The sequence below is a fragment of the Emys orbicularis genome, chromosome 6, assembly GCF_028017835.1.
Source record: "Emys orbicularis isolate rEmyOrb1 chromosome 6, rEmyOrb1.hap1, whole genome shotgun sequence".
In the NCBI taxonomy this organism is placed as follows: Eukaryota; Metazoa; Chordata; order Testudines; family Emydidae; genus Emys; species Emys orbicularis.
The window spans coordinates 80,559,906-80,688,858 of NC_088688.1; the positions used below are offsets into that span (position 1 = coordinate 80,559,906).

A 128,953-nucleotide genomic window follows, 5' to 3' on the forward strand; every position below is an offset into this window, starting at 1 on the left:
ATTAACTCAGAGTAAGTAATTAATACCTGTGGGAGCAAACAGCTGTGCATCTCTCTCTATCAGTGTTATAGAGGGCGGACAATTTATGAGTTTACCCTGTATAAGCTTCATGCAGAGCAAAACGGATTCATTTGGGGTTTAGGCTCCCAGAAAGACTGAATACTGGGTGCTGGGAAAGTCTCTGTTAACTGATTTCAGAGTGGTAGCCGTGTTAGTATGTATCAGCAAAAACAACGAGGAGTCCTTGTGGCACCTTAGAGACTAACAATTCGTTACTCTCTAGGTGCCACAAGGCTTTTTCCTGTTAACTGAAAAGCCCCTGGGCTAAGTGAATCTTAGGGTATGTCTACACTACGAAATTACTCCAATTTTACAGAAGTCAATTTTTGGGAACAGATTGTATAAAATCAAGTGCATGCGTCCACACTAAGCACATTAATTCAGCGGTGTGCTTCCATAGTACTGTGGCAAGTGTTGCCATTCCGAGCAGTGCACTGTGGTAGCTATCCCACAGTTCCCGCAGTCCCCACTGCCCATTGGAATTCTGGGTTGAGTTCCCAATGCCTGATGGGGCCAAAAATTTGTCACGGGTGGTTATGGGTAAATGTCGTCAGTCAACCCTCCCTCCGTGAAAGCAACGGCAGACAATCATTTCGCGCCCTTTTCCCTGGATTGCCCAAGCAGACGCCATAACACGGCAAGGATGGAGTCCGTTCAGCTCACCGCAGCAGTTATGAGCATTGTAAACACCTCACGCATTATCATGCAGTTTATGCAGAACCAGAAGCTGAAAAACCAGGCGAGGAGGCGACGGCAGCGCGGTGACGAGAGTGATAAGGACATGGACATAGACTTCTCTCAAAGTGCGGGCCCCGGCAATGTGGACATCATGGTGTTAATGGGGCAGGTTCATGCCGTGGAACGCCGATTCTGGGCCCGGGAAACAAGCACAGACCGGTGGGATCGCATAGTGTTGCAGGTCTGGGATGATTCCCAGTGGCTCCGAAACTTTCGCATGCATAAGGGCACTTTCATGGAACTTTGTGACTTGCTTTCCCCTGCCCTGAACTGCAAGAATACCAAGATGAGAGCAGCCCTCACAGTTCACAAGCGAGTGGCAATAGCCCTCTGGAAGCTTGCAATGCCAGACAGCTATTGGTCAGTTGGGAATCAATTTGGAGTGGGCAAATCTACTGTGGGGGGTTGCTGTAATGCAAGCAGCCAACGCAATCACTGAGCTGCTGCTATCAAAGGTAGTGACTCTGGGAAATGTCCAGGTCATAGTAGATGGCTTTACCGCAGTGGGATTCCCTAACTGTGGTGGGGCGATAGATGGAACCCATATCCCTATCTTGGGACCGGACCACCAAGGCAGCCAGTATATAAACCGCAAGGGGTACTTTTCAATGGTGCTGCAAGCACTGGTGGATCACAAAGGACGTTTCACCAACATCAACGTGGGATGGCAGGGAAAGGTTCATGACGCTTGCGTCTTCAGGAACTCTGGTCTGTTTAAACGGCTGCAGGAAGGGATTTACTTCCCAGACCAGAAAATAACTGTTGGGGATGTTGAAATGCCTATAGTTATCCTTGGGGACCCAGCTTACCCCTTAACGCCCTGGTTCATGAAGTCGTACACAGGCACCCGGGACAGTAGTCAGGACCTGTTCAACTATAGGCTGAGCAAGTGCAGAATGGTGGTAGAGTGTGCATTTGGACATTTGAAGGGTCACTGGCGCAGTTTACTGACTCGCTCAGACCTCAGTGAAACCAATATCCCCATTGTTATTGCTGCTTGCTGTGTGCTCCACAATCTCTGTGAGAGTAAAGGGGAGACATTTATAGCGGTGTGGGAGGTTGAGGCAAATCACCTGGCCACTGATTATGCGCAGCCAGACACCAGGGTGATTAGAAGAGCACACCAGGAAGCGCTGCGCATCAGAGAAGCTTTGAAAACCAGTTTCATGACTGGCCAGGCTACGGTGTGAGAGTTCTGTTTGTTTCTCCTTGATGAAAACCCCCCCCCTTGGTTGACTCGAATTCCCTGTAAGCCAACCGCCCTCCCCCTTTCGATCACAGCTTGGAAATAAAGTCACTATCGTTTAAAAATCATGTATGCTTTATTAATTGATTATAAAAATAGGGAGATAACTCACAAGGTAGCCCGGGTGGGGTGTGGGAGGAGGGGAGGAGGGAAGGAAAAGGCCACTTCAATACTTGTTGAATGACAACCTTCTGTCCACTGGGGTGGAGTGGTTGGGTGCCCGGAGCCTCCCCCCCTCCGCGTTCTTGGGCATCTGGATGAGGCGGCGGCTATGGAACTTGGGGAGGAGGGAGGGCCGTTAAATAAGGGCTGCAGCAGCAGTCTCTCCAGCTGATGTTCCTGAACCTCCAACAGACGCCGGATCATGTCCATTTGTTCCCGCAGTAGCCCTAGCGTTGCATCCTGCCTCCTCTGATCTTCCTGCCGCCACCTCTCCTCATGTTTACTGACTGCTTTCCTGTCCTGTGCTATTGTGTCCCTCCACACTTTCTGCTGAGCTCTTTCAGTGCGGGACGCCTGCATGAGTTCAGAGAACATTTCATCGTGCGTGCGTTTTTTTCGCCACCTTATTTGGGACAGAGGAGGGAGGCTTGAAATATTTGCAGCTGCGGGAAGAAAAAAAGGGAGAGAAGTATTTAAAAAGATACATTTTAAAGAACAATGGGTATACTCTTTCACGGTGAACAACACTATTCACATTAAATAGCACATGTGATTTCGGTACAAGGTCATTTTTTGCATCTTATATTGAGTGCCTGCGGCTTTGGTGTTAGAGATCAAACACGCCGGGCAACAGAATTCGGCTTGCAGGCGGCCATGGTAAGCCATAGTCTTTCGGCTTCTGCAACCTTCATAACAGCAGCACCCTCCTTTCCCATACCAAGCAAAGCCTGTTGAGTTGTCCATTTTGGGCTGCGGTTTTCGTGTTAACGTGCAGCAGCAGAAACCAAACTAACCCCCCCCCATCCTTTTCTCTGGGACGACCGCTTTAACCCTCCCCCCACCGTACCGCGTGGCTGGTATCAGGGAAGATCCCTGCTAGCCAAACGTGAACAGCTCAGCGTGAAGCCCCCCCACACATCCTTTTCTCTGTGATGATCGCTTTAACCCTTCCCCAACCGCATGGCTGGTATCAGGGAAGATCCCTGCTAGCCAAACGCGAACAGCTCAGCGCCAATGCCCCTCCCCTCCCCCAACCGCGTGGCTAACTGCGGGGAGGATTTCTTTTCAGCCACAGGCAAACAGCCCAGTAGGAACGGTCACCTATGAATGTCCCCTTAATTAAATTCCCGTATTTCAACCAGGTTACCATGAACTATATCACTCTCCTGAGGATAACACAGAGAGATAAAGAACAGATGTTGCTTGAATACCAGCAAACACCGGGACCATACGCTGCCAGGCTCTGTCATGCAATGATACCAGATTACTTGCTACTAGCATGGCGTGGTAAAGTGTCCTGCCATGGAGGACGGAATAAGGCTGCTCTCCCCAGAAACCTTCTGCAAAGGCTTTTAGAGTACCTCCAGGAGAGCTTCATGGAGATATCCCTGGAGGATTTCCGCTCCATCCCCAGACACGTTAACAGACTTTTCCAGTAGCTGTACTGGCCATGAATGCATCCCAAGCCTCAGGGCAAATCAATCATTAAAAAACGCTTGCTTTTAAACCATGTTTTATATTTACAAAGGTACACTCACCAGGCGTCCCTTCTATGGCTTCATGGTCTGGGATACCGCCTTGGGAGGGTTGGGAGGGTATTTCAGTCAGGGTGAGAAAAAGATCCTGGCTGTCGGGGAGAACAGTGTGCCGTGTGCTCTCCTCAACATCGTCCTCCTCCTCCTCATCTTCCCTGTCCGCAAAATCCTCAGGCATGGCGACTGAGAGTACCCCATCATCGGAGTCCATGGACAGGGGTGGGGTAGTGGTGGCAGCCCCCCCTAGAATTGCCTGCAGCTCAGCATAGAAGTGGCATGTCTGCGGCTCTGTCCCGGAGCGACCGTTTGATTCTTTGGCTTTCTGGTACTCTTGTCTCAGCTCCTTAAGTTTCACGCGGCACTGTGTTGAGTCCCTGTTGTGGCCTCTGTCCATCATGGCCTTGGAGATTTTTTCAAATGTTTTGGCATTCTGTCTTTTGGAACGGAGTTCTGATAGCACAGATTCGTCTCCCCATACAGTGATCACATCCAGTACCTCCCGTATGGTCCATGCTGGTGCTCTTTCTCGATTCTGGGACTGCATGGTCGCCTGTGCTGATGAGTTCTGCATGGTCACCTGTGCTGATCAGCTCTCCACGCTGGGCAAACAGGAAATGAAATTCAAAAGTTTGCAGGGCTTTTCCTGTCTACCTGGCCAGTGCATCCGAGTTCAGATTGCTGTCCAGAGCGGTCACATTGGTGCACTGTGGGATAGCTCCCGGAGACCAATACCGTCGAATTGCTTCCACACAAACCCTAATTCGAACCGGCAATGTCGATTTCAGCGCTACTCCCCTCGTTGGGAAGGAGTACAGAAATCGATTTTAAGAGCCCTTTATGTCGACAAAAATGGCTTCATTGTGTGGACGGGTGCAGGGTTAATTCAATTTAATGCTGCTAAATTCGACCTAAACTCGTAGTGTAGACCAGGCCTTAGTTTTTGCAGAACTGCAGAGGGGCGTTGCCCAACCTCTTGGTCTGTACTGTAGCCAACTGGAGCGTCTAGCTCAGCAAGACAGGAGTGGAGGGAAGCCTTCTCTGGCAGGGGGTTTTGTTCTCAGTGGTATCCCAGCACATCTTGTGACAGTGTTGAGGGAGTTTCTGTGACCAAACCCATCACACCTTCCATGGCTCAGGATGGTTGAGGGGGAGAAAAGAAATAGGATGACCAAACTTTCAAAATGAACAATTGGGCCACACAGAGAGGGAAGAGAATGGGAACATCTGTAACATATGAAGGAAAGAGGTGTATCTGCCATACAAGGAGGGAGAGAATTTTACTGCATGCATAGAATGGATTTGGAAGCTGAGGTGGGGAAAATGACGCTCACTTCACCCTCCTGCACCAGCCGCTCTCTCCTCCATTTATCATTCACTCATCTCCAGATACCTCATTCTCTACTCATTCACTCCAGTGATATTTATTTTCTTCCCCACCTGACAGGAGAGCAGGTATAGTGGGAAAGGGACACATCCTCAGCAGAAGGGAAAGGATACTTTTAGAGCTGCTCAAAATAATTTTGTATGAAAGATTTACATTACAAAAATGGCCTTTTTTTAAAAAAATTATGAATTATTGATATTGAAATGTTCCTTTTTGTGAAATTTCTGCAATTTTTTTTACCGATTTTACTGAAATCATTTTTGAAAATTTTCATTTACCAACACCTTGTTTTTAGTAAAAGTCGCATGGAAAATGCCACAAAATGACAGGCCCATTTTAAGTCCTGTATAATGGAAACTTTGCATATTTTTGTGAAATTCTTTTACTATTTTTTTGCCACCTCTAGATACTTTAAAGTCAGAATCTAAGGGGTAGAATATAGAATCTTCCCTATGGGTGGAGCTTGTCTCTCTACTCAGAGGAAGACCTACACATATTGCATGGAGTTTCCCCTTGAAGACAGAAAAAACACACTGCCCATTATGGAATAGGGCTTCCCCCAAGTCCTGCTTATAAAAGGCAGAGTCCAAGTCCAGTTGGCTTTGGTGTCAACAGGGCTCCTGTCCTGCAGACTGGAAGAAGAGCAATAACATCTAAAGATCCCAAAGCCCCTGAGGACTGGAAAAAGAAGAGAAGTGACCCCTTGGTAGTGCCTGAAGATTTAGAATGAGGGGTTATCTTACCAGACTACCCCAGCTAACTTTTTATGGTATGAGGAGCCAGGGCCTGCGAGGCAGAGCTTGGAGAGACCCCATGTGGGCATTGGCATCGAAATGGAGACAACGGGAATGTTAGGGCCATTGGGACAGCAAGGGAGGCTGGGGGCCAGCAGATGGGGGGTGGGGAGAGAACTGAAGCAGGTGACAGGGAGGGTAGGCAGATGAGGGCAAAGGTGTAAGTTGATGATTTGAGGGGGGTTGGAAGAAGCAAGTTGGAGTGAATGTGGTAAGCTGTGCCATGGTGCCTGGAGGAGCAGGCAGGGCTGGTAACCCTCATACTGACACGGGGGCAGGCCACACTCTTCTCTTCAGGTGGCCCCCCCTGTGTACCTGCCAAGTGTCACACACCTGCATGACATTATGTCTCTAGGGACTCCTCCCCCCTTCACCTATTCCCCCAGCTCAGACAGTCAGGCAGAGAGCAAGACTTCGGCCTGGTCTACAGTACAGCGTTACGTTGACATAAGGCATCTTACGTCATCCTAATTATGTCAGTGTCTACACTACAGCCTTGCTCCTGCTGATGTAAGTGCCCTACTCCACTGACATAACTCCACCTGCATGAGAGGCATAGGGCTTATGCTGGTGTAGTTAGGGTGATGCAGTGTTCCTGTAGACCAGGGGTGGACAAACTATGACCCGCGGGCCGGATCCAGCCCCCGTGGGGGCGGGGAGGGGCGAGGGCAGATACCCGCAGGCAAGGGCAGCGCATGGAGCCCTCTGTCCCCGCTCCCTCAGGGGTCGCAGGGACGTGGTGCTGGCCGCTTCCGGGAGCAGCGTGGGGTCAGGGCAGGTGGGGCGCTTGCCTTAGTCCTGCTGCACACCGCTGCCACCCCAGAGCCGCTCCAGGTAAGCGGCGCCGGACTGGAGCCTGCACCCGAAGCCCCTGCCACACCCCTACCCCCTGCCTTGAGTCCCCTGCCGCACCTCACACCCCTCCTGCACCACAACCCCCTGCCCTGAGCCCCCAACCCCCTCCTGCATCCCAAACTCCTGCCCTGAGCCCCCTGCCGCACCCCACACCCCTCCTGCACTGCAATCCCCTGCCCTGAGTCCCCTCCAGTACTCCCCACTCCTCCCTGCAGCGCAACCCCCTTTCCTGAGCCCCCTCCAGCATCCCAAACCCCTGCCCCAGCCCTATATTCATGGCCCTGCATGCAACTTCCCCACCCAGATGTGGCCAAAAAGTTTGCCCACCCCTGCTGTAGACACTGCATTTCTTACATCTGCTGTTGGCTGTCATTCTTGTCAATTTCACAGATCTCTGCTGGAGCCTTGAAATTGACAAAAAAGGCTAGTAGGCTCCCTGCTGTGAACCCAGTGCCAGCTCACAGCTCCGGCTGTCACACCAGAGGGGGCTCCACTTGGAGCTCAGCTGCTCCCCCAGGCTCCTGGATCCCCGCTCCGCACGAGGAGCCCAGCTGCACGCAGGTTCCTGGTTCCCTGCTGGGAGCAGGAAGCCAAGAGCCTGGGGGGTGGGGGGCAGCCAGGCTTTGAGCCTGGGTGACAGTAGGGAGCCTGAGCAGTAGCCTAGTTCCCAGCAGCACAGAGCTGAGCGCCCAGGGGGCAGGTGAGCTCTCAGTGAGGACATAGGCATAGGAACTAAGGATGCAGGGGGTGCTGCAGCACCTTCAGCCTGTGCCCAGAGTCCCAGCCGCTGCCCACCTCCATCTGGGGTCCCAGCTGCCGGCCCCCTTACCTCTGTCAATGCCTCCTCCCCAGAGCCACAGCCCCGCTCCCAGACCCAGCTCTTGGGGGGCGGGGGCAGAGACAAGGGGGGGGGAGGGGGAACATAAGAACATAAGAAAGGCCGTACTGGGTCAGACCAAAGGTCCATCTAGCCCAGTATCTGTCTACCGACAGTGGCCAATGCCAGGTGCCCCAGAGGGAGTGAACCTAACAGGCAATGATCAAGTGATCTCTCTCCTGCCATCCATCTCCATCCTCTGACGAACAGAGGCTAGGGACACCATTCTTACCCATCCTGGCTAATAGCCATTTATGGACTTAGCCACCATGAATTTATCCAGTCCCCTTTTAAACATTGTTATAGTCCTAGCCTTCACAACCTCCTCAGGTAAGGAGTTCCACAAGTTGACTGTGCGCTGCGTGAAGAAGAACTTCCTTTTATTTGTTTTAAACCTGCTGCCTATTAATTTCTTTTGGTGACCCCTAGTTCTTGTATTATGGGAATAAGTAAATAACGTTTCCTTATCCACTTTCTCAACATCACTCATGATTTTATATACCTCTATCATGTCCCCCCTTAGTCTTCTCTTTTCCAAACTGGGGAGTTTGAGGACCACTGCTTTACAGTTTGGTTAGCTGGCTTTGAGCACCCCCACTATAAAAAGTGTTCCAGCACCGTTGAGCCGGGAGCTGTGCAGGGAGGTGGGAGCCTGGGCTCTCAGCCCCCACACGGCCCCTCTGAAGTGGGTGGAACACCCCTGGTGAGGACCCGTCTCGCCCCACAGGCAGAAGAAGGGTAACGTGAAAACGGCAGTAATTACCGTAACCCCCAGGCTCCTGCTGCTCAGCATCCCCCTGACCTACCCCCGACGCCTCCTGCTTCAAGCAGTCTCCAGCCCCCTCCCGCCTCGGGTAGCCCACACCTCCCCGTCGCCCCAAGAGCTTCGCCTCTGGTTCTTCTCGCGAGATCTCCCACCGCGCCGCAGCCTGCAGACTCAGAGCCGGCGGGCTGATAACTTTCAAACCGGGGGAGCGGGCGAGCGCGAGGCTAGGCCCCAGGGGGCGGGACGGAGCCGGCACCAGCACCAGCCGCAGCCGCCACCGCGGGGGCTGGCTGAGGCTGCGTGGGCAGCGCGATCGCAGCCTGCCCCCTCCCTCCGAGGAGGCGGCGGCGGCGGATGCAGCAGTAGCGGCGCTAGCATCCGCCCAGAGCAGGGTGTCTCCTCCCGCCGCAACGCGGCCGGCAGGAAGGTGCAGGAGGAGCCTCCGAGACAGGCGGCGCCCCCCGCTGCCGCACCCGCCCCGAGAAGGGAAGCGGAGCCAGGCTCGTTGGGGCCGAAGGCGAGCGAGTCCCAGTGGACGGGGATTGGAAAGGAGCCACTTCCGCCGCCAGCCCGGCCTCGTGTCGCTTTAAAGACCCAGCCCCGAGCCGCGGCGCGGAGCGACGATTGGCTGAGCCCGGCCCGCTCTGCCGGCTGCTCGCAGCGCGGCGCTGTCAGTGCCTTGGGGCTGGGCGAGCACCGCTCCGCCTCCTGCTCGGGGTATCAGTGCCGTGCGTGGGGCCCTTGCTCGGGGTGTCGGGCTCGCCGGCGTCAGGGTGGCTCTGGGGTTAGGTCAGGCAGCTCAGTGGGGAGCGGGCACCGCGTGTTTCCTCAGCCGGGACGCCTGGTCGGGGGCGAGGGTCGCTGGCCCCGCGCGGAGTGCCGGTGCGGAGCGCGCAGCAAGGCGGCTGTTACTGCCTGTCTCTCCGGGGTCAGGGGCTTGTTGCGGGCGGACGAGACAGAAGAGCCGCCCCGGCAGTAGCAACAGCATCATCACCTGGCGCTGCGGCGGAGGGAGGGGAGAGGCGAGGAGGGGCGGGCGGGCGCGGCGCGTTGCGTGGTCTGGGGCAGCCCGGCTGGTGGTTGGACGTTTAAAGCAGCGGAGCCGCCGCTCGGGTTTCAGAGACAGCCGGGGCTGTCGCTTGTTCGCTGCAGCCTGAGCCGGAGACATGGAGGGGAAACAGCCGCCGTCCGGCTCCACCCGGCAGCAGCAGGCGACAGCGGCGGCGGGAGGCGCTGAGGAATCGTCACGTTTGCCGGCTCGCGTTGGGGATGCGCCGGCCGCAGGCGCTGAGCCTGAAGCGGGGCTGTTTCCGGCGACAGCGGCCGGGGATGCGCTGTGCAGACCGCTGGGTCCGAGCCAGAGCCGCTTCCAGGTGGACCTGGTGGCGGAGGGCTCTGGCCGGGCGGCGGCGGACGAGCCCCAGAAACCTGGCGGGCAGGGCGGCGTGGCGGCGAAGGGCAGCGAGGAAGCCAAGGGCAGGTTTCGGGTGAACTTTGTGGACCCATCGGCCGGTGATGAGAGCCCGGCTGAGCACGGCGGGGGCCCGGAGGGCGGCGGTGTTAGCTTCCAGAACGGGGGCGACACGGTCCTGAGCGAGGGCAGCCTCCACTCCGGGGGCGGCGGCGGGCATCACCACTACTACTATGATACCCACACCAACACCTACTACCTGCGCACCTTCGGCCACAACACCATGGACGCCGTGCCTAGGATAGACCACTACCGGCACACGGCCGCCGAGCTGGGCGAGAAGCTCATCCGGCCCAGCCTGGCCGAGCTGCACGATGAGCTGGACAAGGTAAGAGACTGCAGGCATCTCTATTCCTCAGCCTGGTGCTTCAGAGCCCTGATGGTGCCCATGCTTAGAGTCGCTCCGCTTCCTTCCTCTTTCCACGTGGGGGCCAGATAACTCGGATCTGAGCTGAGCAGGGGCCGCTGGGTTGAAATAGGAGGCCTTTGCCTCCCCCCCGTCTGAATTTGGCCAACAGAGAAACAACTAGAAGACATCCCTTCCTCCCCCTCCCCCCGTCTGTTCCCGTTGTCCACGAGCCGGCTTGAGAGAAATGTAGATTTGTATTGGGAGGAAAACGGAAACAGCAATAACTTGCCACTCAACGATATAAAGGTGTGCAGGAATTGGGACGCGGAGCAGTAGGAGCCAGTCACAGTTATACATGTAATGATTTTATTGCAACTGAGAGGAGAATCTATGATCGGGTAGATAGGGAAAAGGTAATTACAAGTAAGAGATTCACTCTCCCAAGTGGGAGTCATTAAATCATTCTGCTCTCCTTCCTTACACAAAAATTAGAAGAGCTCACATGAACATTCTTTACCCCTTATTTTGAATTAAAGCGTGTTTTGGAAGGGAAGGAAAAGTCAGTTTCATTATTGTAATTGAGTCTCTTCCTTGTCTATCTTCTTTGCAGGTTCCTTTAAATTCTATTGGGTACTAGATATAACAAGACTTTAAGCTTCTGCCACCTTTTGGAGTAGTCAGTATGTTGCTGGAGACATAACAGTTAAAGCTTCTGCATAGTGTATAGATATGCTTTTCTAAAAGAGATATCCAGTTCAAACAGAAGTCAAGGGAAGTTCTATGGTCTGTTCTATACTGGGGTCAGACTAAATTATAGCAATGGCTCATTCTGGCTTTATAATCTCTGAATATCTTCAGATGCTGATATCTTGCTGAATGAAACCTGCGTGTATGGACATGGTTTAGAGACTTTTTAATTTTAAATTACTAATTAAAGACTATTTCTGGTCTAGGTAAAAATTGGCAAATGTGGATTACTTTTTGTTAAGACTCTTTGGAGATAAAAATAAGGAAACTTGTGTGTTCTGACCTCTTTTCATCCTAGCTCTCAATGCTTTGTATTAGCAGTTGTGCTTAATAGCATTGTTTTGTCTTCAGTAACTTTTTCCCCTTTGTACTACTGATTACTGCATACCACAAAGCTATTTCCTTTTCTCATATATTTCTAATAGAATTTCACCTAAATTAATTTAGAGCTTAGCCTGTTTTAAATTCATGCTGCATTGTATTTGACACTAGCTCATATAAAAACAACAAGGAGTCTGGTGGCACCTTAAAGACTAACAGATTTATTTGGGCATAAGCTTACGTGGGTAAAAACCTCACTTCTTCAGATCTGAAGAAGTGAGGTTTTTACCCACGTAAGCTTATGCCCAAATAAATCTGTTAGTCTTTAAGGTGCCACCAGACTCCTTGTTGTTTTTGTAGATACAGAGTAACACGGCTACCCCCTGATAGCTCATATAGTCTGCATCATTGATCTACTTCCTTCTGAATTCTAAATACTTAATTTAAAAATTCTCATTGCATGCACTACATAACTCCTGCTAAGGTTAGTAGGAGTAACACACATTGTGAACAGATTATACGGTATAATTCTCAAGTCATAACTTCATAAAAAAATAGATAGGGTCAAACATTTGACCCAAGGCAGTGGGAAGAGGCAACTGCTGTTTCATGCAGTTCAGAGCAGGTTTGTTGAGTCCTGTTAAAACCTTGAATCTAGAGCCACTTAAATAGACCACTGTATCACCAAAAGTGCTGAAGTTTCCACATGTCAAATGTAAATGCTAACACACTTCTTTGAAATGTGATGTTTTTCTATGTGTGTTTTCTATCTTATCCGTAACAATTAAATATTACTGTTGTTCCTATCATCTTTCTTGTCTTATCTCATTCGTATTTCTCTCCCTTAGAATCCTGTTTATAAATTAATGTGGAACATGAGTGGCCATTTACCATTGTTTTGGTTTCTTTCATGTATACAACATATAGAGTTTGTTTGTGCGTGTAGTATCTGGCATTGATCCAACATATGGGGTGGGAAAAAATCTTTTTTGGGGGGATGGGAAGAGGGATAGTGCTTAAATATTCTTTCCATCACAATCCAAGGTAATTTAAACCATAAGATTTAGAATTTGAACCTCAGAGGTTCGACAGGATTTCACGGCTTTGATTACAGCATAGCAATTGAAGAAGCAATTTAATTCTAAGCCTATGACTTCATGAGCTTTTCAACTTCCTTAAGCTACATTTTGGGGTGAAACTTTGCATGTTTGTTCTAAACAAGCATGATTCCTCAAACACATTTTATTAGGAAGCTTACTAAAACTCTACCTGAGTTATTATCTTGGTCTGGGGAAGGGGTGGGGGGCCGGGAGACAGCAGGGGTATATGTGGGGAGATAGTACTTCACAACTTAACCACTTATTATTTTGATGCTTTGCTTTTAAAAAAAAAAAAATCAAATTTAATAATTTTAAAACTTGTCATGGGTTTGTTCCTTGGTGTAGACAAGTCTGTGTAAAGAAACTTGATACTTTTTCAAACACACAACTTGTTATTTCTGTGTGTTTTCCTCTAATTTTGAACAATCTGGTATTACAAATGTATGAAAAGATAATTGTTATAATTGGAATGCTGCACATTGAATAATATTTAGCTCTTCAGTGTGCTTCACCTTCAAAGCACCTAATAGATAGTAGCAAGTAAATCCTCTCAACTCTCCCGTCAGGTAGAGAAGTATCCTTAATTTTAGATATACGAAAAGTGAAACGGTGAGGGTAAGTCTGACAGATGTAGTTTGTCTGATAAAGGAACTTGGGCATTCTAAATACATGTGTATGTTATATATAACTGCATCTAGTGCCTCTGTCTTCACCTCTCTTGAAGCATGTAGTTGTGGTATTTCTATTATATACCCATCTGGAGGCCACACAATGCTGCCATTTCTTAAATCATTGGGGTGTCGAGTTTAGAAACAGATGGCACAACATGGCCTTGTCAATTTCACGTGGTGGTGGTTTTTTTTTTTTTTTTTTTAAACCCTATGAAAAATAAACAACCTCCCCCTCCTCTTCCCTCCTCCCTCCCCCTCCCCTCACAACTTCAGGTGCTTCTGACTTCCAGTCATGGGTTCAGATCACTAGACAATGCCTTTATTACATCTGCACACTTGGACATGCAATCAGTGAAGGATATTCTCCAGCTTTTTTGTAATACAAAAGTTATATTCATCTAATACAGTTAAAAATTATAACTTGTGATTCTCACAATAACTGTAACTATCTTCATATACATGTGGACATGGCAAAGACTTAGTAGTGCAGCTCACGTAAATTGTCATTGTGCCTTTTGGGTATGTCTACACTACAGCTGAGAGCAAGCCTCTTGGCTTGGGTAAACAGACTTGCACTAGTGGGGCTTAAGCTAGTGTGCTAAGTGTTGACATTGTTGCACTGGTGGAGACAGACCTAGGGGGTCAGGTGAGTCCAAGTTTCAGTGGCTAGCCTGAGTGTCTGCCTGTGCATCAGTGTCCACACTGCAGTTTTTAGTGTGCAGGTTTGAACCATAATAGCACAAGTCTGTCTACTGCGCTGGTAGTCTTGCTGCCAGCTACAGTGTAGACATACTCATTGAGGCCAGTATTGGTGTGTTACTTCTAATTGAAAGATGAGGGGGAAAACAGTCTTGTCTTATCTTATTTTAGTTTATTGTATTTTACAATACTTTGTATCATTTTCATTCTTTCCTTTTTTGCTTGTGTGGTTCTGGTATAGATCACTCGGTGGGTGGAGGAAGACACATTTTAGAAGTCCGTTTTTGTGTTTTTTATAATTTGTGTGACTGGGGGAGGGGGGAAAGATGTAGTACCTGAAACTATTTGTTGTATAAAATTCATATGTTTATTTGAACAGTTGCACTGGTTTGGCATCTGGATGATACTTGAGTTGATCAGCCTAACTTTCTACTAATGGAAACAGAGGCTCGGATGTAATTTTGGGTGTTTGAAGCTGGAAACAGCTCTATCACTGGGGGGGAGTGAGCGCTAGGAATTAGTAAATTCAAATGGATGAGTTGCTTTCTGTTGTATTCCACAGGGATTTGGAGCAATCAAATTTTTGAATTGCTCTGCTCCAGCTCCAGGCATAAAACCTACTGGTCCGCGCTCCAGCTCCGGGTTTCCGCTCCAAAGCCCTGGTTCAAGTCTCATATTGAAATGGACATACAGGGTGCCACATGCTGAATTTGTCAGGCTTTTGTGCTCAGATAGAGACCGGTCAGAGGGTGGGTGAGATCAGTCTTTGGGTGGATCAGTCTGTCCTTTGCTGATCTGATTAGTGACTTGATCCTTTAAAACAGTTTCTTCCCCTTGAGTTACTATAGGGTGTTAGGTAGAGGGACAGGCATGAGAGCCCAGAAGTCATTTCTCCTATCACTAAAATGCTGCTTAGCATAAGTGCCGGTCCCTGTTGAACAGAGGTCTAGAATTGAAATGAGGGGTTATTTGGAGGTGGGACAGGAAGAGTGAGAAGAAAACTGCAGAGAAGTTCTGTTCCGTGGAGCTATTTGGTGTTGTCTGACTTTCGCTGTGGTTTTCTTTAAAACCATGTAAGAGCCGGTTCTGTTACATATATGCCACTGGGAGGAGAGGGGGAGGGGGAGAGGGATGGAAATTTGGTCTTGAAGAGCATGAGGTGAGAGATGTTCTAAATTCTAAGCTGAAGACTTCATCATGCTTATAATACAGTTCTTGGTTACCCCTCTTCCAGGACTTGAACATCTCCAGTTAAAGGTACTCAAAACTAGACAGTATTGCAGGTGATGGATTACCATGACTGTACATAAATATATTTATAACTTCACCTGTGGTATGTATATATTCCATTGGCTCAGCTTTGCCACTGTAGCACCATAATGTAGATGCTTTCTACATCGATGGAAGGGGTTTTTCCATCCCTGTAGTTAAACTAACTCTCTGAGAGGTGATAATTAGGTTGACAAAAGAATACTTCCATCGACCTAGCCACGGCTCACTGGGCGTTAGGTCAACCTAACTCCGGTACTTACGGTGTGAAATTTTTCCGCAGTCTAAGCAATGTAGCTATATTGATCTAACTTTTAAATGTAGATGAAGCAGTAGTGTAACATCCTAATATTTAAAACTTTATAAACTTTATGAGAAATAACTTAGTTTTTAATGCAACACATGAAGTACTCCAACTCCTTAGTGCCCCTTGTTTGACCCTTGAGGGCAGTAGTAACTGGGTAGCTTCTGAGCCAAGCCTTCTCCTGATAGCTGTTCTCTACTCTCTAGCAAGTATAAATGCTGCTTTCTGAACATTCTATTCTGTTCTTTTGGCGAAGGGGCAAAGCTCTAAGGGGAAAGAAGAAGTTAAAGATGATCAACAGGATAGCAAAATTATGCCTATAATGAAAATAGTGTGGGGAGAGGAGAAAGGAAACACCTACAAACTCAGAGGGGCAGTCGGGTGGATAAGTGGGAATCTGGCATTGTGACAGTATCAGGGAAGCAGAATGACAGTAAATAACATTCCCCTCTTTAGAGGTACTGGGCCAGATTCACCAGCTTGGCCAAATTATTTTTGGTACAGATTTTGAGGTGGAGCCAAAGTGACTTCCAGCCACATTCACATTCACATTCACCTGGAGCTGTCAGGTGCCAGCCTGGTTTCTAGTGTACATTAGAACAGCCTGGTGGTTGCCTGTATCCTGAAGGGGTCATTTTGACAATGGGATCAGCCAGATTCAGGGGCCTCTGACTGTGGTGCCTCTTCCCCAGCCATACCTCTCTGTTGGGAACTATGGCAATAGCCACTACAGCAGCTCTATCCCACCTGAGGATTGCCTTATGCAGGGGGGAATCCTTGGGTGGCTGGATCTGCCAGTGTTAGGCCTGCTGTTCATTATTGCTTCTCAGCCCTAGTCTACACTACAAACTTACGTTGGTATAACTATGTCAGTCAGGGATATGGAAAATCCACCCCCTCGAGTGATGCAGTTATACTGACCAAACTCCTGGTGTAGACAACGCTATATCGATGGGAGGGCTTCTCCCGTCAACATAGCTACTGCCTCTCAGGGAAATGGAGTACCTACACCGATGGGAGAAGCTCTTAGTGTTGCCAGTAAACGCTACAGCAGCACAAATATACTGGTGCAGCTGCAGCACTGTAAGAGTAGCACGCCATGAGAATCAGGGCCATTGTCTCTGTAGGAGTCTCACTTCTGCATGGTAAGCATGAGGGATATCTCAAAAGAAAAATGAGCTTGAAACAGGATCCCCTCCTGGAAGTCAAAGCCAACAATGCTCTAAATGCACTGAGAGGACCATGTAGCTATACTTTAGAGACGTTTGTGTGGAAACATCTTTGAAACAATCCAAAGGGGCAGTTTTGCGTCAACTCATTGAGCCTTAACAATGGCCTAGTTTCAGGCCAGCCAGATCGTTGCACTGTGAAGTACAATTAGACATCTGTTTAGAAATGGTCCTCTTAGGAATATCAATGGGATGGGTGTGGAAAGAATTCTGACAAGACTGTAGGGTTATCAGGGCTTAACTGGTATGTAACACTACAGCATACAGACAACTCTTTCATGCTCTTTTCTTGTTCTCCACAATCTAACTCTTTAACAAAAGGTCTCTGCTGTTATGGTCACTGAGTTACACTCGGGTCACATTTGAGGCTAATGGATGAAGTCACATCTGCCTGTATTTGCAGAACCTGAAACAATAGTTCTAAGGGGTGCAAATTATCCCGTTCATCTCATAGGTGCTAACGTGGATGCCTCTCATAATGGGTTAAATATCAACATTGTTGACTTCTTGCTCATCAGAGCGTGTAACAAATGAGGGAAGTTCATGGTATGAAGATCTGCACAATACACTATGACAGCATTTTTTGGCACCACTGGTTAGTAGGCTTGAGAGAGTACTTCCCCTTTTTTTCCAACCCTACTCAAGAAGGAGCCTAACTCGCTATGGCTACACCACAGTTAAACTCCCGTGGCTGGCCCAAGTTAGCTGACACGGGCTAACCCCCATGTGTTTAATTGTGGCATAGACCTATCCACAGGGTCAAATAGGGCATCTGAGCTCCCTCAAAGGGAAGTGAAGCTGAAGAAGCTCAGTGGATCATATGATACCCCGAGGAAGTTCACTTGTTAACGGCCATGTATGTATTTGGACTCCAGTGAAGGGAACCTGAGACAAGAGAACATGCATTTTGGATATCCACTCGATCTTCTATGAGTGATGTCTCACATTGGTAGAACTTACTTTGTTGGCAAAGCATGGAAGAAGTACCACTTTTTTTGTTTTGTTTTTTTGTTTGTTTGTTTGTTTTTTAAACACCGAGTTAATGTGTATTTCCAAAACTGCCTCTGGAGAGGCATTTTGGATGAGTCTGCAGCATTTCCTTATCCTATAAGGCATAAGATAAATTGGTAAATAGCTCAAATTGAGAGAAACTAAGACCCTAAAGTTTCTGCCACCAGAAAACTGACCTTCATAGAAGAAACCTGAGTTTTCTGGTACTGAATGGATCAATCTAAACTTTCATCAACTTTGTCAGGATCACATTAATAATCGGATGGCATAGGGGGTTTTATTAAAAACAACAAAAGTGTCAATCCCTGTATTAACTTGATGGCCGGGGTTGCTAAGGTGTTGGTCTATCTCTGGTTAGTCTGTAAGAGCTGTCAAGCTAGGATGCAGTTAGACTTTCAGTTGGGATTGCAGGTAGAGAGCCAGCAGTCTTTGTGAGCCAAGTAGAGCAGTCGTTCTCAACCAGGGGTCTGGGGGCTGTGAGCAGGTTTCAGGGGGTCTGGCAAGCAGGGCTGGCATTAGACTTGCCACTAGAGCAGAAAGCCAAAGCCCCATCACATGGGGCTGAAGCCCAGGGCTTTGAGCCCTGCCACCGGGGCTGAAGCTGAAGCCTATGCAACTTAGCTTCACGGGGCTCCCTGTGTCATGGGGCCCTGGGCAATTGCCCTGCTTGCTACCTCCCTAATGCTTGCCCTGGCTTTTATATGCAGAAAAACAATTGTTGTGGCACAGGTGGGCCATGGAGTTTTTATAGCATGTTGCGGGAGGGGAGGGTGTTCAGAAAGAAAAAGGTTGAGAACCCCTGAAGTAGAAGGAGTCCCCTTGGGCCTGATCGTACCTCCCTGCAAACCTTCTCTCTTTGGAGTTACAGGTTCGTATGGAAGATGACCTTGAAAATGGTGGTAGGCTTGGAGTTGGCGGGTAACATTTTCAAAAGTGCCTAAGTGCCATTGAAAGTCAGTGGGAGGATTTAGGCTTCTAAGTTATTTAAACTCTTTTGAAAATGTTACCCTTTATGCTTAATGATCTCTACCTTGTGACGGAGAGGCTGGGCTAATACCTGGTTGAGGGATCTGAGTCCAAATTCTCAGGTTGATGGGACTGCCTTTAGCTATCTGTAACAGTTGAAAATCTGTCTGGGCCGGTCGGTATATGGTCACTGAGTTGGTTTTTGTTTTTGTTTGTTTTTTTCTACTGAGAATTGCAGGATCTATGCTGTGAGTTGGGCTGGTGGAAAGGAAATATATAGGTGAAGACATTCTTTGCTAATGTGGTCTCCTTCATGCCATGAGACGATTGGCAGCTTGAAGCAGTGAGTAGTAAAGAAACTTATCTCTGGTGTCCCTGACTAGTCAAAGCTGTGCTGACTCTTTCTTATCTAAGGACCACCAGTAAGAATCGGTAATATCAATTGCATGATGATGATCTTCTCTGCCATGTATGTGGCAGCTTGGAAAATCTTATAGAATAAAGCTCTTTCCTGTGCCTGCAGGGCTGCCAGCAGGTGCGACTTGGTGTCTCTCTGTTTTGTTTACTTGAACCAGAACCACCTTTTGTAATACTAGGTCTCTAAAGGTTCTTAGACTGCTTGCATTTTCAGGACATCTGATGTGCAACTACTGTTTCTGGATAGACCATGTTCTCAGTGTGTGGCGTTCTGTATTCATAGTTCCTCTCATGGTGGACAAATCTGTCATCACTACAGTCTGGACGAGAGGTGTCTTAGGAATGGATTTCAAATTAAATATTGCCTCTTGTCTCCTACCATGCTAAAGAGGCTTAGAGTCTGTTAGCCAGGTGTGCTGTGAAAGTCCTTGTATTGTTTTCTTCCATTAGGACCTCAAAGTCCACTTGAAAACCTTTTAATAGTGATTTGCCATGGAAACTACTTGGAAGGCTTTGTATTCCAATAATTAAGGCTACGATTTAGCCTTAGGTCATGAGTATTTTTAATAAAAGCCCATGACCTGACCATGACTTGTACTATAAAAATCCCTGACTAAATTTTAACTGGGGGGGCCGCTGCTCTGGGAGGTCCCTGGAGGGAGCTGTTGCTGGGAGAGGCACTGCAGGGGGGGGCGGGGATGTGCCCTGGGGCCAGCGGCTCCAGCTGCCGGGGGCTGCCGAGCAGCAGCTAATCCGGCTGCCTCCAGGACTGCTGCTTAGGCAGTCCCCAGGTCCAGCCGCGCCGGCTGCTGCTCGGGCGGTATCCAGGGCCAGCTGCCTGGGGCCACCTGAGCAGCCACTGGTGCGGCTGGCCCCATGACAGCTCCAGCAGCCACCGGTGTGGCTGTCCCTGGGGCCACCTGATCAGCTGGCCCCAGAGCCAGCCACACTTGCTACTGCAGAAGTTATGGTGGTTGCAGAAAGTCACAGAATCCATGACTTCCTCAGCTTCTGTGACAGACACGGAGCCCTACCAATAACTACCAGAATCCCAGCAGTCAGTCTTGAATTCTAACAACTCCGGCACTCCAGTGGTGACAGATTGATGTTTCAGCACTCACCAGAGTGTTGTCTCTAATCCCTTAATTGTCCAAGTATCTACACAGGATAAGAGTGCATTTAATAAAAAAAATGCAGAGCTTATGCCACCACAAAAGGCAAGACATAACTGGCAGTGCTGTTCTCGCTGCAGCAAATCCTACTGTTGTTTAGGAAGTATCTCTATATGCTTATAAGCATCTTCAAAGTCCAGAGGATGCACAGTCGTTCTCTTATATCCAGAAGAGGGGTGATGGTTCTTGGGGTAATGACCTTGAACTTTTTTGACTAGATATTGATGCAGTTTCCTGATCTCTGTGTGTCAGGAAATATCTAGAGTAAACCCCCTTTCGTCTTTCACCTGTGACACTGCCTTGATTGCTCTTTGCCAGGCCAGATTGGATTTCCCTGCAGCAATTCTTCCTGGCATTGATAAACACAAAAACATTGTGGTGTGTTTTTGTGGGGAGAGGGAGATATGGGGGGAGAGGGGAGTGAAATGCATGCAGTCAGGATGGCTTTCTGAAACCTAATGTCTGTGTGTCTGAGTTGAGCAGGGACCATCAGGAGTAAAAGGCTTCCAGTCTGCTTCTGAGAATAAGGTCCAGGTAATGGTGTTGACTAAAGGCTCAGTAAACCCTGGAAGCCAGTTGATGCAAAACCTATCTTATCCTACTCTGGAAGGAAGGACCCCTGGGGTGAGATGCAGGCCATAGAAAATGCAATGCTATGTTTCTTCCTTTTGTAAAACCACTCTACATGCTCCCCAAACAGCCTTTTTCTGATCTAAGGTGGCTACCCAGTTTCTCTGGAACTTTTCTAGGGACCCAGGTGCTTGCAGACCTTTGGGCATTCACTGGTGAGGGTGTCCATTGTCACCATATATAGTATCCAATATTGCCCATTCCTCAAGATGAGCCAGGTGTGTGCCTTTGAGGATGAGAGAATTGACCAGGATAGTGGTTTTCTTACAAAGCTCAACCTGACTTTTGGTCATGTAGGTTTTATTTCTCTCCCCTCTGTCTGCCTTTAGGACGGAGGCAGCTGTGGGAGAAGTCAGTCACATGTTCTCACCACCTGATTCAAAATGGGTGTAAGGGCACAATTCATATTTCCTAGGGATTCCTGGGTCCCTCATTTATGGCCCTTATAGATTACTATGTTGGCTTCAACAATTATCTTGGGCAACTTTGGTAAGAATTTGGGGAGAGGTTTGGTGGAGAATGAGGTCCTCCCTTGTAAAGTCAAGGTCTCTGTTCCCCTATAGGTAGGGATGTATTTAACATCAGGATCCTCTGATTCATTTAAGTCCAGATAGGGTGAGTTACGATCTTCAACCTGTCCCTATTCAAGGGGGAGCCTTGAAAGTGGTTTGTGAAGCATCAGTATAAGAGGGACAGGCATGTTGGGGTTGAGGCCAGAGCTTTTTATGCTGAATTCTCCCCCCCCCCCCCCTCCAACTGTGAACATCAATGGAGGCAAAAAAAGCATTCCAACTGCATGGAGAGATCCTAACTCTCCACTGGAACATCCAGTGAGATCTGAATTGTTGTTCTCTGTTGCACTTCAAGCTTGAGAATGCAGGAGAGTAAAATTAGGATTCCTTGATGTAAACTGGTTGTTTGATCTAGGAGGGGTGGTTTGCTTTGATTTAGGTGAGCCTCTTGTAAGAAGGCTGTGTTTCATTCAGTAAACTGAAGTTTCCTACCACAGACTTGAAGTGTCTAAGCAGATGCATAATGGAGCCCTTGAACTCAGTGTTGTTAGTGCTGGGCATTTCAGTGGGTCAGTTAGACAATTGGGCTTATGGGGACATGGAAGGGAGGTCTGTGCTGATGTGGGCTTTACTGGAACCAAGTCCTGATGCGTCAGTTTCAAAGCTTTGACCTTTGAAGCTTTTCAGCCTGGCTGTATGCTGACTTACAAAAAATCTCCCTTGGGTGCCTCAAGCAGGGCTCGGAGGTTTTGCTGATCTCTCTCTAGTGCATTGGGTAATGCTTGTCAGGGGCAACAAATATGCATAATTTGGTCAAGTGAGGTAGACATGCAACAATCAGAGTAGTCTGATTTCAACACTTTGTTACACTGATAAGGTTTGAAGCTTCTAAGCAGTCTTCCTTCCTTCCTTTTTTTTTTTTAATGCTACACTGTAATTGCAAAAGAAGAGAAGTTACTCATATACTGAACCATCCAGGAATTTGTGTGCCAAATGCTTTGATAGTTACTGTGCTGAAATAGGTGCTGAACCAAATAGCATACCTGATACTGGTGTACAGAGAACAGGTCAGGCTTTAATTAGGAGTAAGGGGAGTATATAGCAGTATTGTATTTCACCACCTCTTTTGAGCTGCCACCTTGTTCTCCCAGATCTAAGCTTTCATAGGGAAAAGTGTTTTGTGACTGTGGCTGTGAAAATTTACTCCGTTCCTGTTTTGAAGACTAAATAGTTCAGTGATATCTGTCTGAGCCTGAAACAACAGCACTGAGAGGTCTGTTCTTGTATTCATCTTGACTCTGATGCCCAGTGATCTGTCCGCATCCGCTATTTCACTGCTGATCAAAGCATGAAGGGAAGGATCATATCATGAAGATCAGTATAATTTACTGTGAGGGGACACTTGGAAGAGGATCACTCTTTCCTCCCCCCCCCCCCCCGTCATGAAGGAGCGCAGTCCAAGAAGCCAAGTAGGGCATTTGAGGCCCCCTGACGGGGAACTGAACTCAGCGGAGCATGGGTGATTGTAGTTTGAACACTTGCACAATCTACTGTGAGTGGCAGCTCACTACTCCCATGCTTCTGCCCGGAACTTGACTTCTCGGATGGGACTGATGTTGAAATGTCCAAAACAAAATACATCTCATGAGGCATTAGGAAAATGCCAAAAAGAAAACCCAAAACAAAACCACAACCTGGTGGGAGGGGAGGGGAAACACCCTAAAACAAAAACAAGAAGTTAGGTGGAAAACAACAAAAATGTTTCTGTACTGTGTATTGAGGGGGAAAATAGGTGTCAAAACACCACAGATATGCACTCAAAAGCTTTGGCCTCTGTTTAGTATAGCTGTTTGAGACTTGACTAGAAGGGAAGATAAACGATAGTTAAAAAATAACCAGTTCCCCTGGGACTCTGACAAGTTGGAGCAATGGCTGAAGAAGCAAAGTCTCTAGTGAGAGCTCCTCTGCTGACTGTGATAAAGAAGAAATGTTCAGAGGGCATGGGAAGTGATGGCGAGCCAAGCCATGACATTGGGTTTTGATCATACTCTACCACTGCACTCAAGAATCACATTCTAGAGTTTAGTGCATGAATGATAAACTTTCTCTAAGGCGCTAAGACCCAGGAGTAAGGAACTGGCAAAGATAGTATCTTCAGGTAAATGACATTTAATCTCACTTCCTTTTACTTTTTTGAAGGGCCACAGTCCCACCTCTGGATTCTTTCTCTGTTCAGCTGCCTCCCAGTCAGCTCCCCATTCCTTATGAAATATCTATCTCTTCTTCCCAACTCTTATTTTTTAAACATTGGGATGATCTCTTCTGGGCATTGTGCTTTTTTTAAGTGCATAGTGCTTTCACAAGGGATTACAACTGGAGATACTCAGCTTCAGAATAACTTTTGATAAAGTGCACAGAATGGAGGACAGACTTCTAAGTGTGTGCAGTCTTTGCTGCTGTTTCATTCTAGATTATCACTCATTTTCTACTTGACCTTTTTATATGAGAGAACTGTTACATCCTTTTCTGTGTGGGAGAGAAACAGATGGTATCCAGACTCTGAAGGGAAAATCCTTTATCGGTTGTTGATAGGATCTGCTAATGAGCATTTAAATGGGCACTTTTCCTTATTTAAGAATTAGGTGCCTCCTGTATTACTCTTCCTCACCATCAGCACTATCATCTTATAAGATACAGTGTCTGAGTAGCAATTTGTCTGGATATCCCAGTAGGATGAATAGCAACTGACTTAACATTTGAGCCAACGTTCTTGAATAACTGTGGGACCACCGTTTCACCAGCTTGATGAAAACTTACTAAATATCCATTCGCATTTTTTCCAAGCAGTACTTCTAAAAACTGATCCTTTTAGAAATAATTAAATAAAAATGGCTACTAAGTGTAAAATATCCTATGTTTCTAAAACAACAGGATCCTCAATACTCATTTTATTAAAAATGGTATTGAGTTGTGGGCTGAAAAATATTTGCTGATTGCAGAGATGGTAGCTGGTTAATCCTTCAATTGACTTAAATTTGAACTGTTAAATTTATAATTGCTCTTCTCTCTCTCTGCCTATTTTAAAATCACTTCATTTTAGTCAAAGCAATGCTTACTTTCAGCTTAAAATAGTGTTATTCTTTTTGTCACAAAGTTAATATCTTTAAATCAGTGGAAACCGAGGTCAAAAGATGAAGTAAAAAGTCTGCTAGTGTATTTTAAATAAGTAGTTGTAGGGAGGAAATAATAGTCTAAAACCAAGATTTTGGTCCTGTGGCTGCTAAACCTCATCTCGTAGTTAATATCCTAGATGAAAGGAAACCTTTTAATGTTCATTGAGCCAAATATGAAGAACAGTCTTGAGCTCTTAAAAGATCACTTTTATTTGGGTAACTTGTCCACTGTCACTGCAGACAACTCTTTGCATTTGCTTTTATCAGTTAGTGGATTTTGCTCTACTTCTTACTGACTGCTCAGGAGACTGAGACAATATTGTTGTAATATTGCATTACACTTCTACCTAAAATGAGGAGAAACTAATCACAATTGAGACCAGCAACATGAATTGTAATGTTTAGCAATGTTTCTGGTGCAAGTCATTTGGCTTAAAACCTATGCGTAAAGAACATATGTCAGGTGAAATCCTCTTAACTACAATCAGTAGTTTTGACTTTATAAAGCATTAAGTCACGTGGTCAAACCATCCCAGTTTTATTTGTAGCTGTTGAGAATTGATCTTTACCTTAATGCCTTTGGCTATTAAGAGCATTGTTTGTGAAGAGGAGCTGAGATTCCTGTGAAACAATACTTTGTTTTGAAAGGATAATTTGGTACTGGGAACTCTGTAAATAATGCAGCAATCACCAGAAGCATGGTTAGGAAGTGTTGGTGGCTTTTGAATGATGTAATTGGCCAGCAGGTTTTGTATTGCTTCAATTTCTCAATAAAATAAGAATTCCTAGAGGCACCGATGAGTTTTAAAACATCTGTGTTCTTGTTAGCACTCCTAGTTTTCATAGTATTGGTTCCTTCTCTGTTTTTTTCCCCCTCACCCATCCATTGATTGTTTCCATTGGTCATCAATCTCAGTGGCTACTAAAACTCTTGGGTGAAAGTTCTAGTCCTTCCACTTCTCTTTTTTTAACCAAAGAAGCCTTCTTTAGTGACACTGGAATTGTGGATTTATACAACTTCCTATTATCATTCACATTGTTTTATTTAAACTTTTACTCACAATTCCTTTCAGCATCAGGAAATTGGCCTTTTCAAAATGCCAAGTATAGAAAATACTGATTCAGACTATATTCTGTTGGCACATAAATGTAGTTAGGTTGTGATCACTTGCAATTGCTACTTTATAATTTGGTATTTAGTTCATCATTCTCTATCACAGTGAAGTCTAATGGAAAATTACCCTGAGTTGGGCTTACTAGCTTGTTAATTTTTTAAGAAACTCCAAGGAGTGGCAGCATGAGAACTCTAGCATATGTATGTACCCCAGGTTGAAATCCTCCATGATAATGTACGTTAATTTTTCTTTTTATACCGTTACAGAAGTTGAAAGAGCGGTTTGTCCTGTTCTCTATTCTGATCTGGTGGTCTGTATCTGACCCTAACATCAGTCTATAAACATTTCAGGTCCTGTGTGTCTGAGTTGACACAATGATACCTTGAGACACCTGTGTTTGTGTATTTTGCTCTGTTTAACACCTTCCTGACTTGTTTAGCTAGTCTGTCACTCAGAAGTTTGGTTTGCCTTCTACTGAAATGGAAGCCATATATAAGAGGCTCAATGTTCTATGAAACCAAAACTCTACTCTACAGTACTTGCATAACTAACAACCTACCTGCAGATTTCCTGTTTTTCTTTTGTTGATGGGACAGGAAAGATATCAAAAATCTCTTGTACTTTTGTTTTCTTCCAGCTCTTACAAAGTCCCTGAGATCTTGGAAAATCTTTCAAGTGTCACCCGAAGCAATGTCATTCATACCAAAATTTATCATAACCAGTGGAGCCTCAGCCTTCAGTATTGGCTTGTTCCACTGTGATGGTTGGGATCCTTCCCATCCATTTATGAAATAAGAATGCTTCTGGATAGTGTGTCTCTTGCTGAAGTCATGTGGGCAGTCCTTTGGGCGTTTATTAGAAAGACTAATGTCTACACTACGAGAGTAGTTCGATTTTAGTTAAATCGAATATGTGGAGTCGATATTACAAAGTCGAACGTGTGTGTCCACACTAAGGACAGTAATTCGACTTTGTCAGTCCACACTAACGGGGCAAGCGTCGACATTGGAAGCGGTGCACTGTGGGCAGCTATCCCACAGTTCCCGCAGTCCCCGCTGCCCATTGGAATTCTGGGTCGAGCCGCCATTGCCTTCTGGGTAAAAAAATGTGTCGAGGGTGCTTTTGGGTAACTGTCGTCATCCAACCGTCACTCCCGCCCTCCCTCCCTGAAAGCGCCGGCGGGAAATCAGTTCGCGCACTTTTCTGGTCAGTGACAGCGCGGACGCCACAGCACTGCGAGCATGGATCCCGCTGTGACCATCGCTGCAGTTGTGGCCGTTGTCAACGCATCGCAGCTCATCATCGACCTTTCACTGAGGCAGATAGAGAGAAATCAGGCGAGGAGGCTACGGCACCGGGGTCAGGACCTGAACTCCGAGAGTAGCACACGCCTGTCTGAAACCACGACACCCAGTGCCGAGGACATCACGGTGGCAATGGGTCTTGTGGATACTGTGGAACGGCGATTCTGGGCCCGTGAAACAAGCACGGACTGGTGGGACCGCATAGTGCTTCAGGTCTGGGATGAATCCCAGTGGCTGCGAAACTTTCGCATGCGGAAGGGGACTTTCCTCGAACTTTGTGAGTTGCTGTCCCCTGCCCTGAAGCGCAAGGACACCCGGATGCGAGCAGCCCTGACTGTCCAGAAGCGAGTGGCCATAGCCCTCTGGAAGCTCGCAACGCCGGACAGCTACCGGTCAGTCGCGAACCAGTTTGGCGTGGGCAAGTCTACCGTGGGGGTTGTTGTCATGCAAGTAGCCAAGGCAATCGTGAAGGTACTGCTGTCAAAGGTAGTGACCCTGGGAAACGCGCAGGCCATCATAGATGGCTTCGCCGCGATGGGATTCCCAAACTGCGGTGGGGCTATAGATGGGACTCACATCCCTATCCTGGGACCGGACCACCAGGCCAGCCAGTACATCAACCGAAAGGGCTACTTTTCAATGGTGCTGCAAGCACTGGTGGACCATAAGGGACGTTTTACTAACATCAACGTTGGATGGCCGGGCAAGGTTCATGACGCTCGCGTGTTCAGGAACTCTGGTCTGTTTAGAAGGCTGCAGGAAGGTATTTACTTCCCGGACCACAAAATAACTCTTGGGGATGTGGAGATGCCTACAGTGATCCTCGGGGACCCAGCATACCCGCTAATGCCCTGGCTCATGAAGCCCTATACTGGCGCCCTGGACACAGAAAAAGAACTGTTCAACTACCGGCTCAGCAAGTGCAGAATGGTGGTGGAGTGTGCTTTTGGCCGTCTCAAGGGGAGATGGAGAAGCTTACTGACTCGCTGTGATCTCAGCGAAACCAATATCCCCATTGTTATTGCAGCTTGCTGTGTGCTCCACAATCTCTGTGAGAGCAAGGGGGAGACCTTTATGGTGGGGTGGGAGGTTGAGGCAAATCGCCTGGCTGCTGATTACTCCCAGCCAGACAGCCGGGAGATTAGAAGAGCCCAGCGGGACGCACTGTGCATCCGGGAGGCTTTGAAAGACAGTTTCCAGACTGAGCAGGGTCACCAGTGAATTTTAAGTTTGTGGACTCAGAACCTGAACTTGCCACCGTTTCTTTACCCAGTTACCGTTGACTATCCTCTCCAGTTACATACCCCCTTCACCCCCTTCCCAAAAAATAAAATCTGTTCTGTTTTGTTAATGAACACCGTTGTCTTTATTACTGTTTTCGCGGGAATGTTTTAAACCTGGGACGCAGACTGTGGCGGGGTGCGGGTTTACTGTTGTGATGCAAATGATGCTTCTAAACTCCAGGAATGACGGGTTCCGCAGTGGTGGACTGGTTGTTTCAACAGAGCCTGCCAGCCCTCCTGGGCGGGACAGCGTGTATGTGTCGGCTATGTGACTGTCTGGCAGGGGGAGGAGGGTTACAGCTCCCCTGCTGCGGGGCTCTGTGATGCATTAGATCTGTAACTGCCCTCCCCCGCCACAAAGTCACAGAGCAACCCCCCCCCCCCCAGAACACGAAAACCACCTCCCAGATTGAACAGGGTCACTAGTCACTGCACTGGGTATGTGTCCTGATCCTGGACCTGACCCCGCCTCTGTACCCTGGTAAAGGTGACTGTCCTGTCCAATTACCATGCCCCTTCCCCTCGTTCAGACAGACTCTCCTCCAAAATAAAATCATGGAAACAGTAATTAACAGAAACGAATATTTTATTATGAACCACACATGAAACGTGGGGGTTGAAACTTGCACGGGGGCTTCTGTGAGGTGTGTAGGAAAGGACTTTTAAAATTTTGGGGAATGAGAGCCTTCTAGTGCTAGAGCAGTCTGCAGGGGTTGACTGAAAGTTTTAACGGCCCTTGCCGCCCCTCCTTCTTTGTACTTTGGGTGAGGGGGGTGTGGGACTTGGTGGCGGGGGAGGGCGGTTAGAGATAGACCGCAGCGGGGCTCTGTCCTCCTGCCTCCGGTCTTGCAGAACATCCACAAGGCGCCGGAGCGTGTCCGTTTGCTCCCTCAGAAGTCCAAGCAGCTTTTCAGTAGCCTGCTGGTCCTCCTGACGCCACCTCTCCTCCCGTTCCATGACTGCTCGGTGCATTTGGGACAAGTTCTCCCTCCACTGTGTCTGCTGGGCTGCCTGGGCTCGGGAACAGCTCATTAGTTCTGAGAACATGTCCTCCCGCGTCTTCTTCTTCCTCCTCCTAATCTGCGCTAGCCTCTGGGAGTGTGCTGACAGGCTGGGTTGGGAGACAGTCGCAGATGTGTCTGTGTGAATGGGAAAAATGGAGTGAATTCCTGAGACAGATAAATGAAGTTGTGTACAAAGAACCTAGTCTTTCTCTGTGAACAAGACCATGCACTGCACCTCTCACATGCGCACTCAGGACAAGGTCGAATTTTCGGCCATCGCCTTCAGTGCCTGGGGTCCTGCAGTGGTCTTGCAGTTATCTGAGAAGCGTGGCAGGACACCTGAACTTCTGTAGCGTGCAATCATGGTAAGCCGTAGACTTCTGGCTGCTTAAAACTGTACTAGTAGCACTGGCCTCCTTTCACATTGAAAGCAATGCCAGTCTCTGCTGCCAGCAATCAGGACAGCATGAACTATGCCCCTGTCCCACCCCCTCGCGGCTGTTCCAGGGAAAGATCCCTGTATGCTGCCCCTCTCCCTCCACCGCGTGGCTGTAAAGCAGTCCCAATACTAACATTCCCCTCCCTAATTCAAAGCAGGGCGTAATGAGCGACATCACCCTGCTGAGGATCTCGGAGTCCCAGAGGGAAAGGATGTTTCGAGAAAGCCTTCAGAAACCAGGGCCGTTTGCCGCTATGCTCTGCAGGGCAATGATACCAGACTATCTGATGGTGTCGTGGCGCGGTAACGTGTCCTACCACGGAGGGCCCAATAAGATCGCCCTACCCAGGAACCTGATGAACAGGCTGGAAATGTACCTTCTTGAGACCTACGAGGAGTTCTCCTATGAGGATTTCGCCTCCATCCCCGGCCATATTGACCGGATTTTCGCGTAGGTGCACTGGGACTAAAGAGTGGAGCGTCTTGGGCAGCATAATCATGACTTACCGGACATTGTAAAAAAAATTTTAAATACTTGGGACTAAATTGTGAAGAGCCTAAGGCAGACAAATCATGAAAAACCCTTTGTTACGATTGTAAATATTCCAGTTTTTTTGCAGTTAATTGTTTACATGTTTAAGCACTTTAATAAACAGCCATTGTTAATATTATAAATATTCTAGTTCTTGTAAAAATAAATGTTTAGATATTTAAAGCACTCACTGCTTGATCCTTCCCCTGATTCTGTCTCCGGGGTAAGGGATGGGGACGGTTGGTAGGGGATCTCGGTAAGGGTGATGAAGAGCTCCTGGCTGTCGGGGAAATCAGCGGTGCCAGCGCTGTCGACTGCCTCGTCCTCCTCATCTCCTTCTTCATCTTCCCCGTCCGCTAACATGTCCGACGAGGAACCTGCCGCGGACAATATCCCATCCTCAGAGTCCACGGTCAGTGGTGGGGTAGTGGTGGCGGCCGCACCTAGGATGGAATGCAGTGCCTCGTAGAAACGGGATGTGTGGGGATGGGATCCGGAGCGTCCGTTTGCCTCTTTGGTTTTTTGGTAGCCTTGTCTCAGCTCCTTGATTTTCACGCGGCACTGCGTTGCATCCCGGCTGTATCCTCTCTCTGCCATGGCTTTAGAGATCTTCTCGTAGATCTTTGCATTCCGTCTTTTGGAGCGCAGCTCTGAAAGCACGGACTCATCGCCCCACACAGCGATGAGATCCAAGACTTCCCGATCAGTCCATGCTGGGGCCCTCCTTCTATTAGATTGCATGACCATCTCTGCTGGAGAGCTCTGCATCGTTGCCAGTGCTGCTGAGCTCGCCACGCTGTCCAAACAGGGAATGAGATTCAAACTGGCCAGACAGGAAAAGGAATTCAAATTTTCCCGGGGCTTTTCCTGTGTGGCTGATCAGAGCATCCGAGCTCGGACTGCTGTCCAGAGCGTCAACAGAGTGGTGCACTGTGGGATAGCTCCCGGAGCTATTACCGTCGATTTCCATCCACACCTAGCCTAATTCGATATGGCCATTTCGAATTTAGCGCTACTCCTCTCGTTTTGGAGGAGTACAGAAGTCGAATTTAAGAGAGCTCTATGTCGAACTAAATAGCTTCGTGGTGTGGACGGGTGCAGGGTTAATTCGATGTAACGGCGCTAAATTCGACATAAAAGCCTAGTGTAGACCAGGCCTTAGACTGCTCTAAAAGCTACTGTTCATCGGGCAGTTTTGAATGTCTGAATCTACTGGACATTCTTTATATCCTACTAGCAGGAGTTTGGGCTTCTACCCAGAGGTTCAGGATCAGTTGTCTCAAGCAGAATTAGGTTAGACTGACATTTTGGTCAAAATGAAGAAAATGGAAACAGTTGCTAAATCTGTAGGATTAGCACTCTTAGCACCAGGATTGGCAAGTGCAGAAGGAAATTGCCATACTTTGCCAGGAATGCTACTGGCAGCATTACTAGCCTGCTAGGAAACTTGGGGTTTGTTTAATATTAAACCCAACTTTTGTTAAAGCAATACTTCTAAGTAGTTTAGAGGACATTCTCAAAAGCTTATAAATCTGCTCCATCCCTGTAAGTCTCTGTCTACATCTCTTAGAGAGTTATAACTTCTTTGCATTTCTGGTTGCCTGAATGCTCAGCTAACTTTTATTTTGGAGACTGACCCACTTTTTGGGGGATTTGCTCTTACTGCTATTACAGTTTTATTTTTTAAAAACAATCCCAGACTGTTGTGTCTGCATGGAAATCTTTTGTTACTCCCAACTTTAAGATTTATACTCAACATCTAAATTAATAAAACTTGTAGAAAATACCTTTTTTGGGGGGGAGGGGCATCTCTGTAGGTATTCAGTAATGGCTGTTCACTTCCACTTAGGTCTGCAGGTTGAAGCTATGTCTGGATAGTTTATAAAAGCCGGGTCCAAAGAAGCAACAGTGACTTGGTACCTTTTGCCAGATTTTCTTCAGTTTGGTTAGTCTCAGCTGTATTTAAAACATCAGTTAATGTTTGTAACACTGTACTTAATTCTATCAGGAAATAAGTTTTTCTTCACGGGGTTTGGTTCCAGAACATAGTGGAGTACAGTCTTTCTGATCAGACAGTAGTAGATAGGGTACATGTTGCACTATTTAGTCTCAAAAGGTGAAATATATCATATCCTATAGTGTTTGAGAACATCTTCAGACTTGAGTAATTATCCCAGGGAATTAGCTATCTGGATTGACTGCTTGCAATATATATTCCATTAATACACATACATACATACACACGGAATTCCTTTAAAACAATTATGCCTTGCTATTCCATTACAATAGATAGATATATCCAACCTAGGCTGGAAACTTTACTAATGGAGTGCACATGATTTTCAGGTTCTGGAAGCCTATTTTCATGTGCGCTGGTATTGCAGGCCATATCTGGCTCTTGCTGGTTTCCCTATGTTTGAAAAAAACAGATGTTGCTCTCACATAGGAATTTACTAATCCATTTCTCATACTCTTCCTAATCCTGTTTCATGGCTGGAACAGAAGTATCCAAAATGAATTGGTAGAAGTCTCAAGTCAGTCATTTAAATACAGATTTTAAGTGGTAAATCTTACTTTTAGGTGGTTGGGCAAATTTAGCCTTTTTATGCTATCCACAGAGAGACATCTTCACAAGTTCCTAGCTAGACATATGACATAACTGAAAGCAGTATTCCTCACTCTCTCTAAGATTCCCAGGACCACCAGTTAGATGAGGGTCATTTAAACATAAAGCTAGTATATGCATTCCTCTTCAGTATATATCAGGCAATTATAACACTTTAATAAGTTCAAACATTAGTGTGGTGACAAAGCAATGCAAAGTATCTGACATCTGTTTTACAATAGATTTCAGTGTTCTTTGGGGAACGTTTTAATACATCACGCACAAACTGAGCATAGCCTTCCATTTTAAAATCCCTCCAGGTATTTCATTTTATTTTACCCTTCAGTCACCTTCCCCTCCTCTTCCCCCTCATTCCCCCCCCCGCTGCCCCCAAGCCTTGGTTGGGAGGATGTTAATGTAGTGGTCACTATATCAGCAGGACTTTTTCATATATAAGATGTCCACAGCTTCTAGCCGTAAACTTCTTCATGCTATTAGAAAAATTGCTTTACAAAAAGTAATTTTAGAATGTAAGCATGGAGGGGAAGATGGGAGGCTGTTCCCCTACTGGGGAAGAGCTATGGTTGCTTGTATGTCTTAATTATGCCTTTTCATACTTTAAGAGGTTTGGGTTTCAATTTAAGTTTAATCTCAACTCTGAAATTTTATTTTGGATTGTAGCTGTGTTTTATAACTGACTAAAAAACTTCCAGTTCTGATCCGTACAATTAACCTAACTATTTTAACAATGGTATCAAATATTCTAATCTCAAATTATTTTCTTTCTAGTCGCAATAGGATTTCTTACATGACAGCAGTTTTTCTCACCCTCTCCTAAAATATTTTAGAAAGGACTTTTCCCCCCTTTATTCACAGTTAATGTCTCCTTCTGGTCTATCTTGGACTTTTTGGCCATGTCTACACTACCACTTATGTTGGCAAAATTTATGTCGCTCAGGAGAGTGGGAACCCCCCCCCCCCACCCCACCCCAAGCGACATAAATTTAGCCAGCATAAGTGGTAGTGTGTTTCTCCTGCTGACATAGCTACTGCTGCTTGTTGGGGGGGTGGTTTAATTATGTTGACGGGAGAGCTCTCTCCCATCTGCTTAGTGTCTACATGAGGGGGTCTTACAGTGGCACAGCTGCATCTCCACAGCTGTGCTGCAGTAAGGTCTCTAGTGTAGACAATAGCCTTTGTTCTTGGTAAAAAGGTTCAAAGGGAGGAACAAATCAATCAAGAATTGCTCGTTAATTCCTTTTCATTGATAGCCACTTAGTTTCCTTATAGAGGAGATGTTCTCTGTCAGATGAATCCCTAAGACACTGCCTTAAAGAGGAAGTGATTATTTTCTCTGAGACCTAATGGTGGTCTGAATTTTATACAGATATCTGCTTTGTGTTTCTATCCTTGGTTCAGGACTGCTTGGTACTTATTTATTATTTAATAGAAATGAAGAAAGGTCTCAATATGTGTACTTCTCTCAAACCTTCACTCTTCACTATGAGTCATATTTTTTATGCTGAATGCTTAGTTGTATTGTCAAAACTGATGGGGCGGGGGGAGAGGCGAGAACTTGGCAGTGCACCCTGCAAAGCATAGTAGGTGCTTGGGGGTGTTGTCACTTCCGAATAGTAGATTCTGGCAATGTGGAGGCAGTGTATCTCTTCATCTCCAATCTGCAAAAAGTTAACTTAAATATGGGTAGGTTTTGCAGTATTCTATTTTTATTTTTTATAATTTTGACAGATAATATCAGTGTTTATTTTAAGCATTTTTTTCTGTTTTTAGTGATTTAAATTTTCAGTTGTGGGCAATTATGGGAGGGCTAAAACAATTTATTTAATGACAGTAGATGTTGAAATTCAAAGTTAAAGTTTTATAACTGTTAAAATAGAAATTGTCAACATCACATGTGAAAATATACAAATATCCAGTAAATGGCCTTTTCTTGCTTTGCCTATCCATAAATTATGAATATCGATGAGATACTTTTTGTTGGTTGTATGTGTACAGTGAAATTGTTTACTGACATTTACTGTTAAAAATCTAATCCTTCCAAGCCTAAATATGGAGTGGGCTTTAACTCTTTTAATTGATTTCCCTGATGCAAATTTAAATGTTGCCAATGCATCCGTTCAGTCAAATGGTTAACAATATTGACACTTGGATTGTCACAACTGAGCTTTAGAGTTGACAACCCATTAAGATGAACAGAGATCTATATGGTGCCTCTTAGTCGTTTATTTTGCACACACGAGAGAGACAATTTTGCATCTGCGTAATCATAAGGTTAGGCCTTCTTCTTAATCTTCTTAAAGATTTAGAAATATAACGCACAAAAAACCCTTAGATTTTGCTGCAATGGGTAAACCAATGAAGTGGTATCTCCTGAAGTTTGCAGATAGTTCCATTGCTTTTGCTGGTATTCTTAGTTTAGAATTCTGAGCAGCACCGAAACGGTCACAAACGTCCGTTTCATGCTATTGCTTGAGAAATCTGTGAAAAGTAGCAGAGACATGCACTGGTTAGGGTTTTCTACGCTTTAAAATGTTAGAGCGGCGCAACTACACTGCTGCAACTGCACCACTGTAGCGCCTCACTATTGACACTAACCTATGCTGACGGGTAGGTAATCCACCTCCCTGAGAGGTGGTGCCTAAGTCTACAGAAGAATTCTTTCATCAACCTAGTGCTGTCTGGGGCTTAGTTCTGTATAACTGTGTTTCTGTAGTGTGGATTTCTCATGCTCCTGAGAGACATAGCTATACCAAAATAAATTCCTAGTGTAGACCAGGCCTCAGTCATTGGTTAGGAGGACCAAAAAAGCAGTTTGGGAAGGGAGCATTAATCGCTCTAAGAGACCTTTCCTTCTTGCCTCCCTGGCAGCAGCCAGGAAGCTCTCTAGCAGTTGGGACAGGGTGTGTGAAGAAGACTCAAATTTGAGAGGTGATGGGAAAGACGGAGTCCCCATGTATGATTCAGGTCTGGTCTACACTAGGAAATTAGATTGGTATAACTGTCGCTCAGGAGTGTGAAAAATCCCCACTACTGAGTGACACAGTTAAACTGACCTATCTAGAATTCTCCCATTAACTTAGGTACAGCTTCTTGGGGAGGTGGAGTATCTGCACCAACAGGAGAACCCCTCCTGTCGGTGTAGGTAGTGTCTTCCCTGAAGCACTACAGCTGTTCCAAAATGCAGTTTTTTAAATGTAGATAAGCCCTCAGAGTAGAAATCTCAGCATATCCCCTTTTCCAGTAGCTTGGGTCAGTGGTGGAACTGAGCTTCTATAAAGACATTGCTGGTGGGGATCTAATGCCCTTTGTCCTTTTTTTGTGTCTGTCACTGGGTAAAATGTTTAGTTATTTAGCTAAAGGGTGTCTGGTAACTTTTTTTCAAATGCTTCCCTTACTTATACAATTTTTGTCCACTTATTGCTATGGATTCTCAAGATGAGAGGTGTTTGAAATAAAATCTTACCTTTCTTACAAGTTAGTGTTCCCTATGTTTGGTCCATATTTCTTGTAAAATACCTAAGGCTCAAGAAGAATCTGTCTAGACATTTGCATATTCTTGATCATGGTAGTGTCTGTGGACTCCCCCGTCCCTTTATTTAAACAATGTAGAAGTGCACGATCAGCACAAACATTGGGAAGTGCTAATTACTGAGGGAAAGCAAGTTGAAGAGTCTAATTTTACATTTAATTCTGAAAGTGTTTGGTTGCTTGGTCACTCTGGAGTTGCACAGTCTGGGTCCAGGTCTGTGAAGACGGTCTCCTTACTCTCAGGTAGTTAGGGTCCGTCTCAGGGAGGGTTCTGAATATTGGAATAGAGACATTGAAAGGGGAACCAGCACTGTAGAGTGGTGATGTGTTACTGAGTAGAATGGCTAATGCAGCCATTTCAGCTCTATCTAGACTGTGTGGCTTCCATCATGAATCCACAGGGCATGCTTAGCCTCTGACCTGTATACACTCTTTCTCTTTTAGTGGTAGGCCTACACTTTTTACAAAGGTGAGCTCTGCAGCTCCACTATCCTGAGGCTGGGTCACTGACTTTAGCACCTTATTTGGACCTGTTAGAGAAGCAGCAAGAAACAAGTTTAGATACCTCTTGGAGACTTACTCCTCCTGGGCGTCATGCAGCCAGCAGATGTTTTGCAGGACAACATTTTCAGAACAACCCAGCATTTATTAGTCAACTAGAATACAGTATGGTTGGGGTCCTTCATTTAGAAAGTGAAAGCAAAGCTAGTATGCCTGGACAAGAGATTCAGGTAATTCTGCCAATATGGACAAAGTGTCCAGGATTCTGCCTCTCCCATTGCATACATCTCCAGTCTTCAGGCAAGCTGTTTTCCCATGTTCTGCCTCCTTTGGCTGTCAGTTGTTAAAAGTTAATTTCCAGTCATTGATCTTACTTTGTCTTGCTAAGGTTATGCCAAATGTTGACAATTCTTGACAATTCAGTTCATACTAATTGATATGCCTACTACCCTAGTCCCAGGCCCCAGGAAACAAAAGTGGCCATACTGGGTCAGATCAAAGGTCCATCTAGCCCAGTATCCTGTCTTCTGACAGTGGCCAATGCCAGGTGTCCCAGAGGGAATGACCAGAACAGGGAATCAAGTGATCCATCCCCTCTCACCCATTCCCAGCTTCCGACAAACAGAGGCTAGGGACACCATCCCTGCCCATCCTGGCTAAAAGCTATTGATTCACCTATCCTCCATGAACTTATCTAGTTCTTTTTTTGAACCACATTATAGTCTTGGCCTTCACAAGGTCCTCTGGCAAAGAGTTCCACAGACTAGGAAAGAAATTAACCAATTCAGTCCTAGTAGGTAACAATATAAAAGTGAGTAGGGAAACTACGTCATACTTCTTATTAAATGTATGTACTACAGAAATTTCCCACATTCTTCACAGCATCATTATTAAAGTTGCAATCAAGCCTGGTGGTCATGAATGTGTGGATCATTCTGGCCAGGTCTGTGCTTGATAGGATGGGCTTTACAATTTCCTGGCCAGCCACAGATGGAGGTGGGTGTTTTTATGCTGCCAGAGCCTTTTTGCTCAGTAGCAATGAGGGGTGCCAATCTCTTTCCCTAAAAGATTTCTTCTCTCTCTCTCTCTTGTTTAAAAAAAAAAAAATGCTTGGTGCATCTAAAGTAACCTATTAGCAGTCGTAGCCTGTTAACATTTTCTTGCTGCTCTTTTTATGGAAAATAGAGTAGTGACCAGTGTGGTAGCAACTTGAGGAACTGTAGTAAGATTGTATAAACAAATGGGAGATTTAGGATAAATAGCTAATCTTGTAATTTAAGAAGAGATCATCCCTGAATTATTACTTGTGATTATATAGTTGTATTTTAGATGTGTCAAAGGCCCTTCCTTCACTTAAAGATAAATGGTCAACTTGAAAATTCTATTTGAAATTTTTTACCTAATATTTATAAAAACTGAAAGTTAATGAGAGGATAGTGGGGTTTTATTTTTGTCCCAATTCCCCCCTCCACACACACACAACCACCCCGCTGGGTTGCTTTGCACTTTTGATAGTAATGCCAGTTGAATATCCTCTCTTTCATGCCTAAATATGATAATGCTCCTACACTGCTGTGAGGGAGCTCACGTAATTGCTGTTCCCCAGATACTACATGGGAATGTTTACCAGTAATGTATTAGGACATAGCTGCTGCTGGTGGAGTTGAGATACCTTCCTTGTTCCCTTCCTTTGGGCCTCTCCCAAAGAATGGAGAAACAGGTGCTGGGTGGGGAGAGAAGAGGAGCAATGGAGAGACCAGACTAAGGGGATTCTTCATTGCCTGGGATGTTTCTTTGGGTCCTGAGTAGAGTCCAGAAGTTTGGAGACCTCACCTAATACTGTTGAAGTTGCAGGCAAGGATGTGCGTTGTTGGGTGGAAAGTGGGCTCAAGCTTGTTTGCTGTTGTCCTCAAGCTTGCCCTCTCCCTCTCTGAAAAGACCTTCCATAAAACATCCAGGAAGCAGAATAAAAACCTTTACTTTAGGAAGAAGAAACATAATTTTGTAAAGACATACTGTGATCAAACTTCCCTTTGCTAGCACTCTGAGTTAAAACTTGTCATGGATTAAAATCTAGTTAAGGAATAAATTGTTCAATTTTTTGCACAATAAAAGCTTAATAGTGCTTCTATATTAGAAGCAGCTTTTAATATTGGTATTTTGGAAAGGGACATAAGCCACAAGGTGGCAAAACTTGCAGATGAAGTTGGGGTCTTCAAGACTAAAGAAGGCCATGAAGAACTCCAGACACACAAATCTGGGTGAATGGGCAGCACAATAGCAGACTGAATCCAATGTTGCAAATGCAAAATAATATACAACTGATTCATATACATTACTGAGTTCTAAATTAACTGTACCTACTCAAGGAAAAGACCATGAGTTGTCTCAGTAGGCAGCTCAGTGAAAACCTCTGCTTGTTGTGCAGTAGTGGTCAAAAAGAATCCAAACAATGTTAGGATGTATAACTATTGTCGGAGAAAAACAGAGTTCTCTACTTCCACACTAGGGGACCACATTCATTGTCGTTTCTGTAGGCTGAGATCATTAAACATAACAGGGGCTCCTTACGTTTCTCCATCTCTTTCCCTCCTCTCCACAAGCTCTCTCTGTGCCCTCCATTTCCCCCTCCCATACCTGGGCACCACATTGTACATCATGCCCAGGGCTGTATGCACCCCTATTCTTTACTTTTCCTCATGCCTCCCTCCTTCCATACCTGGGTCCCTCCTTCTTCCCCCATGATTGGGACTGTGTGCCCCTACTCTGCCCTTCATACCAGGGAATTCTAGTCTGTCCTGCCCTCCCCCCCCCCCCCCTTCCATCCATTTCAGAATCCCCTGTTATCCTCTCTTGACAGGGGTTCTGTGTGAACTCATTTATCCCCATCACCCCATGTGAGGAGCTCTGTGCCCACCTTTCCCCCTTCCCTATACCAGGGTCCCCCAATTACTTCCCCCATATGGGGGGTTCTGTGTGCTCCATATCTACCTTCACATTGCAGGGGCTATGTGCACCTCCCCCGCATATTTCCTTTCCTGCCACCATTCTTTTTTCTATCAGGGAGAGGTGTCATTTAATGTGTCAACATTTTAAATTATTGGGAGGGTAAGCAGAGATGAACAGGGGTCTTGTGCTGGAAAGTGTTGCTGGGTATCATCAACCAGTTCTTTGATCTATAAACAACTGAAGAGGTGCTTGAAGCTGTGGTTATGCTCAAGAGCTTGCAAGGGATTTTTGTCCCTTTCTGTTTTTCCATTTTTTCAGTCCCAAATCAGTAGGGTTCTGTCCATTATGCCTATAACAGTCATACTCAGACTGAGGCTCATGGGCCTCAAGTGGCTCTTTAATGTGTCTCCTGCTGCTCTTTGCAGCACATATTAAAACACTGTGTGATTTTAGTTCTTATCCAATCAGGATGCTTTTACTATGTTATTAACCAATTGTAGTTGATAAAATACTTGGTCAGTTGTTTTGCTGTTAGGAGAATATAACTAAATATTCCCCTGTCATACTATTTAAATATGAATATATAGTGAACGAAACAATGAATTCATGCTACTTTTGGGAAATGTTGATTGCTAATTTGGCTCCTGAACCACTTAGGTCTGAGTATCACTGGCCTAGAACATTCCTTGAAATCTTAGCTTTTGAACATTGCACCCAGTCAATCCATCTAGTTGCAGGAAGCCAGACAGAGATACCATCAAGTTGAATATAAGCCCTTCTTGAGCTTGGCCAGTTATACATTGCATAATTAACTTATGTACCTCAATGCCGCAAACAGTAAGACCTGAGCAGGTATAAAAAAAATAGAATGGAGCCCCTGTTCTCACTTGATCCTTTGGCACTACAATAATTGTAACTTTTTAAAAATAATAATTTGGAAGCGTTGGAAAGAGACTTCCTTTATGGGCAGGTTATTTGTAACTTTCCAAGACATGGGGTTCTTTATACCGTCTTGTGAAGCATCTGGCAATACCATTGCTTGAGATGGGTGGTGGGACTAGATAGACTAACGAAACTGCTCTGGTATGGCAATCCAAGCTGCTGTGTAGAATAAGATATTTTTCTATTTAACTGATCAATTTTTTTAATATGTAGTTTCTTTTTAAATATTTTCTCTAATCCAAGATCCTCTTCAGCAGCTAATGGAATTATCAGCACCAAGAGCATGTCGGATTACTTGCAGGATTTTATATTCTCCTTAGTGTAATGCATCTGGGGCTCACTGGATATGAGAGAGTGCGCAGAGGAGATATGTTGAAAAAGAAACATTAACTGTAGGTGTTTCACTGATTTGAGACTAAAGTCTTTTTTACATCCTGATCACATGCCATCTGAAGCACGTTGTACATATGCTAAGAAGATTTCACCTGTGAAGCTGGTAAATAATGAGTAACTGTTCACTTCATAAGATCCTGTTTGAATGTGTACTGTTTCTAAAATAGTACTAATTACAGTACATAATGATGGAATGTTACCTTTAAAAATTACTTCTGAGGGAATTCTGCACCCAAAAAAAATTGTGTGGACAATACAAAATTCTGCAAATTTTATTGGTCAATAAATAAATGTAGAGGCTCCAGCCTGACGCAGGCCATTGACTGCACGCGGAGGTGGGAGATCACCCTGTCACACCCCTCTTCCCTCTGCTCCCCCCACCCCTCACCAGGACAAGGACTTGGCGGTGAGGCTGCACTCGACCCTGACATAGAACAAGGGCTGGGCCTCCCCCAGAAACACCCCAGGGCCCTGCCCCTCCGTGCCAGGCACACCAGGTATAGGCAGGCAGGCTCAGCCTGGCAGATCCAGATGTGGAGGAGCTTAGTGTGTGGGGATCCAGGTGTGGATTGAGAGGGTTCTGTGTGGGGCAATCTGGGTGCGGGCAGTTCAGTGGGGGCTCCAGGTGCCATGTGGATGCACAGCGGCTCATTAGGGGGTTCCAGGTGCAGGGGGAAGGGGACTCTGCAGGGGGTCCAGGTGAAGGTAATTGAGGATCAGGGGAGGATCGGGGAGTGGGCTTGGTAGGGGGGTCTGGGTTGTGGGGGGGTTCAGCAGAGGGGTCCAGGTGCTGAAAGAAAGGGGCTTAGTGAGGTGGAGGTCTGGTGCAGCTGGTTGGGGTGGGGGTCTGGGTATGGAGGGCTCATCGGTTTGAGTTCAATTGTGGGGAGCTCAGTAGGGGGTGATCTGGGTGCAGGTCCAGATGCCGGGGGTATGGGCTTGGTGGGGGTCTGGGAACAGGGGACTTGACTTGTGAGTGGGGGTCTAGGTGCACAGGGGTTGAGCGGCTCCCTGTACAGTGACCCCCTCCCCCCATGGCTGAAGAGCAATGGAGTCAGGAAGTGGGGGGGGGGGGGTGGAGGCGGAGCTTCCTGCAGCCAGGGGAGATTTCTGGGGATGGGTCACATCCTGACCGAGCCCCGGCTGCTCTATGCAGGGGCTGAGGAAGCCCCTTCCATCCCCGGCCCAGTAGGATGAATTAATGGTGAATTAATGCATGGTCAGCTGGTGCACTGTAGATTCACACCCTGGCTTACTGTACACTAACTCCCCCTGTAAACAAGCCCTTAATCTGTACCATGAAAAATAGTAAGCCTAAGCTTGGCTTCTTAAACAGTGGAATTCTTTTGCACCCACATACTTTCAGAATGTCTCGCTGTTCTCATTTGTGCATTATTAAAAAGGCACCCACTGGCACTGATAACCAACAATAACCTTTAAACAATTCATGTACTTGTAAATACTTCCCTACAGAACATTGCATAGTGGAGAAAGACAAGACATACAGGACACAACTTCCATCTTTTATTCATAGTATACATAATTTAGTGCTGACTTGATAGTTCATAACTCACTGAAAAGCTAGCTATGATCCTTTATGTACATCATAAATTCCCTCCTCCCCCCCCCCCGAACCCCATAAAATTGGTTTAAAAGCTAGTAAATAGAGCCCTGCAAATCTGCAGATATCCACTTCATATCCGCGGACCATTTTTGCGAATAGCGTATTGGATGCGGATGCAACCATGCAAAGCTCTACTCGCCAGCGGTGCCTGTCCCATGGCATCCAGCTTGGGCAGCCTGGGGGCTGCAGCACGCTCGGGGCTGGTGGCTAGCAGCCAGTGGCTGGGTGGCAGGCCAGAGTTGGGGCTGTCTAGCACCTGCTTGCTGCACCGCTTCCTATCCAGCAGCTCGGGCCCCTCGGACAGTGCCAGCATCCCCACCATGGCCCAGCAGCACTGGCCGCGCTCCCGGCTCCTGGGCAACAGGGCCTGCCCCCGGCTGCAGGGATTGAAGCGGGCGGGGCTCTGGTGCCCCACCTCTCCGCCCTGCTGTGATGCAACATGTGCTGCTACCATTGCTTGAGAGTCCCCGGGAGCAGCACGTGATATGATGCCCCTTCTCCCCAGCCTGCCACCCTGCGCCACCCCGTCTCCTAGAGACCCTGCCCCCTGCTCGCTCATCTCTCTCCCCTTCCTCCCCCCCCATCACTATCCCTTGTGAGAGACGGATGCAGATACAGGTAAAAGACGGCTAGTTGATCGCAGGTTGATTCTGGCAGCTACGGATTGGATGCGGATCCACATTTTTGTATCCACACAGGGCTCTACTAGTAAAGTTCTTAAATGTTCAGCTGTTGGTAGAATCTACCAAAAAAAGATGAGAGCCGTGGTATTGCTGTAACCTACTTAGTTGTTTATTGCACATAATAGTGATGAAGGGTCTTTATTAGTCTTAAAAGGGTACTGAGAATATAAATGTGTTCAATAGATTAAACATAAATTGTAATTCCTATATGGTTTAAATATAAAACAAAGTAGTGGGGGGTTTGATAAAATTACACTATAAAAGTAGGTCCACTGTAAATTCAGGGGAGTGGTTGGTGATTTGAGCACCATGGAACACTTGAAAATTCTTTTTTCTCCCCTCTTAGAATTCTCCCCGATCTTTTCAATAACACTCTGTTCTTTGTTTCTTATTAGAAACTTGGCATTGTCTTTTTTGTGAAAGCAAAAGATGTTATCAAATGTTGATGGTTCTCTGTTGGCCAAAGCAAAAAATCTGCTTGGGTAATATAAACACATGGGTCTTTTTTTGTTTTGATTTTTAAAATTAAATCAGTTGCAAGCAGTTTGGTGCTTTTTTTATAACAAAGGACAACTATGTGTTTGGTTTTTTGCACAAAGTATTTATACATGGTAATTTTGGCAATTATGGATTTCAGAGCAATGATGAAGAGTTCATTTTTGTCTTGCTGGGTTATTAAAACATTGGTTCAGGAATCCTCTTAAGATGTATAGGAGGCTTTCTGAGCTTCATATCTGAGAGTATTAAAATAGTAATGGGATCACTGCCATTGCTCAAACTGCTCACTGCCATGGTCACTCACTTTAGTCAAAGGGGCCCAAAAGAGGTCTGGGGAGAAAATAGATTTCTGACATAGGAAATCTGGTGAGAACTTAGATTAGGACAGATGGTGGCAACTTTTCTGGCCTCCTGTATTATAGGGCCCCATCCTCCCCATCACAAAGCAAAATCCAGAGGTGGATTACATCAGATAATGAGTTCCTTGGTGTTGTCAGTGCAGAGTTTTCTGCTTTGAGGGAGTTTGATTATGAATAGAGTATCAAATCTTTCCTCTTTGTAGGGCACTGAGGTGTTCAATTTTGTGGTGTTCAAAAAAAGGGCCTGATTATTATTTTCAATGAGGGCCTCTTTATATTGCTCTGGTAGTGTAAAGTGTTCTCAAAGTTGGCTTAAAGATCTGCACAGTATACACTGAGTGACTCATGACACTAGAAAGAGCTAAAATGGAAAGTGATCTATTAGGTCTTCAAATGATGAAGCATACTATTGGATCAGTTTGCGGCAACCAAAAATGTCAAACTTCGGGTGTGTGTGAGAGAGAGCGCACGCATGTGTACCTGGGTGACTGACTGTTTTCTAGATTATTCCCTCCTCCCCGCCACCTCCCAGAAAAAGATCTGCACCTTGAATCCACTTGTCCTCAGGAAACTCAAAGCAGACACTGACTCTGGTGTTAATCACTTTAGATTGGCTTGAGTTACGGTATTTGGAGATTGTGATCCTTCTGTTAGTGGACCCTTTCCTTTCAAATCTCCTCAGTTAAAGTCTTCTGCTTATAAGTATCTAGGGGGAAAAACTCCTACTTAAAATCTTGGCTCTTAAATAGGCCCATGTTAGATAGATATTATTATCAATGGGTGGTATAGTCATACTAAAATTTAGAAAGGGTTCTAATAAATAGAACCTACTAATATATTTTGGAAATTAGCGTCTCTTGGCTTATCAGTAAATGTTGGCATTTGAGAGCTGGTTTCTGTTCAAGTCCTAGAACTTCAGGAGATGGAGACAGTCCTCTTTTTCCAACAAAACACTCTTGGAGGGGTGGGAGGTAGGCAGTGTCAGCCATAGCCACAACTGTGGTTCCATCCCATAATCTCTAGATTTTTCAGGGTGCTCAAGAATACTTGATCTAGACCACCGTTTACAGTTTGGAGCCTAAGGGTTTGTCTACACAGGGAAATTTATATGCAGTAAGCTAGTGAATTTATAGCACACTAGGCACTCTACCCTGCCTACCTGTGTAGGCCCTCTTACTGTGCTCTAAAAGCACCCTTTGAGGGAATGATTCTGTCTTGACTAGAAAGAGAATTTGTCAGGGCCGGCCAACAACATTTTGGAACCTGAGGCGGGGAGCTCAAATGACGCCCCCATGTCCCCTCGCTTGGGCCAAAACATTATCTTCCAGCTTTGTCATACCAGCTCCTGTAGTATCATCAATGTCAATACATTCTAGAAAATGCTCTCTGACCGTCACCATTGAAGGGACATTTTTACTAGGTTCTGTTGTTGTTACAAAACGCACCATTAAAGTCATTTGTTCCGTATGGCTGATGTCAGGTGTGCAGTCCAGAATAACAGAGTAATATCTTGCTGACTTCAGATCTGCCACAATCTTCTGTTTGACTTTTGTTGCCAGTAACTGTGTGATCTCATTTTGAATTGTTTTTCCAAGGTAGTGGTGTGTGTACATTTCTTGGGTGGTGACTCTTCTTAGATGCTCCTGGAGTACAGCATCAAACTCCGCCATCAGTTTTAAGGAAGTCTCCATTGTTTGGCATGTACAGCTGATCTGAAGAGCCACGCAGTGCTAGATTTTGGGTAGCAAGCATTCTCACAATGGCAATGAGCCTTATTAGAACCTTTTGCCAGTAAAGAGACTCTGATGCAATCGTCTCTTGCTGCTGATCATCTATGTCTCATCCTTAGTCTCATCTCAAGCTCTTTCCACCTATGGAATCCTCTCTGGTGATTTGCTGCCTTCTCATGGCATGCCAGATTTCTAGCCAGATTTTTCCAGTCCTTTGTTCCTGTAGAACCCAATGTGGCTGGAACATTAGACTGGAAGAGTTTGCAACAAAAACAGTATGCAGCATTCTGGGTTTCTGAGTACATAAGCCATGGCCTCTCCACTTTGTCACCATTGGGGATTTCATGGCAGTCATGTGTTGGATGGAAACTTCTATTTTCATTGTCTTTGGAGAACATGAAGTTTTTTTCCACTTGCTGTGGCCCATGCCACTTCCTTGTACTGCTGTGGCCCATGCAGTACAAGGAAGTCCCTCAGGCTACTGGTCAAGTGGGTCCACAGTCCTGGATCATCTAGACTTAGGGCATGGCTACATTTGCAGATGTAGAGCACTTTGAGTTAAACCAGCCTTCGTAGAGCACAGTAGGAAAAGCGCTGTAGTCTGTCCACACTGACAGCTGCCAGTGCACTGGCGTGGCCACATTAGCAGCTCTTGCAACTGCCACAGAGAGCAGTGCATTGTGGCTATCCCAGCATGCAAGTGGCTGCAACATGCTTTTCAAATGGGGGTGGAGTGGGATGGAGTGTGACAGGGAGTGTGTTGTGTGTATGTGGGGGGAGAGAGAGAGTGGGTTTTTGGGGGGCTGAGAGCATGTCAGCATGCTATATTGTAAGTTCAGACAGCAGCAGACCTCCTCCCCCCCACCTCTCTCTCTCTCTCTCACACACACACAGCATTCCACAGTAACGGCTTGCATGCCGGCTGTCAGAAACGGAGCTTTGAAAGGGCATTTCCGCATTCCTACAGGAGTTCAAAACAATGATGAGAGTGGCCACTTGACTTAAGGGGATTATAGGATGTTTCCGGAGGCTGATCAGAGTGCAGTAATGCAACACCTCGTTCACACTGATGCCCGTGCGTTGTAGCCAAGGCGCAGCAAACGTTATTCCTCTCGCTGAGGTGGAGTACCAGGAGCATTCTAGCTGCGGAGTCAGAGCGCTCTCCGTGCCTTGCCAGTGTGGCTGGGGAGTGAGCTAGTGCGCTCGGGGGTCCTTTTTATTGCGCACTAACTCGCAAGTGTAGCCAAGCCCTTAAGGAACTAAACTCAGCAGCAGCTGTTTCTTGCGCCTCCACTACACTCCTCTCTGATCTACACATTTCTTCAGGCATGTGCATGATTACATCCATTTGAGATGGAGATACGGATGCTGCAGTAGCTGCCAGGTCACCTGCACTCTGACTAACTGGAAGATCAGGCATCTCCTCACCACTCACATCCTCACTGGGGCCGGAAGGCTCACCGTGAACATTTGTGTCTGTGTATCTCAGGAGAGCTCCTTCCTGCTTATATAGAAAAGCTTCCTTTGATTTCTTTCTTTTTCTGAATGCTGCCCCAGAGGGGCGTTTTCTTCTTTCACTCATGACTGCTGTTCTGTGCCAGCTATAGTGGCTCTCAACACTCAGTTGAAGCGGACAAGTAAGCAGGCTGGTAGCAGGGCCTGAGTGATGGAAGATATCAGTGTCTTAATGGCCTAACTGGCTCCTGCTACTTCATTTGACTGCCTGTTCTCCTCAAGTGGGTTCAGGGAAGCAGCAGGAAACAGGAAGCTCCCTGAGAAGCTGGTGTTAATCAGTCCAGGCTACTGGGGGTACTAGAGGGGTACATAAGAGGCTCCTCCTCCTCCTCCTCTCTCTCTCCCTGCAGCTCCTGCTGCTTTCTGTTATTCTCTCTCACCTTTTCTTCTGCCTGCCTGTTATGTCTCTTGTGTCCTCCTTCCTCCAGCACAGCACTCCACCATCTCTGTGCATCTAGAGCAGAGAGAATACATATGCACCAGCAGCAGACACAATTTTCTACACTCTGGGTCCTAGTGGTAACCCGCCCTGGTCTGGCACCTGAGGCGGCCGCCTCAGTTTGCCTCATGGTAAGGCCAGCCCTGTCCCTTGTTATTATAGGATTACTATTAGTGCTGGAGAGCACAACCTTAGGGGTTGTGGTCCAAGGTATCCCCCTGTAGGTCTGAGTAATGCTGCCTGGTGTTATACGGGGATACTGGTAGTCCTAATATAGATTCTAGACTTGATGTTTGTTTCAGAAAAATTGTGGTTTCTTAGAGGAAGGGCTCTAACATCTGGAGGGAAGAGATAATTTCTGCTATGTAATTTACCTTTCTGTGAAGAACATCAGGCTGAAAGGTCCCCCCTTCCCTTTGGGTAATATCATAGAAATGTAGAACTGGTTGGGACTTCAATAGGTCATCTAGTCCAATCCCCTGCACACAGGTAATAACTAGACTATTCCTGACAGGTGTTTGTCTGTCTGTCCTTGTTCTTACAGACCTTCAATGACAGATTCACAACCTCCCTAGGCAATTTCTTCCAGAGCTTAACTACCCTAACAGTTAAGAAGACTTTCCTAATGTCCAACCTAAACCGCCTTTGCTGCAATTTAAGCCCATTACTTTTTATCCTAGCCTCAAAGGTTAAGGAGAACAATTTTTCACTCTCCACCTTGTAACAACCTTTTATGTACTTGAAAACTATTATGTCCTCTACTCCTGGGCGAGTTCTGTGCCAAAAATGCAAAATTCTCCATATTTTATTTGTCAAAATAATGCAATATAATCACACCAGTTTCACTTATTTTGGTAATTTATTTAAACTACCGTACAGGAAAAAAAATCACAATAACTATTCAGCATTTCCTAAACACGTGGAAGTTAAATTCAAATACTTGGTAACCAGTTATAATTCTGGATTTTTATTTAAATTACATTACTCCCGTCCCAATGTTGGTGCACTGTCTACACTGCCACTTTACAGCGCTGAAACTTGCAGCACTCCGGGTGTTTTTTCAGACTCCTGAGCCAGAAAGTTGCAGCACTGCAAAGTGGCAGTGTAGACAAAGCCTAACTGAGGCCTTGGCTACACTGGCAATTCACAGCGCTGCACTTGCTGCGCTCAGGGGTGTGAAAACACACACACCCTGAGCACAGCGAGTGCAGCGCTGTAAAGCGCCAGTGTAATCAGCGCCTGCAGCGCTGCAAGCTATTCCCCTCGGAGAGGTGGAGTACTTGCAGCGCTGCGAGAGAGCTCTCGCAGCGCTGGCGGCGCGACTATACTCGCGCTTCACAGCGCTGCCACGGCAGCGCTGTGAATCCGCGAGTGTAGCCAAGGCCTGAGGATTCTGTTACTGTCATTTACAATAAGTCTCCTTTATATCACTCTGGCAAGGTAAAGGATCCTTAATTGACTAAGAATGGGAACAATTAACTAAAAATGGGAACATTAGCAGCCTGCCTGCTTAGTTGTTACATTTCTGCTCTGCCTCAGGGATAGCCTGCTTCACACAGCCCTACTCCTCCAAGCCCGGGATGCAACAACAGTGAGCCAGAGGGACAGAGTGAGTCTCTCTCTCACTGATTTCCATGCAGGCACCCGCCCAATCTTACCCCCTTAACGTGTCTCCATGGACGCACGCACATGCAGTCGTTCATCCCCCCCCCGCAGCAAACATGCCTGGGCTGCTGGGGAAGGGGTGTGTGTTCCCCCACAGATTTCTTTGCTCCCCCATTTTTCTGCAGGGATGCAGAATTCCCCCCCAGGAGTAGCCCTGCCTCAGTCTTCTCTTCTCCAGACTAAACAATCCCAGTTTTTTCAATCTTTCCTCATAGATCATGTTTTCTAGACCTTTAATCATTTTTGTTGCTCTCCTCTGGACTTTCTCCAGTTTGCCCACTTCTTTTCTGAAATGTACCCAGAATGGGACACACTAATCCAGTTAAGGCTGATCAGCGTGGTGTAGAGTGGAAGAATCACTTCTGGTGTCTTGCTTACAACACTCTTGCTAATAGATCTCAGAATGATGGGTGTTTTTGCAATAGTGTTACATATTTAGTGTGTGATCCAGTATGACCCCCAGATCCTTTTCTGCAGTACTCCTTCCTAGGCAGTCATTTCCCATTTTGTATCTGTGCAATGGATTGTTCCTTCCTAAGTGGAGTACTTTGCATTTGTCTTTTACTTCAGACCATTTCTCCAGTTTGTCCAATTCATTTTGAATTTTAATCCTATCCACCAAAGCACTTGTAACCCCTCCCAGTTTGGTATCAGTAAGTGTACTCTTTATGCTATTATCTAAATCATTTATGAAGATACTGAACAGAACTGGACCCAGGACCACTCAATATCCTCTTCTAGCTTGACTGTGAACCACGGATAACTACTCTCCGGGAATGGTTTTCCAACCAGTTACGCATTCACCTTATAGTAACTCCACCTAGGCTGGCTGTATTTCCATAGTTTGTTTATGATGAGGTCTTGCGGGACAGTTTCAAAAGCCTTACTAAAGTCAAGATATACCACATCTATTGCTTCCCCCTTATCCACAAGGCTTGTTACCCTGTCAAAGAAAACTGGTTTGACATGGTCGGTTTGACATGATTTTTCCTTGACAAATCCCTGTTGACTGTTATTTATCACCTTATTATCTTCTAGGCTTTTGCTTGATTTATTTGCTCCATTATCTTGGTATGTACAAATTGGTTTATCTAGTTTGTGTATCTGAGTTTTTTAATTGCTGTTTGAGGCTAAAGCATCTTCAACTGGAGTGGAGTAGTGGCATGCAGATGAGCCTCTCCTCCTAGCAGTCAAGAGCCTGATATCAGCCAAGGGGCAATCTATAGCCCAGCAGCACCCGAGTTTTTTCACTAGTTTTTTGCTCAAACACTATTTACAAGGTAGGACTATCAATTACCTTTCTGCTTTGTGGACAAGTTAGATCATTGTGAGACCCCTAACTTCCTGAATTATGTGTTTTTAAGTTCATAATGTTAAAGCCTTTGAAGCTGAATGTGTTTTGCATATAATAGGGCCTATTCCTCCTGTTAAAGCAAAGGGAGTCTTGCTCTTGACTTCATTGAGAACAAGCCTGAGCCTATAGTTTGTAAAGTGCTTCTGGAGGTCATTTGGGATGCAAGCTGCTTTCTTAATACTGTATGAGATGACATTGATGTTGCATAGTATTAAGAACAGTATTAAGGATCATTTCTGTAGTGGTCACCCTTAAACGTTATAGTTGTCTTAGGTTACTAATTTACCTCATATTTACAGTATTCCTTGGGTATTTCTTATAGTAATATTGATAATATAAGAAAGTAATATAAGAAATATTGAAAGTAACATTTACCTAGTTATCTAAGGGCTTGTCTACACTACAGAGCTGTGTTGACACAGCCTTGTCACTAAAAGTCAGCGAGTGTGAATGCTCTTTTGCAGTATTTTGTCAGCACTTTTGCCAACAAAATACTTCCTGCCCCGTGAGCGGCATAAGCTTTGTCGGCAGGAGAGCACTCCTGCCGACAAAGCCGCGTTCACATTGCTGCTTGCATCGGCAAAACTTTAGTCTTTTGCGGGGGGGCTTTTTTAAGTACCCCCAAAAGACAAAAGTTTTGGCAACAACTGCGCAGTGTAGACATACCCTAAAGCAAAACCACTTGGTCACTCAACATTCTTTTTGAATGCTAGGCAATAGTAAAGGACGTCTGCACTGTGGGACTCAGAGTTAGATCTTCAGGGCATTCTGCAAGACCCATCTCTCTTCTCATTTTAGTTTAAAAAGGGGATTGAGTGTGACTTAAAGGGGAGTTGATTATTGTGGGGAAACTTTCTTGGTATGTGATACAATCTTTTTACAGTGTAGGTAATTGTTCACTGCACAGACTACCAAAGAAGTGATCAATTCATCTTCATTTTCTTAACTTTAAATCAAGTTTAGTTGTCTTTTCTGAAAGAGATTCTCTGAGTTCATTTACAAGTTATTGGTCTCAGTCGTGTTCACTTATGTAGTAGGGAAGAATAATTGCCTCTGCTGCTGGACTATTTTCACTGGGTGAAATATTATAGCCTGTGTTTAGGCAAGAGGTCAGACTAAATGATGATAAAGGTCCCATTTGGTCCTTTTACGAGTGTGTTGTGTTTCTTAATCTTAAATCAGATTGAAGACCTATGAAGAGACAGTTTATAAATCTAGGAAAAATATTTGAATAACGTGATTGCACTAATCTACACAGTAATAGATTGCATAGTTGCAATAAAAAAGATTGATACTAATTTGATTGTAACTACTGTGTCGATGACAACTTAATTTTTGTAGGTACTGCTCAACTACTATGGTAAGCTTTCAGTGCCTCAAGTGAAAACAGACTATTTTAAAAATCTTTTGTAGGGATTTCAAATATCCAAATTGTAAAAATTACTGAAGTATGAAAATGTAAACAATAGTCACATAAATTGTGACTAGAACACATTACATAGATGTGGTCTTAAAAATTATTAATTTGTTGTCTGTGATCACTTTTACTAATGAACTGATAATTAAATTTGACTCAAACGTCATTGAGTGTCCAGTTCTGAAATCACTTTTTGGACACTTGCTTAAGGATAATAGAGGTAAGGTGTTTTAATTTATTTTCCCACCCTCTCTGTAGGAACCTTTTGAGGATGGATATGCAAATGGAGAAGAAGGGACTCCTCCTGGGGAAGCTGATGCTACTTATGCTGCAGACAGTAAGGGAATAGTCAAGTTTGGCTGGATAAAAGGTGTATTGGTAAGTAAATATATGGTATGTCAAGCCTTTTAATAGATGTGACCTTGCCAGTTACCTTACATATTTTGAGTGAGTGTATTTTTCAGCAAGAATGAAAGGTCAGTTGCAGATCTGTTTTGCTAAAAATAATTAAATCAAAGGTTAAGAAACAAGGAAATAGCTTTTTAGTTCTTCAGGATTTGAAGGGAATGTGACCATCATCTTCCTCTCACTGCTATCCCATCACTGGCTTAGGATTTTGATACTGGCAAATTTATTTTCCCTTTTCTTCCTTCTGTATATGTCTTCACTTCCTTAGAAATACTTACTGGGTGACTTAATTATGAATCACTCTTATATTGGGGCACTCAATCCTTACCTCAAAATTATACATCAGTTTGGGCCTGGGTAGATTATTTGGATTGAAATGGAAGAAAATTTAATTCTTTTGATACCAAGAAAAAAAAAAGCATTATTACACGAAGCAGGTTATTTGCATATATTAACTAATAAATTCTCAGTTTCTGAAGTGGTTACAAAAATTTCATCCTCTCTCTAACTGGAATTTGCAGGCAAATTCAAAACAATAATCTCTTGCCATATTCAGCTATATAGAAGTAATTTATTCATGTAGGGTGGATATATTTTTTTTTTTTTGTCTTGGATTTAATCAAATGAACTTTGCCCTCCCTTCCTTTTCATTAGCTATAATTAAAGGTTATCCATTTTCTTGCTGATATAAACTTGTTGAGAGAAATAGAGTTTAAAGCTGTCAGAGCTCATTTGATTTAAACTTTGTAAGACCAAGGACCAATTACCTGGTCTCCATTGACTTTGTGAGCAATAAAGTTAAATCCTGGTCTTCAAAGTGTGTAATGCATTTGTTTAAATCTTGACACAAAATTGATGTAAACTCCCCCCTCCCACAAATATATATTCAGGAAATGCACACTTTTCCCCAAGAAGCTTTTAATTAAAAGCTTGCTGGAAGACCCATCTCTACATTACACAGTGGGATTTGCTCTGTAATCTTGGGCAAAGTCCTCAGAACTGTTCTTTAGTGATTCTTATCTACTTGGGATATGCTACTCAGACAAATAGTTAGAGCCCAGCTATGCATCTGTGTTTCCACTCCAATTATGTCTCACTGAAGGGCCTTTGAATAGGCTTTCTGGATCTTGGCAAATCCCTAGACATGCTTCTTGTTCTTGGAGCTCCTGGGATTTGAAGAGAGGCACATGTCTCCCAGTCTATACCCATTTGTTAAATAAACGTTTCACAACATTGCCAAAAGAGAACAATTTAATTATTTGTTTTAAGACTCGGTGCTAATTTTTATTACTTAAATTCTGTCGAGGAATAAAAAACCCAAAATCAAAAACACAAAAAGGCAATAATAAAAGCCTTTTTTAAAACAAATTGAGTGCAGAAGAGTAGGGTTCAGAAACAAAATGTTCAGAACGACAGAGTTGCAGAAGAAGCGATATGGCCTGTTCCAGATGCCTTTCCAGCTCTTGCCATAACTAAACTGTGCCTGTCCTTGTTTGAAAACAAAGGAGGAACAAAGGGCACTACATAGGACTGGGAACAGAAGCAGCAGAGGACTAGCACCAATGCTCTAATAGACCATTAGAAAGCTGGGATTGTCAGTTTTGCAATGGTGTATATTCTAGTATGAATTTGAACTCTAGTGAGGAAGAGAAACTCATTGTTCTCTGTGACCAATTTGGCATTTTTTCTGGAATTGGTCTAGGATCAAAAATATTAGGTTTCAGTTCTTGAATTAGTGTAATTTTCCATCCCTGATGAAGATAAAGTGGGTAAGAAACCTGTGATCAGAAAACAATTCCTAGTTCCCAAGATATGAAAGATGGAAAAACTCCATCCAACCAAGCCAGTAACTCTTGTATATACCTAATAATGTCACTCAGTCATGGAACATTTTAGGAGGGAAAAGGGGCTTTGCTACAGCAACTAATCCATTCAGAATTTTAAGTATGAATGTATTTGTAGGTTTAACACATTGTTTGCAATACCTAGCTGAAATAACTCTATGTATATGTTAAAACCACAGAATTATGAGAAGATATGTCTTGTATTTTGTTCTCCTAGGTACGATGTATGTTGAATATTTGGGGTGTGATGCTCTTCATCAGACTGTCATGGATTGTAGGACAGGCTGGGATAGGTATGTATGCAATTTTTAAAAATTTTATATCTTATTTAGTTTTCGCGTATGCAGTTATATGTATGGAGACTGGGTAACTTTTAAATGAGTTATCAATGATCCATGATTTTAGAGCTATTGGGGAAAGGGGGGCTGAATAATACAGATGTAGATCTTGCCAAACCAACCTGATCACCTTCTTTGAGAAGGTAACAGATTTTTTTAGACAAAGGAAACGCAGTGGATCTAATTTACCTAGATTTCAGTAAGGCATTTGATACGGTTCCACATGAGGAATTATTAGTTAAATTGGAAAAGATGGGGATCAATATGAAAATTGAAAGGTGGATAAGGAACTGGTTAAAGGGGAGACTACAACGGGTCATACTGAAAGGTGAAATGTCAGGCTGGAAGGAGATTACTAGTGGAGTTCCTCAGGGATCGGTTTTGGGACCAATCTTATTTAATCTTTTTATTACTGACCTTGGCACAAAAAGTGGGAATGTGCTAATAACGTTTGCGGATGACACAAAGCTGGGAGGTATTGCTAACATATAGAAGGACTGGGACATCATAGATGTCATCATCTATGGATGATGGATGACCTTGTCATCATGGATGACCTTGTAAACTGGAGTAATAGTAATAGGATGAAATTTAATAGTGAAAAGTGCAAGGTCATGCATTTGGGGGTTAATAACAAGAATTTTGGTTATAAATTGGGGACACATCAGTTGGAAGTAACAGAGGAGGAGAAGGACCTTGGAGTATTGGTTGAACACAGGATGACTATGAGCTGCCAATGTGATATGACCGTTAAAAAACCTAATACGGTTTTAGGATGCATTAGGCGAGGTATTTCCAGTAAAGATAAGGAGGTGTTAGTACCGTTATACAAGACACTGGTGAGACCTCATCTGGAATACTGTGTGCAGTTCTGGTCTCCCATGTTTAAGAAGGATGAATTCAAACTGGAACAGGTACAGAGAAGGGCTACTAGGATGATCTGAGGAATGGAAAACCTGTCTTATGAATGGAGACTGAAAGAGCTTGGCTTGTTCAGCCTAACCAAAAGAAGGCTGAGGGGAGATATGATTGCTCTTTATAAATATATCAGAGGGATAAATACCAGGGAGGGAGAGGAATTATTTAAGCTTAGTACCAATGTGGACACAAGAACAAATGGATATAAACTGGACACTAGGAAGTTTAGACTTGAAATTAGACGAAGGTTTCTAACCATTAGAGGAGTAAAGTTCTGGAACAGCCTTCCAAGGAGAGTAAAAGGGCAAAAGACATATCTGACTTCAAGACTAAGCTTGATAAGTTTATGGAGGGGATGGTATGATGGGATAGCCTAATTTTGGCAATTAATTGATCTTTGATTATTAGCAGGTAAATAGGCCCAATGGTCTGTGATGGGATGTTAGATGGGGGGGGTTCTGAGTTGCTACAGAGAATTCTTTCCTGGGTGCTGGCTGGTGAGTCTTGCCCACATGCTCAGGGTTTAACTGATCGCCATATTTGGGGTCGGGAAGGAATTTTCCTCCAGGGAAGATTGGCAGAGGCCCTGGAGGTTGGCAGAGGGGAGGGATAGCTCAGTGGTTTGAGCATTGGCCTGCTAAACCCAGGGTTGGGAGTTCAATCCCTGAGGGGGCCACTTAGGGATCTGGGGCAAAATCAGTACTTGATCCTGCTAGTGAAGGCAGGGGGCTGGACTCGATGACCTTTCAAGGTCCCTTCCAGTTCTCGGAGATAGGTTTTTCGCCTTCCTCTGCAGCATGGGGCACGGGTCACTTGCTGGAGGACTCTCTGCACCTTGAGGTCTTTAAACCACGATTTGAGGACTTCAATAACTCAGACATAGGTTAGGGGTTTGTTACAGGAGTGGGTGGGTGAGATTCTGTGGCCTGCGTTGTGCAGGAGGTCAGACTAGATGATCATAATGGTCCCTTCTGACCTTAAGTCTATGAGTCTATGATGTGTTGCCTGTTACACAGCATGATCATAAAATTCTTAAGAAGCTAAATGGAAAAACTTGCTAGAATGCCTAATCTGACTCCTCTCTTTCATAGTTCTTCAGAGTGAGTTACATATTTTTAGTTTAGGTCTGAAAAGTAGAGATTGATAGATAGATATGGAGAGTATGTGGAAATACTTGTACTTTAATTTAGCCTTGAAGGCTTAGCCCGGAACTGGACTACAGAAAGCCTCATATCTGTAGCAGGTTCTAGGGAGCACAGCTGCTACGCTATTGATAAGAAGGTGCAGTGTGTTCTCCGTACCAAGTCTGATTAGTTCTCCCTGAATCCCACTGTGCCCAGCTCTCTGGGTGGGGGAGTAGAGAAGAAGAGGGTAGTAGGAAAGGAGGTTTCTTCCATATCCGTATAAGAGCTCTGCCCAGCCTAATGTTCTCCAAACCTGTTTGGAAAGTACACTCTCACAATTTTGACACAATGAAGTACAAGCCACATGTACTTTTCTGAAGCTAGCTTTAATTTTTAATATATTGTAACTATTTTTTTTCTTTTCAAAGCTCTTTCTGTCTTGGTTATTGCAATGGCAACTGTTGTGACAACTATCACAGGATTGTCTACTTCAGCAATAGCTACCAATGGATTTGTAAGAGGAGGTAAAACTACTTTTGTAAATAGTTCTTTGTACTTTAACTGGGGCTAAAATTGTGTCTTTATAAGATAAGGTTCTGATTAAACCTCGGTTTCTTCTCCCTTCTCTTTAAGAATGATAAATAAGTGTTGATGGCATGAAGAGAAAATAGTTAAAAGGATTCCCTTTCTAGGAAATATCTGTTGTTCTGCAATGTCTCTCTCACCTACCCCCACCCCCTCTTTTTAAAAAACGAATTAATTGAATAACTTGCATGGTAGTTCTAATTGGTAGCTCACCTTCCCAATTTCACAGAAATGCTGCCTTGTTTTCCTGCAGACTTTTTTTTATTATTAATTAATTTATTTTTTTGGTAGGGGGAGAGAGCAAGCCCTTTCCTTGTTGTTTGTTGTTGCTATTTAAGTATTTTATAGTTTCAGAACCTAATTAGTGTTCTGTAGTAAGAAATTTAAGGTTTTTTTTAATGCAAAAGGCACCTTGGAAAAAAAATTGTTTAGGAATAAATCCATATGCTCATATATTTGCTCAGTAATGTCTTTTTTTTTTTTAAGTATTATTTTTTCAAAAATGAATGCTATTAAATATCCCCCACTTCTGTTACATGGCTTGGTTAAAATTAGGAGTAATTTTAACTTTTTCCTATAGATGAATCCATTGGATGAAATTTATGCATTTCTTGGTAAAAACATATCTACTGTTTCAGAAAACATCTGTTTTTGTCCTATAGTAGAATATATTTCAATTTATTCTCTTCAGAACTATATAAGTTCCTGGGCACACATAATTTTATGGTGGAAGACTCTTCCAAAAGAAGTTCAATTGCTCTGAAAAGTTACCCTTTAAATAATGTTAATGCTTTTCTCTCCAGAAGGTATTGGTTTGAGACTGGCATTTTTGTTAGCATGCATGCTTATGTCCTGTAGCCAGGAACTATGTATCTACAAAATGATTTCAGTAAGAGCTTAAGGTGCAGGGAAGGACTTTACTGTCATGAAATACTTTTGGAGCAGAGTAATCACCAGTATTCAGTCAGCCATGTTATTATAAAAAACAGTAACAAAGTAAAGCAGTAGCAGTTACAAAAAGCTCCTTATGTACCTATCCCACTCTTCACTATTAGACATGCAGTCAAAAATGCCGCTATTGCAGTGAAATAAGACAGCAGGAATACCAACAACTAAACATTAGCCTTGTCACAAGCATAAAATTGTCATTTGGCATTTAGCTGTTAAATGTGTCAATTCTAATTAACACTGTTCTCTTCTGTGTATTAAAGAGTAAAGTTATATTCTTGCTTCTCTTCTGGTAGACTCTAGGATTTATTTTTAAATCTATTTCTTCTCTTCCCCTATCCCATCCTTTATGCACACGCAGTTAATATTTCCTAGTCTGAAATTGATCCGTTACTGGATTCAGAGTATGCTATCTTCAACTTATAACATCCATTATCTGCAACTCTATGAAATTAATGGAGTTTTTTGCTCTGTATTTTCCCATCCCTCCAATTATTTCTTGAAATGGAAATCTGAGGATTTTTTTCCTTGCGAAAGTTGTATTCTTTAAGTGGGATACAGCTTTTTTAAGTGTCTAAGTAAATGAAGCCCTATATGAGAGGTTATATTATTATTGTTGAAAGACATAAAAGAAAAATTTTCAGCATGCAGAGGTCATTATTAAAAAATAGAAATATGACATGCAAAGGCTACCTTTTGCTGATAAGGCTAGTATAGGGAGATATCATTAAAGGAATGTGTGTTGTTTGCCTGCAGATTTATTCTTAAACCACTGAGAATTTTTTTTAAAAAACATGCATTTCTGTAGTGTCAAATAAGTTCTTTAAATTTCTATTTTTTTTTCCAGATGTTATTCTTCCATCTAGCCTCCAATGCCCCATTTTCTGTTTAAAAAGTTTTTGTGCATGGAAATTAAGACACAGAGAATATATTTCAAGTTGGATAATATAAAGAAACAGTTTTCAAACTGAATAGTTGTCTTCTGGTTGTCATGACATTCCCAGCGCAGTACAGAAGACTCCCTTGACATCATTTAAAAGTTAAAGAAACTCCAAATTGTATAGACTTGAGATTTATCATAAGACAAAGGATTTTATCAGCTATAACTGTTTTCAGTGTTCATTCTTGTTGAATGCATATGTTAATATACTGTTGTACTAGGATTTCTTGAATTGTGAGAATTTTCTTTCTAGCCAGGTAACAATTATAACCCAAGAAATAAGTCATTCTGCACAATTGGTTTGACTACTTTCTATCAAGTTGTGTGCTATACCAGTCAATATTTATTTCCAGCATTTCATATAGATTACTTCCTGTTTAATACTGGAAAGGGCTGTCTGACTTTCAACAGATTTTTTTAGAAATTCTTTCTTATTGCAAATTAGGAGATTTTCACTTAATGTCACATTTTGAAAATCTAAACAGATATGCCCAGACTTGTCAGGTCTATAGCTGGCCTCCTCAAAATTATAGCACTTATGTTTTGAGTAAAAAATGAAATTTCGGAGAATGTACAAGTTAATTAAACTTAGTTGGAGTTAAAATTGAAGGCCAGGGGGTAAGCGTGGAGTGGGAAGGCCAAAAGAAATGTTGCACCGTGTTTTTAGTCCCAAATGATCTTTATAATGAAGACTTTTCAAATTTTCATGTAGTACAAACTTGCTGAAATCTCATGCAATGGTTACATTTGAAGAACTTTTTTAGGATTAATGATCTGCAGTTATGCTTCCTAATTGAAATTTTTTTTTTAGATATAATATTATATTGCAGAGAATTCCATGAAGATCTGTCCTCTTTTTAAAATGATTGTAACCTCCAGCTTTTGATAGGAATGAAGCTTCAGGCTGCTGTTAGTAGCCATTCTAAAAGAAGGAGTTTTGGCTATCTCTCGTTGTTCCCAATGGGCGAAAAGCTAAGCTGTTCTCAGGGTAGCTCTGAACAGCGAAGGGGGAAAGTACTTTGTAGCATGTAATAATTGAAATAAAGTAGTATTTCTTGACTATATATGCATGTTTATGCTAATCTCAAATAATATACCTGATGGATTATTTAAAAAGAAAAAAATAAACAGCACACCAAATACCTAGATTTACAAACAAGTCATAATTTTTTCAGTGCATGTCAGAGGCACAAGTCCTCACTGAGGAAAATTCTAAGTAACAAAGCATTCAACCTGCCTCCATCCTTCAAAATTGTTTCGCCTGTTCAGACAGGCAAGTATCTGTAAAATTCCAAATCAGTTGTGTACTTGAACAATAAATTAGAGCATTTCTAGTGAATGCATGTCTCAGGTGATGATGTAAGGCACCAGGTTTAAGTAATTTTAGTAACTTGGGGAAGTATAATCTCTAAAAATAAGTTGTCACTATCTGTTACATACTGAGTTTTTAAACAGAAATAAGGAAAGTAGTTGAGATTATTTATTATTTGTATTATCATAGGAAAATGTCCTTGATGCTAGTGACTTTGCTGCCCACATGAATAATTACAGCTCTGTTGGTGTCCGGAGTTCTAAAGCCTTTTCATACAATTTTTCTTTAGGAGGAGCATATTATTTAATTTCCAGAAGCCTGGGACCTGAATTCGGTGGCGCAATAGGCCTAATCTTCGCATTTGCTAATGCTGTTGCAGTAGCTATGTATGTGGTTGGTTTTGCAGAGACAGTTGTAGAACTGCTGCAGGTAAATAGATTGCATTTGCTAATCTGTATGACTGCCATGACTTTATGCTAATTTTTGTTAATTTTGGTTAACAGCAGCATGTATTGATACAGGTTTAGGATGTGCTGCAATATTACTTTTCACATTAATACACTGTTGAATTATGATGAATTCAGTTTGATATTAATAAGCTTTTTGAATTTTGCCTTTTTTGAGTGGGACTAAGTTAAAATTGTAATAAAAATCAAATTGACAGTTTAGAAAAAAGGTTGATGAAATATGAGTTACTAATAATCATTTTGTTGTTGTCAAGCTGTTCTTTTAAAGCTTAAAATGAATGGTTGTCTTGTAGAATGTTTCCAAGCTTCTTTTAAAGGATCTAGAAAGATTTAAAAATGGGCAGAAAATAATAGAATGAACTTAACTAAAAATTACAAGTACGATCTAATTTCCCTGGGGCAGAATTTGATTGAGAAAAATCTTAAAATTCATGCTTAGTGAAAAGAAAAAAACCTGGAACGTGGTAATATAGGAAGAGACTTGGGAGTAATACCAAAAATGTCTGTACAGCAATATGGCAGCAAGAGAAGGCCAGTGCATTTTCTGGGTTGTATACACAGAGGTATCAGTACACATAGTGATAGGGAGGTAATATCCCTCTCTATATCAATCCTATGGTATAACCACACTTGGAATATAATAGATTATTCAGTTTGGGGCAATACATTACCATAAAGCTGTTGGTAAATAGGATATAATTCAGATGAGTGATAGCAATGATTAAGGGCTTAAAGCGCTAAATATATATAATTTGGCAAATGGCTGCTAAAGATGCTGGGGTACATAAATCTACAAATATTTGAAAGGTGTAAACATTAAGGAAGAAGAGTAGTTATTCACAGTAGTATGAGAGGAGTGGGCTGGGGATGTAAATGTTCCTTTTCTTAATGCCATCTGAATACCAGCAAGGATTTTCCAATTATAAATTGTATTAGCTTGTAGAATAGTCTTTGAAAGGAAGTGGTGGAGGTTCCATTGCTGGGGATATTTAAAACTAGTAAAGCACACACACGCCTAGATACTTCAGAACCTTTGTAAATGTAATAAAGAGGATGATCTTGCATTGGTAGGAAGATGAGTTAAGGTTTTCCTTCATCTCTAGCTGTTGCTGCTGCTGTGTCACACAGGCTCTCGTACATTCCTAAGTCGGGTGTAATATGGAGTTAAGTGATGGTAATTGAGTTCTTAAACATATTAGTAGAAAAAAGCTACTACTTCAGAGGTGCCAGAAGAAAAGCTCTAGAATCCGTGAACCCCCTATCTACAGAGCAGTTATAGCATGAAGAGCAGTAGTGGCACGGCATTGTGGAAGGCTTTGTATTGTCATCAAGGAGCAGCTTGTGGATGTTAGTTCTGTGACTGGCTTCTTTATGGAGCCTGTCAATAAGGTTGCTGGCTGATATCCCTTGTGTTGGTTGAAAGCAGTCACTGCCTGTTCACTCATTTTCATGTGAATGGGACCACTAGCTATTTCATTTAAGCCTCTGAACAATCCTCAGCTGGTCCTATTTTTTGCTCACTAACATCAGCAGGTTTGAACCAATGGTGTAAAAGTAAACTATTTGTATTTAATTTCTAAACCACTACTCCCTCTATATTGTGTAGTAGGAAAAATACATTCTGCACTGTATGTAATTGTCTTTAAAATTGTTCTCTTCTAGGAAAATGGTGCACTTATGTTGGATCAGACGAATGACATCAGAATTATAGGAGCCATCACAGTACTTGTATTGTTAGGTATCTCTGTAGCAGGAATGGAATGGGAAGCAAAAGTAAGTAACTATGATCTAAAATTTAAAATAGTGACACTACTTATATGAAGACACTAGAGGAGCTCATATAGTCTTATTATGTACGTTCTGTTCCAGATTCTGTTGATACTTTTTAATATACATTTGTACTTCGGACACACCTCTCTCTGTCCATGTCGGAAAGAAAGAAGAGGCCATGGATGTGGTTTAAATAGGTCATAAATGTATTCAGTTATAATGTCTGAGAGTCCCTGGCAACAAATTGTAGAGTGTAGGAAAGAGGGATTTGGCTCCCTGCTGTTTAATACATAAAAATCGCAACCCCTTTCTTCAGTTCCTTTAAGGGGGCCCAGGAAAAGGAGGGGGGGCAGCTCAGCGGATGAGATGTAGGAGCCCCAAGCCCCCCTTACTCAGCTCCCTTATGGGAAGCTGTACTTCAAATCCTTTTCCAATCCATTTTATCCAATAACTGTATCCCTTCCATCCATACTGAGTACCTGCACTGGACATCTGCCACAAGTTTTACATATTAATTGTGACATTACAACCTAACCTCCTTATTCCACCGCTATGAGTCCTAGACCAGCTGTGGGGAAGGAAAAAAAACCCAACCCATCCCATGTCAGCCAATCTGGCAGTGAGGGGAAAATTTCCTCCCTAGCTCCCAAAGAAAAAGGGGCAACTAGCATAATGTTCACAGTGGGTCAAAATGGAACCCAGTCCTTTTGCCAAGTACAGAGTGGGTGCTGCCAGCGCAATCCTGGTAGAGAGGGTATCTACGAGTCTGCATGGGGTATAAATATCTCCCCACTTTTCCAGACAGCACAAAGGGCAGTGCAGTGACCTAGTCTTAATCTGGCCCCAGCTGTTTCCTGCCCTTCCTGTGTACATGCTTGTAATCTTTCCCCTATTTACCCACCTGCGGTAAGGGAGCCCTTAAAGAGGAAACACCCCTTCAAGCTAGCCAGAGAGAGACCCACATGCATAAAGGTTTACAGTCAGCATATAATATGGATACTGTCCACAACTCAGTGGATAATTCAGTTAGGTGACCACATAAATTGTCCTCTTTCTCTCAGAATTGAGGATTCTGTTTGCTGAATCTACTTTCATGCATGTGGTGGAGCAGTTGCTATGGCCTGCCCTAGCCCAGCTTGCCACTTTTACCACATCTTCCACTCGATATGCTCGCTTTATGGCTGAGTATGGCACACCTTCCACTTTGCTTGTTCCCAGTGTCCTTTCTCTATGCCTCCCCACAGTGTCAGTGCAGCCTAGCCATCTGCCATTTTAATATCTTCCCCGAATCACTCAAGAAATGGCTTGATCTACATTCTTATCTTCCCTCTTATGGTAGATGATCAGGTCATCATTATTGCCATTTTCTGTAACTAAGAATTCACCGGAAACATTGTGTAGATGTACATATTATTTGGCATATCCTCATTCCTGACACTGTTTATCCAAGTTGATGTGATCTTTATAGTCCAGATGAAGAAAGAGGGTATCCTTAGTACATTTAAGTATATTTTTAGCAGTAGGTTATCCAGGGAAAGGGAATTTCTCTCCAGGTAATCCAGTAGCAGTGCCAGCAACAATTCACAAATAACTTAAAAACAAAACAGAACCCCAGATTCTTAGTGTGTTCTCTGGATGTTGCCCATTTTTGGAGCTAATTTTTTAAAGCACTTCATTTCAATTTCTGTTGAAAAATATTTTTATTAATGTATATAAATGAAGTTTATAATCTTCATTTTCCAATACTCTGCTCAGGTAGTCTCCAATGTCTATTGTTTTATACTTATTCATGTTGGTGTTGTGCACATACAAGTCCAGTGGACAATGCTGAACTCCTAAATCTTTACCATTAACTTGTTTCAGTCTCTGTTAGGGCCTCCAAAGTAATCGGCAAAACTTTTGAAGCCATCATACTAAAATCTCTAGCAATATTTTCACATTGCACAGCAAAAATAACAACTGGACAACAATGGCACATGGTATATGCTTGCCCACATAGTGCTTCTGTGCCAAGGAGAAACAAACTTGAACCACAAGACCACTAGAATATCTCTTTTCCTGGAGAAACAGAGCCTGCCTGTCAGAGCAACTTGCACGGTGGGCAAGACTTACCTTAAGGCCAATTGGCTCAGTTACCAGAAGGAGGCAGCAGACAAGTGGGAGCTAAACTAAATATTTTGATGATAATCTGCTCTCCAAACACTTTTCATCTACGTTTATATGCAACTTAAAACAACAGCAAGGTACTAATATTTTGCTCTCAATAATGGCATTCTGGTGCATAGAAGACAGCTTGTGTTGGTGGACATCCATCTACTAATTCAAAAAATGGTTTGAAAAATGCTGTAATCCTGATCACGCCATACTGATTTCACAGATTCTAGTTCCTTAGCCTAATAAGCATGGCGGATAGCAATCTGCAGAATCTCTATTTCTGAATGCTTTTCTTTACTATGAGCCCTAAATTCCTCTGATGGCTCACAGATTTGATATTTCAGCATGAGAGTATGGGTACCTTTTGGGAGGTACTCTAACTTTCTTTTCAAATCTCTGAAATCTTCTAGAGCAGGGGTAGGCAAACTATGGCATGCGTGCCAAAGGCTGCATGCGAGTTCATTTTCAGTGTCACTCACACTGCCCAGGTCCTGACCACCGGTCTGGAGGGCTCTGCATTTTAATTTAATTTTAAATGAAGATTCTTAAACATTTTAAAAACCTTATTTACTTTACATACAACAATAGTTTAGTTATATATTATAGACTTATAGAAAGAGACCTTCTAAAAGCATTAAAATGTATTACTAGGACGCGAAACCTTTAGAGTGAATAAATAAAGACTCGGCACACCACTTCTGAAAGGTTGCCGACCCCTGTCCTAGAGCAAGCAAGAGCATTTGGGAAAAATCATTTACGTGTATGTAGACTTTGGCCTAAATCTCCTCAGAATCTGTTGGAGAAATCTAATTTCTTGTGGCTGGCCTCCCTGAGGGATTAAACTCTGTTTACTTAAAGATTCAATTCTCCATTATTGGGGTTGTTAATCAGACTTGTGGCAGCAGACACCTTCTTTCCCTCCTCAACCCCCCCCCCCCCAAACCCTGTCTGTTTGTCAATCTTGCACAGGGGAGACTAATAGAAACATGGAACTGTAAACCTTTTTCTGCAGACCCTTTTTACATTCCCCTAGTGGATGCCTGGCCATATTTCAGTATAGCAGTTCAGTTGTAAGGGTAAGTGACTTGGGAGCTCTGTCTTATAAAATCCCATCTTCAGCTCTTCTGTGGAAGAAGAGGTTATTTGAGGGCATGACCTGGCTGTGTGCATGGACAGACAAATGAGTTGAAACGAAAGCCATCTTTTCCTTACATACTCAGGTCCAAATATCATGGATAAACTTTGAGCATTGGATGTGAAGTGGACTCTTAAGTTTGAGACCCCTTTTCTTGGGGATAAGATAAAATGACTATATGCTTTTCATGGTTGGTTTGTAAGACTCCTCTGAGATACACTAAAGTGTATTCTACAAAGAGTTTATTAAAGTTTTGGGCTGAAAAGCAAGACTTTGACCAGTGAGCCTTGCAGTCTGGCCACTTGAAATTTTCCAATTTCATCATCAAGCACTACAGGATGGGTATTTCTTTTTTAGTTCTTCGAGCTGTCCTAGATCTGATCAAAGCAAGCAAATAAAATTACATCTGTTAAAAAAAAAAAAAAAAAAGAGGGGGGGGGGCATTTTTCATTCTTCGTAGAGGGATTTGTTGCTTTGTATTTGATTCTTCCTTCTATAGGATTTGGCTTTTTACTGCTCGCTGCTTCCCATGGGTGATGGCAAGACCGGTGGATACCAATGTACGAAAAGGAAAACTAGCTTCTATACCTGTAACTTTTATTTCTCATCATTGAACATATTGTTTGCTGTGGAGCAGACCTTCTTTCTAGATCAGATTGTTTGTAGGACTGATCTCTACAAACTTGATTTTTTTATGTAGTGGTCGTAATTTTTTCAACTTAGTTTCTATAGCTTCAGTTTAGGATGTAACCTTCTGAAGTCCTCGTATTTTGCTGCAACAATCCAGCAGAGGGGAGCCTAACACTGTGGTGGAATGAGTGGATCTTATCACATGACTGATTTCCAGCTCAGATAGTGTATTCTGTTATGAAAATTCAAAGGGCACAGCAAACTGTTTTTCCCCTTTGCAATTCAACTGTAAAATTCCAAAACAGCGTATTGCTGAAAACTTTCTCTTTTTGTCTGTGGAATATTTAAAAAATATAATTATTCAAACAGTAGGAGTCATGATGCTGTCAAGCTTAACTTAAAAATCAAGTTTGTTTGCAAAACTTGGTTAGAAAAATGAATAAAAACTGTTTGAATTCAAATCTTCCTCTGTACTTTTTGCAACCCAGTTATATTGCATGAGAATCAGAAAATCAACTAGTCTGAATTGATTAAAACAACAGAAGTAAAACCAGTATGATTAACTTTGTTTTTTCAGTAATATCAAGTGTTGAAATCTCAAATAAAAAAAGTAATGATTGTTAATTTTTGTAATCACTTAATCACTATTTATATACATTGGCAGTTTGTAGGAGAATATGCGGAGAAATCAATTTTTATTGCTTACACCTGGTTGTAGACATTAATAAAGATCATTACACCTTCCCAGAATATTAGGACTTATCTTTTTTTATTCAAGGCCAGCTTAATTCTTAACTTTGTTATAATTCTCCTTTTTAGAAATGTGTGAGTTTCTGCTCACTCTCCCATTCTCCTCTTCCCTGTGTTTTTTTTTTTTTTGTCATGTTGTTTTCCACATGACTTATCTAAATCTAATAAGTGAAAATGGACTCACAAAGATTTAAAGTAACTTATTAGTACCACATCTTTTAGTTCACAGACTATATGGTAGATACTTGACTTTGATTGTAATTTTTAAAATTTCAGGCACAGATTGTTCTGCTGGTGATCCTGCTATTCGCTATTGGTGACTTTATCATAGGAACATTTATTCCACTGGATAGCAAGAAGGTTAAAGGTTTCTTTGGTTATAAAGGTATGCTATAACATTTGAATATCTTGAATACAAACAACTTCATAGAAAAAATGAGTTAAAATTCACGTTTTGCTGTAATCTAGTTCTATGTTGCTGTACTTTTTGTATTTCAATATTGCAAAGTGAGAGAGTTCTAACCCCCAAAAAGTTTCATTTTGGGTAGCCCAGTTTTTCCTAATTCCTCCATACACTTTATGTATTCACATTCCTAAAGCTTCTTTAAATTTTTATCATTAGCTTCATTTAAATTGTATTCACTGTCAGAACTAGGTATTTTACTTTTAAGAGATTTTTCTGTTCTACTTTATTGACTTTATTATTTTGAGGCTGGAAAGACATTCTAAGGGTTTCCAAGTGTAAAATATTGCCATTTTAGACATTTATGTAATTTATATGCAAATGCTATGCTATCAGGCCATGGTTAGTTTGACTGTTTGTATTTGCTTTCACATAACTGTTTTAGGTTGAATTGGTAAATATTGAGATTGTATACAAACACAGTAAAGGATAATACATTTTAAAAAATTCTTTTCTCTAACAGCTGAAATATTTACTGAGAATTTTGGACCAGATTTCCGAGCAGATGAAACTTTCTTTTCTGTATTTGCTATTTTCTTCCCTGCTGCAACTGGCATTCTGGCTGGTGCAAATATCTCAGGTGATCTTGCAGTAAGTAGTATGTTATCATATTACTGCTTAATGTACAGTTTGCATATTTACTTGTACTGCAAGTATTCATTTAAATGTTTCTTTCAGGATCCCCAATCAGCCATACCTAAAGGAACACTGTTGGCCATCTTAATTACCACATTGGTTTACATAGGAATTGCAGTATCTGTAGGTAAATGGTTGATTTTTACTTATTAATTCCTGAGGTATGCTTTGATATAGTTACAACATGTTTTGCTGTAGCTATGTTTTTAGCTTTATAGGCAGAATGTATAGTGATAGCTATAACTAATGTTTTTGGGGGGAAATTCACCCAGATTTGACTGAGGTTTGGGATAACCCCCAGAAAATCATTATTTCCACTTGCAGAGGAACTTGTCCTTAATGCTTTGAACAGTCTATCTGCACTAGGCATGCTCCAAAGCCTTACTGAGATGCCACTCTTTATCCCCCCTTTTTTGCCCTCTCCCCCCCCCCCCCTCCCCCCCCCCACACACCAATCTTTTAATCTAGGGAATGGTCCACTGGGCTGGGAGTCTGAGTTCAATAGGAAACCGTGAGTTCAAATGCCTGTTCTGTTGATTGGCCGTAATATTTGAGTATTTCACAACACTAAATATTAAGCATATGGTCAATTCTGGCAGAAAAAAACCCAGGTTGCTCACATGGCAGACCCCAAGTCTCATCTCCTTAGCTATGCTGTCTTTCAGAATAATGTATCAAATCTCTGGCTGCTGCTACTCTAACCCCAAGACAACACTCCCTGCCCAGAGCTAGAAATCTTGGTGTCCACCCATGTTACAGCCCTTTAAACTTAGACAGCATTCTCATGACTAGCACATATCTATGTAACTCAATGCCAAATTATTGTTGCTTTCTAGTGGCTGTTCCACATAAAGAATAATGGCCTTCTACTGCTATTTGTTCCTCCTTTTTAGATCAAGTAGAGGTCTGTGCTGTGAATCTAAAGGTCTTGCGTTCAAACCCTTTTGATTTGGAGACGGTGAAAAGCAATAAGGGTCTGGCTACACTGCATTTTAAAACTGGTGGCATCGAGTCTCAGTGCCCAGGTCTGCAGACTCAGGCTCGCACTATGATGCTAAAAACACCAGTGTAGATGTTGTGGCTTGGGCTGGAGCTCTGGCTCTGAAACCCTAGGCTTCATATCCCAAGCTCCAGCCTGAGTCCGAATGTCTGCATTGCTGTTTTTAGCACTATGGCACAAGCCTCAGTCTGTAGACCAGGGCTCTGAGACTTGCTGCCGCAGGTTTTAAAATGTAATGTAGGCAAAGATTAAGGTTGACAGTTTCCACTAATTTTGGGCACCCAATTTCAGACACCTAGGACCTGAGTTATCAGAGTACATAGCATTATGTAGTACTTCACATATTCAAGAACGTCTCCCATTGACTTTAGCTGCAACTGTGAGCACTCGGCACTTCTGCAAGTCAAACCCAGGCTATCAAGTTGGGCACCCAGAAAATGAGGAATAGATAGTGGCTACCTCTGAAAAGTTTGGTTTAAGTGGCTTTCCCAACATCACATCAAAATTCTGTGGCAGAGGCAGGAATAGAATAGAGTTCTGCAAAGCAGCATTCAGCTGCCTTAACAATGAGACCCTCCTTTCTCTTCCTGCAGTCACCTGCCTCATTCATTACCTGCCTTCTAACTTCTACAATGAATGAAGCAGTGGTCCTACAAACAGCATGTCTTCTTCATTACATAACCCTAATTGATTCCCAGAGTACAGTCCCTCTTGTGCTGTGAATGAAGGAGGGGTACGGTGGAAAAAATAGTCTTTAATTACATGATCACATACTATCATAATGCATACACATGAGGGGTCAAATTAAAGTTGCACCAGCAACTTTAAATCTGGCATTTCCTAACTTTTGAGTGCTTGACTTTGCAACCGTAATGTTCTTTTAATGTAGTTTTTGTGTGTGTATTTTCCTAGGTTTTTATAAAAGCAAACTGGAAAAACAAATTCTATCATGTGGCAACCATATAGACATGGTTCATCATGGTTGGAGCTCTTAGATCCACCACACGGACTTGTGGCACTTAAGCAAACTGAGTAGCTGATAGAAAAAGTAGGTCCTCTATGTGGACTAGCACTAGAGGAGGGTCTGTCTGTCTGTCTCTCTCCTCCCGCCCTCCCCTCCCCTCCCCCCCCGCCTGCCTGCCAGTGGGCATCATGGGTATTTGCTGACAGCAGGGAAACAGTCAGGAATCATGGGTTCCATTCCATCCTCTGGAGGTGGAGCTGTAGTAGTCCTAGACCATTCTCCCCTGTCCCTTTCAATGTGTCCTTGACTCTTCTCCATTTCTAGCTCCTCATTCCAGTCCCATTCTCTGTACCTAACTAGTTCCAGTCTCCACTCTTTAGGCTTCTTGTCCCATTTGAGTTTGGCTCTTGCCACCTCTTCATTTCAATCAGGCAGCTTTCTCCTACATGCTGCCCGGGTGTCAGCAGACTGACTATTGAGAATGCAGCAGTCGCCCAGGTTTCAGTTCTGGTACCGAGGCCAGAGCTGCAAGTGTGGGGAAGGTCCTGTTCAGCCCTGGGCTTGGAGCATGCCCAGTGCAAATGAAATCTTTGGGGAATTCAGCTGCAAACATCTAATAAGTCTTTACTTAAATTGTGCAAACTGTTTTTTTTTATCTTTTTTTTTTCTTCTTTTTTTAAAGGTTTATAACTTGGTGAACTTTGGGTCCATTTTCCTCGGGATAGCAAAAGAGGCACATCTCTGATATAAAAACCACCCCCTGCCAAACTTTGAGACCCTTATCCAAAGCATGGGGGCTCTAGAGCTTTTCAAAGTAAAGATCAGTGAAACTTTTAATATGGGTAAAACAGTGTATTTTTCACTAATCTCATTCTCAAATTACTTAAGTGTTTTGGCTGACATCTTCCAAAAAAGTTAGCCTGAGGCAGAGAATTGGCATGGAAAATTTCAGCCCAAATGGTTAAGATATGGCAATTTTTTTTATAAGCAGCTGAAAACTGAGTTTTTAATAAGAAATGTTTAGTTAACCTTAATATGCAGTGCTAACAGCCCCGTCCATGATAGTCTTATGTGTTGAAGTTTACTGACTTCATAGCTGCTTATAGCTGAATACAATGTGTGTGAATATTTAATATACATACACAAATATTTCAACAGAAAAATTAAATTGAAATAACTGAGCATCATTTTAGAAATTAAATCTCATTCTGGTAACTTTCAGAGGTAATATACTGGTGAAATATTTCCTTTTCAGAGGTGAAGCTATCTAAGCCATCAGATATCACATGCTATGTTTTCTTTCATTCCTAAAACGTTCTTGTCATTCTTTCTTTGAAGAAACCTGATCTGCAGATCAGCAAAGACTAAGAGAATTCCCTTTAATTCAGTCTTTAAAACTCCTAATTAAATAAATCTGTTTCCCCTTAAATAGTAGATATTACTGGCCATTAGCCAAGCTCCATTTAACTTAATTTCAAGAATTAGAAGGTTAAACAATAACCATTTTACTAAAGATAAAAGAGCTATAAATGTCAAAGTAGTGATCTGCATGTTTTATACAGCAGGGTTTTTGAAACTGAGTTTATTGAATAGCTTAGTTTATTCTTGTTAAACAGGTGTAATTCCATTTATTACCTGGATGCTGATCTATTGTTACTGCCCACTAAGTGGTTTTGTTTTGGGTACTGGTTTTTTTTGTTTTTTTGTTTTTTTGTTTTTTTTTTGGTCAGCTGTGTTACTCTTAGTCCTATAAATTAGCTGGCCTATATTAAGCTACTTAATATTTACAGAATGTTTTATGGCTGATTTGAGTTATTGAGAAATGGAGAACTTGAATAATGCATTTGTATTCAAAACAAGAAAATTTTGAAGTGAGCATATAAGAATGGCATTACATTTGGTGAAAGGAAATATTCTTTCTGAGCACCTGCCAGTATAGAATATCTGAGCGAGAGGAAGAATATATAGACATGGTTTATTTCATATCATGAGATTAGTCTCAGACTGATACAAGAGCCATAGTACCACAAACTAAGTTATAACGGCCTGATTAGCCAAAACTATTAGTGTATGGGGGGGATGACAACACATTTTCAATAACATGATTAGACTGCCTTTTTAAAAAAAGGTAAATGATGGTTTAAAAGTGAGTGTAAAACTTTTTTTGTAATTTAGAACAAAGGTACTCGTATAGGTGTCTCTTCTTTCTATTAAAATACTATCAAAACCAAAAAAACAGCAGTAAAACTCTAGCCCCAAAGCAACCCAGGTGGCACTTCCCACTCAACCTACATCCCCTTTGCCTCCATCAGGCCAGTCTCAGTCACGAGTTTAAAACAAAAACAAAAAAAACCAAACCCTATGTAGATGATAAAACAGCATTTTAAAACATTTTATTTTCCAGAAAAGAGAATAAAATTACAAATGTATTCAGAAAGATTTGAATGCCTGTGCAAACCGTGACTGAGCACTCATAATATGAAAACTAACAAATGTAGAACAGCAAGAGTGAAAACAGAACCAAATATGAGGGTGTACAATACCAGTTGTAAATAAAAATTGCCCAAGAAATTGACATGCACAGCACAGGAAAACAATATGGAAATTTTAAAACTGGTGATTTTTATAATCTAACTTTTCTCCATGTTTGTCGTTGCTTTACTTTTATTAATTATGGATTAAGTAAATCTTTTTATAGAATTTCTCTGCTTATTTGAGATGCAGCCAACAAAAGCAGATTGCTTATGTTAATGTATTAAAAAGCAGTTTAAACGTGTCAAATAATGTACAAGTGCTTTGTATTGATGATATTGCTAAAATATTATGCAATAACTAATGCATGATGTTTTCTTGTTTACCTTTCCATCCAAGAAAATGAAGCATATGTCTGTTTGTTAAACGTCAGGAGTAATTTAAAAGAAATGCTCTTGTTTTGTAATGCTGAACTGTTAGACTATACTTCCAAAAAAAAAAAAAAAAAAAAGAATTGAACTTGGCATAGATTTTTTTTTTTTTTAACAGACTGTTTAGTGGCCACTGGACAACCTGTATTTTGTTTGGGTCCACACTAGGTGCTTGTGTTGTTCGGGATGCTACGGGTAACCTCAATAGCACCATCATTACCGAACTGACAAATTGCACTACTGCCGCTTGCAAGTTAAAATTTGACTTCTCATCTTGTCAGAAGACAGAGTGTCACTATGGTCTGCTGAATAGCTTCCAGGTGAGAGACGCTTTAAGGCTTGAGAGGGCATCAATTGAATGTTTTTTTTTTTGTTTTTGTTTTTTGGTTTTTTTTGGGGGGGGAGGTGTATTTAATGAGTATAGCAAATTTGTGAAATAAGCCTAGATTAAAATATAGACCATCTACTGTAAATTTAAGTAAAGTCTGGAATTTGTTTCCTAAAGAACAAAACATGTCTTTTTTTTTTTTTTTTTTTTGGTAAATGTTGTTTCATGTGTGTTTCTTAAAGGCTTTCTTGAGTGAGGCATTTTCACTATACTGTATACAAGATAGCAAGGTACATTTGTAGTAAAAAATTTTACTTTTATCTCCAGATATTGTAATTGGAGTACAACACTGTTCTTGACATGAGCAAATTGTGTGGGTGGTAGGTTGCAGAACGTTCATGGTTTAAAGCTCTGAGCCATTAAAACTTTCTAGCGGATTGGTGTATGCAACCTAACAAGGCTTTTACAGTCATCAACTTTAACTATACCTTGCTTTTTATCTTCTAACAAGTTAAAAGCTTTTTGGTAATACTGCTGTTCATTCCCTCACTGTTCTAAGTAAATTTTCTTCTATCTTCATCCTTGTTCTTGGTTTAATTTAAGTTTATAACTTTTGTTACCATGCTGATATTCCCAGGATATGTTTGAGTTCAAAGAAAAATTTAAAATATTTATCCAGGATACCAAACTCTTTTGTAAAAATTAAATCATATTATCATACTTAAAGGGGAACCCATTACATTGAGATTTAGCATATGCATTTAAGAGGCTAGTTCTGTGCTTCCTCATCCCCATACACACACCAGTTTTTGTGACTTTACAATAATTTTTCGTATTTTTTGCTATATTTATTTCTCTCCCTTGTTCCTTTGTGAAAAATCCACAAACAGGTGAAACTGACTGTATGGAGGGGACAGTGGCCAGTCTAAGAGAAAACTGACCGGCATAACTATTCCAGAGTAACTTCTCTGTGTGGACATTGTATTCTGGAATACATGACTTTAATTCCTTGTGTGAATAGAGTAGTTATTCTGGAATAAAGTCACTTTTCTTTATTCCAGAACATTGTCTGCATCGGGAGCTACTTTGGAGTAATATATTTGTATGCAAAACAATTAAACTTTGAAGTGAGCATATTAAAATAATTATGCAGGTCAACTTCCCCATGTAGATAAATCCTAAAGGAAAAACACAGTGCTATTTAAATACACACAATAGAAAATACAGGCAACTTTCATTCTGCCAATCTGTTTCAAACTAATTTTATTGCAGGTTACTTTTCAAACAGAAAAGTCACTTAAAATTTTAAGTAATGATGTCCTTTTAAAAATGGTCAGTAATCGCAATAATATGCCTGATAGAACTCTAATTTCCTATGATTCAGTCATCAAATTTACTTTTATTCTACAGCCTAATTCTCTTTCTCCTCACCCCCCGCCTGTTGCCGAATGTCAAAGGATAACCATGGGGAAAGTGAATTCCAGGGTCAAGGGCCTTGACAGAGAATGACAGATTTTCAATCTGTCTGCTGCACATTGGCACTTAACACATCTAAAAAGACCTGATATCTAAAATAGTTTTTAAAAACTTACCTGTAGCATCAGATCTACTCAAGATAGATCTCTGCCAATTTTTCTGTTCATTGAAATCTTGCTAAAATATTTTCTGTTAATAAAAAGAGTTGTACTGTCATAAATACATCAGACACACAAGGTGGGTGAGGTAATATCTTTTATTGGACCAACTTCTGTTGGTCAGAGAGGCAAGCTTTTAAGCTTACACAGAGCCCTTCAGGATTAGGAAATGTACAGAGTCCCTTGCTCTCCCTTTTCCCCCTATGACTGGAGGGCTATTAATGGGCCACTTCACCTTGAATGCTTCCTTGAAAGATGAGTTTACTTCTTATGCTAAACAATCTGTTCCACCTTGTATTTAGCTGTGACTCCCTGTGTACATTTCCCAGTCCTGAAGAAGAGCTCTGTGTAAGCTCAAAAGCGTGTCTCTCTCACCAATAGAAGTTGGTCCAATAAAAGATATTACCTCACCCACTTTCTCTCTCTAGTATCCTGGGATTGACGTGGCTACAACAACACAGATTAAATACAACTAGGTCACTTTGTATTAAAAATGTAGGAAAAGAAATTGAACTAAATGCATTCAAGGGGCATACAACCTGTGTGAAATGTCACTCTAAAAATCTACCTACGTGTAGAAAATGTATATCCTGTGTAAAGCCCACATGATAACCAGACCTCATCTTTGTAGTCAGAACTGGTACCTTCATTTTATTTTTAATATAAATACATGTTGCATCCAAAAAACTGTTAGAATAACATTACAGTTACAAAGTCAAGCACTCAAAAGTTAAACTGCCTGTGCAACTTTAATTTGGCCCCTTGTGCCGTCTGGATTATAATTGTCTTTAATTACGTGATTACATACTATTTTTTCCAGAGGATCCCTGCCTCATTCAATGAACAGGTAATTTACTGAATATTTCTCCACATTTAATGTGTGACCCCAGGCCTTATTACATACACTATCCAAAAATTTCAATGAATACAAAATTAATTTCCTCCTGAGCATTTCAATGGTGCTTTCACCAGAGTATTTGATTGAGTGATTCACAAACATTGATATGTATTCTCAATCTTAACAACCGCTTAAAATAGTGACTACAGAATGTGATTGTTTCAGTATTACATCTGTAGTTAGTTTTGTGATGGTAAAAAAACCGAATCCCAATCACAGGCGGTGTACCGCTTCATTCCTTACATACAAGAATTTGAATATTTCAAGACCGAGCAATTCAAAGTGCTTAGTAATACAGTAGGAAAATTAATAAATTGCTAATATATCAGCAATCATTTTTCAATATGTTTAAGACTTCTGTGTCATCCTTACCAGTAAATATATTGGAGTTTCATAAGTGAGATACTTGATTTTTAATAAAATGATTATTTTAATCTTCTTTTTTCTTGTAATGTAGAAACTCACATCTGTAAATCCTTTATTGTTTCTCTAACCCATTTGCTGCAATATTTATTCCATCAACTTTATTTTCCATGCAATCCAATGCCTAAACTCCATTTTCTGAGCTCAAGTGATAATTTATGTTCTGGAACCAGGTTTTTCTAATTTCATAACCGCTAAAGTGTCTTCCAAAGCAAGTAATTAACACTTATAGTAATCTTATGACTTGTGGGAGCATGGCAGTTTAATTACTTGTTAATCAAATTGCATTTGAACTTCAAGAACATATAGCTATAATTAACATGTGCTTATATATAAAACATACCTGATAAGTGTACATTAAAATATGCACAATGCATGAAGATGTTTTTCTTGGTTTCATTTCTTCCTTTAAAAAAATGAACTATTATGGGAGGTGTTTCTAGTCTTCACCGTAAATTATCAATGTAAAAACAATCAGTACACTTGGACACACAGAGTATTAATATTGAAACAGATTCCTTATTTTCTTCCCCACCCCACTGCTCCCCTCGTTACTAAACTAGGGTAAGGTTTCTAGGATGAAAGAAGTATTCATTCAGTGCAAGTGATGCATGATCTCATTCTGATATTGATATTGTGTTTGAAAAGTACAAATGTTGGGTTTCACCCAGTGACTGAAAATGCCAATCAGATTTTCAAGATGTTATCAAAGGTACAATAGTTTGTCAGTCTTCAACTGGTCTCAGTCTGTCTTATGCACAGAACAGTAGCTCCAGTGTTAAGTTGTAATAATTCTTAAATATGTAGTTTCACATCTTAGTTTCCTTAGGCATTATTGTATGACGGTGTGAGAGAACATACAGAAAAAAAGTTCCTGACTTGTTTACATTATTGCCACTTGTAATTTGTTTTGAGGTGTCATGACTGAATAGGCCTTTAAAATAGCATCTTTGTCATAATTAACAAGAATTTCAAAAGAGCTTATTAAAATCTTTATATTATAAAGAGCCATTGGAATGAAATTAGCTGCTTGCTATATCTCTTGTTTAGAAGTATTGTATGACCCACTGTAATGAAGGAAATATATAAATGAGCTCTAGTAGAAAAGAAATCTCTTGGGGGAAGGAAAAAGCTGTTGTGTTTACCAAACTGTGGCCATATACTGGAGAGTAACTTGAGATCCAGCCAAAATGCCAGACCTCTGGTACAATATGAAGATTTCAAGGGCAGCACATGAAAGGTGTCTGATTTAACAGCACTGCATCTTGGAAATCCTCCATTAAGCAGTCATGTCACAGGAGGATGTATATTATATTCATCTACAAATATAATCTATCCATGTTAACACTGAAGTATTTCTAACTATGGGCAGATTTCTTTTCCATGACCTACTCATTGAAAATATTCTTTATTTGTCTGAGATTGCAAACAATATACTAATTGTGATGGTGACCTCTTTATTTAACGTAGATGCTTGATCTATTAGAACTAAGCTGAAACTGCAAACTTAAAATGCTAGACGCCATACAGCTATTGGGCAGAGACTAACTGTTGGTCACTAACGATCTATTTAAGCAATCATAATGCATAGTTAGTGCAATTAACAAACAACTTAAACTTACTCAAAAAGAATCCTTTGCATTAAGGGTATATGGAGCTAGAAATAGTTTATTTTTCTCACATGGTACCAAAGTGTGTGTCTTTTAGATTTACTACTTTCTTTTCAGCTGTAAATACTATTGAGTTTTACCTTGTTTGCTGTCTTTTGTGCTTTTATCTTTGATGCACTGTAATAACAATCACATCTTTATTTTAATCTGAGTAGCATTTGCCTAACTAAAAACAAGTTCTGGTAATCTTCTAGCCTTCTGTTAGGTAACATCCTAGTAGCATCTCCTTACTCGTTTTCCTCATTAGTGAAGTTTTTTGTTATACATTTCCTCATTTACCATCCTAGGATACAAGTTTTCTCCCAGTAAGCATTCTAGCTGAAGTGAAAAGAGGTGCACATGCTCCTCACTCTCTTGATAAAATTCCAGGCTTTATTCTTGGGGATTTTTTTTGGCCACCTTTCCTGAAAGTATAATCTTTGCTTGGTCCTCTACTACTTTTATTTCTAGCCCTATTGCTGTGAAGAAAGATGGAAGCATTGAAAGACAAAAAGAAGGAAGATTAATTAGAGGCACTTACCAAAGGGCACAATTCAAGAAGGATGTTTATAAATTGGAGAGGGTTCTGAGAAGAGACACGAGACAAATTAAAAGAATTGGAAAATGTGCCATATGATAAACTGAAGAAACTCGATCTATTTAGCTTAATAAAAAGAAGGTTAAGGGGTGATTCAGTCTGTAAGTACCTATATGGGGAACAAATGTTTGAAGATGCAATCTAGTAGATGAAGGTATATCAAGATCTAATGGCTGGAAACTGAAGCTAGACAAATTCAGACTGTAAATAAGGTGCAAATTTTTAACAGTGAGGGTAATTAATCATTGGACAAATACACCAAAGGTTGTGGTGGATTCTCCATCACTGGCAATTTTTAAATCAAGATTGGATGTTTTTTTAAAACATAAATGCTCTAGTTCAAACAAGAATTGTTTCAAGGAAGTTCTATGCCCTGTGTTATGCAGGAGAGCAGATTAGATGATCACAATGGTCCCTTCTGGTCTTTAGAATCTATGAAATAAATGTTTGCAAGAAAAAGTTGGACCATCCACAGAGATTGCATGCTCCTGGTCCTGGGAGGTGAATACTTTTTGTCTCCTCTGTCAGACTGGACCTCATCATATCTCTCCCTTTTGTGGCATATAGTTAAAACACTGGGTTGCTGAAGCTCTAATGCACACCAGCAACTGGGAGTGGATCTCATGGCCACTATAGCACTGTTCTTTCTTCCAGCAAACTAAGTATTAAATCCAGTGACATTCAGGGATTGTCTCATTTTCTCTTCCTTCCCCTTTCCACCAAATAACAGACCCCGAGCCCTAAGAAATCAGACCTTTGGGGAGTTGTTTTTGTTTTTTCCTTCCCTATTCCTATTTCTCAGGAGATAGGGGAAGCCTGAATTTATACTTTCTCCTCCATCCAAGTCTAAGTACCACAGGACTAAGGCTTTTTCTTAGAGTTCTGCTTGGTTTTCTCTCTCAGGCCACATAAGTGAGGCTCTAATTCTTTTGCTCCTCAGTCAGACTTCCCTGTAATTTTTGGCTTTTTTTTCTATTGGTCTTCCATATATGGGGTGGGGAGGTGGGGGATGGGGATTGGTGTGCCTGACTGCTTGCTATTGCTGGTCATAACACTCCTCTGTTAGCTACTATGACAACTTGATTTCTTTCCCATACAGCATCTGGGGGGCCCTCCTTGCGTTTTTTTTTAGTGTCTCCTCTGTTTCTGCTAATTGCTTATTCCTCTAGCCTTAGGTGGAAAAGGCTGTTTGTTCAGTCTTACGGACAGGTATCCTCCACAAACAGACCACCTTCCTTTTAAAGAGTTCTTCCCCCTAGCTTCTAACAGCTGCATAAGCAGGGATGATCTTCCTGGGAAGGGTGGGGATAATTTCCCTGAGGAAGAGTCTAACTGAAACAATTTCCCTATTTATAAATTTTAAGAGGTTCAGTCTCCAGGATGCTGGCCACCTTCCAGGTGGAGCTTCCACAGTCTAAAATCTGAGACTGATATTGGGGAGAGCTCTTCAACAATGTGACTTCCTCTTCCTCAGCATTTTAGGTATCAGAAATTTCTGTCAAACAGACACCATCTCTATGCCTGAAGCCACACCTTATAAAATATTGTATTTTGTCAGACAGCTAAAATACTTCTCTTAAAACTGCATTCTCTTTTGACTTATGATTGCTCTTATTGATGTAACTGACAGGAAAGTGAATTCTTTCCTTAGACGATTAATGAGACATTTTTTGATGCACTTAAGATTGGTAGTTGCATTATGTTTGTTTGCAAGTTTATGCAGTTAAATTTGGCCCACCAGATTCTCTAGCTGCAGAGCTCAGACTTGGTTGAACAGAGCAGCTAACAGTCTGTTTTAAGAAATCATATATATGGCTTAAAAAAAAATTTGAGTTGGAATAAAAAAAGCTAGAGTTTACTGTCCTGAAATATTCTCCATACGTTGAATGGTAAATGGTATTTGAAAAAAAATCTAGGAGTTGTGGAAATAAAAGAAACAAGATTCTGCAGACAGTGTTGAGTGAATGTATTGTAACAGTTCTGAAGGAGTTCAACTGAAACATTTTGTCTACAGAATTCTAGTTTATTTTTATTAAAGTAATTGTTTTATTTAGAGGTAGATGTTTTTCAGTCCATTCTGTTTGGTACATGTAAAAGAAATTAAAATGTTTATATCCCGCTTTCAGGTAATGAGCATGGTATCAGGATTTGCACCACTGATTTCTGCTGGCATCTTTTCAGCCACCCTTTCTTCCGCATTGGCATCTTTAGTGAGTGCACCTAAGATTTTTCAGGTAAGCATATATAATGTCTTTGTTTCATAACAAAATAACTTGAATCAGCTTTAAACTGGAATATTGGGAACAGGGAGCTTTTGTATATTGGTGTCTTGATTCATATCACTTGAGAGTCACACATTGATTCTCAGCTGTTCTACTTGGAAATAAAACACTAGCACCATTGCCTTCTAAAATGGAGCTAGTAGATGTAAATTTCAAATCTGCTCTTCTGACATACTGACCTTATGTCTGGTATTGCCATCTGTAGAGTTGAGATTCTGTAGTGTTTTGTTCTGGCATGGAGTTGGTTTGGTGCAAAGAGACTCAGCCAAATTTTCCTGAATTATTGGATTCAGCAATTCCATTCCATCTAAATCTGGAGTCCTGGGCAAAAAGGGGCATGTTCCAGTACTAAGTACCACTGCAGCCTTTGTCTTCAGCCTTCATGGCAGGCCTGTTGAGCCACGAGAAACGCTGCCTCCAGTATTGGTTTCCTATCTGAGTGCTGAAGAAGGAGGAGGAAGTATCAGAGCCATGAGCACAATTCTTCAGTGCTGTCCCGAAAGGTCTTTTTCTGTTGGTTATTGCTACTACCTCAGTATCAGTATCCAAGTAGTGACCATATGGCAGTGGCCTCTGTGCAACTGGAACTGACTTTTGTGTTTAAACAAAACCTTTTGGTGCTGAGATGTCTCCTCTTAACTTGGCCCTCTTGCCCTCTTTCTTGATGCTAAGTAGGGAGGCATCTAATATTTCCCCTTCTCTCCCCCACCAAAGCTTTGCCAAGAAGCAACAGACTCAATTTGACTTCATTCCTAAGTTTCACTGTTCACTGGACTCTGAATACCAGCAGTTAAAACTGACAAGTGTGGTCATTTTCTACTCTGTTGTAGTGTGACAAAGTTATAAGTAAGGCTAAGTTGTCATGGATATTTTTAGTAAAAGTCAGGGACAGGTCATGGGAAATAACAGCCCGTGACCTGTCCCTGACTTTTTTACTAAAAATATCCCTGACAAAAGGGGTAGGTGGGTTCAGCACCCACTGCTGCTGGGGCTCCCGCATTCCCTACTAATGCAGTGCATGTGAGCTCCAGGGTCCACCTACCCCTGGGGCTGGGCTGCTGTGGGGTGCCCTTGCTCCAGGCAACTGGTAGCTGCAGGGTCCCCCAGCCACTGGCTGCGACTGCAGCAGCGGCTGGGCAGCTGCATGGGGTCCACCCGCTGGCGGCTGGGGAGCTGCGTGGGCAGGTCTGGCTGGGAGCTTCAGCCCCAGGGCAGAAAATGTCATGGAGGTCAGTGGAAGTCACGGATTTTGTGACATAATCATAGCCTTAAGTTATGAGCAGCAGCAGAGGCAATGGGCCTGTCTGCACAGACTCTCTGGAAGAAAGCACTTCACAAAGCCTCCAAAATGTGAACTGAAATTTTCTTAGCAACCAGATGGGCTAAAAAATAAAAAATGAAGGTTTAAATTCTGAAGAAGCTGTTGGCACTTGCTTGGGAAAGAATCCTGCTTACCACAGCTTAGTGGTATATTCGAGATCTGCTTAAAAAGTCCTATGGTTGAAGAGCAATGTAAACTGTTGGGAAGCAGCCAAAGATTAATGTGTTTGATCTGGAATTTAAAGAAGGAAAAAATATTGCCACAACGAGACCTTATGCAAATTGTGGTGCTGCTGCTGCTGATCATATGCAGCCTCTTCCATCTGAGTATAGGGCCCATAAAGTTTTAGATTTCAAGATAAATTGGATAGCTTTTATCTGCCAAGACTTAAGCCCAGAGTTGTTTATTATGCAGTGAGTGATGACATAATTACAAAACTCTGCACTGTTAAATATTCAGTTTACTGCTTTAGGTGATGATAGTTTTGGCTGTCCTTGCATTGAGGCCATGGATTGAATTGGTTAAGAGAATGTCACTTGTTGGGGTGGTTCCTCTAGGTCAGAGCTAAGGGAATGTTGCTTGGCAATATGGAGTGCTTTACTCCACTCTTTGCTGTACCTTTTCTGTGGATAGAGAAGCTGATAGTTTGACTCCTTCCAGTGAGCACTAAATTAATTTTTAAAGTTGTTAGTAGTTGCATATCCTCCATATCTACTGGTGGTTCCTTTTTGGAGCTAATGCACTGCAGTTAGTTGCAATTCAGAATGCTTAAAGATATTGTAACAATAACTGAGTAAAATTGTAGAGTTTGTAAAACTTATTTCCCAAGGAATTTTTATACCAAACACTCACCCATTTCAGTCTTGCTATAGTATATTCTTTATAAATGACTTCACACTTGGCTAGTTGCTGTAGCTGAAAGGTCCTGTTTTGTTACACGTTTTTCCCCTCACTTGTGGTGTTGAGGTATGTAATAAAGGGCTCTGTGTTTTTTCAGAGTTAAAGATAATGCCCTCACCTGGGTGTGTGTGTGTGTTGAATAACTGCAGTTTAGTTACTGTGGGAATGCTTCATGTTTGAGGATCATGAGAGGATACCATACACTTAAAAACAAAAACAAACCAAAATAACCAACCCCAAACCCAACAACCCTGCAGCAGGAAGCCAGATAGTGAAGGGGGATAAAGGTTTGACAGAAAAGCACTAGAGTAAAGCAGAGAGAGAGAGAGTAGCTTTGAGAATATTTTCCATATCTTGATGAAATTCCTGGTTCAATATTAAAAAAGTGATTAATTTTGTGACTTTTTTTACTACTGTCACATGACAAATGTCAGTGATTCACAAAGAAGAGAAAATATTATCCTCATTGTATTGATAGAGGAGAAAACTCAGAAATGGGAAGGTGTCACTTGCTCTAAAATCACACAGTAATGCAAAGCCAGAGTAAGGAATAGTCAGCATGTCCTGACTCTCAATCCCATGCTCTAACTAGACAACACCAGCCCTCATTGAATGCATTAGTGTGTATCTCATGCAAAATTTATCTTAATTAAACCTTACTAACTTTTTGTATTTTCTTTCTTAGGCTTTATGCAAGGACAATATCTATCCAGGTCTTCTAATGTTTGCTAAAGGCTATGGGAAGAACAATGAACCATTACGAGGATATATTCTAACTTTCTTGATTGCTCTTGGATTCATATTAATTGGTTAGTTAATTTAAATTGGAGTAAAAATTTAGAATGTATTCTTTTTGTGCTATAAAATGCTGTACTGTCTTATGCTTAGATGACCGGGTCCATGGAGTCTTGGGGATAGATTTTTTATTTTAAAAATTATAGGTGTTAGCTTGTGTTTGGAAACATGTTCAGTGGATGGGGTTTGAGGATTGTTCTCCCACATATTCGGAAGTTACTTCAGATTCATCTCAGGGCTTGTCTTCGCTACCAGGGAGATCAACGCTGCTGCAGTCGATGCAGCTGGTGTTGATTTAGCGGGTCTTCCACTAAATCGACAATATAGTGCTCTCCGGTCGACTCCAGTACTCCAGCTTCCCGAGAAGAGTAAGGGAAGTCGATGGGAGAGCATCTCCAGTCGACGCAGCGCAGTGAAGACACCACGGTAAGTTGATCTAAGCTACATCGATTCCAGTTACATTATTCATGTAGCTGGAGTAGCGTAACTTAGGTCAACTTACCCTGGTAGTAGTCAAGGCCTCAATCTCAATTAGTGGGGGAAGGTAACAGTTAATATCCACAGACTTTAGCTAATCAGCTTTTTTTTAATCCTTTCCCAACCCTATTGTATTATCTTCTTATCCATTAGCCTACTATAGAGAGCTGTTGTATGATGTGAAAGCCTTTTATATTTATTTACAGATTTTTTAATACATACATATTAGACAATAAAACATCACTAATCTATGCTTCCGTAAGTGGCAAGCTTGCACAAATAGAGGTCTTTAAAGTTTGCTATCCACTGAACCACTGAAGTGCAAGATTTTCCTGGTGCTGCCAGAGGTGGGGGCCAGCCCAGGTGGTAATACATTCCTTGCAGGCAGATAAAAGATCTTCCACATCATCCTCTAGCCCCTTCCAGGACTGCTTATGTTAAAAACTGTTGCTGTTACTCTTATCTTTTCCCCCATCTTGCTTATTCTGCATTTTTGAAGGCTGTTGGAGGAAGGAAAGACCAAGTTATCACTGTTGCCACATGTGGTCTGGAGGTTTCATTAGACTGAAGAGGGTCCTAGTGGACTAAAGTGTCATGTTCTTGAACTGCTGTATCTTTGATTTCAGTCCTTTGTGGTGGTGGGAAATGACTAGTGATGGCTACTACTACTGCTCTCTATCCAGGTAAAAAGGAGAGCCCTACGCTTTCCCACCACCTAATCCTTTTAGGAAGGAAAAGAGGGGGAAAAGTAAGTTTTCTTCTCTCTACAGAGGAGGGCAGAGGCTGCACCCCTCTCTGTCTGACTGCAGTTACAGAGAGCCTAGATGCTGCGTCTCAAATTCCAAACCTCTACTTGAATCTGCCAAGACCCTCTTTACTCTTGGGACAGCCTCAACTGCTGCAGAAGGAAGGATACCCTTCTCCCCCCTGCCCACGCACACACACACACGCACCATTAAAGGGTCACATCAGCAATAACAGTAGCCTTGCTTCAGTCTTTTGTTAAGGTGGGAGTCAGGCAAATATGCTTCTCCATTTGCCCACAGGTATATGATTTCACCTGTTATAGCTTCCACAGACCTCTATTAAACCACAATGTCTCCCTCTCACATTCCAACACTATTGCAGACTAATGAAAACTTAATATTCATGGGCTAACTGTGTAATTCTGGAAAAAAATGTAAATAACCTGAATTAGCAAACAGTGTAGTCAGATAGCAAACATATCTTATTTCAAACAACTTTGGTATTCCTTGAGTGCCTGCAAGTTAAATAGGGAATATTTTGAACAAATGTCTGCTGCACATTAATTGATCACAAAGAATTGTAACTCACATTGAAAGCTTTGAAACATTTAAATTCAAAGTTTGATGATTCTGTGAGAAAATAAAATGGAGACTAAACTTATTTCTTTGAGTGGGGAGGCACTCTTTGACTGTGTCTGAGGAAGAGAAAGGTAAAGATTACTGATTAAACTAGACTAGACTTTATCAAGATATAATTGAACATATTAATATTTGGACTCTTGAACTGAGAACATATTTTCTACAAATCTCCTTAAAAAGTATCTTAAAGTGAGTTTGGCTGGAGACACAAGGGTGATGGGATTTTGGTGGCAGAATAGGCTGTTTCTGAAGCAGATTTTAGTTTTATGTGTTTTTCCCATAGTAGCTGAAATGATTAGAGAAATTGTTTAGAGCAGTTTATGGTATTAGACCATTATATAGAGCTGAATAAAATAAAATGTGTTACAAATTTATTGTTTCCTGTTACTAGAGAGAAGGAGGCCCTTGTAGCAAACTTTTGGCCCTTGGATTTTTAAAGCAGTTTGACAACAAGCTTAATAACTATTTGTTTTTCTTTGTGTTTTTACAGCTGAATTGAATGTCATTGCTCCAATAATCTCCAACTTCTTCTTGGCTTCATATGCCTTAATTAATTTCTCTGTATTCCATGCCTCACTTGCAAAATCTCCAGGTAGGAATTTCATATTTGGGGGTTTAACACATTTTAAAGCTACCCTAGAAACAAAGTATTTCTGCACAGAAGTTATTAATTTACTAATTGAAGAATTTATTAAAACAATCTTAGAAAAATTACTAGACTAGCCGAATCAAACCCCTACCTAAGGCTGACGCTAAAGCAGCCTCTTTGGTAACTATAGGAGACTTGTGGTTGTATCTGTCACAACTTGGGAACCTGAGTAAGATGTCTTTTCCTCCTAATTTGTCTTCCAGCAACTAATTCTAAACCACGTGTGTGGGTGCAGTATGTAAAATGTGACTAGAGCTTTGATTTTTGTTTCTCAATTTGTTTTGAAAGCTCTGCAGTATTTAAGGACTAAGGCCAGGATTTTCAAAAAATGAGTGCTTTAAGTTAGGAGCATAAGGGCTTCTTTACATGGAGGATTTAGTCCACACTAACATTAGTGAGTACACACTCGAATGACCTATGTCCACATGATGCAAAGGTTTACGGCATACTAATTGGCCACTTAATATGTATTCTATAATCCACTTTGAAAATGTGTTAAGTTCACTGCATATTGAGTTAGTGTGACTAATGTTCACGTGCACACATCACTCATTCTCATTAGCTTGGCAGACTACCTGCTGCTATCCCATGCTGCTTTGCATGATGCCAGGACTGACCATCTGTCTGTGTGTTCTCTATTGCTCATGTAGAACAGACATCACCTTCCTGTTCAAATACTGGCACAAGGCCAAGACTTGTCCATTTGCTTCTGGCGTTGTATACCTCAGAATTTCAGCAGTACTGTTGTTGCTGTCATCACACAAAGTCCCAGCCACGTAGACACTGATACATATTGAATCAAAACAATTGATGACTCTGTGTACACAGTCAGTTCTGAATACCTCTCATTGATCTCTGAGAGTGCCCAGCTAATGAGGTGTGTATGCCTCATCCTAGCCTGAACTACAAAGGAGTAAAATTTCACTAGGTAAAGAGACTGGGACTCCTTCTCTAAGGGAACTGCCTTAAGGGTCACACCTGGTTGTTATGGGGGGGAGAGAGAGAGAGAGAGAGAGAGAGAGTCTGAAATGCTGGCTCATTAAGCAGGTGATGAATGGAGCCAAGAGCTATGCCTTGTGAACAAGGAAGCCATAAGAAAACTAAAGCCCTCAATGAGAGAGGAAGGTGCTCCTAGGAGGGAGTGATACTTTCTCCTAACAGAACATTGGACCAGGACTCGCTGTCCTTTTTATTTCCCTCCCGTTGACACTGGGTGTCAGTGGGATTGTGTGACGACGCTGGTGGGAAGGGAGTTTTATTGTTCAGTTTTTACTTTAACAATCCTGATGAAAAGAGGAGCTGTTTGTAGCGACTACTACTTGCCCCTCAGGAAAAGAATTCCTTATGGTGTTCTTATTTGTTTCCTTTGCCCCAGGGCTTAAAAGTTGATGACCCGAATTGCAAGAAATGGGGCAGCAAAGTTATTATGCTTCAGTTTTTATTTTATCTGTAACAAAAGTATTGTTATGCCTATAAAAGAATTGCATTCAACATAAATAGGAATTTCTATTTCAGTTTTTAGCCTACTGAGTTTAGGTTAAAAGAACAGGAGTACTTGTGGCACCTTAGAGACTAACAAATTTATTAGAGCATAAGCTTTCGTGGGCTACAGCCCACTTCTTTGCATGCATAGAATGGAACATATATTGAGGAGATATATATACACACATACAGCGAGCATGAACAGGTGGGAGTTGTCTTACCAACTTCGAGAGGCCAATTAAGTAAGAGAAAAAAACTTTTGAAGTGATAATCAAGATAGCCCAGTACAGACAGTTTGATAAGAAGTGTGAGAATACTTACAAGGGGAGATAGATTCAATGTTTGTAATGGCTCAGCCACTCCCAGTCCTTATTCAAGCCTAAGTTGATTGTATCTAGTTTGCATATCAATTCCAGCTCAGCAGTCTCTTGTTGGAGTCTGTTTTTGAAGCTTTTTTGAAGTTTAGGTTGGAGCCCTTTTTAAAAAAAGTCATCTTCACTCTGGGGCCAAACTTATAAAGGTGCATTAAGTTGCCTTCGATTTGTGTTTACGCAACCTTGCACACACATTTATTTTATTCTATTGCTTATACACGCAAGCAATAAAATTAATATGTTGAAAGCCCACATAGATATGTAAATCCTATTTCTATTTACAATTGAGCCTGCTCAATTGTATATGTAAATAAGCAGGCATATTTTGAATTTTCTGTATGTCAAGCTGTATGGGTATATTCACTTCTGGAAGCATATGTGTAGATCACAAATCATGATGCAGTATTTGCAGCTTAGCCATATTAAGACTAATATTCTTGTCAGAATTTGATGTTTGTTTTCATAATTCATATGGATAAAATCAGTGTTTTAAGCAATTTTTCATATTTAATTTTTAAATTGTGCAAAATCGTGAGCATTTTTCGATTTTTATCAATTCAGATTTCAGTTGCAGGATACTGGGGGTAGGGTCAGACAATCAATTAATGACAGTAGACACAGATTCAAAAAGGTAAAGCTTTGTAACCATTAAAACAAAAATGGTCAACATCATGTCGAAATACACAAGAAGTGAATATCCTTAAATCAAACTCTAAATTCTCAAGCAGTGCTTTTTAATCTGTACATTTTGATTATCAGTGGAAATATTTTTGTCGGTTTGTGTGTGTACAGTGATATAGATGTTTACTGACAGTTACCGATTTAAAAATCTAATGCTTCCAAGCCTAAATACACTCTATTAGTCACCGCTGTCTTTATCAGAATAGATGATCCTTATACCTCTTTCTGAACAGCCCTTCAGCAACTCATGGCGTCAAACTCTGGCAACCTCAGTACTTCTCTTTGACAGTTACACTTTCTTCCTGAATGTGTCCGGCTATACTTTACACCTGATATTTGTCCTTTTTCTTTGAATGCTCAGGAGTTGCTCTTATCCAAATAAACAAAAACATTAAAAGTAATTAGCTAGTAGTACTAGTTAGCTTAACTGGAGTGATAATGCGGAACTAAAAGGATAGCACCCACTAACATAGCATGCAGTAATTTGCGTTGTGATTCATGCTGTACCATCTTCTAAAGGTATACTGCAAAGAAAAAATCAAATCTGAGTAATGTATGGACCTCTATGCCAAATACTCCCACTCACCAGGCTGCTGAGAATATTTAGCACAGAAATAATGTCAAACTCCGCTTTTTAAAAAATGACCTATACTTCTTGCCATATAAACATTTCTGCTCCTGTCCTTAATAACATAGATGCAGTTTTCTTTGAAATATTGTAAGAAGTTGTTGGATGAGCTTTAAGGATAAATATGTGCCAGAATTTTTAATATATTTTCTCTCTCTCTCACTCTCTCAAATTCTTTAACTTTTCCTATTTGTTCTTTGATTAGGCTGGCGTCCTGCTTTTAAGTACTATAATATGTGGGTTTCTCTTATTGGAGCGATTCTCTGCTGCATAGTGATGTTCGTCATTAATTGGTGGGCAGCATTGCTAACATATGTCATAGTCGTTGGACTCTATATTTATGTCACTTACAAGAAACCAGGTAGGTATGTGTTTTTCAATTAAAAAAAAAAAATCTGGGCAAATTTGAGAAAATCTGATTACTTAATTTTGTTAAATGTTGTGTTTTTGTATTTTAAATTTACAGTTTTATTTGCATGGTTAGTTACAGAAAACTCTATTTTCAAAATAAAAGAAAAGCATCTCACATACATTAACTATATACATTCAAAAGGTAATGTACTCGATCTGTAAAAGAGAAATTGAGAGGAAGTAGTGTATGCATTGCAGGTGCATTTGGTAGGAGTTATGAGTAAGGCTACATTTTAGCCACGGGTATTTTTAGTAAAAGTCATGGACAGGTGTGACCTTTACTATATACCCCTAACTAAAACTTGGGCCGGGAGTACTCTGGGGGGATGGGCCAGGACCCCCGCTGGCTCGGGGTGGGGGCAGGGTGGGGCTCGCAGGGTAACTGCTCGGCTTTGCGCGCTGCTCCCACCACAAGCGCTGGCTCCGCAGCTCCCATTGGCCGGGAACCGCAGCCAATGGGAGCTTTGGGGGCGGCGCCTGTGGGCATGGGCAGTGCGTGGAGCCCTCTGGCCCCTCCGGCTAGGAGATATAGGGACATGCTGGTGGGAGTCCTGCATCCCAACCCCAACCCTGAGCCTCCTCCCACACACACATCCCCATCCACACTCAGGGGCTGGGCAGGCCCTGAGCCAGCACCGGCTGCTGCAGAAGTCACAAAAAGTCACAGAATCCGTGACTTCTGTGACCTCCGTGACAGACACGCAGCCTTAGTTATGAGCAATATTTGGCCCAAGGGACCATGTAGGCTTGTTTCTGGAGAGAGGTAATGGAAACGTAATGTGCCTTTTTGAGAGAGGATCCTCTACTGTTGTTCCAACCTGGAATGGTACAGGATTAGGGATGATGTCTTGGTAAACCATACCTATAGCTATGAATGACTAGACACATCACAGTAAGATAGCAAAAACATTTTAAGACAAGTAGGGTTGAAGCTGTTTTTGCAACAAGAATGAGATGGAACAGAGCTGGGCTAAAGGGTTTTGTTAAAATTAGAAATAAGGAAATCCTGAAGTATTGGGCTTGAAGGTAAGTGAAGTTCTTGAATGATAAAAGTTCAGTTTCCCCATTCAAAACAGCTTTTATGAACACTAAGTATGGGAACAAGTATGAGAAATAATTTTGTCTCATTTCGAAAATCAAAAGTGTATTGGAAGTGTTGAGCTATGTAAAATGAAGAGCTCGGAATAAGATACAGAAAGTACAAAGAATTTAATGAAAGCTTAAAAGAAAAATCTGCCAATTAGCATATTGATCTAAACAATTAGCACATAAGTAAAAAGCATTTGCTTGATTTGGCAGAACCAGGCTCCAGACTGAGCTATCACGTTACCTCTTAAAGGGATCACGTAGAGAAAATAGAAACTATGAATGGTAATACCAAAAAGTGTAAAGTATTGTGTTTAAGTTGAAAATCTAAGCAGTAAAAGCATATGCACCCAATACAGTTGTGCTATTGTGTTTATGTCCTATTATTTGTGAGACCTGGAAAGAGTTGTGGAAGTCTACTCAAAAAACTTGCATCACTTTTTAAAAGTTTTGTTGGTTTGGCTTTGCTGGTCAGAAGACCGTTTTAGCTACAAGCCAGTAACTTGGCTTAAAGTTAGCTGCTGATCTTCACTGACTGTCATCTGAAGAAAAATAATATATTGCTCTGTCGCTAAATGTGAAATAGACCGGCATGCAAGCTGAAGTACACACTAATCAAACCCTTTTCTGGAAACCGAATTATTTATTTCCTTATGGGCTTTACTGTTGTGCTCATCGCTAGAGTATCCGAGTGCTTCAGACACTAATTTAGAGGCTTGAGTATCCTCAGTGAGAATGTGATCTTTGAGATTTTAGCTGCTAAAAAAAAGTCTCTACTGAGCATGTACAAACTGTAAATTTTTCCCCAAAGGCTTATAACGTGGTCAAATTTTGAGCAGATTTTCATGAGGACAGCAAAAAGCACGTTCCTGACAAAAAAGCCACCTCCTGCCAAATTCCAAGCCCCTGCTCCAAAGCATGTGGACACTAGAGCTTTTCATAGAAAAGATAGGCAGAATTTTTTAACATGTGGAAAACATATTTTTCCGTAGTCTTATTCTGAAGCTAAACTATTTTGACTATAATTTTCCAAAAAAATTGGCCTGAGACATACTTCTGGCATGTAAAATTTCAGCCCAAATGGTTAAAGTTTGGCAAAGTTATAAGCAACTGAAAAGAGGATCTTATAATTAGGGCCCTAGCAAATTCACGGTCCATTTGGTCAATTTCACAGTCATAAGATATTAAAAATCGTAAATTTCATGATTTCAGATATTTAAACCTGAAATTTCAGGGAGTTGTAACTGTAGGGGTCCTGACCCAAAAAGGGGTTGTGTGGAGGTTGCAAGGTTATTGTAGGGGGGTTGCGGTATTGCCCCCCTTACTTCTGCGCTGTTGCTGGTGGCAGACCTGCCTTCAGAGTTGGGCGGCCAGAAAATGGCGGCTGCTGGCTAGTAGCCCAGCTCTGAAGGCAGAGCCGCCGCCAGCAGCAACGCAGAAGTAAGGGGGGCATGGTATAGCATTGTCACCCGTGCTTCTGAGCTGCTGCTGGCAGGACGCTGCCTTCAGAGCTGGGCGCCTGGTCAGCAGCTGCCACTCTCCAGCCACCCAACTCAGAAGGCAGCGCAGAAGTTAGGGTGTCAATACCGTGACCCCCCTACAATAACTTTCTGACCTCCCCCAAGAGCCCCTTTTGGGTCAGAACCCCCAGTTTGAGAAACACTGGTCTCCCCAATGAAATCTGTATAGTATAGGGTAAAAGTACATAAAAGACCATGAAAAACAAGTCATGGACTGTGAAATCTGGCCATGAATTTGGTAGGACCCTACTTATAATGAGGCGTGTCAGGCAACATAGGAGCCGACTCCGTAGGTGCTCTGGGGCTGGAGCACCCACGGGGAAAAATTGGTGGGGATTTGGGGAAGGGGTCCAATAGGGGCAGGGAGGGGGCAGAACTGGGGCGTGGACTTTTGGGAAGGGGTCAGAATGGGGGCGGGGCAGGGGGGCGCGAGCACCCACCGGGGCCGGGGAAAGTTGGCGCCTGTGTCAGGCAACCTTAAGAGATGGGATGACTTGCCCTGCCTATAATTTAAACTTGAGAAAATTTCCTGTAATTGAAATTCTCTAAATGTAGTAGCCTTTACTTGCTTGTGAGAATTGAAATTCTACTTGGTTATTATTTTAGTTATAAAAATTGGACTGCTTGCATGAGAACATGGGAGACCAGACTCCTATAGCTATTTAATTTTAGTAAACGCATTATACTTTAGGCATTCAATTTCTCTTATACAGTGATAGTCTAAAAGGATAGTTTCTTGACCAGTTTTTTCCATCATGATTTAGTTTGCCTGTTGATTTAAAACTAATGCTTACCTTGCTAAATTTTTCTTTGCTGTAGAGTAGCATAGCTACAAAACCTATTTGTACAAAGATTTCATAGCTTTTGTCAAACACCGTAGAATTCTTTGAAATAGATCAGTTTAAGTAACTTCTAAATTTGACTGTATAATATGAAACATCTAGTTATCTAGAAAACTTGATTTGATTACAGAATTATTATCCTCTTTACAGTAGAGTTTAACTGGTTTTTCCCCTAACTTAAACACAAGTTGGGTTTACTTTAGCCTACTTTCAGTGGGAATATACTCTGATTTTAATTTGAACTTACCTAATTTTCAGTTGATGTTGGAGCTAAACAATTAGACACTGAATTTTTAGTTTGAGAAAATGGTTATATTAGTCAAAATAACTTGTGGAATAATATTAAATTTTTTTAAACAAATCTTCCCACAGATGTGAACTGGGGATCCTCTACACAAGCCTTGACTTACCTAAGTGCATTGCAGCATACTATTCATCTTGCAGGCGTGGAAGACCATGTAAAAAACTTTAGGTAACAGATATGCTCATGCTGGAGGCATAGCGTAGGGGTTAGAAAAATCTCTTTTAACTAAACTGTGCACTCAGCAAAGCAGGGTTTTGATGCTTCCAATATCCACCACTCTTTATATGAAACTGTCTGGCTTTAAATCTCTTACGTCTATTGATATTCTCACATATGCTTGGATCTTGGAACAGGAACATCCATCACAAGGCTGTATTTCAGTTTCCCTTTACCCCTGCCTCTGGCAGCATGTCCATTCTTGACAGAGACTGCAACAGCAACACAATCTTGGAGGATTTGCAGCCATGCAATGCAGAATTCTTGCTAATGCCTTGGAAATCTGCCCATATGTGAAGGGAGCATATCATGAGAAAATACTCTGTGATTTCAGGGTGGTTAGATTAGGAGATATTTATCTTCACAATTCTAAGTCAGTTGCAAATTACTTAAAAGTTGTTTTTATCAATACAAAGGAAATAAGTGAATTCTAATTTTTCTTCTCTTAAATGTAAAACTCTAGGCCTCAATGCCTTGTTATGACAGGTGCTCCAAACTCACGTCCTGCTTTGGTTCATCTTGTCCATGCTTTCACAAAAAATGTGGGTTTGATGATCTGTGGTCATATACACATGGTAAGTATTTTTTCAGCATTTAAAAAAAATAAGCTAACTTGGCTTCTTTCCATAACTGCTTTATTATTATCAAATGTAAAGTGTCAAATTTCCCACTTCTCTGGAAGCTGAGATTTATTGATAACCTCTCATGGGATTTATCTTTCATAATAGCACAAAGTATATTGTAATTTTGTGCTAGCCTTAGACATGCTAGCATAGCAGATAACTTCAAAATGTTAATATGTATATCACTGTTAGATTTTTTTTTCCTCCCCTGGAATAATTTTGTAACTTTATAAAATGAACAGTCTTGGACGCAAGATGCTCTAACAATATGTGTTTTGGATTTTTTTAAATGCACTATGTACATCAATCCAATCAAAATTTAACATCTGCAGGACCCAGGCCCCTGCTCTGAAACATTTAGTACTCCATCAAAGTGAGCCTCTTCTCTTGCAGGCTGTAGCAAGTCCGGAGGTAGAAGGAGAGGTTTTTTTTTATACTTTGGGATATGAGAGAAGCCTGTGATGGAGGATTTTATCCATGCTGTACACATTAAGAACTTAGTTTTATATCTGGGAAGTTGTAAAGGTAGAAAATGTCAAAATGTTTAATGGTGAATGTGGATTACAATCTCTGAGTTTCTCTGCCCTGTCCATGTCTCCTCCAATTTCCTGCACCTCCTCCATGCCTTCCTAGTCATTTTGACTACAAGTTCTCTGTTCCAAGTGCGTCTAGCAAAGCTCTTAGTCCAGTGCCTTTCTCAACTAATAGCCTGAGAGTTTTTAATTCTTCTTTGCTTTGACCCTGTGGCATGAGTAGCCTGGGCAAGCACTTACTCTGCTGCCCTTCGCAGCCCCTCTTGCAGCATTCCATTGGCTGCCTTCATGAGGCTTTTCCCTCCCTACTTTACTGTGTGGGAATGCAAGAAGTTTTTTTTTTTTGTTATAGAAAATTGTAATTTCTCCCGTAATCTACTGCCTCATTAAAAAACAGTAGTAAAAGGCACTTTTCAGAAAGGACCACAAAATAAATGTGAGGGTTTTTTAGGCCACGCCATTTTGAAGATACAAAATTTTTCACAAGTGAATTTCAGGTAGATTTTTTGAAAACACCACAATGATAAAATTGCTTTCTGATTTTTTAAAAAATTTTTTAATCCAAACTTCCCAGAAAACTCTATTCAGTTGAGATGCAGCGTGAAAGGTTCAGATAGGTTTCTTTTGGCAAAATTAAGAGGGTGTTTGAAAATCAGGCTCCTAATGGCAAGCAAACTACACCATTAAGCATAGGGCGGCGTCTACTGCTACATGATCCGTTCCATAGTGATTGATATACCAATGGAGATGGTGTTGTATTTTTGATAAATCAAGTATATCTGGACCAACTTCACTTCAGATCTTACCTTAAGGACAAAGAAGGTGCTAGATTTTGATTTGCTTAAAGATAAACAGTGTTCCAACTGATGTATAAAACACATAATCTGATACTTATTAATCCTGGGAGATACAGCATGCTTGGTTAAATAAGTTTGATATTTGCTTTCAATGTTGTCCAGTTTGCTTTTACTTGTTTAGTATAACATGAAAACTTAAGGCAGAAGCGCGGTTGGGGACAGCTGTGTGGGCAGCTGTGGGGAACCTGCGTGGAGTCACGGACCCTCCACCTGCCCTCAGCTGGGTAGGGAGCCTGGAGGACAGTGTCACGGCCGGGGGCTGCTCTCAGCCCCCTTCCCCTCCCCCACTGCACCATGGGCAGGTGGAGGGTCTGCCGTGGGTCCCTGGCTGGGCTCCACGCTGGCCTGGCCGCAGGGAGGGGGGAAACCTGCCCGGGAGCTGCTCGGGCCCCCCACCCAGGGCATGTGGAGAGGCCGCCACAGCTGCCTGCCCGGCTCTTACCATGGCCGGGCTGCGGCTCCGAGACACACCTTTCCCCTTTCCCCCGGCCGGAGATGGGTCGGGGAGAGCCACGCTAGGAGCTGCGTAGGGCCCGAGTAGCCCCCTGGCCAGTGTCCCAGTACCCTGCCCAGGGCAGGTAGAGGGACCCAGACTCCCCACAGCTCGGAGCTGCAGCCCGTCCACGATAAGAGCTGGCCAGGTAGCTGTGGGGAGCTGTGGCGGCCCCTCCATCTGCCCTGGGTGTGGGGCCCAAGCAGCCCCCCGCCCAGTGTCCGTGTCTTCCACGGACACTTCCGCTCAGGGCAGGTGGAGGATCCGTGCTGTGGTTCCTCACAGCTGCCCACCTGGCTCTTAGCGTCAGAGCCCTGTGCAGATACAAAATTTGGGCCTTTTTGAAGAGTAAGTTTTTGTGAATGTGCTTAATCTTCTCTGGAAGTTTTTTTTCTCTCTTCTCCCCCCCCCCCCCCCCCCAATAGCTGGATCCTCTTGACTGAGAACACTTGGTCCCTTGCTCTCACACATTCTCCTAAACTTTGTGATCTCCATTGTCTCAGAGACATGCAGCTGTTGATGTGGTACAGAGATCAAAGTTTGGTCTTGAATGTAGCTTTAACATTTTTCTTTCAGTCATGCATAGAGGAACTAGTTGGGATTGGTTTTGTGAGGTGCTGTACACAAACCAGTCACATTCCTAATCCCATAGAAGTTATCCCCTAATAAATCAGTTTTGATAGTAATTAAAATCACTTATGATTTTGTTTTGACTGTATATTCAGATCTAGTTCTTTAATACTGAGATTTTCAAAGAAGCCAAAGGGACTTAAGCACCCAAATCTTATTGAAATTTAATAGGTGCTGGGCACCTAACTCTCTCTTGAGTTTCTGTAAAAATACCAGTGTAAATTATCAAGTTTAGACTATTTTCTTCAGATCTTTATTTTTAAATTTTGTTTTGTATTTGAAGCTTTTCTACAAAGCTAAAGATACCCACAATTTGGGTTGGTGCTCCTTTCAGATCACTGGAGTCAAAATCTTCAAGCTCAAAGTTCTGCTACAGTGCTGTTTTTTAAACAGAACACTTTATTATTCTGATAAGAGCAGTGATTTTAAAAACTGGAGAATTAAGAGGGTCTGTTAGCAGGATGGAAGTTCAGTGGGTTTTGAAGGGGTTATGATAATTGAGTCAAATTAACTCAACTACAAAAGACTGGCAAAGGGTCCAGCTAGTTGTAGATGTTAAGGGAGGATTCATAGGTTGGAAGGAGTATGTGTTAAATTGTAGGTACACCTCTACCCCGATATAACGCGACCCGATATAACACGAATTCAGATATAACGCGGTAAAGCAGTGCTCTGGGGGGGCGGGACTGCGCACTCCGGTGGATCAAAGCAAGTTCGATATAACGCGGTTTCACCTATAACGCGGTAAGATTTTTTGGCTCCCGAGGACAGCGTTATATCGAGGTAGAGGTGTAATAGTAAGAGTGGTTGATCCTCTCACCTTGCCGTTGCAATCTGAGGATTGCTCCAGGATTGACTAACCAGATTCTGTTGTGAACTATTTCATGTATTATTATTTAAGGTAGTGGTTGCCATAGGGGAGAAGATTAGCAGCTTTATATGGAAATTAAAGCAGATCACCAATTTCAGTTAAACTTGCTGGGACACAAGCAGCCACACAAAACCTGATGTGTACTTAGCCTATAGCTATGCCCATATCTATATTTTTTTGCTACAAAAAACAAAACAAAAATACCCATGTCGTTTTTATGGAAGAGTTCAAGCCTGCTGGTGAAGCAATTGGAGCTTGAGAATTCTTGTTCCAGTAAAGAACAGGAAGCACGTACACCTCTACCCCGATATAACGCTGTCCTCGGGAGCCAAAAAATCTTACCGCGTTATAGGTGAAACCGCGTTGCTTTGATCCGCCGGAGTGCGCAGCCCCACCCCTCCTGGAGCACTGCTTTACCGCGTTCTATCCAAATTCGTGTTACATCGGGTTGCATTATATCGGGGTAGAGGCGCATCTAAGAAAGGGAGACCTATTGTTGCCCTTTGAGTCAATTTTACTTTGTGTTGATAGGTCTCTTGTTTTGAAGTGACAAAAATATCTTTTGAACTTAAAGTGTATTAGATTTTATTTTGGGTTAATTATCAACGCACTCATGCAACAGTACAAAGGAAATCTATTTTTCAGGAAATAACCTGTAAGTGATTATTCTAAAATGCACTTTGGACTAATAGTAGTACATTTTTTAAAGGGCCCTCGCAGACAAGCCATGAAAGAATTGTTAACCGACTTGGCCAGATATCAGCGGTGGCTTATCAAAAACAAAATGAAGGCCTTTTATGCACCAGTACATGCAGAGGATTTGAGAGATGGGGGACAGTACTTGATGCAGGTACACTTCTCTTGCAATTTTGTTTGAGCTAATGGGTGATTGGCGTCAGAAAAGTACAAACATTTTTGCATTTTATATTTTACACTTTCAAGCATGCATATTGAAATGAATTGTAATTATGCAATATTTTCACTCTGCTGCTAAAAAGCTTTTATTAAAAATGTGTTTAGTGCAAGTAAGAACATTTTCTTATTTTACCTGCAGTTAATATAATACTTTTTAGTATTTTAAAAATGCTTGATTGGCTTTGTTCTTAGGCTGCTGGTCTGGGTCGAATGAGACCAAACACTCTTGTTGTTGGATTTAAGAAAGATTGGAAACAAGCTGACATGAGGGATGTGGAAACCTATATCAGTTTATTTCAGTGAGTACAAAATGCAGAACTTAGAACTGTTGTTTTTACCAAATACAGTAAACAAGAATATATAACCTGAAGAACTACTTGTACCTGTAGAAGAGTGTAATCAGTTTTTAGATGAATACTTTGAAATAGAGATGAACTGTTTCCAAGTATTCCCAAACATATATAATTTTCAAATAATTAATATTGAAATCTCCTCAGTAAACGTACAAAAATGTGTATATTTAGTGCTGTTTTTCAGTGTGGATAGGTATTATTGATGGTCAACTATTACTTTTGTCAACCCCAGGAGCTTTTCCCGATCTGAGGCCTCTGGTGGCTTTAATTTCAGCAGGTGTTGTTGATCCCTCTACTATTTCTAACTTAGTGTTAGCATTCCTCTTGAACCTGTGTGTGATCATTGGTTGTGAACAGTTTAATATAGAATGGAAATCTTCTTTCCAGCCTCTACCTTTTTTGTCATGCATTTTCAGCATCTGTCCCTGGAGAGACCTCTGACCGTCTGTTTTTTTCCTGAGAAGTCTTTCACTATTGTGTAGAGCTGCTTGTACTCTCCCTTCTGTGCTGCTGCCTCTGCAGCCTGCTCCTGAACCCAGGCATTGTTATTTTGCCTGCATCTCTTTTTATTTCTTTGTAGTTTTTTCTGTATCTTACATCAGCCTCAAAGACTCCTACCTGTCTTGCACTGTTATGTTTTTGCCTTCAAAGCTTTCTTTTCGTCAGTCACTGCCCATGTTCCAGATATAATCCATGCATCTTTTTTCTGCCTTCTTTTGGTGGCCCATTATTTCCCCTGCCATCTTCTAATTTGACCATGTGTCTTCCAGACTTTCATCAGTCTGGTCCTGTAAAACACTGGAACAGTTGCTAGGTGGAATCTGATCTACATTTCTTTGCCTTTGAACTGCTCTTTGTCTGTGATGCTCTTTTTTCCATCTTCATGATCTTTTTTGAGTTTAGGTTGCAACATGTCCACTTAATAATAATGATCTCAGCTAACATCTGTTCCTCTGCTAACTCTGACATCCCTCAAAGAAGATGCCCATCTCTTAAATATACATATGGTCTGTCTTGTTGACACTCGCATTGTCTGGTGATTTCCATGTGAGCTTGTGAATCCACTTGTGCTGGAAGAATTTGCCTTCTATTTAGGGTGTTTGTGCAACAGAGATTCAAGAAGTGTTTGCCATTATTGATTGGATGTCTTCCGATGCTGTGACACTTCATATACTAAGTATTAATGTCAAATAAAAACAAAATGTCCAATATGGGTAGGTTCCTTTGTTACTGGAACTTTGATTTGGACTCTCCTGACTTGTATTCAGACTTGTAGCCTAATTTTTCATTAACAAAGTTTTGTCCTTTTAATTTCCTTGCTTTTTTAAGGAGAGAATTTTTCCTGTAAGTTACACATAATGGAAACCAGAGTTAGCTAGAACTTGTCTTGAAACCTGACTTCTTTATTATAAATGCTATAATTTGTAAAAATAGTTACCATTAAATTCCATACACACTGCATTCATTAATTGTTACTTTGTATATTTTTGAAACTTCTTTCAGTGCCTATAGTTTTCAGAGGCCTCTCTGGAATTTTTAGTTGTCAAGTTAGGGGATCTCTTATAAAATATTTTGGGACTTCTGGTGAAAAGAATTTTCCTGTACTACTCAGAAGGATTAAATTTCCCACACACTCTTTCACCTTTCCCATGGAGCTTAGAATGGCTTGTTTGTATTTCATTTGATCACTGTTTGCAATACAGAAAGGAAGTGAAATTGAGACAGTTGCTGTCTATTACACTTAAGCCACTTCAAAAGACTGAATACCATATGCTGAATAGTTTGGGACTTGAAATCTCTAAAGTACAATTTATGTACATGAAGCTTAAATCCAAGAGAAAAATCTCAATTGGGATTGTTGAGAAATAAAAATAGAACAAGACAAAAATGCAACTTTTTTACCCTTTTACAGTGATGCCTTTGACATTCAGTATGGTGTAGTTGTCATCCGCCTAAAGGAAGGTTTGGATATTTCTCACCTTCAGGGACAAGGTATGCTTTATTTTGCCTCCTAGAAAAAAGAGAAAAATAGAACAGCCAAATTTTACACAGTTTTCTGGACATCAGTTCAATGAATAGTTAAGTATTCTATAAACTATTTGTTACGTCTACAAGCGAAGTATAGAGATTTAGTGTTTATAATTATTTCTAATATTTTGTCAACTTAAAAATACTTCTGTGAACCTTGTACAAAAGAAAACTAGGTGGAGTAGGTATGACTTCTGTTACTGATGGGTTGCTTTTAATGATAAATGTTCTATATTTTGTATTGTAACTTCTTTTAGAAACCGCATTGCATACATTATTTTCTTCTCAGTTTGTAACCACCTACATACTTAAATTTCCCCAAGGATTTAATTTTTTACTAATACATGCTCAAACTCAAATGAGGCCAGAAAATCAATATTGCATATTAGAAAAGTATCTGCAGTCTAGAAAATTAAACTTGATTTAACAAAAGTTGCATGACCAAAGACATTTTGGATTCTTTCATGGCAATTTTTTTCCATTCTAGTGATATAAAAAGCCTGGAGATGGTACATCTGCATTGGACAAATAGGGAACAATAAAGATAATACATTTGTAATACAAAAAATTAGTGGTGATTCAAAGAAAGTAGTTTATAGACTTAATTTTTGTTTTTATTAAACATTATATTAAAAGAACATTATTAAGGTGGCAAAATCAAGCACTTAACTTAGTTTTTAATTACATCATCTAATATTATCCCGGGGTTTCAATTTTAATTCAGGCATATATTGACTTTGTAACCTTAATTGTGTTATTTTAAGGTAGTTTTACTGTGTGTAATTTCCTAGGTTTAAACATTAAAAAAAGAAAATTGGAAAAAAAAAAGATATTTTATCATGTGATGTCATACTGATACCAAATGGGTCATCAGCAGAATTGGAACCTTTTAAATCCACCACAAAGACCTCTTCCACTTGAGCTAACTGAGTGACTAATAGCAGAAGTAGGTTCATATTCTGTGTGGACCAGTATTAGAAGGGGGGATAAAATATTTTGCCAGAGGGTTTCCTAGATATTTGCTGATAGAAGACTGGTGAGACTCAGGATTCTTGGGTTCCATTCTGAGCTCTGTAGTGGAGTGTGCTCTAATGACCACGGACCTTCTGCCCATTCCCCCTGAGTGTGATCCCTTCTGGCCCATCCCCTCCAACCTGCCCTTGTCCTGTCTGTTCCCCGCCTCAGGTTTAACAGTCCAGTCCTTTACTCCTAAAATAGCCAGTCCCAGTCTCCACTCCTCAGGTTTTCATCCCAGTCTCTTTGATTAGCCAGTCCAAGTTTTCACCCTCGGGGCTCCCAGTCTACTCTGCAAACACCCAGCTTATTGTCCCCAGTCTCCTTGCCTAGCCAGTCCTACTCCTAGATGAGGACAGATTAAAAGATTGGGACTTTCCAGCTTGGAAAAGAGATGACTGGGTGAGGGGAATATGATAGAGGTCTATAAAATCATGAATGGTATTGAGAAAGTTAATAAGGAAGTATTATTTACCCCTTCACACAACACATGAACCAGGGATCACCTTAATGAAATTAATAGGCAGCAGGTTTAAAACAAACTAAAGGAAGTACTTTACACAATGCACAGTCAACCTTTGGAACTCATTGCCAGGGGATGTCATGAAGGCCAAAACTATAACTGGGTTCAAAAAAGAATTTGATAAGTTCATGGAGGCTAATTCCGTCAATGGGTATTAGCCAAGATGTTCAGGGATGCAACACCAGGGTCTGGGTGTCCTTAGGCCTCTGACTGCCAGATGCTGGGACTGGACAATGGGATGGATCACTTGATTGCCATATTCTGTTCATTTTCTTTGAAGCATCTGTCATTGGCTGCTGTCGGATACTGGGCTAGATGGACGCTTGGTCTGAGCCAGTATGATCATTCTTCTGTTCTGAATCTTCACTCTCACCACCTGGATTCATCCAATCTCAGTCTTGCCCACGACCTAGTGGGTTCCAGTCTAAAGCAGCCCAGAGCTGCAATTGTAGGGAAAATCCTTCTCATCCCTAGGCTGGAGCATGACCAATGCAGATTAAATCTTCGTGGAATTTAGCTGCCATAATCTAAGAAGTATGCGTTGTGCAAACAGATTTTTCAAAACTTGACCAAATTTGGGTGGATTTTCATAGAGGACAGCAAAAACAGATCCCTGACAAAAAGGCTACCCACTGCCAAACTTCAAGGCCACTCTAAAGCAGAGGGGCACTACAGGTTTTCAAATAAAAGCTTGACAGAATTAACATGGGCAAAACAACCCATTTTTCCCCTAGCCACGTTCTTTTGAAGTGGCTGACCCATTTTGGCTAAAACTTTCCCAAAAAATTCAGTCTGAGCAGGGCCGGCTCTAGGTTTTTTGCTGCCCCAAGCAAAAAAAATTTTGGTCGCACCCTCCTGCCGCCCCAGCCCTGGGTCACTGGTAACTCGCTCCCAGGGCGGGTCATTCAGCAGGAATTTTGGATGTGCACAGAACACAGACAGGATTGGTTCCCATATGGTTACAGAACTGCACTAAAGTGGAACAATTTTCAGCTTGTGTGATTGAAGGCTATCTGGATGCATATTATAAGACTGTCCTACATAAATGAGGAAAAGTTGAGGTGCCTTTATTATTCTTTTGTTCCATTCTTTGTTTCTATGGGGAATTTGCCAATGCAATATCACTGTCTTCCTTTTAAACAAATAAAACAAACTTAAAATAATAATAATAATAAAAAGCAATGGCTGTTGAAAATAGCAATTCCAGTCCTAATAACCACTGGGAAGCATTTCTTGCTCAATTTATTCTACTTTTTTTACAGCAAGTTACAGTGGATCAGTATATTTGATTTGGGAGAAATGAAGTAACAGCTGCCCAAATTGAGCTTGAGCACTCCTGAATTTTGAGGGTGTTCAAATCTGGAAGGCAGGTGCTGGATTCCCTTTCTGAATATTAGCTAAATCTGGAAAAGAAAAGTCAATTTCTACTTCCATGGCTCAGAAGTGTAAATCCTCCTACGTGCCTGGTACTGTATCTAAAGCTGCCCAGTCTAGTAGAGCCTCCCCTCCCTTACTTTTCATTTTAAATTCTAGTGAGATCCACGTACCTCCCTTGCTAGGCTTCAGATAGAGAGGTGCACTGTCCATTTAGTCCACCCAATTCTTTCTTTGGGGGAGAGCCCAGGGCTGGGGCGGCAGGAGGTGCAGGTGGGGGCCAGAGCTGGGGCGGCAGGGTGTGCGGGTGCAGGGGGGGGAGAAGAGCCCAGGGCTGGGGTGGCAGGAGATGCGGGTGGGGGGAGGGGTAAGAGCCCAGGGCTGGGGTGGCAGGAGGTGCAGGTGGGGGTCAGAGCTGGGGCGGCAGGGAGTGCGGGTGCAGGGGGGGGGGAGAAGAGCCCAGGGCTGGGATGGCAGGAGATGCGGGTGGAGGCCAAAGTTGGGGTGGCAGGAGATGCGGGTGGGGGGAGAGCCCAGGGCTGGGGCAGCAGGGGGTGTGGGTGGGGGCAAGAGCTGGGACAGCAGGGGGTGCGGGTGCGGGGGGAGGGAGATCCCAGGGCAGGGGGTGCGGAGGGCGGGGAGAGCCCAGGGCTGGGGCAGCAGGGGGTGCTGGTGGGGGCCAGAGCTGGGGCAGCAGGGGGTGTGGGTGGGGGAGAGTCCAGGGCTGGGGCAACACAGGGGTGCAGGGGGAGCCCAGGGCTGGGGTGGGGGGCGGCAAAACACCTAGAGCTGGCTCTGTCCCTACCATACACAGCAAGCTGCAGCATGAGGTTTCAATTTCACACTCCTTCCCCCTCCCTTTCCTGTTAATTGCGGCCGAGGGAATGCTGGGAAATGTAGTTCTTTTCCTGCTCCAGGGCTGGCTCTATAGGCAGGGAGCTAACCAAGGAACTACAACTCCCAGGGCCCCCTGTTGGTTCTCAGCTCCCATGCTGGATTCTTGCGCCCCTGCAAATTTGCCGACCCAAGCACCTGCTTGCTTTGCTGGTGCCTAGAGCCGGCCCTGAGTCTGAGGCAGACAATTAACATAGAAAACTATAGCCCAAACAATTAGAGTTTGGTAAAGTTATAAGTAAGGCTGTGGGTTTGTCACAAGAGTCACGGATTCCATGACCTCCATGACTTCTGCAGCGGCCAGTGTGCCTGGCTCAGGGGCAGCTCAGGTAGCCCCTGCGCTAGTCACACTGGCCGCTGCTGTGGCAGTCTCGGGCCACCGCGCCCCCCACACAGCAGCAGCAAAGTTTGGGTGTGTGAGGGGGTTGGAGCATGGGACTGGGCGAGGCGGGCTCTGGGTGGCGCTTACCTGGGGGCTCCCTGGAAGCGGTAACATCCCCTCGCTCAGCTGCTAAGCGGAGGCGTTGCCAGGCAGTTCTGCGCACTGCCTCCACCCAGAGCGCTGGCTTTGCTGCTCCCATTGGCCAGGAACCGCGGCCAATGGGAGCTGCGGGGACAGTGCCCTGGGCGGAAGCGGCGCGCAGAGCTGCCTGGCCACACCTCTGCCTGCCAGCCCCGCCAATCCACCCAGCACTTGCGGGGGTCCTAGGCAGCATGCTGCCACCCGCGGCCCTCCCAAGCAGCCAGTCTGCCCTCCCCCAGCACTCGCGGGACCCCGGGCAGCCCCCCCCCCCATTTTTATTCACTGATATTTTTAGTATAGGTCATGAACAGGTCACAGGCAGTGAATTTTTGTTTACTGCCCATGACCTGTCTGTGACTTTTATTAAAAATACCTGTTATTAAAACGTAGCTTTAGTTATAAGCAACTGAAGACTATGTCCTATAATGGGAAGTGTGAGGCAATCTTAATAATAGGCAGTTCTGCCACCCCTCACTAATATAATACCTCATGGCAGGGATCATATGTTCCTGACAGCTTTACTACTGGTCTCAAACTTAAGGCAGTCTCAACAGGTTGGAGCCATTGCTGACTTAACTGATAACTTCTGGCTGAGTAATCAGTTTTTGACCAGGTTTTTTAAAATTACTGTGCCTTTTTCTATTACAATCAATCAATAGTTAACTACCTCTGCTAGTGTCAGATTCTGTTAAAAAAGGCCTTTGCCTGAGCTTGTCTGCTGAAAGGAGGTGTGTTTTTACTCACTAGATTTTGGACAAGCCACCTTCAGCAAGCAACTTTATGGAAATGTAGTATTGTCTCTCTTAATATTTTTGGAAAAATGCTCAGCTTGAGATAGAAATTGATCATAGATTTTTAGGATCTATTTTATACCAAAGGCCTCAGGTTTCAGTTCCCTTCTCATACTAACAATTTGACATAACGTAAATATGAGGATTCAAACCCCTTATTTTCTCCAGCTCCATAGAGGTGAATTAGCTCTGTCTCCACAGAGTGACGTAGTTCAACGCCTATAGAATTTGAAAAGGTATAATCAGGGACTAAACTAAAATAATTCTTTACTTTCAGAGGTAGAATTTCTATGTATGTAGCATGTTGCTGCTGTTCATTAAGTTGTACAAAACAGTTGATTTTTTCCAGAGTGCTATATCTTATAATCTATTACATCATTAATTATCCATAAAACATAATTTTTACAAGCTAAAAGTATGTTTAATGGTGCAATCAGAAATTATATCAATATTAATCATTTATCGCTTCACAGAAGAATTACTGTCCTCTCAAGAGAAATCTCCAAGTTCAAAGGATGCTATAGTAAATGTGGACTATAGCAAAAAGACTGAGACAGACACATCCAAGGCTTTTTCTCCACCATCCAGTGAAAAAACTCCTGGTCTGCATAAAGGTAACTTTCTAGTGAGCTGTGAGATTGGACCATTCTTTTTAGAGTTAAATTACAATAGTATTTTTTTTTTCCTCTTGGAGTTCCCGGGCATTTATGCTGTCTGCGTATTACTTGAGTAGTCACTTTGAAAGTGTAAGCAAAATTTTTAAAACCTTGATGCATAAAGTAAGGCTCCAAGATCTTAGGCACCTAAATAAAAAGCTTGGGTTATTTTTTGTAGAGGTAATGATAACTGTAGGCACTCAGCACTTGTTGAAAATTTGGCCAAATCTTTATACGCAAGCTTAACTTTAAGGCCACCAAGGTTAAGAAACGTTGGCCTTAAACTAGAACATTTAATTAAATGCACATTAAGAGAACATTAAAAAAATTATTCAAGACACCTTGCATTCATGTATGGAGGAAATGTTTTTCTTGTCTCTTTTTGAAGACAAACGCTATGGCTATGTGAAGTATTAACACATTTTTAAAGAGCTAATCCTTACTGCAGGATATGTTGGACCTCATCCATGTTGTGGTTATTTTCTCATGGTGTGCTGCTTCATTTTATGTCTCATTTTCTGAATGTGTACACTACTTTTATCTTCATTAACACCACAAAGGATATTAACCTTTTATTTTGTATTTTTTTTAAACATCTTCCAGAGGAGGAAGAAGATGGCAAGACTCCAACACAACCACTGTTGAAAAAAGGCAGGCATTTCCATCTTTTTGTTACAATCCATTTTTTCCATACTGCTACCTTCAATTTTCTTTTTTTCTCACTCCTTTATGTATAGAGTATCAACCATGAGATGGTATCCTGGATGTCTGTTTAACTTGGATTAGGAAATTCAGGGGTCAAATTGTGGTTGTAGAAAAAGGTGGTGGTACTCTAAGTCCTCCAACAAAATAAGCTTTCTTCACATGAGTTGGCAGAAACAGTGCGCATACTAGATGTGTATATGTTCAAAATATGATTGATTGTGCATGCTTATGCGGTTTCCTGAACATGGTTCTGCCTCAATGGGGTTTGAATGTGTCCATGAAGTCTGCTGGGTTCCTTGGTGGGGCTCACATGCATCTCTGGGCTCCATTATTTGGGGGTGGAGGGGAGGAATAAGTAGTTGTACTCTCTGAAATGCTGCTCAGTCCTGGTGCCAAACTTCTAATTCATTCCTTTCTGTATAGATTTTAATAAGATCATCATTATAATATCTGAGACATCACTCAGTAAACTATGCAGCTCACTTGATGCTTCCACAGGCAATGAAATGGTTAACAATGTTATACTTAGTTTATCACATTTGAGCATCTTAGTGAATACTTCAGTGAAATGAATGGGGCTATTCACACTTTTCAGAGTTATTGTTCCAGGCTCTCCACAGATTCGGGCAAACATTGCTTAATCAGTTAACCTCAAATATGAAGGGAGAATTTCTTCAGAATTATAATTGCTAGAGAATTTACCTCTTTTAAATGAAAGCAGAGATTGTGGAGCACAAGATGGTGGCTTGGGAGAAGTGCCAGTGTGCTGTACCATTGTGTACTGACCTAATTCAAGCTCTGTATAAATTCAGTCAATTGTAGTTCACACCAGGAATATTTTTGGTTTTTGTAAAATCAAATTCATACCTTTTGGCTTAGAAGCTAAATACCAAATAAAGTGGCTGGCTGCTGTATCCAAATCTAAATTTGACTGAGAAGGAGGGTTTTGTTTTTGTTTTTTATCCATCCATTTCACTTCTGTGTCTGTTAGGTTTATTCAGAAAGTCATTTTAGTTTCTTTCTCCGTTATATCTATAGCTAAAAATGCCACCTTTTTAATTACAGCCACTAAATGTTTTGTAAAATTTTTCTAAGCCCTGGAACCTACAAAACCATCTTATTCTGTACATAAAATACTATATAAATATTCAGCATCAAAATGGACTCTGTTTACAATCTTAACTTCCTTAAGGCATTTAACTATATATTTCTTTTTTTTTAAATGTAAGAAATTAAAATAATACTTCAGAAGTTGTAGTTTTCTAAGATTTTTGTCTTGGTAAAAAAACTTGACAATATTAAAGAACCTACAGATGTGTTTTGGTGAAACAGGAGCAGCAGGTCTTCTCTTCAGTATGAGAGATGTATGGAGCAGCAACCGTACACCCACTGTTGCTCAGAAGTATGTTTTTTGATGTTTGGACCAGATTGATGTAGCTATAAGTATAGAGAGAGAGAAGGTCTTGCAAACTGTGCTTATCCACCAAAGGTCTGCTTGTTGTTCCTGCTCAGTTTTGAATCTTTCAGAACAGCCAGTTTCATCAGCTGGTGAAGTCTGATAACTCTTTAAACTTATCTCAGTGTGCATTTTTACAAGTCCATTTAAGCAAACTATAAAGTCTGGAAATAAATATTTTTAAAGTTAGAATTTTTTTTAACAATGCAAATATTGGAAAATTTAGCAATTCTACAATGCTGAGTTTGAGATTGGGGAGATTAAGCAACAGTTTTTCTTAAAACTTTTACAAATTCTCTTTTTCTCAATTTGCTAGACTCGAAAGGCCCACGTGCTCCTTTAAACTTGGCTGACCAAAGACTTCTTGATTCTAGTTCTCAGTTTCAGAAGAAACAAGGCAAAAATACTATTGATGTCTGGTGGCTTTTTGATGATGGGGGTAAGATAATTTGTGGTGATGATAAAAGCACTTGGTAATGGGCTATGTTTTAGTCATGAGTATTTTTAGTACAAGTCATGGACTGTGCTCGGGAGGAGGGTTGGTGGGGCTTGGGCTGGCTCCCTACACAGCGGCAACCCCAGCTCCTAGCTTTGTGTGCTCCCTCCTCTCTGCCCCAAGCCCCAGAACTGCAGCTCCCATTGGCTGAGAACTGCGGCCAATGGGAGCTACGGGGGCGGTGCCTGCAGGCAGTGGCAGCACCTGGAGCTAGGAGCTGAGGGAGAGGAGCTGCTGTCGCCCTTCCCGGGAGCCCCCCCAAGGTAAGCACCACCGCACACCCCAGCCCTAAGCCCCACACACACACACACCCCGAACTCCTGCTGCTGGGAGGCGGAGAGGGACAAGACTGCCTCAGCAGCGGCCAGTGCGTCTGGCCCAGGGGCTGTTCAGGCGGCCCCCAGGCCACGTGCACCGGCCTCTGCAGAAGTCACGGAGGTCATGGAATCTGTGATCTCTGTGACAAACATGGAGCCTTCCTCATACCATATATAAATTGTGGATTTACGCTATTAAATAGAAAGATGACATTGCATATTAACTACTCAATGTATTTCTAAATATTATGGTCTAATGCAGGTTTGACATTGTTGATTCCTTATCTTCTGACAACCAAGAAGAAGTGGAAAGACTGTAAGATCAGAGTGTTTATTGGTGGAAAAATAAACAGGATTGATCATGATAGGAGAGCGTAAGTTAACCTTTAAATTTTAAATGAAACATTTATGGTATTATGGAACTTTGTAATCATGCACAATAGATAAATGTTTTTCTTATTTAATAATGACCTTTTCCTATTACACTTGAATTGGGGGGTACCTGAATGCTAATTAACGTAGCACATGATCATGTTGTTTAAAATAACAAACAGCATTTGAAACATTTTAAGCTACTTTATGATTACATCTCTAAAGCTTAAAGAAAATTTTGCCTTTACTACGGTTGGTTTTTTTCCAATTTGGCAAATACTTTGTTTCTTGCTGTATTTTTAAAGGGAGCAGAAACTAATATGACCAACCACAACAGATTATAAATGTTCACTTGCATCCACAAAGCTAAGTCTAAGAACCATTATGATGATATGTTAACTACCCCACTTCTGCAAGGTTAGAATAGTCTGTTAGGTTAGGGAAACACCTACATACAAAACTGATAGGTGCCAGATAGCTCATCTAATAATGGTAAAGAAACAGGGACCCAAATTGGCAGCCCTAGCTCACCTTAGTAAGAAAAGCCACAGAATTAGGCCTTAAGTTAAGACAGGTCTACTGAGCCCTGGGATATTTACAATTTTTTCTCATCCTTTCCCTAAAAAGTAATACAGGACAGTCGAGGGTGATTACAGAAGAGTTTAACTATTTAGTTTAGGATGGGACATGCTTATTTAAAAAAAAAAAAAAAAAAGTGGTAAATTTTGCACCTGTACCATACATATCCTTAAACAGAATGAGAGGGCATTCAAGAAACTGAAAGGTACGTTAGGGTCTTAAAGATCGCTCTTGTCAGAATTACAGTGGCACTGATGACATATCTCAGTGTTTTCATCATAGATATCTGCAAGGCTGCTACCTGAAATTCTGTACACACTTTAACATATCACTAATCTCTTGATATGGCATTTAGAACTTCTGATTACTTTTGGAGGGCAGTTCTTTGCTTAAACTTTAACAAGTGGGAATAGAAAGAGACCACTTGGAAGAAGAAGAAAATTATTCTAGTAACTACAGCTCCTCAAGAGCCTCTACATAATCACAATTCTCTCCCATCTTCTTCTTTTCCTTAGAGTTCTACTCTCATAGGACTCTTGGGTTTAGCAGAAGGACTGAAGAGGTTGAGACTACAGTCTTTTTATAACCTCTGCTCCAAATATTTGGTGCCATGCAAAGGTTTTTTTATGGCCCCAATGCGTACTATGTTCCAGACAGTTCCGATGCTCAGGTACATCCTGGTATGATTATATAAAGGCAACTAGTTCTTAGAGAGCATTACTATAGAGTCTGTGTCTGTGTTTAGAGCAATTTATTTGTATTTTTTTAAAAGTTCCCCTAGTGTTGTTTTTTTTTTTTTTCTGAAAACCCTAACACTTAAAGAAAATTAATGCTGCATTTCTAGTGATTGGAATTAAAAGTTTGGAAAGTCTGTTGGTTCTGTTCTGTGAAAGAGCTGTCTGGTTTACAAATAAGTTATGATATATGAACCTTTGGCATAACTAGAATGATTCCATTGTCCAAAAGTTGTTGGCTTAAGTACATAAAGCTGTGCTAAATCTCCTCCTGCATCCTCTGATGAAGCAGTATTTTTGTTCGAATTACTCTTAAACATCCGGAGACTGCATTTAATTTCTGTTGCAGGAAATACCAACTTCTGGTGATAAACTGATCACAAACTAAACATTTCTTTTGCGTTCAGGTGTCTTAATTTTTTATGGGCGGTTTTCAGTGAAGTGTTCAGTTCCTTAAAAACTTTAAATACCTTGTATTAAGCATACTTTTAAATGAGCCATCCAGACATGCCAATGTCTAAACAGAGTATTTGTATGATTTTTGTTGAAACCCTTGCCCTGCCTCACTCTCTACTGTTTTATACTTACCTGTGTAGTTCCAAATTAGATTGCTTTTTGAGTGAATGTCCATGTCTCTTTGTGCTGTAAAAACAGCCCTATAGAAATGTTAACTGACAAAATATATTATATAACATATATCTATATTTTTTTAAATTTAGGATGGCTACTCTGCTCAGTAAATTTCGGATAGACTTCTCAGACATCATGGTACTTGGAGATATTAATACAAAGCCAAAGAAGGAAAAGTGAGTTGAAAATATTCCAGAAAGACACATCATTTACTAGTTGCATTCTTAATTTTCTGTTGTAACATGAAAAGCAGTATTTGATTCTCTACATATGTATTTTGATAACTAAACTAGATGGTTACAAAGACATAAGCTTTCAGAGAACAGTGCAAGGTGGTGAGCTCCTCATGCCAAGAATTCAGTATTGTTTAGAATCTCATAATTAGAGAGAGACTACAAAAGTGCTAGATTCTAATTTCAACAAAATGAGCAGTTAACTACAGTAATTCTACCCTAATTGAAAGATGATGGAAACTAAGATAAAACTTGTGTATACTTATCTTATCAAACTCATATACATCTCTAAACCCAAAATAATGATTATATAGCCTGATCTTTAAATCAGTTGTGTGTCAGTGTTAATCAGCTCCGTGAATGCATGAGAAAATCCAAGCCCTGCTGAAATTTTCTTATCCAAAGAATCATTAAATATTTCTACTTCTCAAGCTTGAACAATTTGGCTGACTGCAGTTGATTCCTAATACTACTAGTGCCATTTTATGATGGAATGTCCTATAAGACCTAAGAGGTTGAAAGATTGAGCATCATCTTCCACCTGAAATCTTGTCCAGTATATAAAAGATATAAAATACGTGTCTTTGAAAATTCCTGTAGCAGAGTAATCTGAGCCAGTTGCTTTTCAACAAAGCCTGGCAGGTGCTGGAAATATTTGTCTAGAATTCCTAAAATGAGTTGTACATATCCATTATTTTGATGGATAAGTATTAATCATCAGAAACTTTTTGATTAAAATATTTATACTGAAACTATATATTGTAGATGAGCAAACTAAATAGCTTCCTAGATTATCACTAGTGTTTGTCTTTTAAATATCCTAATTGATATGACAGCTGTTGGGGGCAGGTAAAGCGTTTTGAGACACATGTATGTTATCTTCAGGGACTTACAGCAGAAATTGGCACAAAGTGATGCAGAATTTAACTCCAAAGGTGCCTAAAGTGCAGAGTCTTAAAATTCAGACAGTGGAGGAACTGCTCAACCATTTTGAAAATCAGGCTATTGAGCTTTCTATCTTTTTAGCTGTACAGTTAGGGACATTTTTGATCTCAGATAAATTTGATATGCACAGTAGGTATGAGCCTTGCTCTCATCTTGAGCAAATTCCCTAAATCTTCCCTGATGTGGCAGAGTTCAGGCATCTCTGCAGTATGACCCATCCATGATAAATGTACTGGGCCAGGTCTTCTGCCCTATGAAATCCCATTTGTGCCTGTCCAGTAGCACAAAGTGGATTTAAAGTTACTGTAAATGAGCTGCTGGGAATTCCCACAGAAATCTCTGGATGGTGTACATCTGTCTATCACCTTTTCATAGCCCCATTAGGTAAGAATGGGCTCGGGGCAAGAGTGAGTGTCCAGAGTGTGCTGAGTTCAAGTAGCTTAGATGTATTTATGATGCATGCTGCAGTGAAGTTTACTAAATTGTGAAGTATCTACAGATAGCTGACTGCATGATAACAGAAGTGTATTTTTTATTGTTTTCATTTAATACTGGTGACCCATGGAGTTAGTTTCATTTCTTCACTCGGAGATCATGTGTTGTGTGATCTACGTGGAATAATAAAAATGTAAAATGTATTTATCCAAAACTTTTGTCATCAAAACTTAATTGAATTCCAATTTCTGTCATATCTACTTGAGTTAAATTGATGGCTGTTTTTTACCCTTCTTCATTTCGTTGTATCATTAAATTTCTAGAAGGATGATACTCTCCCTCTTGAAGCTTGTAATTCTCTTAATTTTTTTTTTTTTTTTTTCTTTTAAAACTTTTCTTACATTTCTAAATGGCACTTTCTTCTCTGTTAATGATCGTCCGTCTAGATCGTTGTTAGAAAAAACAAATCAATTTTTATGTAACTTTTGAAATCTAAAAGACAGTTCCCACAGTATTAAGTTTAAGATAGTTAACATCTGATTAAAATATTAATATTCATAGGTGCTGTTTATTTATTTATCTTCCACAAACTAGCAGGTTTCTAGTATCAAAACAAAGGAATGAGAATTCCAGTTGACATTACTTCTGGTAATTAACCACAAAATATACAAGAGTTGACTTATACTTAGGAATATTTTTCTGTTGCATGGAAAATCACAGTTGACACATACACTGAAAAGAGTAACAGTATCTATTTTTAATGTGAACATTGGTTAAAAAATCCTTCCAGTATTGCAGCTTTTGAAGAAATGGTTGAGCCATTCAGACTTCATGAAGACGATAAAGAACAAGACATTGCAGATAAAATGAAAGAAGATGAGCCTTGGAGAATAACAGATAATGAACTTGAGCTTTACAAAACTAAGGTATCCCTTTATACCTTTTAATTATTGTGTTGACTGATGTTGACAGAGTGGTGATCCTACTGTCCCATGTACCCCATTTTAATGAGCTGATTTTTTTTAAGCTGCTTTGCTCCATTACAAAGTGGGTGTGGTGTGAGTAAGTCAGGTAGGAAAAGGCTTGAAAAGTTCACTTGCTCACTCACCGTTGGACAGCAGGAAATGCTCCCTGAGGGACCTACGTCATCAGTAACTGCAGAAATTAATTTAAAAGGGGTTTCTGGCCCCTATAATTAAAAAGATAACCTGTATGGGTATGTACCAATGCAGTGTTCTTTTCCTGAGTCTGCAGCCAGCTTGATTGCTTCTGCAAATATAAACACAGGGAGACTAACAGCTGTTATGGTCTACTGCTGCTGTTCAGAAGCAGAGCAAATACAAGAATTAGGTAAACTTTTGCAGAAGCAGGTGCTGGAGCTGGGAGGAGAAGAAGAGGATGAGGACCCAAAATGGTGCCTTGAGAAAGGGGTAGATTAGTACAGGAGACTTGGATAGCGGGCACAGGCCTGCACAGCACTATTTAGAATACTGAGGGAGGGTAGAGTAGCTTAACCTCACAGCAGGAGGTTCTAGGATATAGATGTGTGTGGGGAATGGGGAAATAGGAAGGAATCTTCTTCTCCCTTCCAGCAGCCAGAAGTCCGCCAGGATGAGGACTTCACTTTTATAAGTTGCTAGCTAGAAACTGACATGAGTGTTCAAGATCAGAACCTTGGAAGGAATCCAGCAACCTCTCTTGTTCTAAGCAGCTGAGGAGGTAGAAGTTTGGATAGAAGGGACATATGTTTACTTTACAAACCTGAGTGATTTATTAAAAGTTGGAGGAAAGGATGCACTATTTTAAACAACACAGCAATCCATTTTGACATCCTTTTGCACATTTCTTGAATAAAAGAGAATTGTACTTGATTCTGGATTGTTGAAATAATGGATAGATCTCCCTAACAAGTTTGGGTTGATTTTTTGTTTTTGTTTTTTCCATTTTAATTACAGAGCTACCGCCAGATTAGGCTAAATGAGTTGCTGAAAGAACATTCAAGCACAGCGAATGTAATTGTAATGTAAGTAAAGGTTGACTGTTTTTATAGTGTTTTTTTTTTTTTTTTTTTTTACTATTTTCACAGTGATACAGTAATAGAGTTACTGTATCTGTTACATAGGAGAATACACAAAATAAGTTGTATTACCTAGGTACAGTCTTTTAGAGTACAAGGTAGAATTACAGAGAGAATGCTTTGTAATTTGGCTTGTGACTCATACAGGCATTCTGCTGCTTGTATATTAACTGCTCTCCATCTCCTTCAAATTGCTCTTTAAAAACAAAAATCTTCCATGAAGCCTTCCATCTACAGTTACCACATATCCCATTTGCCTATATTGTACCTGTCTCTACATATTCTTTTGTACTGTTGTCCCCACTTACAGTACATTTGGATTACAAACTCTTCAGTGTAGAAATTCTTTTTAATTTCACACATCCTGCTCTCTGTACAAAGCCATGTAAGGTTTCAGTGCTCTCTGAAGCAGTAAAAAGATGAAACTTGAGCAATACAAGTAAAGATTTAACTGGTTCCAGTGAGGCAAGAATTGAAGGATTCTGCCAATACTCTGGAGGGGCTAGTGGGCAGAGTAATGTGACTATAGACTGTTGCAGTCTGAAGCAAAAGCATTATCTTGTAGAAAAACAGTCACTCTCCAAATCTTGGCCAAGTGAAGAGGACCATTTTGAATGAAGCCACGAGTGAAATGCTGATTCCGTCACTTCCCCAGCCCCACCCCCAGAAAATTCTTGATGTGGAGGCTAAGATTTCAGGAGTGGGTAGAATTAAGGTGAACCTTGAGATGCCAAAAAAATAGGTTACAATTGAGTCCATGTAGCAGAGTATGTTTTGTTTTGTTTTGTTTTAAAGACAATTTTGGCTCAGAACTAATTAATTTCTTTGTACTCAGGATTGTGAACTGACTACATGTAGCCTAAAAAAATGAAAAGGTTATAAAAATGGGTTAGAAATAAACATTTAGTAATTTCTACCTTATTTCAAATTGTATTTTTTGTATTTATGCAGTACTACTAGTACTCTGACTTGCTTTTTAAACCGTTCATTTCCATTTCCTTTTTTCTTTGTTCTTCAAATTGTAGGAGTTTGCCAGTTGCACGAAAAGGTGCAGTATCTAGTGCACTATACATGGCCTGGTTAGAAGCTCTATCAAAAGACCTGCCACCGATCCTTCTTGTTCGTGGGAATCATCAGAGTGTTCTTACCTTCTATTCCTAAACATACTGCGCAACACGCAACTGTGATGAAATGGTACTTCAGTGCCTGGAAGAGAGTGACTAAGATTAGCATCACAAAGGCAAAAAGTGACTCTTCTTTCACTGTTCCACTGACTTGAAAGCACACAAGGAAAGTCACTGTATTTATAAAGTTGTGAAATCTTCAGTTTTATTCAAATTCTTCTATAACTTAATCTTGCTTAATGAGGGAGGATTCCTTGTTAGACTGAAGAACAACAAGCTTTTTCTTTGCTACTTGAATAGCAGCAATAAAAGTGTTTTTATTTTTGATCAATGAAAGGATTATAGATTTATAAAAGCCTTTTAGCCTTGAGGTGCCTTCTGAAGTTAACCAAACTGCATCCATACACCCTATTTTGTAAATTTATATAGAATGTCAAAATCTGCCTTCAACTAAGACTTCAGATCAAACTTCCTTTAGTTTCTAGTCTCTTCCATCTTACAATAAAATTAATGCTGCTTTTCAGTCTTCCATCAAGCTATTATTTTTAGTACTGTATGTTTTTTCTATTCAGAATTTTGTAATATCTGTTAGATTTGAAACAAAGGTAGGGCAAGTCAGTTGGAATAAAAAAATCATAATGTTTTTGTCCAAGACTTAGTATTACTGAACATGTATCGTTAAAAGTAATTGTGCTAGATAAATGATGGGAGGACCCTTTTCTCAGATTTGACATTGTGCCCTTCTTTCCGTTCAAAATTTGAGATGCATATAACTTTGGCTACCTTGGTGAAGGTTAGTGTGTCAGTCTTTACTCTAGCTCTAATATGAAACTATTCCTGTTGTAGGCTGAAGATAGCTCTTTGGATTATTTTAGTTTTTTAAAAAAGAGGACCTGTCTTAATTCTTGGCCTTCAGATCTTGGTGTCATTTAGTTTATTTGAAGAAAGTGTTAACCTAAGGCTTGAAGGAGCAAATATGAGCAATGTGATGCCATCTAAGAGAATACTATAAACACTATGTGGAATCTCGCTACGCCATCTAATATAAAATGTAAAAACTAAAATTCTGAATCTTTCATCAAATGGTTAAATGGACCACTAGTTATTAGGGGAGATGTTTTTAGGTCAGTTCATTCAGTTGTCAGACATTACATTTAGTCTTACTAAATAAATACTCAGGCTTGATCTAGAAATTTAGACTATCATACATGATACTTTACACATTTTTCATGTTTAATAAAAACTGCCAATTTGTGTGTCCTTCCAGTGTATGTTTTGACTACTTTCTAATTTAGTCTTCTAACACATAAATAAAAAACTTCACTTGAGCCTTTATACAAAGGTGAGTAATGTGAACTATTTTTAAAATTCCTATATATTTTTCAGAAAAGGATTGCCTAAAAACATTTCACAACCTCTAGATATTAGTATTGGGCATGTTACTGGGTCACATTGCTAGTACTTCAATGATTTTCATTGAAGATGATCCATAGAAAAGGTATATTTTTATGCTTAACATAGCATTATATTAAATACTCAGTAATAGTTCCTTTTGAAGGACAAAGCTATTAGTCATTGTGAAGTAAGATACAGCTTGAACTAGTTACAATTGGAGATGTGTTCTACGCTTTATCCACAGTGCATGCTGTAGTCAGGTAATTGGTAAGTCACAAAATAATCTCCATTTTTGCTGTTGGTTTCAGCCAGTCTGGATCTGAATTGGTTACATTGTTTCAGTTTTTTTTAAAAGCAGCATGTTTTGCTGCCAAGTATAAAGTAAATTAATGCTAACATGGGCATGGTTAAGACACAATTTTATAATCAAACAAATTCTAATAAAAGTGCTGCTTAATTACAGAAAGGAAAAAAAGGTAACTAACAGCCTCATTGTGTCTGTTACAGGTTTTGCAGTGCTTGTTGAGGTGGTAGGGATGTCTCATTATTCAGTGAACATGGAATTGTTGCCATGTTTCGTTCTTTTTTTTTTGTTTTTAAACAGATGGACAATAAGGCATGAACTTAGTGCTGCTATCTTGAAAATGTGCACAGGTACACTTATTTAAAGTTTTGTCCATTCAGGAAACCATTGCTTGTTATCTGTAATGCAGGAACCAAATGAAGTGTGTGCATACATGCATATATGTGTATAAAATTATATAAAATATATCTAAATATGCATTTGGGGATGGGGAGGGAATTGTAGTCTGTGAAATAATGTAGGATGCTTTTCACATATGCACTCTCAAAACTTCACTAACACTAGACACCAGATCAACAGTTTCAAGATTTATTGTAACACTCTAATAAACTTCAACAGTTACTAGTAATTGTGAGCAACAGATGTTAGCTAGTGACAGTCATTCCAATTTCTATTTAGTCTATATGAACTTTGATTTTGAAGCCAATTTTTTTTTAAGTTCCAATCATTGTTAATGACTTGAAATATAAAATTTCTCATTGACACATGGCAATTGCATTATTTCTGTTAATGAAATTTCTTTTTATGGGTTTAGAAAGAGCAACCATAGCTGAAGAAATCAATTATTTATTTTTTGTTCATTTGTTTGACTGTATTTAGGTTTCTTTACTTTTACATACATTCTTTTTATATGCTTTTCTGACATTACATATTTAAAAATGAACGATGGAAATAATTTAAAGATTTGAGCTTGGTTGGGTATTTAGTTATCCACTGGGTCTGAAAATGTAATATTTTGATAATACTGTACTGTAACTGTCACACATGCTTTTCTAATGTTTTAACATTGAATATTGCAGTTACTACTTTGTACAAGGGGACACTGCAATAAAAGGAAGTGAATTCAATAAAATTGTCTAACATAGCCTATTTTTATTGAAAAATTTTGTTTTCAATATTTTCAGTCCTTTCTTGATGCATGACAAGCATGCTATATGATTCCTGATATGTGAATTTGTGTACTGCAGTTTTGTAATGATGTCACATGACCACTATTATACTAAATATATTATTTCTAATTACCACACTGCCAGTGAATGGTTTGGGGATACAACTGGTGGTGGTGACAAGTGGCAGACCTACTCTCTACCAAGTTGTTAAAATGATGTTAATAAGCTTAGAAAGGAATAGCATCTAACCTTCCTTAGCTGAATGCAGAACCTTTGAAGGGAAGATATGTTTACACAAAATAACTCCTCTCCCTGCCCTCCCTCCCCAAAACATTGTACATTCCTCAAAGTCCACTAGAAAGAACTCAGACCTACCTCAGTATATAGAATGTTGATAATATATTTATTAAATGTGATATTAGATACTTAAAAATGTACTCACAATAGGTATGCTATTTGTTTCTTTGCCTCTGAATGTATTAGATGCAACTCCTAAATATATTTTTTTCTGACAAACTGGAAATTTATATGGCATAGGGAGAAATAATTTTTAGGAGATTCCTTTGGGAGTAACCCCCAGTATTTCCATTTTACCCCTCTATATTGTGCATTAAGGCTACATTTTCATTGCTTTCTAGTGACAATATAGAGAGAAAAGAGAGAGAATTTATTTATTAACTGCTGATGAATTTTAATTGTATCTCTATCATTTAAATTGTCATGTTAAGCTCCCAAGTTTCTAAGCTTCTAATTTGAAAACTAAGAAAGCATGAATAAGAATGAGAACTCTTATTTGAAAGAACCCAGGCAAATAATTAGGCTCTCAAAGCCATGACTTCCCCAAGAGAGCTGGAGGACTTAGCCTCCTTAATTCATTTTGGAATTTTTCAGGTTCCTAGTATGAATGATTGGATGAGAACAAGAATTCTTATTGCAAAAAAAATCCCTAGTGAATCCAGAATACCCCTATTTTTTGCCTTCGCTTTGTTGAAATAGTTCCTGACTGTTTAAAATAAAATACTTTTTTGATCCATTTTCAATATCTATGCAATTAACCCATGCCTACACAAAGCTGCTGTCTGAGGTATGAGAACTGAGTTAAAGGTGAACTGCAAAGCAATATTTGTTTTGCCCTTTACAATTACTCCTCGGGGAATTCTGAGCCCCTGTGGGGGCGCAGAATTCATGCTGTCTGCAAATTTCTTTACTCCTCTGCAGAAAAATGGTAGGTACCAAAGCTGTTGGATTCATAGGGCAGAGAACTGCTGTAAGGAGTTGTCATATGCAGGGGGGGGGAAGTTTATCTGGGAAAAAGGAAGAGTATTGCTGTGACCCTTGCCTTCTGTAGGGACCAGTTGTGTTTTTTAAAAAAAAAACCGAGAGAAAAAGGTATTTGCTTTTTATATATATATATAAAATAAACTGATATATATATATATATATATATATATATATGAAAAGCAAATATGTCCTCTTTCAGTTTATTTTATTAGCTCTATAAATAAACTCTGCCTGATGCTTCTGATAACTGGCTCACATTAGTGGTTTTTAAATGGTTAGGTTATCTTACTGCTTTTTAAAAAAATGTTCTTTAAGAAAGTAAGTAAATGTATTGCAGATATACAAAGAAATTTAGCTGTGAAGTGTCATTTTTCTGCAATCTCTCTTCATTGAAGATTATATAACCATTCAGCTGAACAAGTGTTCTCTTTTTTTAGATGTTTTTGTATAGAAGAGTTAATATAGACACATTCCTATTTTGTGCAGGTATTGAGATTTTTCTGAGTCCAGTCACAAGACAATTATACCACATGTTAATTGCTAATGTGTACTGAACAGAATTGAGGAACAGCTACTGTTAGATTTAGGTCTAGTAGAATTTTCTCTTGAGAAAATTTACTACTGACATCTACCTGCGAAAGTCACACCCGACTTAAATTTTACCAGTATCTTCTCCGCTTATGGAGTCAGTAATGTCCAGAATTAAGGTTCCAGGAATCATTCCATCCAAGTCTGTTTTATTCCCTTCTAATTTTAATAGACTTCCTTTAGACCTGAAATAACTAATGCTTAGTCGCAACCCACTTACGGAGTTGGTTTACAAGTTTTGACAAATTTGTGAGCATTTTGGAGTTATGCAGCTGTTAAAAATGTTAAATTTTATTGTTATGATGGGCTAATACATGAAATGTCTGCTTGTGATGCATTTAATCCTCAGTGAAAATACCTGCTTTTGAAAATTTAATATTTAAACATTTTACTATGTACATGAGCTCAGATGTGAGCTGAACGTTTTCTAGTGCCTACTAGGGTGACCAGACAGCAAGTGTGAAAAATTGGGACGGGGGTGGGAGGTAATAGGAGCCTATGTAAGAAAAAGACCCCAAAATCAGGACTGTCCCTATAAAATCGGGACATCTGGTCACCCTAGTGCCTACATCTACGCAGTGCGCATATGATATACTCATTGAAGAACAGTTACTCGGTAGGTGCCATTGATTGACTTCAAATGGATCCTTTTATATGAATAACTGTTCATCAATCTTCCCCTCCAGGGTGTATAAATACAGTGTGCTGATCCTGATAGGACTTCCATGGAACACACTGGTTGGTGCATTGAGACCTTAAGATAGCATGGTATTGAGCATGGAATAGATGGGCCTGTGCCAGTAGCTGTACAGAGCTAGAACTGTTCCCTAGATGACTAGTCTTCCCAGCTCACCACAGGAGGGTGATGCACACTTCAGGACCATTCCTGGTATTAGGAGACAAGACCATTCCTTAAGAGTGGGTCTATCTAATGTATGTACCATAGTATCTGAGTGCTTTGCAATCCTTAGCTTATTTATCTTCAATACCCCTGTGATGCAAGTGTCCCCATTGTACATCTGAGGAACTGAGGTGAAGAGACTAGTAAGTTGCCCAAGGGGCAAGAAACAATCTGTAGTGAAGTGGAGACTTGAACCCAAGTTCTAGGCTAGTACTCTAATCACTGGACTATCCTTCCATCCCGACTCCTTTTTTGTGAATGGGGTATGCTAAGCAAACTGCTGTATCCCCTCTGCTGTACCTGCTGCCTGCTGAATCACTTCCACTGTGGAACAGCTTCTTCCCTGCCTAGTTGTGACAACAAGAGGTTACACAGGGCTTGGGACCTAAAAAATGCATTGGTGATTGGAGAACAGGGAATGGTTTGTGAAGAAAAGGACTGATTGTGGATAAAAAGTGACAGTCCATTGGGGCTGGGGCAGAGGATGGATTGGAGAGACTGGACAGAAATAGTGTTTGGAGAATAGGAGCAAATGCAGGGAGAGCACAACTGAAATAGGGGACCCCCAACAAGCACATTGGGTAAGAGATTAGTGAAACACAAGAGAAGAAAATGCAATATAGGGAGGAAGTAGGCCCAGGAAGGGAGAGCTAGTGGGCTCAGAGCAAACAAAATGTGGCAGAGCACACAGAACTGAGATCAGGAGAGCCCAGGCCAGTCACTATGGTCAAGTTCAGAAGTGGTGGTGAGATAAGAATAATGAACAAGATTGAAGGGGATGAAAACTGGGAAGGGAGAGAATGGAAGATGTTTTGAGGAGGAATGGGGAAAATAAAGTTAAGAAAAACTGATAGAGAAGTGCCTACCACAGTTGACACTCCCGCCAACTAAACGTTATTTTACAGCACCAATCACTTCTGTAGGTATTTCACAGAAAGTATGCAAAGATGTCCCTGTTCCAAAGAGCTTATAACCTAAATTGTGGACTTTATTTATATGCATAGTTTAAAAGTTATTGACTGTAGAGAGGGAGCGGTGAGTAAGATTTTATTTTTAGAAGGCAGGTTTGCTTGGGAGTGGATGGTGTTTTACCGGAAATCTTTTTCTAAAGTCTAGGAAGACATATCTGATATTTCAAAAATTTAAATTGGTACCGCTGCTCTGCAAACTCCTTGCTTTTCTCCATCTAACTTAGCAGAACACTATCTCCAAAAAGAGTGGGGAAAAATGCTCCAAGCTGTCAATAGTGCAAAGATTGAGGAAGCTTGGCAGCAGCATGATTTTCACGGATTTCCTTTGGGCGGGCTCTAGGGAACCCAGTAGTGACAATGGGCTCTGGCCCTACCTTCATCCATGGCTGGGTAGCAGAGCTCTACTGCTTGTAGCAAAATGTGGTTTAGAAGTGATAGACAGGAGACACCTGTGCTATGCTCACCTCTAATGTCGGTCTGCTCCTGCTGCTCCCAAAAGCAGTGTAATGTATGTATTTATCAATGTAGTCCTAGGTGACTATCCAGGGTAGCACATGACCAGTTAAAATTAAATTGAAGCTCTGCATTTACACTAGGAAAAAGGTCAAGTTCAGATCAGGTATAGCTTTTCACTAAGGCCCACCTAAACATGGACAACTTTTCCTAGTCAAGGCAAACCCTCACGTGGACTGCTTACAGTTGCTCCTTTTAGGTACCAGGGGCTGCTTCAGCACTTCCTGAGCAAAGACCCAGGCCTGCTGAATGACAGCTATCTCTGAAGGCATGGCCATTGCCAGCAGCAGCATGGCAGTAAGGGTGGCATGCCTTTAGAGCTGGGTGGCCAAGGAGGAGAAGTTGATGGCTGGGAACCCAGAGGTGCTGGTGCTATGAACTGCTAAACCTAGAGGTGCTGGGACTCAGCCCCCTGGCAAAAATTAAGCACTGACCGTGCTTCTGTGACCACCGTGCCCTGAGTGGTGCCCCTATAAGCCCAGCAGAGCCGGCTCTAGGCACCAGCAAACCAAGCAGGTGCTTGGGGCGGCACATTTTCAGGGGCAGCATTCAGGCCATTTTTTTATTATTATTATTATTTTTTTGCTTCAGGCGGCAAAAGCCTAGAGCCAGCCCTGGCAGCAGCATCACCGCACCTTGTGGCTGGGCCGGGCAGGCTCCGAGCGGGGGAAACTCGGGCTGGGGGCCACCCCATGGGGCGCATGGAGCTGCCTGTAGGTGCCGCAGGGTGGCCACCCCCCAGCACCGCAGCCAGGGCTGGGCGAAGTGGCCTGAGCCGCCCAGAGACTGGGCAGCAGCAGCGGGGCCATAGAGGGCGGGGCGCTGCCATGCAGGGCCCGTGTCCTGCTCTCCAGGGCTCTGCTCCCTCTGGGGCTGCCCTGCCCTGGCTCCTCAGCCCCCTGCCGGGCGGTCCCCCAGCTCTGCCCTCCCGGGTGCAGGCTGGTCCTGGAGGTGGGAGACCTGGCTGGAGGAACCCTAGGCTGAGGCGCAGCCCAGGAGCCCCTGCTGCTTACCCCGACCCTGCCAGCGCCGGACCGGCTGGAGGCGACGGGGTAGTGGGTGGAGTCAGCACTGGTGGGGGGGGAGCCCAGGGCTGGGGCGGCAGGGGGTGCGCGTGGGGGAGGGCACTGGTGGGGGGGCTCAGAGCTCAGAGCTGAGGTGGGGGGGGGCAGCCAAAATTTTTTTTACTTGGGGCGGCAAAAAAACCTAGAGCTGGCCCTGAAGCCCAGCCCTGTCTACAGCTGCCTAGTGTAGTTCAAACCTCTCCCTGCTTGGGGCAGTGAGTTGACCATAAACTAAAGTGTAGTGTTCTATACAAGCACTGTAGTGGCATTACATAACCTGCATCAGGTGTCACACTGGTGGAGCTGTACAGACCAGGGCAGCGGGCAATTCCTTTCCCCGCTGTTGCATGGCTAGCCAGGCGCTGAGCAGGAGCACTCCGCTACTCCTGCTTGAGTCACCGAAAGCCTGCAAAACTAAGCACGCGCCGGTGGCTGAGGGCTAGGCAGTCCCTACAGCCTCAGGGCTCAGTTTAAAAGTTGCTGAAAATCTTGCTGACAGTCTGGAGCTGGGGTTGGCAACCTTTCAGACATGGTGTGCCGAGTCTTCATTTATTCACTCTAATTTAAGGTTTTGCGTGCCAGTAATACATTTTAATGTTTATAGAAGGTCTCTTTCTATAAGTTTATAATATATAACTAAACTATTGTACGTAAAGTAAATATGGTTTTTAAAATGTTTAAGAAGCTTCATTTAAAATTAAATTAAAATGCAGAGGCCCCAGACTGGGGGCCAGGACCCGGGCAGTGTGAGTGCCACTGAAAATCAGCTCACGTGCCACCGTCGGCACACGTGCCATAGGTTGTCTACCCCTGGTCTGGAGGATGCAACTGGGTCACCTAGCTGCACCCCCCCCCCTCTCCAGCCTGGCTGCTCAGAGGAGCACGGTGTTTCCTCCCTGGCCCCTACTGGGTGGGGTGAGGAATCCTAGCAGCCCCTTAAACTCTTCTCAGCCATTAAGATTTCTCGGGGGAGTGGCTTGGTACTGCCTCCCTTCACAGGGACTTCCTTCGAGGTGCAGAAAGCATCGCCTCCAGCTTCTACCACGTGGGGAGGGAAGGCTCCAAGCTGGAGCAATAGGAGGCAGCGCAAACCCGGACAGCTCGAAGTATCTCCCCTTTCCCTCCCTCCAATAAGGAGCAGCAGCAGTGGGCGGTGCTGTAGGCTGCTGGATTAACGCACACGCGTCCTCCAGCCGTGGGAAGTGTTTGGGCGTGGCTGCGTTTGCAGGCTGTGGAGGGGCGCTGGCTGCAAGGGGTGGCTGAGGAGGTAGAACTGCTGGGGGACAGAACAAGTGCACGGGGCTACTAGGGAGGGCAGTGGGAGGGGGATGAGAATACAGTGCATGGTAGTGGGGCTAAAAGGCAACGAGAGCTGCGGAGAAGGGGGCAGAGCTAACAACAGAGCGCCCAGGAGAAGGCAGGAGGGAGCAGCACGTGACTTGCAGGGGCAGGCTGCAAAGGGAAAGAAGGGACCAGAAGCAGCCGCCATGGTGAGTAAACAGTGTGAATGGTCTAATAGAGCACGTGGCAATGTTAGTAAAACGCCCTGGGCCAGCCCTGCTGCACGAGGGGCATGGGAAGCTAGTTTAAAGAGGGCCAGCTGGCGACTCCCCTTCCTAATAGCTTAGAGCAGGTTTAGGCAGTGCAATGCCACCTGCTCCTGGCCCACAGTGGCATAGTGGGTGAGGCCATGGGGAGGAAGAGTGGTGGGAGACTCTGCTGTGCTGAGCAGTTCTAGCCAGCACTAATTAAAGCAGCATTGAGGTTGCTTCAAATTGCACCAAGGACTAGCTTCTAGCTGCAGTGTTATGGAAAGCTCTCTATGCCTTTCCCCACTCCCCTCATGTGTGCTGAGTGGCGCTCGAGTGTACCTGAGGATTTGTCTGTCCCTGAGGATCTTTGCAAGTTTGGGTGTGATGTGGTTCCCTAACTCTGGTATAACTAATTCTTGCCTAGGGATACTGCTAAATCAAATCATTCTTTCCTGGCTGACTTTAATCTGTAGATTTTTTTTTTTTAATACTTTTGAAAAGCTACTTAAGTGTGTTTCCTCGGAATGCACCAGATGAACTAAATAGTAGTTCGTTGGTTAATTAATAGGAGAATATACAACAAGTTCACTCCCCTACATAGGATTATTCTTTTTCCTTGCAAACAGTTCTGTTTTGTATGGTGTTCAAAAGGTAAAACGTAGGCTGCTATAAAATTGGGGGGGGGGGGGGGGAGAGTTCTGAATATAATTAAGTAAAACAACCCCTGTGTATAGCCAGAGACCTCTCACCAAGAAAGATTAAAAACTTTTCATGTGGAAAACTGAGATAATTATATTCACCCTCCTTTGTATAGTCCTTTGGTAATTTCTTATTCATGGTGCTGTACTCTGTAAGTGCAAAACATTATATATTGTTGCATGAGAGTTATACTTACTAAATTCCTAAAGAATTTCATATAATAAAAAATAACCTAGTAGAATCAGTATACTGAGGATAAACACATGGCGCTAACGAGCTTTCATGGGTAAAAAACCCACTTCTTTAGATGCATGGAGTGCAAATTACAGAAGTGTTTTGTGTTTTTTTTTTTTTTTTTTTTAACCCACGAAAGCTTATTCCCAAATAAATCTGTTAGTCTTTAAGGTGCCATCAGACTCCTCTTTCCTGTGAAGAAGAATGGAGTCCAGGGCATATGAGAGTGGGCAAATATTAGGCTGTAAGCTCCTTGGAGCAGGGACCTCTTCTTTGTAATACAGTATTGACACTCTGCAGTCAGTAACTAAGTTTTTGATAGCATTATTATAACATCTTTGATTTTCCTGGAAGTAGTAGGAACCACACTTCTTGGGAGAATTTACTTTCAGCAATTCAGACTATACTTTGCAACACCAGATGGCACTGTTGTGTTAAGAAGTTATTTATTTTATTTAAGGAATGAGGGTGAGACTGCAACAGAAACTAGCTCACTTTGTTTGCAGTTCTTGAGTGCATGCATAGTTTCCCTGTCGACATAAGCTGTCTCTTCTGCATGTGAGGGAATAAATAATTTGTAATGTTTAGAAT

General features: G+C 41.9%; 1 protein-coding gene across 1 annotated transcript; it reads left to right on the forward strand.

The window, feature by feature from the left end:
• The first annotated feature begins 9,583 nt into the window (after window positions 1–9,583).
• Window positions 9,584–117,748, forward strand: SLC12A2 (solute carrier family 12 member 2). The gene is made up of 27 exons (XM_065407063.1): window positions 9,584–10,216; window positions 52,617–52,736; window positions 54,828–54,903; window positions 57,419–57,514; window positions 61,065–61,204; window positions 62,905–63,015; window positions 67,958–68,066; window positions 68,608–68,735; window positions 68,823–68,907; window positions 73,816–73,967; window positions 81,304–81,411; window positions 84,366–84,489; window positions 86,828–86,929; window positions 90,357–90,512; window positions 94,383–94,482; window positions 94,994–95,105; window positions 99,247–99,387; window positions 99,645–99,751; window positions 101,718–101,797; window positions 107,426–107,566; window positions 108,212–108,259; window positions 110,086–110,208; window positions 110,845–110,956; window positions 112,987–113,073; window positions 115,301–115,436; window positions 116,466–116,533; window positions 117,613–117,748. Exons 1-27 carry the CDS (start codon window positions 9,584–9,586, stop codon window positions 117,746–117,748), a joined length of 3,531 nt encoding a protein of 1,176 aa, XP_065263135.1.
• Window positions 117,749–128,953: the final 11,205 nt, after the last annotated feature.

Bases quoted from the DNA above. Each gene is read 5' to 3' on its own strand.
- SLC12A2 (XM_065407063.1), top strand. From the start codon at position 9,584: ATGGAGGGGAAACAGCCGCCGTCCGGCTCCACCCGGCAGCAGCAGGCG. The intron at 61,205-62,904 runs GTAAATAGATTG...GTTCTCTTCTAG, and splicing joins CAGTTGTAGAACTGCTGCAG to GAAAATGGTGCACTTATGTT. The intron at 94,483-94,993 runs GTAACAGATATG...GTAAAACTCTAG, and splicing joins GACCATGTAAAAAACTTTAG to GCCTCAATGCCTTGTTATGA.